This window comes from Telopea speciosissima, chromosome 1, assembly GCF_018873765.1.
Source record: "Telopea speciosissima isolate NSW1024214 ecotype Mountain lineage chromosome 1, Tspe_v1, whole genome shotgun sequence".
NCBI classification, from domain to species: domain Eukaryota; kingdom Viridiplantae; phylum Streptophyta; class Magnoliopsida; order Proteales; family Proteaceae; genus Telopea; species Telopea speciosissima.
Genome location: NC_057916.1, coordinates 64,174,250 through 64,318,428, shown reverse-complemented (window position 1 = coordinate 64,318,428; position 144,179 = coordinate 64,174,250). Strand labels below are relative to the sequence as shown.

General features: G+C 40.5%; 1 protein-coding gene and 1 long non-coding RNA gene across 2 annotated transcripts; both read left to right on the top strand.

Moving 5' to 3' along the window:
- The first annotated feature begins 57,526 nt into the window (after nucleotides 1-57,526).
- LOC122656946 lies at nucleotides 57,527-74,169 on the top strand. Its single transcript, XR_006332193.1, has 3 exons — nucleotides 57,527-57,537; nucleotides 60,501-60,504; nucleotides 73,985-74,169. It is a non-coding gene; the product is annotated as an uncharacterized LOC122656946 (long non-coding RNA).
- Nucleotides 74,170-81,137: 6,968 nt separating this feature from the next.
- Nucleotides 81,138-139,595, top strand: LOC122652862 (uncharacterized protein At3g06530; the record flags this gene model as incomplete). Its single annotated transcript, XM_043846745.1, has 26 exons — nucleotides 81,138-81,290; nucleotides 81,394-81,498; nucleotides 89,014-89,194; nucleotides 89,804-89,904; nucleotides 90,053-90,193; nucleotides 90,347-90,503; nucleotides 90,720-90,880; nucleotides 91,021-91,102; nucleotides 91,206-91,380; nucleotides 92,137-92,212; nucleotides 92,409-92,582; nucleotides 92,693-92,761; nucleotides 92,870-92,974; nucleotides 114,242-114,331; nucleotides 123,477-123,691; nucleotides 123,818-124,028; nucleotides 124,165-124,347; nucleotides 124,547-124,642; nucleotides 124,745-124,812; nucleotides 124,891-125,242; nucleotides 127,118-127,333; nucleotides 127,926-128,609; nucleotides 128,718-129,127; nucleotides 129,773-130,031; nucleotides 131,625-131,795; nucleotides 139,105-139,595. Coding segments are annotated over 26 exons (4,866 nt in total), but the record flags the coding sequence as incomplete, so codon positions are not given.
- Between the last annotated feature and the right edge of the window lie 4,584 nt (nucleotides 139,596-144,179).

The following is a 144,179-nucleotide window of genomic DNA, read 5'->3' as shown; positions in this document are numbered from 1 at the left end:
CTTAACAAAAAAAAATTTTTATAAATAAAAAATAAAAACCTAGCAAGTAACAACTACTAAGCAGTCATCTTTCTTCATTAATGATTTCATTTTTCAAAAGAAAAAAACTAATAACATAGTAAGTAATAACTATTAACTAATAACTAGTATTAATAAATAGAGTAGAATGTGTACAGAACTATTTAATCGAAACTGTTTATCAAACGGTCCAGGTTTTGATTATGAGACCGTTTAGTTAAACGATCTGGTTACGATTTCTACCCTCAAATAGTCAAAACCGAACTACACCAAACCGTTTAACATCCTTTATCTAACTCCCTTCTACGTGCTTAACCTTGCCTATATCTTTATTTAATTTTTCTTTCTTATTTTATCTCCTCCTCTTTTTCTTCCCTCCATCCTAAAATCTCTTCCCCTCTTTAATTCTACTTTCCTTCACCAAATATCCCCCTTCTCTAATCCGTAGATTTTCTCATTCTCTCTCTCTTTTATTTCTTATCTTTGATCCTATTTTTTCTCACCCACCAAATCACCTCACCTTCCATGATTTTTCTACCCTCTCTCTTCTATAACAGGTTCAGCCCCTCCCCTCATTAATATTATTCTTTCATCTCTCTCAAGCCCTCTTTCTGTTTGGAGCGCTTAAAATTTTTTTTTTTTTTTTTTAATCTTCAGCAATTTCTTTTTATTTTGGATTGAGTTGTAATCGACATTCAAGTGTTGGAATCAAGAGGATTGGAAGTATTGTTCAAGGCTGGATTTATTTTTTCTTCAAGCATTCTACTTTTTTTTTTCCATCCTTTTATTTTGTTCTCATCATTGTTAAAGTAGAATTTTATTCTCCCTTCCCCTTAAGATCATATGTGTAATTTTCTTTTTATTTTTGTAATTGGTTCTTCGTTCTTGGATGCGGCAAAGTTCAAGTGAGGATCGACCTTCATTGGAGCTAGGCATTCCAGGTATATACCCTATCTCTTTTCTTTGATTTGCTTAGTTTAATTTTATGTTGTCTTTTCTTCTATCCCTTTTATCTCCTCCTTCTACTCCTTCCATGGCTAACTAAGTCTCTTGACTTAGGGATTGGATGAAGCCATGAGAGGAAGAGAAGTGACGGTTCTCATATGCCTATAGTTTAATTTTCTTTGCAACCATATTATATGTCCAACGGGGACCCATGGATCCTCCAGTAAGGAAGAGTGACCATATTCAGTTTGAAGGAGCTAAAAGAGGTAGGGGCAGATCTAAAATGACTATTGGACAAGTGGTAAAAAAGGATATGAATGTAGTAAGGCTTGACCCTAGTATGACCGCAAATAGAGTTGTTTGGAGGATAAGGACCCATGTAGCCGACCGCTTATAAGGAGATGTTCCTGGGATGCTGCTTTGACTTTTCCTGTAGTAACTTTATTTTATCTTTTTCCTTCTTTTTACTCTTTTTTTATTGTATTTTATTTTATTACTGTCATAGCCTCTTTGGATCGATGTAGCTGACCCCATTTAGTTGGGATCAGATTATGGTTGTTGTTGTTGTTGTAATTCCGTATGCATACTTGTTATAGTTCCAATATAATTTTGCGTGCTATCATCTTTCTATGTCATGATTGGGACTACTCATAGGAGTTGATCGTGTTTCAACCATAGCTTCTACTAACCTAGCCTGTTCATGCGATTAAGGGTGTTTGTGACTGTCGTTCTTTAGATTTTCATGGTGGATTCTTATCCCTAAGTGCTTCTTTAAAATCTGATTTTATTGTTATATTAGCTCGTTTATTAGATTAGATATTGTTTCTTTCATTATTGATAGAATAGTTGGTAGTTGATAAATGACATCCGAAGTGGTGCATTTTGCCTAGGTTAGGGCCGAAATTTGCATAGATCTCACCTCCCTGAGTTCGACATGTAGCTAAACACAACCTGTGCGCTTGCAGTTTATTGTTACTTTGTTCTTTATTTTGACGTTCAATCAGTTATCACCGACTAAACCATGTTGTAATCACTGGAAGACTAATTAGTTGAAGCATAAAAATTTCAAAAAATTGTGGTTACTTGACTTGGAAAAAAAATTCTCCCATAGGCAAGTGCGAATCTTTTGTGGGTAAGACACATTCAAAATGTTTTCTTCTTGTGACAAAAGAAAAGAATATGAGGTGACATTTAGCGAAAATTATAATTAAGATAGATTAGTTTTGACGAAAATGAAGAAACACACAAGAATGATAAACATGTATAATTAAGGGAATTTCAATTTGACAACAACGACAAGATTATGATGGAACCAAATTACTTATTGTTCTTGCTGTCCTCGCCCATCCACATGATACCAAGAATCCATCTGAAATCTATCCCTAACCTGCATAAGGTATCAATCAGTTCGATTTTATGAGTTCGGTACTGAAGACATAAAGTAAATACCAAAACTGTACCATACCAAATACAAACTTCATTTTCGATACCAATATCGTAAGGATTCGATATAGTTTCGGTATGGTATAAAAATGATTTCTTATTTGGTATGAAATCCGGTTTCTAATTCGAACTATCATCAGTTGTGTATGGTCATGAGTCATGATAGTCTTGTGTGAAATACAATATAAACACATATCAATAGTTTCTTATTCGGTATGAAATAAGTTAATTTCACTTTGTCTTTACATAGCCTTGGTTTGGTATAAAAGTAGAATTTGGTACGGTTCGGCACAACAGTTTTGACCTAGAACCGATACCATACCAAACTGAGAAAGATTCTATTTTCCCATACCAAAATCGTACCAAATCTCTTTGGTATGATTCGGTACGATTTTATATTAGAAGTTAATCATTTAAAACACACATAATATCATATGTAAAGAGGGGATAAATTACTTTTTCTTAATTGAAGACAAACCAAAGTTTATGGCAATCTCAAGCACCATATTAAGCTTCATGAATCTGAAAAGTCATGAAGAAACTTAAGGAATTGATGGGGCTGAGTCGCGATAAAAGTCACTTTCCTTAAGACTATAGACGCCTCCTATGATGCAAACCAAGTGCTTGCGAATCAGCGTCCAAGATAAAATAGCACCCTAAACATGAAGCTCGCGAATAGTAATGCATGCCACTTACTAGGCTAGAAAGGCCACAGAAAATTGCACTCAATTGGATATAAACAAAGAAAACTGAAAGCCAAAACAAAAAATGAGATTGTCTCAAATTATTAAAGAAATGGGCAAGACCACTTCTCTTTATATAATAGAAGAAGAGGCATGGAAAATTATACTCTCAGATTTCTCTGCCCAGTACAGTTCCCTAGAGCCTCTAATAAGAGGGGGTGGACCCCACCCGGGCAGTATGTTCGGGCAGGGGGTAAGGTGGTCATTTTTACCCTTTCCTACAAGACTTGTTTGCTGACCATTCAAACAAGTCTTCCAATAGGCACACTCATTGGCCATTTAGGTGTCTATTAGAAATGACAAAACCCTCTAATATTTGCAATCATATATTTTAACTCATATAAAATTCCAACATTTTATATTGAGGGTTTTGGGTTTTTGTATTTGTTGGTACCGTGGTTTGCATACAGGTTTCCCGGAGGTCTCTTTGGGGATGGGAGTTGTCGTGATGGTCTTCGGCTAGGATTCTTCATTGAGATGGGGGCTTGGGATCGTACCACATACATATTGAAATAAAAGGAGTCTCCACCTAGTAACAGGGTCATATCACGTGACCCTGTGTCTAAGTGCAGGGGCCAAGTAGCATTATTTCTTCATAAATAAATAAAGGGAAAAAGAATGTTGCCAAGTCACATAACCTCTATGCCCAGACATAGGGGCATGCAAAATTACCACCCTATCCCTGTGAAATCAAAATTCACAACCATTTGTGTTGATGCCCCTATGTATTGTTTCATTAGCCCCTGTGCCGGTGCAGGGACCACGTGTTCAAGTAGCGATCTCTTGGCCATAAATATATAAAGGGAAATTTACGAAACACCCCCTGAAAATGGATCGAAACTCAGATCACCCCCTGAAATAGAGCCCAATACTCAGATTCCACCCTATCGTTAGTGGTCCACCGTTAAACGATGAAGTCAGCCACTTAAATAATTTTTAAAATCCTAAACTACCCTTGTGCAACATAAAGTTACAATATTACCCTTACAGAGAAAAACCCCCCAAATTCTTTCTTCACTCTCTTCCTAAATGACCTGTAACTCCAAAACTGAAGTCCGCCAGCACCACCATCATCGCCACCACTGCAGCCGTCGATCCTCTTCCACCGCCATGGCTGCCACCAATCAAACCCTCTTCGTAGCAGCAACATAAGAGCTTTTTTTTATCTGCCATCCAACCCCTCACCCCAGCTACTGTACATCACCACAGTCCCGCCATCATCCACCTCAATCACCCACCGCCAAACAACTCACCTCTGTACACCACCGCAACAAGCCCAGCTCTATCCCATCCCTGTGCATCCCATGTGCATTGTAAATCTGTGGCGAAGCAGAAACGAAATCCCTCAAACCCATCTGAAACTGAGACCTAATTACCACTAGTTTCTCTGATAAATGTAAAAATAGCCCACAAAACCATTTTCAAAATTGGTGGAAACCATAACGATGAGATGCATACAGAGTTTGCAATAGGAACAAGAGCCATGAATTTAATCGCTAGTCAAAGAATCCAAAAGTGAAAAAACAATCAAACCAACAAAACCCATTCCAGATTACTCATAATATGGAATCTTGAAGAACAAAAACGAAAGTAGAAAAATCAGGCTTTATTGTTCATCTTTCCAAGCACAAGTGCATGTTGGTATTTGATTTGTTCAATAAAAAAGAACGAAGAAATGAACTCCAAAATCAAACAGGTTCTGCCAAAATTCCAGGGACGACGCAGGTTGAAGGGCTTGGTGATTGTGACAATGCAGCGAAGGAGGCCACTGTGCTTGCACTTGCAGACCAACGTTAGGGCTCGGCCCAAGTTCTTAGTGACATCGAAGAAGATGCAGTGGACAGGGCGCTAGTACAAGGAAGAGGTGGGTCAGTGGGTGAGTGCTTATTTGTCTCTCTCCCTCCTCTGCTCTCTCTGTCACCCAAATTCCTGAAAAAATCTAACCAAGCGACTTGGGGTGGAGATGAACAGTGACTCTCCTACCCTTTACCTTTCCTGTCTTTTAGCCCTAGAAGAAGAAGAAACGCAGAGAGGAAGAAGAGGAGATCTGTGTTGAAAGAAAAAAAAATTAGAACACCAGAAGAAGAAAAAGTATGAGGTTAGCCAATTAAAGGTTTCTTTTCAGCTTCCCGAGTTATTGAAACCCTAAGTAAAGAGAAGCAGCGGCGGCGGCGGCTGCGGTGGTGGTGGCGGCAGTGCTGCCAGCGGCCTTTCGGTTGATCTCATTTCCAGACATCCCATTAAGTTAAGATTATTCCCCAATCTTACCATCTCCCACACAGTGTTAGGTTCTTCTCTCCCTGGTCGAGATGCCCTTATTGGCTTCGATGTTCTATGCCAGTTACCCCACCTTCGATGGAGTATCCATGGCCTCAGCTATAAGAAGCATTTCTTAGGTTGAAGATGAAGGAAAGGGCAGTATTGTAAATATCATTCTAATGATTTAGTACAAGGGTAAAATAGTCTTTTTACACCAATAACTAACAGCAGACTAACACCGTTAGTATAGAGGGGGTGATCTGAGTATTTTCAAATTTCAGGGGTTGATCTGAGTTTCGACCCATTTTCAGGGGGTGTTTCGTAAATTTCCCATATATAAATAAGCGGGGGGGGTTTTGAAATAAGAGAACATTTTTCGGCGGTGGGTTTTGTTTTCTTGGGCTTGGCTCTCATTGTTTATGAGTATTGGGGCTTTGCTTGGGCTATCATGTTACTACAATCCATACTATTGGGCTTTAAGTATGTCATTTAGCGGCTACACAGTGTTGGGCTTAAGTTTGACCCCATAATTGTTTGATTAATTGTGTCTATAACTTCACCAATTTTGGACTTGTTATATTTATTGTTAAGACTATGACTGTTGAATGGGCTTATTGAACTTTGTTTAAAATGATGATATTTGGTATGGGCTTAGGTTTTATTTTCTTCTGTTGTGGACCTAGTGGGTATTTCTATTATGAATGAGAAATGTTAGGTCTACTATGTATGTTGAGCTTAAGCTTGGTTTTTGTTTTTTTTTTTTTTGGATGAAATTGGATTTGTTTTTTTATTTAAATAGAATCTGTTTTAAACATTGCAGCCTTTTTTTTTTTTTTGTTTGCCTATTTCCTTTATATGTTTTAAGGCCTAACTTTTGTCACATTGTTAAGCCTAATCTAATTATGTTTTGGCTCATTATGTTCATGCTCATATATTAATGACCCATAGAAATTGTGTATTTGCCCATGCTATGATATAAAGAGCTTAAATTTACAAATATGCCATTGAAATTGTACGTATGTAGGATTAAGAGTTAACTTCCACATGAAGCAAGTTTTACATTAATGCACAATAATCATGTTTTGCATGGTAATGGTTGTGGAGGATAGAATAAATTAACTTGTATGAGATGCATATGTTATGTATTAAGTATGGGCTTAAATGTCTAATTTTTTGCCTTTAGGGTATTTACATCTCTTTTATTATATATTAAGGGCAAAAGAACGCTAACTGATAGTGTAGCCCCTGCACTAGCACAGTAACCAATGAAAGTGAGCACATAGGCATTGGTTTGGATGCAATTTTTTATTTCACTTGGGTTGAACAGTCTTTTCGTGCACAAGGGGATTGATTTGTGTCTAGGTGCAAGAAACACACTAACCGCATGACCGGTTAGCGTTTTTTTCCATATATTTAAGTTTATCGATATATTTAAGTTTATAGGGCCTAAAGGCCAAATTTTATGTTTAATGCATTTATGTTAAGATTGCATGATCATACTTGATTACTATCATGTATGTTGGGCAGAGTTTCCCTTTGCGTGGTCCAACCTATGTTGTGGTCTGACAATATCGGCGCCACCTACCTCTTCGCTAATCCAGTGTTCCACACTCGTACAAACATGTGAAAGTTGATTTTCATTTTGTTCGTGATCATATGGCAAAACATCAGCTTAATGTCCAACTCATCTCCACCCAAGATCAGTTAGCTAATATCTTCACCAAGCCATTGGCAACTTCTCATTTTCAATTTTTACATGATAAGATGAAAATTGGTGGTCACGACTCTCTATCTTGGAGGTGTGTATTACCCGATGCAAAATCTATACACAATTGGACTCTTGGATCAGTTCTCTTAGTTCATAGTCTTATCCTCTTTGAGTTGGACTAGGATTCCATATCACATGTGATATCACTCCATTCACAGTGTTTTGTATAGTTTGTTCAGGATTATGAGTTCCACAACTTGTATTATATATAATCTCCCATTGGAGATCAAAATACGCAGTAGAGAACATTGAGAGTCTTATGAATAACAAAAATGTCTGTCTTGTGAGCCATATGGTTAAGATGGATCATCCAAACTCCACATCATGGCCAACCCAAGAAGGTTATTAGTTAAGCAGTTTGATCCGATGGGCCATGTGGACCTACATGTTTCAAAGATAGTATGTAACCTAATCTTGTAGAACACTAGACTCTAAATCATTCCATATTAATGGGAAGTGAAATTTTAAAACCTAACCAAAAAAAAAATTGTAATTATTAACCCACGTACCCAATTATATTAAAATTTCCAAAATCATTCTATATTTGATTATAAAATTCACTTTACTTGAATTTGCATGGAAAAGTTTCTACCAATATTATTAGTTTAGTTTAATCCCTAGGAAGTGAAAAAACATCACAGGCTTCAGTCATCCATACATATATAGGATGGTTTATACAAAGTGGTTTAGATTTGTAAGTAGTTTTAAGAATTGCCGCTTACCCTTGATAATCAAAACATTACCAACCTTATGGTTGGCTTAAAGTTGAAATAAGCCAACAAGCTAGGCTGTGATAAAAAACTGAATTCTTCAAGAATTCAGAATCTAAAGGGCTAACGCAAGGTAAAGACAGAGAGAATTAAGAAAGAAGGGATTCTCCTGTTTCAAGCACAAGAGCAAGCTCCAGAATTGGGAAAAGAAGGAAGGAATTAAGAAGTATTGTATTTCATATCCATCTACACGTGTTGGGTCTTTATATATACCCTTACAACCAATTTCTGTTACAACAACAACTGTCCTAATCTGAGCTGAAAGAATCCTTCTAAATGAACCCTTCTAACCACTTGGGTTTACACAAGCCTTCTCTGGACCTGAGCTGTATGGTATCACCTTGGATTCCCTCCTCATGTTGACTAGACCCATGATCTGTGGTCTGGATTGTATCATTTCCACCCCCACGGGCAAACATCTTGTCCTCAAGGTGAAAGGTAGGATAAGTCTCTCTTAAAATAGAGACATCCTCCCACGTCGACTCTTCCAAGGGAACTCCTTGCCATTGGATAAGAAGTTGAGGTATCCATCGATGTTGTTGTAAAATTTTGCGGGAATCAAGAACCACCGCCGGCTGCAAAGGTGGAGTAGTACACTAAATGTCCTCAGGCCAGTCAGGTTGAATAAGTTGTTGACCTTTAAAAGGTTTGAGTTGAGAGACATGAAACACAGGGTGGATCTTGAAACCTGAGGGAAGTTCTAATTTGTATGCGACTGCTCCAATCTTATCCAGAATTTTGAAAGGACCATAGTACCGTTTAGCTAACTTTTGAGAAGGCCGCCGTACCACTGAAGTCTGTCTGTACAGCTGTAGCTTCAAAAGAACTAACTCATCAACCTAGAATTGTAATTCAGTTCTGTGTTTATCAGCATTAAACTTCATTCTTTGTTGGGCAGCAAGCAAGTGTTGACGAAGTAGGCCCTTGATTTCTTCCCTAGACATCAGATCCCTGTCCAGGGCCTCCAATGAAGAAGTCCCCCGGCAATAAGTTGGAATACATGGTGGAGGTCTCCCATAGAGGGCTTCAAACGGGGTCGTTCCAATAGAGGAGTTAAATGCCATATTGTGGTGATACTCTGCCAAAGGCAGAAACTGAAACCAAAGGTATGGTTTAGCAGCAACAAAACATCGCAGATATTGTTCAGGACATCTATTAACGACCTCTGTCTACCCATCGGTTTGAGGGTGGTAAGCAAATGACAGTTTCAACTGTGTGCCATGCAAAAGAAATAGCTAATGCCAAAATTTACTCAAAAAAATAGTATCTCTGTCACTAACAATGGACTTTGGCATGCCATGTAATTTGCAGACGATATCCAAGAACAGGGCTGCCACCTTAGCAGTAGTGTAATGCAATGGTAAGGCCCCAAAATGGGCAAACTTTGTATATCAATCAACCACGACCAAAATGACTGAGAACCCATGACAGGAGGGAAGATGAGTTATAAAATCCATACTCATATCCTCAAAGGCTTGTTCAGGAATTGGAAGTGGCTGTAACAGGCCATAAGGAGAGTGATTGAGTCCTTTGAACTGCTGGTAGGTGACATAGTGTTGGACAAACCTCTTAACATCCTCCTTGAGTCCTTTCCAGTGGAAATTAGCCGTAATCCTTAGATAAGTCCATAAAATACCAGCATGACCTCCAGCTGGAGAACTGTGAAACTCGGAAAGAAGAGTGTGTCGTAAGGCCGCATCATCCCTACAAATAATTTTCCCTTGAAATATAACATGTCGCTCGATTAGACCAAGGCCAAGCAGTTGCAGCGTCTGAAGTGCATTTTGTGATGAGTTCTTATATCTGGGGATCAACGCGATGATTAACTTTCAGATCATCAAGGAATTTAAAATTCAGTAATGATAGAGCCATGAATGTTACTGGAAGACAATCAGCTGTTTCTCTCCTAGAGAGTGCATCAGCAGCCTTGTTGTTGGGGTGCTGGTTTATAATATATCTCATAAGAATAACCAAGCAATTTACAAAGGTAATGCTGCTGTTCAAGAGATTGGACTGTACTGGACATAAGTCCTCTGAGACTTCGTTGATCAGTCCGTATAATGAACTTAGAACCTAAAAGATAGTCTCCATTTGGGCACCGCACATGTAATCGCATAAAGCTCCCTGATATAAGTAGATTTTGCTTTCATTTGAGGCGACATTTTCTTACTAAAAAAAGCAATAGGATGAGAATTTTGCATTAATACTGCTCCAATAGCCATCCCCGAAGCATCAGTCTCCAAAACGAAAGTAGAAGCAAAATTGGGAAGTTGCAAAACAGGGGTTGAACACAATGCAGCCTTCGGCTGTTGAAAGCTTTGTTCTGCAGTTGGGGTCCATTTATAAGCATCCTTCTTAAGGAGGTCTGTAAGAGGAGAAGCAATTGAAGCATAGCCTTATATAAATTTCCGATAATAGCCCGTAAGACCCAAAAACCCCCGCAGCCTTTTCACTGTAGTTGGGGCACGCCAGTTAGCAATGGCATCAATTTTCTCTGGGTCTGGTTGTAACCCTGTAGAGCTGATTATATGGCCTAAGTAACCAATAGAAGGTTGAGCAAAGCTGCACTTGGAGAGCTTGGCATAAAATTGATTCTGTTGTAGGCATTGCAAGACCAAAGCTAAGTGTTTTGTATGATCTTCCACCGTCTTGCTATTGAACAGTATATCATCAAAAAATATAATCACAAATTTAAGAAAATAAGGCTCAAAAATTCTGTTCATAGTTGCTTGAAAGGTACTTGAGGCATTTATGAGGCCAAATGGCATCACAAGGAACTTATAGTGGCCTTGATGAGTTCAAAAGGCGATTTTAGGAATGTCTGCAGTATGCATTCGTATTTGATGATAACCCGATCTGAGATCTAGCTTAGAAAACCAACTTGCATCATGTAGTTCATCAATTAGCTCATCGACAGTAGGGATAGGAAATTTATCTTTGATTGTTACATTGTTCAGAGCTCTGTAATCAACACAGAATCTCCAACTGCCATCCTTGTTTTTTACTAACAGCACAGGGCTACTGTAGGGACTGACACTCAGTTGGATGATCCCATCTACAAGCATATCAGCCACCATTTTCTCCATTTCAGTTTTCTGATAGTGAGGGTATCTATAAGGTCTAATGGATACAGCCTTTGAGTGGGACTCAAGTGAGATTTGGTGATCATTTAGTCTCCGAGGAGGTAATATGGTTGGAGTATCGAATACAGACTGGTGAGTGTCAAGAACAGTTTGGATCAGTAAAGGAATATGGGTTGTAGTGGCCGAGGCGGTGGCATCAAGTGCGTAATAACCCCAAAGCAGAAAACACGATGCAGCAGTATGAGCAGTAGAAAGTTTCATGAGTTGACTACAGGTCAAAGGTGAAATTGTATGGCATTGATCTGCTGTAATCACCACCAATTTTCCCTACCACATAAACTTCATAGTAAGGTCCTTATAATTAGTTGCAATGGTGCCCAAAGTCTCCAGCCATTGAACCCCGAGAATAAGGTTTGCACCATGGAGAGATAGCACCAAGAAGTCTGTGGTGAAGCAATGTTCATTCAAATTAAATGAAACATTCCTACAGATACCAACACAAGTCAAATGCTCCCCATTGCCTACTTGAACTTGGAAGGTACTTGATGGCGTGACTACCAAACCCAAGAATTTAGCAGTGTGTTCTTGAATAAAATTATGCGTGTTGCCCCCATCTATTAGCACCTCAACACTGGAGTTGTTGATCCGACCTTTAAGTCGCAAGGATTTAGGGGACCTATGGCCCATTAAAGCATGTAGAGTGATTGCTGGATCAAAATTCAGTTCTTGTGATTCCTCAATTTCATTGGGTAGCACCTCATCCATAAACTCATCACCCTCTAACAGCAAGAGAGTGGACCGACCTTTACACCTGTAACCCACATGGAACTTTTCATCACAATTAAAGCAAAGCCCCTTTTGACTCCTTTGCTGCTGCTTAGCCTCTGATAACCTCCTTATTGGTTGTTTGAGAGTCTGATTAGAAATTTGGGTTGTAGGACTAGGGCCCAAGATTGAAGGTAATGGATTGGTAGATACTGGTTTCTGTTGCCAGGGTTTAGCATAAGTTTTGAAATCAAGGAATTTGTCCTGCAATCTAGCAAGATCCAGAGCCTGTTGCAGAGAATCAGGTTGTAATGCTAGGACCTCTCTTCTGAGCATTGGTTTGAGGCTAGAAATGAAACAAGTCTTTAACATAGCATCACTGAGGCCATAGATATGACTAGAAAGAGACTCAAACTTAACTTGAAGGTCCGAAACGGATTTGAATACCATTCACAAACTCAATCCAGGTACTACACTGATTATTATGAAATTTCCATTGGAACTAACTACAAGCAAGACCCTCCAAATGAATACATGCAGGTTTAACTCTCTGACTCTCAGGTATATCATGATAATCAAAATATTAATGGACTTTAAACAACCAGTCGACAGGATCACCATCAAGAAATCAAGGAAAATCAACTTTAATACCTCTGTTGGCACGCTGAAACTGTTGAAGACGAGGACGATGATCATCTGGAGTGAAAGTACCCGTAGGATTGTCAAGCTTAGAAGCTATCATCTCCATCAATTGTTGTTGAAAGGACGTATTAATGGCTTCCATATCCTGACGAATCCAAGAACGGATCTTCTCTTCATCATCTTTCTTTGATTCAAGAATGAGCTCTGAGCATTTAGTCACGATCACATCCATTGAAAGATTTGCAGACCTCTCCTTTGATCAAAGACCTTCGGCCATGGTTAACGGGAAAGTTGCAGCTCGATGAAAGCACCAATGATACTGAATTCTTCAAGAATTCAAAATCTAAAGAGCTAACGCAGTGTAAAGACAGAGAGAATTAAGAAAGAAGGGGTTCTCCTGTTTCGAGCACAACAGCAAGCTCCAGAATTGGGAAAAGAAGGAAGGAATTAAGAAGTATTGTATTTCATATCCATCTACACGTGTTGGGTCTTTATATATACCCTTACAACCAATTTCTATTACAACAACAACTGTCCTAATCTGAGCTGAAAGAATCCTTCTAAATGAACCCTTCTAACCTCTTGGGTTTACGCAAGCCTTCTCTGGACTTGAGCTGTATGGTATCACCTTGGACTCCCTCCTCGTGTTGTATCAGGCTGTCATTGCAAGAAGCTATAATTAGACAAATCCTATAACAAAACATATCCAAGAAAATAGCTAACATTACTAGAACACAAGCACTAAAATAGCCCAATATAATGGTTCGGTCATGGTTTCAAAATTGAGGCCGTTTAATTAAACGGTTGGAACCAAACCAAACCATTTAACACTCTCAATGGTACATAATGTACCAAAAGCAAACAAGAACCATTTACCAAATCGAACCAAACCACATCGAACAAAATCATTTAAGAGTGAAACCGTTTAATAGACGGTACGATTGTGATTTCAAAATTGAGACCGTTTAATTAAACAATTTGAACTGAACCGAACCAAAACGTTTAATCGAAAACACCCTTACCTTAAGTTAATAAGCTTAAAAATGGATGTGTCTCCTATTGTCAAGTGATGTGCAACAATGAAGTCTTTCCAACCATGTCCCTCATAAACCCGACCACTTCTACTATGGTTCAACTGACCATGATGACCTTCCATTTCTATATTTCAAAATCATTTCAAAGATTTTTCCTTTAAGACCATACGATCTCACGAAGGCACAGGGAAGTTTCGGAACAAAATATTTACAACACTTCTGATACTTGCAAGATAATCTGAAGATAAAATAAAATAAAAGAGAAATAATAGGAGAGAGAGAGAGAGATAAATTTGGGGCTTTACAAACGAAGCCACTAAACATCCTGACACAATTAGGAGGCTGCCAATCCTCTTCTCAAGATAACTAGAGAGAGAGAGAGAGAGATAAATTTGGGGCTTTATAGACGAAGCCCCTAAACGTCCTGGCACAATTAGGAGGCTGCCAATCCTCTTCTCAAGATAACTCTTAAGGGGTAATTTAGGGGATAATAATCTACTAGCCTCTTCATTCATAATCACTATTAAATAGGGTTGAATAGCCGTTACATAACTTACAACTCATGACACCTCCTACATCTGAATAACTAACCCACTAACACTGATAGTTATCCTAACTAACTCACACTCAATATTAACTCACGCACAACACAAATATAATAATTAATAAATATAAAATAATAGTTGATATATATAAATAACCATATAATTAGGAACTTAACAACTCCTTTCCCCTGGAAATTGTCCTTGTCCTCAAGGAAGATAAGGAAAAAATAAAACTAAAATAATCCATCCGGATCCCAAATCTTGGTAGAGCAATTTCCGAAGCCGACCCAACACAACTTGTGGTTTTGGATGGAGAGCCTCTTCTTCATTTTGCACAGTTGGAAGGTCACCTTGTTGTTGCCGTAGAACATAGGAGGATATTCCCGTATAGATCCGGGATGGTCGATTTCCTCCACCGAGCCTGGCTCTAAGGCCATTTGATACGTGCAAGATAATCTGAAGATAAAATAAAATAAAAGAGAAATAATAGGAGAGAAAGACAGAGATAAATTTGGGGCTTTACAGACAAAGCCACTAAACGTTCTGGCACAATTAGGAGGCTGTCAATCCTCTTCTCAAGATAACTCTGAAGAGGTAATTTAGGGGATAATAATCTACTAGCCTTTTCATTCATAATCACTATTAAATAGGGCTGAATAGCCATTACATAACTTACAACTCATGACTCCTCCCACATCTGAATAACTAACCCACTAACACTGATAGTTATCCTAACTAACTCACACTCAATATTAACTCACGCACAACACAAATATAATAATTAATAAATATAAAATAATAGTTGATATATATAAATAACAATATAATTAGGTACGTAACACATACACCATTTTACCACCACCTTTACTTCTGAAATTATCAATTACGCAAATATTAATTTTTCCTGTATTTTGATGAAATGGAATCAACCCATGTAGGACAGAATCTTATGATGAATTTCGTTGTAAATTATAACTTGAAGTAATTAAGGGATTGAAAGTTAATTAACTGTGAAATTCTACTGAAGGAGGGCCATGAAACTAAAATCTTACTCTTTTTGCCCTGAGATTTCTTTGTAAAATGTAAAAGTGAGCACTCTTTCTCAAGGAAGCTTCTATCGAAGAAGATGATGAAATCAATGACCATGGAACCTTCATACCCAAAGACTAAGAAATCCCCAAGTCGAAGATCATCTCGAACAAAATTTGTCTAGCCCTCTTGAAAATAGAATCCTTTAAGCTTCACAGGCCATTGTGCGGCCCACAAATAGGCAAGGGCAAAATGACCGCCCTACCCACTGCCCAAGCACCCTGCCGGGGTGGGACCCACACCTTGCCTGTGTTAGGCCACACAATGACCGCTACCCCCACCACAACCCCCCCTCCCCCTTCGTATAATTGATGGTAAGAAAAATCAAATGGCATGTCATTAGAACGCCAACCCTTTTCACTCGTTCACCTTAGACTAACAAACAATAATTGGGTAGCCTTTTAGGTTTACCCTTTAGGATTTAGCCTTACCCATATCCTATGGAATGTCATTACGATAAGATAAATAATTACATATAGGCCAAAGATTTCATACACAGCCGTGCGTGCATGCACGGTCATGTCCCCTCTTATATGAAATAGAAAAAGACATAAACCCCTTCCTCTATTTAAACCTCGATGCCCCCACCCTCTCACATGCACGGTTTGCACAGCCGTATATGAAAACTGTCCCCGCAAGCATGTGTAGTGAAATATAACAAACGACTAACATTTTCCACCGATCGGATGCATTGGGCATGTAATGGACCAAGCACTCAATTTCATGAAATCAGTGGAAAGTATACACACTTGAGGTGGGACGAAATTTTGCTGCTACACTTGTACCAGGAATGTTCCTGCTACCCTGTTGGCAGCCAAGGAAATAGAATGATTCACTTCCCCTTTGGGTTCATAAATACCCTCCTAAGTTCTCATTTCCTTGGCTGCCAACGAGATAGCAGGATTGCGCGAACATTCCAGCTACAAGTGTAGCAACAAATTTTTTTTCCAGGGGTGATATTTTACATCTTAAGTTTTTTACTTTTTATGTGAAAAGAAAGTAAGGACAAATGTTAAAAAATTTTAAATTTTTTATGGGTAGAGAACAAAAGTTTTGTTTTTTTTGGTAGAAAGGGTAGAGGACAAAAGTTAATAGTCTATATGATATCAAATGTCTTACCAAAAAAAAAAAAAAAAAATTTGATATCAAATAAGTGAATAATATGCATTACCATATGCTGTAGTAAAGAAGTTTAAGGAAGCTAGGTTTCTTAAATGGTGAAGATTTTATGGTCTCTATCTATATATCAAACAATTTTACCTAGCTTGTTAACCTAGTTGATGTGGCAATTATAACTATTTGAGATATAAAGAGAACAGTTTGATTTGCTTCATAGGAATTTCATAACCCCAATTCAACCATATGTCTCTCATGAATGTCCATGCACTCTTTTGGTAGTATGTGCACCTTCTTCATAGTCTAGATTTTTTTCTTCAATTTTTTAACACTTTATTTTGCCATTTGTTAAATTCCAATTGTATTGAAACTTGACATGTGATAGGGGACCATCGAATGTACTTGTCGAACCTTCCCCACGATAATAGTAAAGAGTCATCTAGTTTACACAAAGGAGCAAACCCTTTAATAAAAAATGAGAAAAGAAATTTGTATACTTATGAAGATGAGAAAAAAGTTTGGAAAAAAAAAATGTTAACTGGTTGCATGTTTTTATAGGCCCAGTCACAAGAGCGCGCGAAAAGACTCATCAACCCCTAGTTAAATTGAAAATCTCATCCAAACCAATGCCTTTGTGCATACACTCATTGGCCCCTACACCTGAAAAACATCTAATACGAAATACACCTCATGAGGCTGAAATTCTGTGAACAGATGACCCCAAAGTCCCCTAATCACATTGTTAAATTATTACCCAAATAGACTTCTTTAAGTCAAAGAACAAGGCATTGAAAAACCCAAGACTACAAACATGGAGCGTGGACAACTAAAGGTTACAAAGATATAGGCTCCGTTTGGTTGCAAGGGGAATTAAAGAGAAGGGAAGGAAAAATTTTCAAACCTAAAAGATAAACTTTTGTAATCATTACCCCATGTGATTGTATAAACTAGTTAAATTTCTTACCATATTAAGTAATGATACATTTTACATGTAATATTTATTTTACATTTTAAAACAAAGGGAATTGGATACAAAGTAAAGTGGAATTTAATGACTAAATATGGAATGATTTGGAGTTAGTGATATTGTCAAATGGGGTAATGATTACAAGAAATTCTTAAGTATGAAAATTTCACTTCCCCTCCTTTTAATTCCCCTTGCAACCAAACGGAGCCATAGGGGCTAAATGATTGACTTTAGGTTTTACTTTTGATATCATGATCAATCCAGATCGGCCCCCAATTATTTGACCATAAGAATTGTGATATACGACTACACTTGCTTAGGAAGATTCACTCTTGGTACTGCTGACCTCTGTTAGAAACTGGTGTTTCCTCGCCCAGCTTGATCTTCTCCTGCAGTCTGCTAACCTACGGCTAAGGCTGAATTAGCTCCTGGGACAGTCGGATTGACGGTCTGCGCTGTTGAAGCAACACCTAAAGTCTGAGGGGTCATGCCCCTAGTAGATCAATTCGTATACACTGGCTGGCCAGACGAGCCAACATGCCCAACCTGGCTAGATGTGCTAATAAATCTGATCTGGCTCGAAGACAAACCATTTCCTGCTCCTGTAGTGCCAACTGTCTGAGCAATAAGGGCTTGACTGATACGAAGTTGAATAACTCGTAACGGATGTTGTTGAGTTAACATCAAAGAAACAAGTTGCTCAAAACGAGCTTGTTGTCCATTATATGATTGGACATTGCGGCAATCTGCCGCATCTCGTCCGTCACTAATCGTACTAACCCTTGCGTGTCCGCAGCAAAATGTGCATACCCATACAAAACGGCAACTAACTGGGGAGTAATGTTATTCTCTTGTTGCTCCTCTCTAGACGAAGTCCCTACTAGCTGCCCATCATTTCCAGCGTCTGATTCTTCAACTCCATCTTCATTGTTGAGCAAACTTGATTTTGTGACCATCATCATGTGCGGAGCATCTCACCGGGTGTGCCAAAAAATGTTTTCCCTAATTTTCTTTAGGCCAAGAGTCGTAGTCACTTCAGGGGATTTCTTTCTGTTTTGTATTCAGCGGTGGTAAGTTCTTCTCCTGCCTCGGTAATTCAAGGACTTTCACTCAAAACAAACGAAAGTGGAAATAAACTGGAAATGATGTATTGAAACTTCACTCTGAATCACTCGGCGTGAGCAATCCACAGTACAGAACAAGGGGGCCAAAGGCAAAAACCCTAGAAACTACACCATTGTAAAAATGAAACTAAAGAAAAAGATAACAGTGCAAATTTGAGTATTTGATCAAAAGTCCTGTTTTCTACCCCTATTCTTCTATTTATACTACTAGTAAAAACCCATTGGTCAGTTATAACGTCCTAATCGATAGTGGCCACTTCCCAATAATGTCAGGATTAGTTTTAACTTACTAACAGATCATTACTGTCAATAAATTGTTTGACCGAACATTATGGTTGCACGTCTTGTGACCGATTTCTATTACGACCGAACATACTTAGCCGCTTCACGTTGGTTCAGCCAGAATTATCCTTGGTCCAACCTCTTTTAACTTCGAAAATCAGACGAGCGAAAATAGGGTGTAAACAACTTGTTTCAGATTTGAGAGAAAAAAAAAAGGGAAAATAACACTGCCACCCCCTAAGGTTTGTATTAAATATAGAGCGACCCCTGTGTTTCTAAATTATACAACGACATCCCCTGAGTGGATGGTGTTAAATAATACATTTTCCAACTTTGCCCTATTCTAAAATTATAAACCAAAACCTATTGCAAGACAAAACCTTTTTACCGTTGTCTTCTTCCCCAAATTTGAAGTTGCTTCCATTGCTAACCTACAACTCCACCGCATATGTCATCTCTCCCTCATATCTTCTCCCCTCTATTCTCTCTTGGATTTTTTTCCCCGCTCTCATTCATTCGCTATTAGCCCTAAAAAATCTACAAACCCAATCTGCTATTCCCTCTGCTTTCACCCTTCTAGATGCCCTGGTCTTTAGGTCAAACTACGACCGTGAAATTCAATTACCTGAACCTAATTGAAATCCCAGCCAAATTCTTCCTATCTCACTGCTCCATCCACCCTCTGAAACTTAATCGGTCATTCACCATCTCCATTTCATAACTGAAATCATTCGATCCCATTCTCTTTCACAATCCAAACTGAAACCTCTTATTTTCCTTTTGCCTCTGGACCGACCCACTTCATCTCTTTCCTTCCACTAATTGAACCCTTTAATCCATCCCCTTCTTATATTCTTCTCTTTCCTTCCACTAACAAGAACCTCACTCACCGTCTCTCTGATTTTGCTTTCCCACTTTAACTCCCAACAATCATCACCACCGAACCCTCTCCTTCTCTTTTTCTATTTCTTCCATTTTCCTTCCACTATATGACAAGACCCCCACCAGACCTCACCTCTTCCCTTCTACTAACCAAAACCTTAATCCGAGAAACTCGTCTTATCATGATTCATGGGGTAAATTTTTTGACGACAGGCAGTGATACGCAGATCACAGGGAACTCTACAACAGCTAACGTGGCAATGGGACCCACGAACACATCACCATTGGCCATGCCTACACGTCGCTCCAACAGAAGAACTCAATGTTCTTCAGCATTGCTTGATTTCGTGAACTGAGTGGAAGTGAGTGTAACACAGTCAGTTAGTTGGATGTAAGGTGGAGGGGACCACAGGCTGTTAGAGATGTTAGTGTTGGAGTACGTAGTCGATGTATAAATGTAATGATGGCATGAGATTAGTTATCAGAGAATTGACTTCCTCTTTCTTCATGTCATTCTTCTTGTCTCCTATCTTCTCTTCTTTTCTCCTTTCTTCTTTCTTCTTCTGCTCCATCCCCTTCTCTACGTAATTAGCCCCCTAACATTGGTCCGACCTGCCGGATACACCATTTCTCCTTAATGTCTGTTTACTTGCAACAAAGTTCATTACATTGGTGCTTTCACTGAGAATCAAAACTGTAGTATCGATTGCTACAAATTACCAGAAGAGATTTAGTTCTTGTCCAACTCCATGACGCTTTTAACTTTTGAAGCATTTGATGAGTAAAAAATCGCTGTTGAGATTTCCCATCTGAAAACCCCGAAGACTTTGCCCAAGGATATCAGTCATTTAAAGGGTAAGGTTTTTGGTCAGATTCATCAAAGAGGAGAATGAATTTGAATAAAAAAATTGCAATGGACACTATGCTTTTCTCCTAAGTCTCAACACCAGACACTATGCTTCTATAGCACAGGGTGTGACCGAGAGAAAGAAACAGGGAATGGGCGAGAAACTGATGGAGGTGGAGAATCAAAACTGTAGAATGTGAGCGACGGAGATGGAGTAATGAGAGGATGGGAAGGGGAGAGAAGTGGTGAGGGACTCCTCTGTTCTGCAAGGGGTTGCACATCAGCGATGGAGTCACAGGTATTCATTTATACATCTCTGTTCTAGAGAATGTTGAATAAAAAAATTGCAAGAGAGACTATACTTCAATAGCAAAGGGTGTGAACGAGAGAAAGAAAGAGAGAATGGGTGAGAAACTGATGGACATCGAGAATCTAAACAACAGAATGTGAGTGACGGAGATGGAGTAATGAGGATAGGAATGGGTGGTAAGCTCACACCCCTAATAGGGGTTTATTAGTCATTTTATGTCATGAATTATCAACACCTTACCACTTAACGGGAATGATATAATAGAGTGGGGCTGACTGTAACAACTAATCAAAACTCAAGGAGTGTGGCTGTATAATTTAGAAACACAGAGGGTCATTCTGTATTTAATACAAACCTCAGGGGGTGGCAGTATTATTTTCCCAAAAAAAATCAGATCGTGATTTGGTTTCTTGGTTAATTTGGCTTTCGGGGATGAATTCGTTGGCGCTTTGGTTGTAGAGGTGGGTGCTTGTTAAATTATAATAAATTTGTTTCAAATTTTTTAAACACATCATGATATGCTGGGTTGATTTCAAATATGTTTCAGACAATCACATTCTATCGTTAATAAGATAATCAAATTCTATGCAGGGTTGATTTCAAATATGTTTCAGACAATGACATTCTATCTTTAATAAGATAATCAAATTCTATGCATCCGGAACAAAAAAAGATAATCAAATTCCATCAAATTTGTTTAAGCACTTTTGTGAACCCTTTTCTAGATTCAGTGAGATTGGATAGTCTTTTCATGACCGGATTCAAAGCAAGGAGAACTCCGTGATCTTCTGCTTTCCTTTGCGAGTGAGCTCAAAAGTGCAGGTATCACCTTCCTTCTATTAATCAAAAAGCAATCCATGGGATCATCTCCGGTCATGTAGATCATGGCTAAAACTTATGGTTGAATTTATCTGGGTCAGCCCATGGTCTCCCATCGACCCTGGGGCAACCAATTATAAAACTATTAGGGTTTTACACCTCCAGGGTTAACCCATGGTTACCCATGGGTGTCCTATTTAATTTTAGGATTACCCATGGTCGCCCAGGGGAATCCTGATGTAACCCAATTAGGGTATGGTGTAATAAACCATTACCCAATTCTTCTCTTTCTTGTCCCATAAAATTATGGGATCCCTAAGAGAGAAAATTCATCTCTTGTCCATCCCATAGAAAGAGGGATTCATCCCATACCCGAATGTGCAGCGGAAAGAGATCAATTCGGGTTTCTTCCCCATCCCATGAATAATCATATAATTAAAACAAGAGGAATTAATAGAAACATGCTAACCTGATGAGCCTCAAGTATTGCTCTTCCAATAGACAGTGGTTCTTCCTCCAACGAGCACACTAGGTAAACAGATCTGAACCTCCAATGGTGCAGCCAAGGTTTTCCAAGTCAAAACTAGATATTCTTCTTCAAACTTTTAGAGCAATCCTAGGTTTCCAAAAACCAAACTCTCAAAAGCTAGAGAGCAAGAAGAATGAGAGAGAGAAGAGAGAGAGAGAGAGAGAGCCAAAATCATGGAAGAGGGGAGGAGCACCCAAAATCGCCCAAGGCTGAAAACGTTGTGCCCCAACCCCTCCACGTTTTTTTTAATATTTAAATAGGCAGGGCTTCTAAAGCCCTATTTGGAGAAAAAAAAATCCCAGTGAGAGCCTGTTTCTCCTGTTTCTCTCTCTCCTTTTTGACTTGAACGTGTTTAAACCTGATGGGCTTCTAATTGGTGAAGAAGCAGAATCTACTAGGGAATAGTAAAATAATTCTTTATTTTATATTTAATAGATAAATAATAAATTGCATCATATCTAATAAATTAATTAATTACCAAATTCCTTTTATACCCTCATAAATAATCAATGATTATGTACCAACCCACCGCTAATCAACATCATCATTATGGAATCTAGGGCATATACACATGTACTGTCATATAATCTATCATTTTATGTGAAAATAGGTTTTGCAAAAACCATTTCTAAATCGACATTGGATCTAAATTTTGATTTGACCATGCATAAGCAATCTCTATCTTGATGTTCCCTAATCGGGTAGTGATGATCATGTTAAGTAATTCTCTCATTCAAGAAATGTTCACGCATTCCCAAAACACCAACTTTGACTCTCTTGAATCTTACTCTTTTTTTATTTTTATTTTTATTGGAAAAGAGCAATTTTATTGAAAATATAAAAGGGGGCCAAACAAGCCTATGACAGCAAACTGGCAAAGAAAGCTAAAACTTAAACAGAGGGAGCTAACCCAAGATAAAAATTAAAGCAAGCCTATGGAGGCTCTGCGAGGCGTACCGAGGGGGTCCTTGTCCTATTTGATCTTCGGAGGATCCCAGTATATACACCAGGCCCATCAAAAGCCACACGAGCCAAAAGAGCCTCCTCCTCTGGTGAAAAGGGAGATGAAATCTCCTTTTCAACCAAAGGTTGTTCTACTGCCGTGTCCACTGCTTTAACACCAGGCTTTGCCTTCTTTTGACGACGAGCTCTACCAATAACTAGAGTTGCCATACAGCTACTCATTCGACCACCTCGAGGGGCATTCCTACGGCCATTGTGCCTTGTTCGACCCAACACCTGAGTCCACCCACCTTGCATCTCATGATCAAATTGATCATACTCCGACCCACCCACATCTGCCCCAGATACACAAGCAGAACCCATACCCATATTTAGGCCCGAGTCCACGCCATCTCACCTTGAATCTTGCTCATTGATAATCCAAAGAATGTGGTTACATTTCGCAATGACAAGGTCCTCTCAGGTACAAGGTCTCGATGACACATGTCTATCTCATCCTACATCTGACAGTAATACATGAAGGAATCGACAAAGTAGATTCTTCATCAATGCACATCATAATGTGTACACTCGCATTCGTATCCGACATCAACATGTCTAGGCATACCCAATGCAACGACCATATGATAAGAGTGTCCAGCCCAAACCCTAGTCGTGACTACCATTTAAGTAAAACTTATGGACACATAATGCTCAAAAATTTTATATCGCATGTGATGATATTAAACCAAAATGTATAGAATACAAAGTAAACCGGATCCAACCGGGTTTGATGGACACATAAATCCAACATCTTCAAGCCATTTGAAGCACAGATCTGAGTCCAATCACTTAAAATGTAGAAATGGCCATCGGTCTTCTTATGGTTCAGTTCCACTTTCCATGACCTAACTTCCCTTTCCATCTGTGAGAGTTGTCTTGCATTTTTTTTCCCCATATGACCATTCAATCTTGAAATATTCATTGGGACATACTGTAAAAGTGAAACAAACATAGTAAATTCGAGGATGATAAAAGTGTTACTCAAATAATCTTTGAAGAATATAGCATCATAGTGATAGGATTGAAGCACTCACCAAATTAACAATGGTTCTAAAGTTGAATAGAGTGAGAGTCTTCTCAAATGATGGATCATCCAGTGAGCCCAATCTGGTCATCCTTTTTCACAAGAGACACTCTATTCTTGGTACTTAAAACAGTAAAATCAAGCACAAGTACCCCTCTATTACTTCTGCAAACCATCGAAACAGAATGTCAGTCTGCAATGAAATTTATCTAGTTTAATTATGGGTTTACAAAGGGTATCTAGTTGGGAAACTATGTAAATATCTTTAAATATTCTGTCTTCTAATCTCAAACAGCAATGACAATAACAACAAATTTAGTCTTATCCCAACTTAATGGGTCATCTACATGGATCCGAGCAAAAACAAAATAAGGAAAAAAGGGAAATCAAATGGTAATAGAGTGTAAGAAAGTAAAAAAAAAGAAAGAAGCTTAGTAGCATTGGTGTGGAGTTTTATTTTAACCTTGTAATTCAACAAATAAAATGAGGAGAATGTGGTATAAGGTCATGAGAGGAAGAGAATAAAGAGGCAAAGAAGAGAGTTGGGCCATAGAAACGATCACCCTATTCCTCCCATGTTGGACAAGTAGGGATGTAAATGGATATTCGTAAATTTGTATTCGATCCGCGTTCGTATCCGTTTAGGAGAATCCGAATCCGTCCGAAACTAATCGGATACGAATATGGTAATCCCCCTATCCGACCGATTATTATCCGATTCGTTTAGCAGTCCGACGGTAATAAAATATCTGAAATATAACTCTGTGTTTGTCTATCCTTTTAAGTTACCTTATTGGATTTTGTTATCCCATTTTTATAAATTTATAAGTTAAGGTAATTTGATTCTTTTTCTAGATTTGCTATTGGTTTATATATATATATATATATATATATATATATATATATATATATATATATATATATATATATTGTTTTATGCAATGTGATACATGGAATTACATATCTATTAAAAAATCAAAAGTAAAAAACGTAAGAGAATAAAAGACTAAGAAGAGTAGAAGAAAGGGTTGTTACTGAACTCTCAAGTCTCAACCCTAACCCTCATCATAAAAACGGTAAATATGTCAACGGATAGTCGAAAAATCGTATTCAATCCGTATTCATATCCATTTAGGAGAACCTGTATTCAAAAAATCACTATCCGGAAATTATCCGAATCCATACGAAAACCGATAGGATATTATCCGAATCCGTCCGAATATAATCGGATACAAATATGATAATGCCACTATCCGACCGAATTCGATCCGTTTACATCCCTATGGACAAGTGTGTGTCCATCAAACCCCGTTTGGTCCGGTTCACCTTTGTATTGAACATTTATAAATTTTAGTTAGATATTGTCACATGCGATATAAACTTTTTGAGCATTCTGTGTCCCTATGTTTTACTTAAAATGGTAGGCATAACTAGGGCTTGGGCTGGGCACCCTTATCATATGGTCGCCGCATTGGGTATGCCTAGACATGTGATGTCAGGGTACGAATGCGAGTGCTCACATGTTTGATGTGTGCATTGGCGAAGAATCTACTTTGTCGATTCCCTCATGTATTACTACCAGATGTAGGAAGGGATAGACATGTGTCACCGACACCCTATACCTGAGGGAACCCTGTCACTGCAAAGTGTGATCGCATTCTTTGGTTCACCAATGATTGAGACTCAAGCGAGTCAAAGCCGATGTTCTGAGAATGCGTGAACACTTTGTGAGTGAAGGAGTTATCCAACATAGTCACCACTGGCCGATTGGCGAACACCAAGATAGAGTCTGTTTATGCATGGTCAGATCAGAATCTGGATCCAGTACCGTTTTGGAAATGGTTTTGCAAAAATCTATTTTACATAAAATGATAGATTATTTATGATTATTTTGAACAAAGTGTTTTGTCGAGTTTTGCGGGACCCGATCAGATGCACAGACGCTCTTATATGGACCTGTACTATGGATTGGGGTTTGGCAGTGCATTTGTACATGCCCTAGATTCCATAATGATGGTTTTGATTAGTGGGGGGTTGTATATGATAATTGTTATCATATAGGGAGTTATTTGAAATTTGCTAATTTAATTGGCTCTTTATTTAATTAATAGATTTAATGCTAATTGTAATTATCCATTAATAATTAAATAAAGTAGCTAATTAATACTTTCCCTATTAGATCTGCTTCTTCACCTTTGAAGCACTTTGAGTTTAAACAGAACTGCCAAACACAGAGAGAGAGAGAGTCAGACTCTCACTGGGGTTTTATTAAATCCTTCTAGGATTTAATTAAATCCACTTATTATATATAAGGGACCAAAACGCAGAGGGGGAACCAGCTCTCCACGTTTTCTGGCTTCCCCCTCTTGCAGTGTTTTGGTCTCTCTCTCTCTCTCTCTCTCTCTCTCTCTCTCTCTCCCTCTTGTGAACTCTCTCCTTCTTCTTCTAGTTTCTCTTATCTGTGTTTGAGAGTTAGGGTTTCAGAAACCAGATCTGTGCTGAAGAATTTGAGAGCATCTGGGATTGGCTTGAAGAACCTTGGTAGCACCATTGGAGGTTCAGATCTGTTTACTTGGAGCACTCACTGGAGAAAGAACCATTGTCTATTGGAGGAGCAACACTTGAGGCTCAGCAGGTTAGCAATTCTTGTTTAATTCCTTCAGTTATTAATTATTAATATTTATGGGATGCGAAAGAAACTCAAATCGATTTATTTCTGTTGCACATTCGAGTATGGGATGGATCCCTCTTGCCATGTGATGACTAGAGATGTATTTTCTCTGTCCCTAATGTGTTCTATAATTGCGTGAGACACATGAGGGAAGGAGAAACCCTATTAGGGATGCACCAGGGTTCCCATGGGCGACCATGGGAAACCCTAAATTTAAGATGGGGCACCCATGGGACACCATGGGAACACCCAGGGCGTGCAATACCCTAATTGGTTTATAATTGGTTTCCCTAGGGAACCATGGCTTGATCCCTGGACCGTAGTTTTGCCTACATCCCATCCCACTCCTCCCATTGGGCAAGGGGAGGGGGCGGCGTACCCAACCCTCTCCCTTATAACATTTAGAATGGCTGGTGAATATTGTGTATTCACCATTTGACATGTAATAGGTAACATAGACATGGGTGGGTGAGTGGGTCTATATTATAGATGATTTCACACACAATTCATAGAACAAATATGTAGTAGAAATAAAGCATGGTTCTAAGTTAGGCATTTTTTCACAAGGAAGAGTTTTTCTGTCCAACAGCATGACCCTACGCAAGCACAAGGGCCAATGAGAACGCGGCCAAAAGCATCAACAATGGTGGAATTTTTGCCTTTCATAAGGGGTGGGTCGATCATTTTACCTCATCTTGTGTCTGGTACAGGAGCTGCACTACCAACAGTCTTTCCTTTTTCGTAACATTGGTATGTACACCCAATTAGCCATGGGAAAGTAGTTAGAAATCTTCCCTACTCCCCCCTTTTTTAAAGCTTTCAACAATAAAATCCTAGAACTGTAATAAAAGAAGCCAGGGGATAAGGAAACAAGATGAAAAGGATTTCATTATTGACATCTTTACCGAGTTACTTTGTGTTGGTGGAAAAAGCTCAACACACACACACACAATGGCACACGCTCGAGGTGAAGATAGCACGGGCATGCAGAGCCTTTGTACAGGCTCAAACAAGGCTGTGACAGCCTATTCTAACTTCCAATCAAGAGAACGGTCTCCCTCTTACCTAAGTAACTCTAAGAACTTTTGGGTTTTAAATCAAGATCGTAGGTCAAAACTTAAGAACATTGGGATGAAATGGATCCAAAGAATGAGAAATAACAAAGACAAAAATAAAGTACATATAATAAAAGAAAGATAAGTTGTATCAGATCATACCAAATGGGGGTGTGGACCCCATACGGAGCTCTGTACTACCCCAAACTAGACGATACGACTATTCATGCTTGAATAAAAGAACTAAAAAGGTACAAGAGAATAAAAAGTGATTTGCCAATTTTTGTCTGTTGATATGTGTCCTTTCTCTGGCTAGACTCTTGTCTTTTATAGAAGACTCCTACCCAATAACTTCTGCAAACCCAAACTCCCATGATCTTCCTAGTACCCTAGTCATGTCTCCTCAAAATGCTAACTTCCTGACCACGTGTCCCTATACGCCTCGCCACTTCCCTACTTTCTGTAGGTATGGTGGGTCCCACCTTTCATGGCCACAGCCTCTATGCATTTTGATTCGTTTTGCACTAACCGTTCCAATTTAGTTTCCAGGTCGGTCACGGCCCTAGTTTTATGGCTTCATTTTCCAGCCCGGTCTATCCTAGACCATGGATTTTAAGGACCAAACAATGCCCCTCACAACCCCTCTGAATGGTGCAACATGGCTTAAGTTCACTATTGGTTGACATGTCCAACGGTCACCTTTAATCTGACTGTTCTCGGCCGCTACGTCATCCATGCTTGTTAATTGCCAAGCCACCAAACCCTCTATTGCATGTGCTTTAGTGGCTCTTCATATTTTCTTCCTTTCTCTTTGAATTTAAAATTCAAAAAGTTGTCCCCTTTTTTTCTAATTTGATAGCCATCATTAATGTTTAGGTTTCAAACTTCCAATTCCTATTAAGTCTTAAAACCCTCACAACTTATTTTTCACTGTTCATCTTCTTCCTCCTCCTTCTCTGCTTTGAAAACTTCTGCTACCACCATGGCTGGCCCTCTCAAGGATTTCGAAGTTGAACATGAACTAAGGTTGGTTTTGGAAGAAAAACAAGACATCCTTCATCCTTTGGCTCAACTCGAGGTACAGATCCTTTTTCCTGAACCTCCCTTTTTTAAGCTTGGTCCCGCCTTTCCTAGCCTTTCGCCCTATGTCTCCAACTTCCCAAAGCACAAGGCGGAGAAGATACTATTCCGCTTGAGCAAGCCTCTTATACTCAATGAGACAGACTTTGGCTGCCTCTGGCCCTCTTTCCTTCCCTATTGGAAGGTATAGGTTGAGCATATGGTGGAACACAAAGCCCCTTTCCTGTCCAATCTTTAGGGTTCTACATGCCATGGAGCTTTCTAGTGTCTCCATCCCCTTAGACCATCCTCTTCTTCAAGCAGCTCTTTGCTTCTAGTCCCGGTCCACCAATTCATTCCACTTTAGTTGTGGCATGATGTCCCCCACCCTTTTGGATGTAAGAGCCTTGATCGGTCTCAAGGCCGAGGGGGAGGAATTTAATGGTGCTTCCCTCGGCCTCACCCATAGGGATGGTACTGAAGTGGACCATGGCCTCGACTTTTCCAAAAAATCCAACTTCAACCTTTACCTATGTCAGTATAGGAAAAAGTTGGGTACGATCTCTGATATTGAGCTCACGGCATTCTTCCTTACCTGGATTTTTCGATACCTAGCCTGTATCCGATCCAACAAGATATCTATGGCCTACCTTCGTCTGGCCAACGCCTTGATGAAAGGCCGTCTCATCGACTTGGCCTCTTTTGCTCTCACCACCGTTTATCGGACTGTAATGAGATTGTCTGATCTGATTTCCTTTATGGGGGTGGCCCCTTTTGGCTTCTTTAGTTATGGCTTAGGTTTTATTTTCCAGCCTTGTACTCATCCCCAACCCCTTTGCAAAACCATATGGTGGCCAGTTTTCTTTTTGCCTCCCCTCCTCATCATGATCTGAAATCCATAGATCAGTACCATGACCTCTTCCTGTCTATCGACTCTGATAAACCCAGTGAGTCTTTCATGCCCTTCCATTAGATAGAAGATATCCCCACTGGCTTTCCTTAGCCATTGAGCACCCCATGTTTGCCTCTACCTTGTGGGGCCGCTACTTGGTTTGTCGGAACCTCCACTTTGGCGTCATTCTCAAACCATCAGGCAACAATATGTGCGGAATTTAAATGTATAATCCTTACTATTGCGGTTGCCAATTCGGCTGATGCCAGTTCATTCCCTGTCCAATCTATTACTCTATAGGTGATTGTGAGCTCAATCGATTTGTCTTTAAGGAGATGGAGAGGATTCAGCATGCCACTCTTATGAATACACTTGTCCTATCCTGGTTCCGTTACCAATATTTTAGACCAAACCCCGCGGTCTCGGAAGTGTTCTCAAAATGGTGGGCGAACTATTTCTTCTCTTCCATCATTGATCCAGGTCATGACTGAGCTTCATCCACATCTTCGCCTAGAAAAGAGCCTGTTTCTGTTGCATCCCAACAAACCAAGCTCGTAAAAAATAAAGGAAAGAAGACTTCCAAGAGGCACACCATAAAGTCCCTTTATGGTGGTATTTAATATGAAATGTTTTGTAGGAACAGGCCGTTTAGGCCTTCACCCTTGCGAGACATGGCATGGCTTCTCTCTTTCCATATTATGCTTCTGACTTTCCTGTTTCTGCCTTTCAGTTGCCCTTCATGCCCGACCTTCTAAACTTTCAAAGTCTGTCCAAGAAGAGTCTGGGTCATCCTGTAACACCGAGGGGGATAAGTTGCCTCTTCCAAGGTCAAGCAAGAAACGCAAGGAGGTCCCTTCTTTATCAGGCAAGTCAGCCTAATTTGCCAAGGGAGCAACAAAGAGGTACAAAAAAGGCAAGGACATGGAAGCTGACATCAAGTCTTCGATCTCCCCGCCCTTAGGCAAGCAAAAACAAAGGGAGACCATTCCCTCGATGGTCTCCCATTCTCTATTTATGAAAGATCAAACTCAGTCTAGAGTTTGTGTGAAAATGAGAACTAATAAAGGCTCGACGAGAGTCGTACTTACCAGCTCCAGCCAATCTAAAGATTCCCCCTTTGAGGCTTTAAGAGATGAGGCCCCATCTGCATACCACCCCTCTTCCCTTGCAGTGAAGGGTCCTAATGAAGCTGAAGGTTCCTCCCTTTATGCTTCTTCCCAATAGGATGCTTCCCTGGGAAAGACTTCGGTATACATCTCTCTGTCCCCTGCTCCTTTTCCACCTTGATCAGCTTGTACTGATTGCTTACCCTAGCAGGTCGTTGATATGGAAACTTTTTTTCCGGTTTTAAATCTTTCGATGAAGATAAGGTTCCTATCGGCCTTTTGACCGTGGAGGCTACCCTTGACCCTACTCTGATTGTGGACGCTAAGGCTCCCCTCCTTTCCTTAAAGCAACTTTCGTTCGCCGATGCAGTGAATGTTGAAAATACTAACCGCCATTGTGAGTGCCTTGTAAGTGTTATCGTCCTCCCCTAGCCTCTAAGCTACTATCAAGGAATGGTTAGACCAGACTATCACCCTCATGTTAAACTTGGTGGTTATAGCCCTTTCCATTTTAAAGGATATTAGGACCCCCAAAGGCTGTCCTCGGCAAAGGGGACGCCTTAGACGAAAAAGTAAAAAACTTCCAGACCAAGCTCAACGCCCTTTTAACCGAAGTGAAGACTGGAGAAAACAAGCTCGATCATCTTGATGCTGAAATCTAGCTTGGAGACCGACCTTGCCAGTTGTCGTGCTAATAGGGCTGCTCAAGCTTCATTAGTGGAAGAGAAGCTCCACAGTTTTTAGTCCTTGGCAGGTGAGGGCCAGCTTCGACAAATCAGAGACGAAGAAATTCAAACCCCTGAGGGCGGGACGAGCGATATCGCTGGCCTCTGTGGAAGGAAAGTTAGCAAAAATGGAGAAACAGTGGGAAGATGCCCTGAACTCCTTTTCTGAAGACAATTTTAAGTAGGTCTACGTACCTATTGTGAAATTTGAGGTGTTTGTCCTTCAGTATGAATGATACAACAATCTTTTATTTTGGCAGTGGCGGCCGTGTGTTTTTTTTTTTTTTTTTTTTTATTCCGGCCTTATTGGCCGTACTTCTGGAGTTTTGGTGGTCGTTTGATCAGCCAAGATCCCATATCGTGGGATAAAACATTTTCAGGAACTTCCCGTTTATTGGTCTAACGTGAATTTCTCCTTCCATGCTTTTCAATCTATATGTCCCAGCCTTAAGCACTTGAAAACTAGAAATGGTCCTTCCCATGTAGGGGACCATTTGACAAACCTTGGATCCTTTAGGCCAATAGGTAGCACAGCCTTTAACACAATATCCCCTTCCTAGAAATGTTTAGGGTTAACCTTCTTGTTATAGGTTGATGCGACTCTCTTCTTTTGTTCTTGGATTCAATCAAAAGCCGTAGGGGTGTCAACCGGTCGGGCTTGGTCGGGTTCGGTCGGGCCTAGCCGGGCCTCACGGTGCTAAAAGCCTGCAACGTGACCGTCCGTTTAAGTTTTTGGGTCGGGCTCGGTCAGGCTAGGTCGGGCTTCGGGCTAGAAACGGGCAGCTATAATCGGTTCATAACCGGGCTGTGGATTTGTTTAAAGGGCTAAAGAAAAAATCCAAAAATGAGAAACACCATTCAAGCTATCTATTTCGACCCATTTCATCTTGATCAATTCAATTTTGAATATAATGGGCTTATTGAAATAAGATACAATGTGTGGATTATGGAGTAGAAAACAACATATAACAAGATCATTTGCAATTTTCATTTGTGGACTATGGGCTTATTACTCAAGCAATTTTCATGTGCAGACTATGGGCTTATTACTCAAGCAATTTTCATTTTGATAGGATATGATGAGAAGAAAACAACATATAACAGGATCAGACACAAGTCACACAACCACACAGGGGAGCCTAGAAGAGGGAAGGGGAGGGAAATTTTAAAGTTAAAGGGTCGGGCTAGGTCGGGCTGTAATCGGGCAGGCTAGGTCGGGCTTGGAATCGGTCTGTCCGGTCGGGTGCCCTACGGGCTAAAACCCCACACCGGGACCGCCCACTTACTAAACATGTCGGGCTTAAGCCGGACACATTTAGTAAATGGGCCAGGCTGAGCCGGGCTTTAGTAGGGCGGGCTCGGTCGGTTTTGTCAGGCCAGGCCTGGAATTGACACCCATAAGAAGCCGTGAGGCGCTCTTCGTCTAAGTCTTCCAATTCAGCCAACATTGCCTCACTATAGGCCGCAGGCGTAAGCCCCTATAAAAATGCTACTCTGGCCGACCTTACACTTATCTCCATGGAAAGTACCGCGTCATGCCCATATGTTAGGGTGAATGGTGTGGTGGCTATACTTGACCTTTGCGAAGTTCGAAAAGCCCACAAGATTTCTGACAGCATTTTTGCCCACATCCTTGGATTGTCATCCACCACCTTGGCCAAGCAATTCTTTAATATTTTGTTGCTGGCCTCAGCTTGACCATAGTACGGGGTGGAATGGGTGAGAGTACCTCGTGTTCTTTGGCTAATGCCACAACCTGGTCACCAGTGAATACTGTCCCATTATCACAACTAATGGTTTCTGGGAGTCCAAACCTATGAATGATGTGATTCTTCAAACACCGAATGATGTCCAACTGGGTGACTACCTTTATCGGCACAGCCTGCACCCATTTTGTGAAGTAATCAGTCGTGATGATGACAAAACAATTAGGCAGAAGGGATAACCTTACCAATCAAATCCATGGCCCATCCCCTGAATGGCCATGGCTTTACTACGAGGTTAAATTCAATAGTCGGTACCCATTTTATCAGGTCGTGCATCTGACATGCCTGACATCCTTTGGCATACCTGACAGTCTCCCATTATGGTCGGCTAATGATACCGTGTCGATGAATCAACCACCTCATCTTAAGCCCGGCCTGATGTGTCCCACATATTCCCTCATGGACTTCAGATAGGATTACAGTTGTTTCATTCACACTAACACATTTGAGAACAAGGTCGTCCTTCCCCTTCTTGTATAGGTCCTCGCCTATCAATATGTATCCTAGAGCCCTATATTTGGTTTTTCTATCGAACCCCAAGCTGGGGTTTCGAAGGTACTGTATAATAGGTGTTCGCCAATCATATTGGGTGTCTTCTATCTGGTTCACCTCTACCTGACAGTGACTAAGGACCAATGACAATGCTCTTCATTGGATGACTATAGTTCTTTCCAAACATCCTTCGGGTAGGCCGATAACGGAAGCGGCTTGTGCTAGGCCTTTGGCTGCCTGATATTTTAATCATGATACATACTAGACTGAAACATCATGAAACTGGTTGGTCAATCTTGTAGCCATTTCATAATATTTGACCAAGTGCTCACTTTTGCACCGATATTCCCCAGCCAGTTGTTTGATTACTAACTGAGAATCCTCGGTGATCTCAACCGTGGTTGCCCCCATATCCAACAATAAGCCGACCCCTATGATCAAAACTTCATACTCGAGTTGGAACATGAGAAACAAAGGTGAAATGCCATCTAGGTTTCCACCCCCTCTGGTGACCATAACACGATCCCTGGTCCAACAGCTTGATCGATTATGGATGCATCAAAGAACATGCGCTATGGTGACACGCCAAGGTAGGATACACTCGCTCTTAGTGCCTCCCCCCTCCAGTGCTATTGGCAGGTGATCGGTGAGGAAGTTTGCAAGGGCCTGCCCCTTGACCGCTTTCTGAGGAATGTGTTGAAGGGCAAACTAAATTAGCTCAAAGTCCACTTTCCTACCCGTCCCTTGGTAATAGGCCGCGTGAGCATGTGCTTGATAAAGCAGTTTGGCAGACTATGTTCACCGTGGTCGGTAACAAGTAGTAGTGTGGCTTGGAGCATGAGAAGAATAGGGCCAGACACAAATTTTCGACGGCTGTGTATCTATGTTCTACTTCAGTCAATGTTTGACTGAGGTAGAAAATGGCCTGCTCATCTCCGGCCTCATTGTCTTGGGCTAAGAGACTCCCAATAGAGCATTCAACCACGGCTATATATAGCTTCAGTAGTATTCCAATCCTTAGTGGCATTAACATCAGGGGTTTAGTGAGATACTCCTTTATACCATCAAAGGCTTGTCAATGACTATCGTCCCAATGGAACTCTTCGTTGGACTTTTAACTTTAACAAAGGAGAGAAGACCTTAGTCCGGCCAGTAGAGTTTGAGATAAATCTCCTCAAAAAGTTGACCTAGTCGAGAAACCATTGTAGTTCCTTCTTGGTTGTAGGAGGCCTCGCCTCTTTGATCACTTTGGCTTTATTTTGTCCACCTCAATCCCTTTTTGGTGAACTAGAAAGCTAAGGAAATTACTGGCGGCTACCCCAAAGGCACATTTAAGTGGGTTCATTTTGAGTCTGTGGGCTCTCATCCTTTCAAATACCTTCCTGAGGTGGTCGAGGTGCGCCTCCTCTATTCTGGACTTGATTACTACATCATTGATGTAAACCTCCACGAAGTTGCCAATTATATCATGAAAGATGATATTCATACCCCTTTGATAAGTCTCTCCAGCATTCTTGAGGGCAAATGGCATGACGACCCACTCATAGGTCCCGAGTGCCCCTGGGCAGGGAAAAACCATCTTTGAAATGTCCTCTTCTGCTATAAATATTTGGTTGTATCTTGAATGACTGTCCATGAAGGACATTATTTGGTTCTTAGATGCTAAGTCGACCAACATGTCGGCGACTGGCATAAGATACTTGTCCCTAGGAGTGGCTTTGTTAAGGTCTCTAAAATCAATGTAGACCCTTAACTTCTTGTTCTTTTTTATGACAGGTACTATGTTGGACAACCATTCCACATATCTAGTAGTCCTTATAAAACTGGCCTTAAGTAACTACTCTATTTCATCCTTGATTTTCTGGACAACCTCCGGTGCCATGCGCCTGGGTAATTGCTTTATGGGTCTAAAGTTGTCTTTAATATGTAACCGATGGTCAACCAGCTTTCGGTCTAACCCTAGCATCTCAGAGTAGTCCCTAGCAAAGCAATCTTTATATTTTCTTAAAAGATTTATAATTTTGTTTCAAAAAATAGGTGCAAGTAAACTACTGATAAAAATGGGCTGCTTGTCTTCTTCTGTCCCCTAGTTTATTTCAACCAATAAGTCTTGGACTTCAGCTTATGTCTCCTCCATTTTGGGTGGCGCAATTTTCCATCTTGACTTCTGGCCTGAGCATCATATCTTCTTTGGTTGTAGCCTCAACCACTAAATTTGTCTCCTGCAACATCCTTTGCTCTAGTCTGGACAAGGCTAGCCTTTGTAGGATTTTTACAACGGCCTCGTGGTCTGTCTTTATGGTTGTCCTTGGTTGGTTAGAACTCGCCCGTCCTTGGCGGATGGCGGTGCTATCTCCCTTCCTGATGCCCTTAACTAGAAGGTTTCTTCCATCACCATGGTTGTGGTGACTAGAGAAGTTGGTTTTCTGTGCTCATCCGTGCCAGTGAACTGAATGGGGTCAATCTGTCTTTCATAGAGTATGGCTTCTACATGGCTTGAATCAACCATGAATGGCTGGTTGTCAGCCATCACTAGCTCTATCTTTCTTCTTTCATACCACAAGACCAGGAATTGGTGGAGCGATGAAGGTACGCACGAATTTGCATGAATCCAGTCACGTCCTAGCAAGGCATTGTAGTTGGCCATTGTGTCCATGACCAAGAATGCTGTCATCGACGTCTAATTTCTTACCCTTAAATCGATAGAAAGAACCCACCTAGGTTTTGTTGACCCTCTGAGCAAATTTGTAACCGATACATCTGTCGGCAGGAAGTTGGTCTCGTCTTTCTCCAGACGCCTAAGCATTCTAGATGGTAGGATGTTGACTGTAGCTCCATTATCCACCAACACCCTGTTTACCGGCTTGCCACCCATGTGGGATCTAATGTAGAGTGGCTTAAGGTGTTGAGTCATCTCCTTAGTGGGTTTCTCAAACACATGGCCAGTTTTTCCTTGGGGGACTAGTATCAAATGTGTACTACGTTTCACGAGTGATGACCGTTTTGACGTTGTCATTCGGCCTTTGATCGTCTGGCTCTCTTTCGGCCTTTTCTTCTAACGAGATAACCTCTAGTTCCATGATACTTGATGATGCCATGAGCTAATATCCTGACACTATCCTAGCGGTGACTATTGTATTCGATATCACTCCTAGCATTGGCAATAATTTGTTGTAATTGGTTAGAATACTCCTAATTTTACCAGTTGGCACACACACAGTCGTGTGACACCTTGCATTTCAATCACAGACAAACATACAATTCTACGACAAGGTCTTCCTGATGTACACCCATCTTACAGCAGAGTACTTCAATATCCAATATAACAATCATCCACAACATTATAAGATATTAGTGCTTTGGCAAGCAACCTACGTACACAGAGTAATGGTCACACTAACTTTAGTAGTTACTCCACACTCGGATTCTGACTGTAGCAACAATCTAGGTGCTACAACATCTGCTTTTACTTTTGATGATCATGAAGGCAAGGACTACAAACCTAATGGTGTTATCATCAATGCAATGACGTAGGACACCTTGTTGGCTTCAACTCCTGTTATGTTCAAATGCAATTGGACATCTCAATAAACCAATTTTGGCTTATAAAATGCCCTATAATTTTTCCTTTCTAATTTAGGTATTCAACAGACTTAACTTAAAACTAGCATATAAATATGAATACACCAAAATACAAATGATGAAGCCAAGATGAGATGCTTACAACCCTGCTTGTCTTGTTCATTATATCTAAAGAAGATCTGAATAGGCAATGGAGCTTCACAAGAGATGCTTTGGCAGATAGAATCTCTTCTACTTCTTCCCTCTTCTTGTGGAGGTTACAAAGTCTTCAACAATGGCATAGTCACACTTTTTTCTGTTTTATTTCTTTCTTCCTTATCTTTCTTGCAAACAACCTTCAATAGTTGTTCAATGATAGCTCACCTACCTTCCAATGTCTTCAATGGAGCTTTGAGGCAACAAGAATGGTGGTTGAAAGTGATTCTATGCACTTCCATTCACTCCTCTCTTCTCTCCCTCTTCTTCTTTTCTCCATATAAGGTTTCTTCTTCTTTTATCTTGAGGATTGCTTAGAGGTTATGAAATAAGCCCTAAAAGCCACTTAAAACCCCCAATTCCAAGCTGACTTAACATCATCCGATCGACTGCTTGTGGAGTCTGTATAGGACTTGGTCATCTAGATGCATACTGGTCGACCACTTTGTCTGGATGGATCTGGTTGACCATTTGGGCATCCGGCTGATGCCAATTGCTCTCGAGAAGTTGGCTCTGCATATACCAGTCGATTGCTTGGCCTCTGAAACCTAAGACCTATGTCCACTCAAACTTCCATAACTCCCTCCCCCGAACTCCATTTGATCTGATTCGAGTTGCATTAGAAATATGACTTGATGCTCTAAATTTCTCCAGTTTTTGCCTCCTTTCAAATAGAACATTTTTAATTTCAAAAATGCCCTCAAACAAGCTGCCCATGCTTGAACTTATGTTTCCACAACTGAAACTAACCGAAGCCTTCACCTGCTACTTCCACCTCATGCCAAACACTAGATAACCTAGTGATGAGTGAGGTGTCCCAACTTGTCACACAAGCTCGAACACTCCTGTATCACACTATCACTACCAGCTTACCAGCTTACCACATCATTTCTAAACCACTATTTGGCCAATTTGTCTCTTCAACATGTTGTGTGATCATACCAGTCACTATCTTACACATAGAGACTTTGCAACATAACTCCCTGATACATTTTACATTGCTATGCCGCTCAACACACTGTGCCACCTCACCAGTACACTCCTAGTATTGTCACATCACTCGTGAACATTGTGCTATATATAAACATGTCGAATTGTGACCCTAGTACTGTGTGACCACATCCATCATGCTAGATTGCCAAGGATGTTTCCATATGTACTGTTAATCATCATGTGCCTGCTAGATCATGTTGTACCCTAATTAGCCATTTATCATACCTTTGTCATGCTTACACTATTACTGTCAGTTGTGCTCGAACATTGTTATCATGTCACATCATTATAGGTGTCTTGCTACACCAGTACATTATTGTACATGTCTGTACTCGTAACTTCCATTTCTATTGCTGCTTTGTTGATTGTGTTGACCTAAGATGCACTATGTTGACAACAACCAACACACATGCACTATATTGACAACAATGATAACCAACACATAGACACTGCATCTACAGTATGTATTAAACAGAATTGATGTGTGTTCTTAAACATGGGGTCAAAGATCAAAGCTCTACTTTTTTTTATACATAAAAGATATCAAAGCTCCATGGATAGCCACAGATAAACAAAAAGCTTCTGTGACGATTTGCCTCCATCTAATTAGAGTACAAACGATGATTCTAATCCCAAAAGGAAAGGATCAAAGATGAATAATCATGACCGAGGTTTAAAGTATCGGTATCAAGTATTGTATCAGATGGGTAATTTTAATAGATGTATCATATATTAGAGATTCAGGTTACGCTAGATATGTATGGAAATGATGAAGAAACATATAGAAATGCTTAGGATATGTATAATACAGTTTTGAATTATAAAACTCTATAAATATGTAGGAAAAAGAATATTGCCAAACTACATAGTGTACACTAGTGGCTCTTGTATCTATCTCTCTCCTCCCTCCTATGGAATGACATATCTACCCCTATTGTGGGAGGAAGAAGATAGAACAGGGAGGCCCTAGCATAGGCTACACAACTAGACAAGGAACTCAATAAATGATATGTAAAATGTATCATGTATAAAAAAGAGAATAAGTATGACGAGAGACAAGTGCATTCAATTGATTATATATAGGATGAAGTTTCTTAATTATATTTATTGTTACCAATTTTATATAAGTATCGTATCGATTCCTTAAAAATATGAAGTTAATGTTAGCATATAAACGCGTTCAAAACCCTATTTTCTTTTTTTGGCGTTTTAAACATGTATTGTTGTATGTCTGTCAAACAAATGGGAAAAGATGCATACTTTGCCTTTTGTGTTTTAAACACGTATTAAACACATTCACATTTATTTTAAACTAAAAATAAACCCCCACCACGTGCATCCTACGTAAGGGCTCAACAAAAATTCCTTCATTAAGAAGTTAGGTTCCGAATTCAAAATGAATTCCACGTCAACGCCAGTTCTTCAGAATCCTAAGTGAGGTTCCTAATTCAAAATGGACTACAACTGTAATTGCATTATCGTAATAGTCTTTTCATTTAAGATAATAAGAAGAAGAAAAAAAATTCCTAAAGCAATTCATTTGTATAGATTATATATCGATAAAGAAGCATAAGACTCCTATTTTCTTCTGGCACGTATCCTAATTAAAATATAATCATATTGAATCAATTCCTTATGCTGAAACAGTTTCCTATACAAAAGCTACATCCGTTTTCATTTCATGCTTATCCCTTATTATTATTATTATTATTATTATTTTTAAACTTATAATGGGCGGTAGAATATATATAAGTATAGTGCTGGTTTTTTTTGTCCTTCGATTAAACCTATACTGTCTATTTTAATTTTATATTGTTCTCAAGTTTTTCTTTTATTACCATACTGTTTGAAGTTTTGCGCCATCTAAAATCCATATTTTCCGTTTCCCTATTTTTGTCATTTCCTTTTTTGCTAACTATGCTCATGACTAATCTCGTCTAGTAAAGGTTACGTTAAAATAATCATGGCACCCCAATTTACCTATTCACCATAACTTCAGTTGACCGTTGGCAGCGTCACAACATATACCAATGAAAGTCCAACTTGGTCCGAAGAATTAAGATGTATTTTGGGAGCGGATTTAACAATTGAGTTGGTCGATACTTAAAAAAATTGCTTGGATTGTTTATCGTGCTGGCTTCACAATTGGCAGAAAAACCTTCTGCAATACAGTTCTGAGGCTTATTTGGTCCATTGTTTTGAGGTTTGAAAGTTGTATGGAGAAGCTTAGCGTGAGGCATTTTATGTATGGAATAGGGGATAGGTTTAAGTATGGAATAGGGGATACGTTGAAGAATGGTATTTATTCTGTGGAATATGCGTCTAATTAGTGAAAGGAAAGGGGCTTTGATACAGCATAAAATCACCTCACCAATGATACAGCATAAAATCACCTCACCAGTCAGAAGCTGCCACGTGGCCGAGCCGAGGTCATCCCAAGAACCGAACCGAGCTGAATCAGAAATCGGGCCAACCCGATCTCAGTCAGGTCGCATGGCTGGGCCGAGCACTCGGCCGAGCCCACGACAGATCACCCAAGTCAGCCTTAAAACTCTGACCGAGCATACACAGGGCGGCCTAGGCCAAGGTGACTGTCGTGGTCGACTTCCCATGCCGACCTCACTGGCTAACCTCCGAGGCCGAGCCCTCCACCAAGGTCCTCATAACGGCCCGCCGAGAATCACGGAGCCATGTCAGCACGTCCCGAGAATCACGGGATAAGGATCGACCCACAATCCCAACGCGATACGGAATCACACCAAGTTTGGACTCTTACCTTAACAAGAGTCCGACCCCGAAAATGTCTCTCCACTTCGCTCTACATGGAAGAGCCTTCCAAGAGAAGAACTCCTACCATACTAGGACTCTCCCAACTGCCTCATCTTCCTCTATAAATACTCAGGTATGGAGCTCCAACGCTCATCTCACTTTTTACAAAGCTGTTACACTGTTGCACTGGAGACCTGACATGAGCGTCGGAGATTCCTAGGCCAGAGCCACACCGGCTCTCTTGCGCTCACTCAATTTTTTGCTGGCTCATCCGTGGGAGAACCGGGTACCGGAGGTTTCCACATGCAACAGATTTGGCGCCGTCTGTGGGAATGACATCAGCAAGCCATCGTCGTTTCTACCAACTTCAAGAGCAGGAACAATGGTGCAAACAAGATCAGGACAGCACGGCTCCACCTCCCGCGGGGTTGAGCCGCCACCTGATAGGCAAGCGAGACATTCGCCGCCCCCTGAGGCATCACTGTAAGGCGCAACCGGAAGACCCCCTCGGGCAGGGGGTGTGTAGTCCAGTACGGGCTCCGTGACCAGTCCAACTTCCCCACCGGAGGGTGGGAATGGTGGAAGTGTGCTGGACACAGCAGCGGCTGACCGGACACAGGTCGAGCCAAACTTGAACGGGCTGAGCCTACCACTACCGCCACCCTTACCGGAGAATTTGGATCCCGAAGCCCCGACAAATAACCGACAAGTTATGGATTTACAATTGCAGATGCTCCACACCAACGAGATGCTGCATACTTTCATGACCCAGAATGGTAGCCGACATGGGTGAGCAGGAGCATCGTCAGAGCCTGAAGATCGGACAAGAGATCGAACCAGCGGCATCGGTAGTGAGGAGATCAGTATTTTCAGGCCGACTCGGAGAGGACAGGCAGCAGAGGGCACACCAAAAATAGCAGGAGCTAGTCCCCCGGCGCCGAAGCCCATCGCCTCTCCTAGAAGAACAGCCGAGAAGCCCCTATGGGGCCAATTTTCAGATGGAAAGAAGAATAAGGAGGGGTGATGCTGACCAAGCCGACCAGAATGGTCGACCTCAATTAGACAACCAAGTGAACCGATCCCGAGCTGAAGGATAAAATGGCCGACCTCGGCCAAATGAACGAGACAATTTACATAAGGTGGACGAGCCGAACGGCTGAGCACCTGAAACTGAGCTGGAAAAGCGGTTACGAGACTTGGCCGAGCAGGTGGAGAGATTAAAGAAACAGGCGACCCCGGACGCCTATTCCCTGGTCGGACAACACCCCTATCCTCCCGAGATCATAACCGTGCCACTATCGGCAGAGTTTAAGCTTCCTCCTTTCGATCAGTATGATGGGACGACCGACCCGACGGATCATATCAACTAATTCAATGCGATGATGACCATGTATGGGGGAACCAAGATTGTCTCTTGTCGGGCTTTCCCCGCGTCTCTCAAATGCAAGGCGACCTCATGGTTCTCCTGGTTGCCACCGAACTCCATAACAGACTTTGCCCAGCTCTGCCAAGCCTTCGTCACGCTCTTCCAGAGTAGCATGAAACACAAGAAGACGACGGTCAACCACCTCAGCGTGAAGCAACGGTCTGATGAGTTGATCCGAGCATTCGTCTCACCTTTCAACAAAGAATCCTTAGACATCAAGGATTTGGATGAGGCCACGGCCCATACTGCGATGAGCAACGGGCTCGCCGACATGGACCTCATCAAGTACTTGGCTCGAAAGCCGACCAAAAACCTAGTCGAGCTCTTGGAGAGGTGCAATGAGTTTGCAAATATGGCGAAGGTGCTCCAAGCCCGGAAGGGGAATGAAGGTCGAGCAGAGAAGAAAAGGTCGACGATCGATGACCGCAAGGATGAAAAGTGGCCCAGGACTGATCGCCGAGCCGAGAGATCAGACCAAGCTTGGAGCCCCGATTACACCCCACTAAATACCTCGCGAAAGGTGATTTTGATGCAAATACAGGACGACGGGTACATCCGCCGACCCCGACCAATGCAAGCCGGGTCATCTCGGAACCAGGGGTGTCAACCGATCGGTATCGGTCGATTTCGGTCAGGCTTAATCGGGCACCCCTTATTTTAAGTCTCACACCGTTCCCGATTGATTATACATATGGGCCTTCCCAAGTCAGGCACGGACACGGTAGCATTCAGTCGGTCAGTTACCGGGCCACAAACGGGCTAGCCTTTATACATGTTTGTCAATCTTCGGCAGCAATGGTGGGTCATAAATCATCACCATCTTCAAGCGAGTTACAATAGCAGTAATTGATTAAAACCACAACCCAATCACAAACTCAAACGAAAGTAAAACAGAAATCAATTCTTTCATAGAGTAGATAGAAATAGAAGAACTTTAACTCAATCAAAACACATTAATGATGAAACAAAAAACCCATTCAGAGAGGGGAATATCATATAACAAAAACACTATGTCGAGTGAACAACAAATAAGGGACAATCCGTTCTCACTCCCCCGATGACTTGCCAATCCTTTCTCATATTAAGATCAAACAGAGAGAGAGAGAGGTCTCAGATGCCATGGACTCTGGCATTCTATTTCTCTTGGTCCATCACTAGCCTAGAATAACATTCCTAGCGATGTGATTCAGTCGTCCTCCTGGCTGTACAGTGTAAACCGAGACACTATTGGAGATTCTGGTGTCTTGCTATGGCGATGCCATTGCTGCTGCTGCAAGTTATTTCCGTCTTGAGGGTTTCAGATTGCGCTTTGTGAAGTTTGAAAGGGCAAAGAGAGAATAAAGAGGGAGAGAGGAAAGTAGATCGATGTAGTGGTTGTGGGTAAAATTTTTATTTTGCTATTAAAAAGTAAGGAGTGACGTGATGGGGGTTGGAATCTTGTCTACTAAATAATATGATATAGAATATATTAATGTATATATTACATAGTCACGAGGAGGAGATTTAGACTTTTTGCCAACTATTGTCCACTTTTTATCAATAGAAATACATTTCGGTCGGTGCAGTCGGTCGCATACCAAGGACTGGGAACGATCGGATAATATTTGGTCCGGTCCAAGGCCCGACATGTTTATTATTCGGTCGTATCGGTATCAGGTTTTGATCGGTCGGTACAGATCGGTCCTAACGGTGCGGGTTTGCAATTGACACCCCTACTCGGAACCCCAACAAGTATTGTCAATTCCACAAGGATACCGATCACGACACCGAGGATTGTTATCAGCTGAAAAGAGAAATTGAAGAGCTGATAAAGGCGAGGCACCTGCAGCGATATGTCAAAGGAGGCCGAGAAGAACGTGGGGGTCAGCGACCTGAAGATCGCGATCAAAGAAGGGCGGAGCCAAGGCCCAAAAATAGGCGGGTAGAGCATGACGAAGATAAAGCCCGAGCTGAGAAGAAAGATGACGGGTCCAGGCCGAGCAGTGACAAAGAAGCTCCCATATACACCATCCTTGGAGGGCCCGGACAAGAATCTACAGGAAAGGCCAAGGCGAGTGCTCAGTTCGTAGGGGTCGCAGAAGCGCCGAGAAAAAAACCAAAGTCCAAGGCAACAATTTCCTTCACCGAAGCCAACCTCGAAGGTATAAGTTTTCCTCACGATGATGCTTTGGTGGTATAGGTAGAAATCGCAAAGAGACCCGTCCATCGAGTATTGGTCGACACCGGCGCATTCATGGACCTTATGTCGCTAGACGCGTACCGATAATTTGACTTTGGCGATGAAGCACTCAAGCCGGAGGGCACCTCACTTCACGGGTTCTCAGGAGCTGCTGCCACCATCAAAGGCTCGATCGACCTACTGGTCACAATCAGACAAGTTCCATGTCAAGCGACGATCCAAGTCAAATTCATGGTAGTACGGCCGGTGGTGGCTTTCAACGCCATACTCGGCCGCCCATCATTGACCGCTCTCTAAGCCATCATCTCCCCGACGCACTTGAAGATGAAGTTCCCTACCGAGAACAGTATCGACGAAGTCCGAGGTGACCAGAAGAAAGCACGGGAGTGCTATGCTACTTTTATCAAGCAAAACAAAGGCAACGTCCAAGGAATGGCAATGTGCATCGAGCACCTCCCTGAGGATCAGCGGGATGAGCTCACCTAAAGGAGAGGGCGACCTGTGGAAGACCTGACCCCATTCTCCCTCAGCGAGGAAGACCCAACAAAGGTGGTCCAGCTCGGATCATTGCTGAGCAAGGATCAAAGGAATCAGCTCAGAATCTTCTTAGAGGCGAATGCCGATGTCTTCGCCTGGTCAGCCACCGACATTCCAGGTATATCGAGACACATAGCCGAGTACCGACTCCACGTGGACCCGAGTCGAAAGCCAATCCAGCAGAAGAGAATGAACTATGCCCTTGATCGACAAGCCACGATCAAAGAGGAGGTAGAGAAGCTCCACCGATCAGGATTCATCAGAGAAGAAAAATTCCCGACCTAGTTGGCTAACGTCGTCATGGTCCCTAAGCCGAACGGGAAGTGGAGAATGTGTGTCGACTACACTGACCTCAACAAGGCTTGTCCGAAAGACTAGCACCCGCTACCTCGGATAGATCTCTTGATCGACGCCACGGTAGGGTACAAAATGCTGAGCTTCATGGACACATACTCCGGCTACAACCAAATCATGATGCATGAGGAGGATGAGTCATACACGGCATTCCGAACTGACCAAGAAAATTTTTGCTACAAGGTCATGCCATTCGGATTGAAGAACGCCGGAGCGACATACCAGTGGCTCGTGAAGTATATATTTCGCGAGCAGATCGGAAGAAACATGAAAGTCTACATGGACGACATGTTAGTAAAGAGCTTGAAGGCCGAGCACCACTTGGCCGACCTGGAAGAGGCCTTTAGCGTATTGAGGAAGAACCAAATGAAACTGAACCCCACCAAGTGTGCATTCGTGGTGACCTCGGGAAAGTTCCTCGGCTTCATGGTCTCCGTCAGAGGCATCGAAGCCAATTCGGCAAAAATCAAGGCCATCCAAGAGATGAGCCCTCCAAGGACGATCCGAGAAATACAAAGGCTAAACGGGCGAGTGGCGGCGTTGGCACGATTCATATCAAGGTCGGGCGACAAGTGCCTACCGTTCTTCAAGGCCCTCAAGAACATCCGAAACCAGAAGGACTTCGTCTGGTCGGACGAGTGCCAACAAGCTTTTGAGGAGCTGAAGAAATACTTGGAGAACCCGCCTCTACTCAGCCGACCAGAGGCAAAAGAAGAGCTTCAAGTTTACTTAGCTGCTACCCCAGTGGCAGTCATCGCGGTGTTGGTTAGGGAAGAAGGCTGAGCTCAGAAGCCTATATACTACATCAACCATGTTCTTGTCGACGCCGAGATGAGATACTCTAGGTTCGAGAAGGTAGCATTCGCTCTTGTCACGGCTGCAAGAACACTAAGGCCATACTTTCAAGCTCATCCGATCGTGGTGCTGACCAACCAGCCTCTCAAGAAGATATTGCACAAGCCCGACGTATCAGGTCGACTGATCACCTGGGTGGTCGAGCTGAGTGAGTATGATATAAGCTATCGCCCGAGGACCGCGATAAAAGGACAAGCCCTTACCGACTTCATCGCAGAGTGCATAATGCCCGACCTCGAGGTCGAGGAAGAGAAGACAGCAGAAGAAGCCAATGCAGAAGCTAAGGCCGACCCGACCTGGACCATGAACGTTGATGGCTTAAGCAACCCCAGAGGAAGCGGAGCTGGGCTGATCCTGGTGAGCCCCAAAGGTTTTTGCGTCCAAAATGCCCTAAGGTTCAAGTTCCCAGCCTCAAACAATGAGGCCGAGTATGAGGCCCTCCTATCGGACTCCGAGTCAGCAAAGCCATAGACGTCAAGCAATTGAGGGTTCGAGGAGATTCGCAACTTGTGGTTAACCAGGTTAATGGAGACTATGAGGAGAAAGACGAAAGAATGATAGCCTACTTGAGCCAAGCACGGGAGTTGATTTCCGAACTCGAGCACTTTGAAATGACCCGAGTACCAAGGGAAGAGAACGTCGTGGCCGACACCCTGTCTAGGTTGGCCGAGGCCGACCTCCCAAATCTGAGCCGATCAGTGTACATCGACATTCTGGAGAAGCCATCCTTACAAGAGGAAAGCGTCGAACACATTGACGAGGACGGGCCGACCTGGATGGATCCCATTGTAAACTATTTGGAGAATGACCAGCTCCCAGAGAATCGGGAAGAAGCGAGGAAAGTCAAAATCCGAGCTGCCAAGTACACCATAATCGACAGGGTGCTCTATAAGAAAGCCATCTCAGCGCCCCTTCTCCAATGCCTCGGGCCGAAGGGCGCTGAGTATACCCTGGCCGAGGTGCACGAAGGAATATACGGGATCTACTTGGGCGGCCAAGCCCTAGCATACAAGATATTACGACAAGCTTTCTACTGGCCGAGAATGTAAGAAGAGGCCATGAAGTATGTGAAGACGTGCAAGAAGTGTCAGCTCTTCGCACCAATGCCGAGCCGACCTGCAACCAAGCTAACCTCTATGCTGAGTCCAATTCCTTCCGCCATGTGGGGGATGGATATACTTGGAGACTTCACCCCGGCTTCCGAAAATCAAAAATACGTGGTCGTCGCCATCAACTACTTCACTAAGTGGGTTGAGGCCGAGCCCTTGGCCACCATCACCGAGAAGAGCATGGAGAAATTCTTTCGAGAAAAGGTCATCTACCGGTTCGGACTACCAAAAGTGCTCATCACAGATAATGACACACAATTCAACAACCCGGCCTTTTGAGAGTTCTGCAAGCACTTCTATATTGACTTCTGACCAATCTTAGTAGCTCATCCACAAACAAATGGACAAGTAGAAGTGTCCAACTGAACACTACTCGTCGGCATCAAGAGAAGGTTGGAGGAGGCCAAAGGAACATGGGTGGAAGAGCTCCCAAGTGTCCTATAGGCATATAGGACGACTGTAAGAACACCAACCGGGGAGAGCTCTTTTCGGCTAGCATACTGGACCGAGGCCCTCACCCCGGTCGAGGTCATGGCATCGTCATACCGAGTGCTCAATTTCGATGAGAAGACCTATGAAGATGGGCTGAGAGCCAACCTTGACTTCCTCGACGAAGTTCGAGAAAATGCCCTACTCCAGAACACAACATACCAACAGAGGACGACAAAGTACTACGACTCAAGGGTGAAGGAGCGACACTTCCGCCAAGGGGACCTCGTCCTCAAAAAGCTCAGTGCGTCCTAGCCAAGGCAGCAAGGAAAGTTAGCACCAAATTGGGAAGGCCCGTACATAGTCTCCAAGCAGATTCGCCCAGGGACGTATCGCTTGCAGACTCCGGGGGGCAAGAAGGTACCGAGACCTTGGAACTCAAAAAATTTAAAGAAATTTTTTTAGTAATTTCCTTGAGTATTCTGCTCGACACGGTTTATGACTAGCATATTTGTATTTGGCTTCAGCCCCGACGTTTGATTCAAGAAAATAAAGTCTTTCTCCACCACTTAGCTTATTTTTAAGCTCCAAAATCAAGTCGTAAGACCGGTCCTCATAGACCTGGCCGACCTCGAAGACTGACCCTCATAGCTCGACAATCAGGTCGTAAGACCGGTCCTCATAGACCTGGCTGACCTCAAGACTGACCCTCATAGCTTGGCAACCAGGTCGTAAGACCGGTCCTCATAGACCTGACCGACCTCGAAGACCGACCCTCATAGCTTGACAATCAGGTCGTAAGACCGGTCCTCATAGACCTGGCTGACCTCGAAGATCGACCCTTATAGCTCGACAACCAAGTCGTAAGACCGGTCCTCATAGACTTGGTCGACCTCGAAGACCGACCCTCATAGGCCGACAACAAAATCATAAGACCAGTCCACATAGGCTTGGCCGAGCTGAACGTTTTCAAGGCATTGGGCTCGGCCATAGCGTTGGCTCGGCAGCGTAGCCAATCAAAGGGTATCCGATCCCAGCTGCCATGTTGCGTCCAAGCAATCAGGCCGACCTAGCCGACCCAACGTCGCGTAGCCAACAAGCGGTCAAGTCCTTGAGCTCGGCTACAAGGTCGGGTCGGCTGTTCAATCTCAACATTCAAAACAAATTCACAAAGAAAGGAAAGCAAACAATTGCCGAGCTCAAACACTTAGACAAATTTGGGGAAAAAACATTCTATTCATTGAAGGCCGACACCTCGGCAAAGTTACAAAAGGTGGGCAGCTCGGCCCAGTACATACAAAAAAGAAAAAGAGAAAAATTTGTTCAAAACCCCGCACAGGGGGATGTATACATCAAACTAGAAGAAGGGGGGCCTAGAGCTCGATGGTGTTGAGGGGATCCTCGACGGCAACCTCCTTGTCAGCGACATCCTTGGTTGAAGGGGCGACCGGAGAGCGGCCTCGGTCAGGCCTGCCTGGTCAACCTCCACCCTAGCCTCGTCTCCCAACTCCTCAACCACGGTAGTCGCGTCATCATCAAATCGAGAAAGGTTGAGGGTGGGGTAGGCGGCCTTTATCTCCTTCAGGAGGTCGGCTCGGCCTGCGTCATAGCCCTCTCCGTACGACAGCTTTCTTATCTTATGACACACCTCGGCGTATTCTGCTGACATGAGGTAGTCGCTAATGGCTTTTGCTCCAGCCCGGGCCAGGTCGTCCTTGGCCTTATTCTTGGCTTGGTCGAGCTGAGCCCTCAAGGTCTCGACCTCCTCCTTCTGTTTCGCCGCCGTCTCCTCCAGGCCCTTGAATTTCTCCTCCGCCTCGACAAGCTTCGCGACAGTCTAGCAATGCGCCATGACGGCCTCGCGAGCCTCTTTATTGGCTTGCTCGACCTGGACCTCGAGAGAATCATTCGCGGTCAGAAGCCGCTCAAAACAGAGCATGGTCTCCACCGCCTTGGCGAAGCCCTGCCAGAAAACATCTGAGCAAATGTCAGATCGGACTCCACAGGTCGGATCCATTCACAAGAACCGAGCAGAAAGCTTACCATGTTGAAGTCCTGGAACAGGGAGGAGAGGAGCTCAGGATCGGACAACTTCTCGAGCATTTCCTTGTCCTTAGGGAGCCGACTTGTGTCAAGCCACTCCTTAGCATGAGCAGCCGACGTCAGGGCCGAGTCCCCTGGGAAGAGCCGCTAGCTTGGCCGAACTGAAATATTACTGGCCGAGGCCCTCCTCAAGACGTACCGGGAGATGTCGATCGGTGAGGCCACAGGCGGAGGACCACCACCCGTCAGGTTGACCGAGAGCTTCTGGCGTTTGATGTCCCTCGGCGGGCTCAGCTCACCCTTTCAACCCTTCCCTCTTCGGGAGGGGCTCAGTGGGGCTCTATCCTTCTCGGCCTCGAGGCCGACCACCGTGTCAACTGGGCTCGGCAGCGTCGCCTTGCCCTTCTGCACCTCGGAAGATTCGCCCCAAGATCTCTTCTCAATGTTCTTCCTCCTTCTGTCCGTAATGGTCTCGGCCGTGAGCCGAGCTAAATCCATTGGGGGAATGTGGCCGACCACTGCAAGAAAGACAGAATGTTAGAAGCATACCAAAAAGAAAAAAGACCAAGTAAATGGGTCAGCTCAGGCGACAAAAATTGGCTCAGCTCGGATACCCTACCCGGAGTCACGTTCCACCTTTGGAGAAACCCTTCTTCCTAAAGCTGGAGGACATCGAAAGGCGGGTGCTGACGAATCAGATCGAGCGATGTCAGCTCATTCTCATTCAGAGGCAGAGTCCTATTGACGTAGTTCAGGTGGAATGTACTTCCACTCGGTTTGAAAAGGGCAGTTTGGGATGGAAGCGAAGAAAAACCAAGGCTTCCAGTGTTTATTAAAGCTTGGTGTCCCGACCAGAAACTTGTGGCCGCTCAGGGCCGTACTCTTCCCAGTTCGGCAGGTAAAATAGTACCACCCCTTCTCCGACGACCTCTTCAGAAAGTAGAGCCGAGAGAAGAGGGCCACGCTCACAGCTCGGCCCATCTCGCAGAAGAGGACGTGGAAGCCGTACAAGGCCAGCCATGAGTTCGGCACCAACTAACCTGGGGAGAGGTGGAAGTGGTCCAAGATTTGATCCACTAGGCCGAGCACGGGAAGCCTAAAAGCATATTTGAATGGGATCTCGTACATGGCCACCTCGCCGGGCCGGATGAAGCATGCCATCTCCCTAGGATAAGGAGCTCGGAGTTTGATGTCCTCGGAGATGGCATATGTCACCCTGAGGCGGTGGAGGTCGGCGTCAGTGATTGTACTCTAGACGGTGCCAACACTCCCCTCTTCAGGCTTAAGGGTGTCAGCAGACGAGCTGACTGAATCGACTCCACCTAGGGAAGAACCTCCCTCGTCTGACTCCTTGTCATCCATTGAAGACAATCCCGAGCCCTTAACTCAGTCTTCAGGAATCGGCTGGGCCTCAAGGCCAGACTCCATGGGCAGGGGAACCTCGACGACGTCGGCTTAACGCGGCTTCGCTACGACGGGCTCGTCCGAGGTCGAGCCCAACAGGTCTATTATGGGAGAACGAGCTGGGAGCTCTCGGCTTGGACTCGCGCCCTCTGCCGCCCCGACGAACACCTCCCCCACATGACTACTACCAACTGACATACTAGGCGGAGAGGACTTACTGGTTGAAGAAGAGCTGAACACGAACAAAGAAAAAGACGAGCTGAGCACGAACTAGAAAGCGTCGAGCACTGGAGAGCTGAGAAATTCGAGCTTACCGAGCAGTCAACAACTTGAAGCAGTGAAGAATGAACAGGGAGGAGTCACCTATTTATAACTCTTGGGTTGAACTGATCCAACGGCCAAGGAGAGTTCAGCACGATTCAAAGATCCAGATCAAAAGACGATTCGAATTCCAGAGCTCATTTATGGCGAGGGATGATGTGGCTCTGACACCTCAACTGTCAGACCGTACAATGTCAAATCGTCGACAAAATGAGATCGGCTCAGCCACGGGGAGATACAACCGAGTAGGCGAAATGACACTCATCTGTGCCGAGCCGACCACTGATGAGTGGGGGGCCTGTGATACAGCATAAAATCACCTCACCAGTCAGAAGCTGCCACGTGGCCTAGCTGAGGTCACCCCAAGAACCGAACCGAGTTGAATCAAAAATCGGGCAGACCCGATCTCAGTCAGGTCGCATGGCTGGGTTGAGCACTCGGCCGAGCCCGCTACACATCACCCAAGTCAGCCTTAAAACTCTGACCGAGCATACACAAGGCGACCTAGGCCGAGGTGATTGTCGAGGTCGACCTCCCATGCCGACCTCACTGGCCGACCTCCGAGGCCGAGCCCTCCACCAAGGTCCTCATAACGGCCCGTCGAGAATCGCAGAGCCATGTCAGCACGTCCCGAGAATCACGGGATAAGGTTCGAGCCACAATCCCAATGCGATACAGAATCACGCCAAGTATGGACTCTTACCTTAACAAGAGTCCGACCCCGAAAATGTCTCTCCGCTCTGCTCTACATGGAAGAGCCTTCCAAGAGAAAAACTCCTACCATACTAAGACTCTCCCAACCACCTCATCTCCCTCTATAAATACTCAGGTATGGAGCTCAAACGCTTATCTCACTTTTTACAAAGCTGTTACGCTGTTGCACTGACGACCTGACTTGAGCGTCGGAGATTCCTAGGCCGGAGCCACACCGGCTCTCTTGCGCTCACTCGATTTTTTACGGGCTCATCTGTGGGCGAACCGGGTACCGGAGGTTTCCACACACAATAGGCTTGATGACGTTTTTTATGAAGGAGAACTCTAACTCTCAACTAGATTTGCTAGTTGTTGAGTGCTTGTGACAATTGTGAGGTATGTTTTAAGGAGTATAATCTCTAGCAACAATTTCCCTTTTACGATTCTTCAGAATTTCAATACAACCATATTGTTTAAGTACAATTTATATTTGTATTTAAGAGAATGAAATTCATACTTGGGCTATATTGTGGACATAGAAGAAGGTTAAAGAAAACAAATTGGATTTGTATTAGTCTTGTATGTATATTTACAAGGGGAAAAGAACACTAACTGGTCGCGTGGTTCCTGAGCCTAGACACAAACCATTGCCTTTGTGTGCACTTTAATTGGCTGCTGCAATAGTGTAGGGGCTATATGACCGATTAGCATTCTCTTACCTGTTTGCAAGAGAGTGGCTTTGGGAACAGTTTTGTATAGTAGTGGGTCACATGGCCAGAGATGAGAGAGAGGGCGTGAGTAGAGATTTAGTTTAAGGGTATCGGGATTGATATCAGTCACTGTTGATACTAATAAAGATCGACTGTTTAAGATTTGATTGGACGAGTTTGCCCCTCAAGATTCAAATATGATATTTTTTTTAACTATTTTACCCTCCTTGTTTTTTGTATCATCAATCCAATATCGGGCGGTATCGGTATTGATCGGTTGATACCATCGACCATAATATCTTTTGCATCCTACAATATTGATGGGGGGATTTTTGTTTCCAACTGTTTAATATCTTGCCTACCATATGTCAATTTTGGATCTTGGAAGGATGAAATTCCATCGTCCTTGAGGTCATGCTAGAACAACTCATTGGCAGTATTAGGCCAAGATTAAGGCTGCAATAGGGTTGGGTTAGGCTGGGCTTTTGAGTCCCCTTAGTTGGGCCCAGTTTTGGCCCAACCTTGACTCAGGGCCTGAAAAATCCAACCATGACCCACCCTCAAGGTCGAGGGCAAGCTGACCTTGACCATGGGGAGGGGGAAGGAGATGAAGAGGCTGAACCAGATCGAGAAGAAGAAGAAGAAGACAGGGTCGGGTTGGGCTTAGCCTAAGGTCTCAACCCTCGCCTAGGCCAATCCTGACTCAAGGCCAGAAATTCTTTACCAAGACCTACTCTTAGGGTGAATATATCTCAACCCAAGCCTTGTTCGGGCTAGGGGGCTCGGGTCGACAGGGCCAAACTTGCACCTGTTGCCAAGATTGATTAAAACACAAAAGCAGCAAAATAACAGCTGAGTTTGGCCGACCCGTGGCCGGTTTAAACTCCATCTGGGGTTTCAAAATGTCGTATACATTCTGAAAGCTAGCTCCTTTGAATCACCTAGCGGGCAACATTGGCGCCTTTTAGAATGATTATTTTTCAGCAAATTTTTTCTTTTTTGTAGAATCTTTCAGTAGAAAATGAGTGCAAGAAGGGACGGTCATGTAACAGGTTGCGGGTTGGAGTATGGTAAGAGGTGATAAATCCAAAGAGAAAAGTAGTGAGTGAGAAGAGAATGGAACCTCAAAGCTCTATGCCGTCTCCGTTCCTTGCTTGAGTTCTTGTGATGAAGGTCTTGCTGTTGGCCAAACAACGGTCCAGGGATCAAACCATGGTTCCCTAGGGAGACCAAGATATTTATCTTTAGGGTTTTGCACGTCCTGGGTTAGCCCATGGTGTCCCATGGGTGCCCCATTTTAATTTTAGGGTTTCCCATGGTCGCCCATGGGAACCATGGTGCATCCCTATTAGGGTTTCTCCTTCCCTATTGCATTCCATAAAATTAATTATCACAATAGGGACGGAGAAACTCGTCTCTAGTCCATCACATGGCAAGAGGGATCCATCCCATACTCGAATGCGCAGCGGAAAATAATCGATTCGAGTTTCTTTCGCATCCCATAAATATTAATAATCAATGAACAGAAGGAATTAATAAAGAACTGCTAACCTGGTGAGCCTCAAGTGTTGCTCCTCCAATAGACAGTGGTTCTTCCTCCAATGCACGCTTCAAGCAAACAGATCTGAACCTCCAATGGTGCTACCAAGGTTCTACATGCCAATCCCAGATGCCCTCAAACTCCTCAGCACAGATCTAGGGTGTCACAAACCCTAACTCTCAAACACAGGTGAGAGAAGCAAGAAGAAGAAGAGAGATCATAAGAGGGAGAGAGAGAAACCAAAAGCGTAGGAGAGAGAGTGTCTGCTCCAAAAACGTGGAGAGCTTCTCTTCTGCGTATTTTTGGTCCCCTATTTATAATAATAGGGTTTAATTAAATCCTAGATAGATTTAATAGAGCCCTAGTGAGAGTCTGACTCTCTCTCTCGATCACCAGTTCTGTTTAAACTCAAAGTGCTACACAGGTGAAGAAGCAGAATCTAATAGGGAAAGTATTAATTAGATTCTTTATTTAATTATTAATGGATAATTACAATTAGCACCAAATCCATTAATTAAATAAAGAGCCAATTAAATTAGCAAATTCCAAATAACTCCCTATATGATAACAATTTATCATATACAACCCCCCCCCACTAATCAACACCATCATTATGGAATCTAGGGCATGTACACATGTACTGCCAAACCCCAACCCATAGTACATGTCCATATAAGAGCGTCTGTGCATCCGATCGGGTCCCGAAAACTCGATAAAACACTTTATTTGAAATAACTATAAATAATGTATCATTTTATGTAAAATAAATTTTGCAAAACCATTTCCAAAACGGTACTGGATCCAGATTCTGATCCGACCATGCACAGACAGTCTCTATCTTGGTGTTCTCCAATCGGGCAGTGGTGACCGTGTTGGATAACTCTTTCACTCACAAAGTGTTCACGCATTCCCAGAACACTGGCTTTGACTCGCTTGAGTCTCAGTCATTGATGAACCAAAGAATGCGATCATACTTTGCAAGGATGTGGTTCCCTCAGTATGCAGGTGTCGGTGACACATGTCTATCCCTTCCTACATCCGGCGAGATACATGAGGGAATCGACAAAGTAGATTCTTCGCCAATGCACACATCAAACATGTGAGCACTCGCATTCGTACCCTGACATCACATGTCTAGGCATACCCAATGCGACGACCATATGATAAGGGTGCCAAGCCCAAACCCTAGTCTTGACTGCCATTTTAAGTATAACTTACGGACACATAATGCTCAAAAAGTTTATATCGCATGTGACAATATTAAACTAAAATGTATAAATGTTCAATACAAAGGTGAACCGAGTTGAACCGGATCGAACCGGGTTTGATGGACACACACTTGTCCAACACTTGCAGCCCACAGGGTCCAAGAGATTTTGTACAAAACTGTTTCCAGAAAATGTTGCATCTCTGTTACATTTAGGGCACAAGTGCTAGCTTCGAGGGTAATGACCTCCAGAAGAGAATGAGAGAGAGAATACGATAAGAAAAGGGAATTTCATTCTGTCTTCTTCCTTAGCTCTATTACATACTTATAGGCTGTAAATAATTATTATTGGAAAAAAAGGCTATAAATAACGGTAATGATTCTTTGAAAAACTCAATGATTCTCACCCTATCACTCCCTAACAGTTGTCCTGACCTCTAACAGATTTGCCCGTTATAACTTATGAACCTTACAAATAATTATCTAAAAATGCGAGCCTTCTACTCTTGGTTATACGTCATGGGACCTCCTCCTCATCCTCAACAATCCCTGCCACGCCACCAGCTGATGTCTCTGTGGGTCCTTCATCATTTGAAACCGTAACAATCTCTCAAGGGCAACACAGAGAGCGCGTTTTGTAACACTTCTGTTTCATGTTTTTGGTGTTTTTCTGTGCTACTAGCACAGAAAAACAGAATCTACAGTTTGGATTCATCGGTCCATTTTTATGTGCCAGTGAAACAAACCGGCCACTTTTTCGTGTCTGAAACAGATTTTTCTAAACACCATTTACCTTGAGCCCGCTTGACAACCTTCCCATAAACTATTTTTGGTATTTTTTTATTATGAGAAACGAAAAAACACTCTAAAAACCGCTTGATAAACTTATTTCGTTTTTAGTGTTTTGAGAAACATATATTAAAATTTATGAGTCATAGAACAGGTTTGACGGAACATGTCCAACATGTTTTTACGTTTCTCAGAACAAAGTTAAGACACCATTTGATAACGTTACACATGTTTCTGTTTGGTTTCTCATCAAAAACGTATTTTGATGTTTTTGTTTGCAGAATAATGTTTTTGGGTTGCAAAATGGTATTTGATAAACCTGTTCCAATAACGTATTTAGAACACCTTTAGTACTGGAAAGGTGCTTGATAAAAACTGTTTTTGCAACAATTTGGAATGATTACTATAAATTATAGAAATGTCATTAATATTATAATCCATATAAAACCAATGATGTTAGGATATTAAAAATTATTAAAAATCCATATAACGTGTATATTAAAAAGAAACAGACAGGGACGCACTAATAGGTAACTATAAATTACAGAAATGTCATTATTACTATAAACTACAAAAGTTTATGGACTGATTAGACATACAAAAGTCTTAAGAATACAAATAGGAAATGTCTCATTCATTTTTGCATTTTCAAAACCAGAGTACATGCCATCACTGGATGTGGTGTCATACCATTTTGTAACGTTTATATGTCCAATAAACCCAATTTAATTTGATTAAATTAGTTTTATTTAATTATGTTCTTGTCATAATTGTATATTGCGTCAGCCCAATTCAAACCGTTTTATTCACAACTATAGATAGATTTGAGCAATCTGTTCTATGGTTGCTATATTTTACATTCATACAATAGTGAATGGACCAAAATGTAAATACAGGCATATTTTGTGTTGAACATGATCCACGAGGATTCCCGAATTATTCATCGTCAAGTTGTAGTTGCAACAGGAATCTCCGATAGTTATTTTCTTTGTACTTGAGGGACACTTGCCATTTTATTTATGTTCTATACATTTGTGTTGTGTCAATGGTTGATGTTTACCGAAAGGACTGACTATATCGACCGCTCGATGTGCACAATGTAAATAGTTATAGATGTGATGCTCAATAAAATTTTCACTGCCTGTAAACGGAGAACACCAAAAGGAGAGTGACGAATTTGATTGTGTCAAATCCAAGGCCTTGGTATTTTGTAAAGTATTTGCAAAAAATATTTTATTTTATTAATATTAAATTAAATGTATTTTGAAAAAAAATTTTATGACCAATTAAAGTCCTCCACACTCTCATGATAAATTATAATGGACCGAAATTGTGACGATGACATGTATTCCATGGTTGCAATGGCCCATTATAGGTGTTAGTAGTGTGAAAAAAATATATAATAAAATTACCTACCGCAAGGGATTTTTCATGTTACGTCCTGGTAGGATTGTCCTTTATTATGATTTTGGATAAGTTTTATCCTTATGTGCAATTTAAGATAATCTTATTGGCTATCCTTTAGGATCACACCACTTGGTTAGATCTGGATCGTAAATTTGCAACCTCATCAATTAGGTCTATATATATAAAGAGACCTAAGGTCAAGCATGATTGATGATGATAGAGAAAAATCATTAGAACAATTTGTACAAAATTGTGAGAGAGCTTAGAGAGAGAAAATAAGAGTCTTCTTCTTCCTCAAGCACTATTGACCATTGGAGGTGAAACAAGCTTGGGAGATCTTCTTCAAGTGTTGCATTCCTTTGCAGGAACACACCATTTGAGTGTTCTAGGTGACCTTACTCTCCCCTTGAGGTTAGTACATTAATGTATTTATTGAAGTCCTTGCATTCTCATAAAATTTTTGTGATTACATGAGAATTCCATCGCTTCCACCACCACTAACACATCCGAGCTTCATTAAACTTGTTGTTTTCATCTACTGAAGCTCCCCTTGAAGCCCCCAATTGCTGTTATCCTAGGTTATCAAGGTTTGGGTTATAATATCAAAATCTGCTCAGGCTGATAGTCTTGCTTGAATTGTGAAGGCATCCTACCTTAGGTGAGGTCTATCACTTTCTTAAAGTTAATTTGGAAGTGTCAAAAATTCCTGACCCTGAGTCAAGGTCGGGTCGGGTCAGGGTTGAGTCCTAGGGTCGGCCCGACCCTGATTTTGACCTTGAATTTTTGCCCTGATTATGGCCCTGATTTTGACCCTGGTCCTGGTCTTGGCCTTTTTGTCCTGTTTCCTAAACTCTTCTCCTTACCATTAATCTGAACCCAAATACTTCCCTGGCTTATTCATACCCCAAGGTAAAAGGCCTACAATTTTCACCCCTCCAAAACACCCTAACTAGAAAACTCTCAATCTTAATGAAGAAATCCCATATGTCCCAACAGCATCCCTTGTTTGTCATTCTTTTTCATCCTTTCAACTTTCAATGAATATAAATCTGAAAACCCTCCACCTAGCATCTCCAGTCTCCAGTTTCTCTAATAAGACATGTCTCAAAATCTTTCAACTTTCCAGTTGAATATAAATCTGAAAACCCTCCACCTAGCATCTCCAGTCTCCAGTTTCTCTAATAACACATGTCTCAAAGTCTTTCAACTTTCAAGTTGAATACAAATCTGAAAACCCTCCACCTAGCATCTCCAAATTCAAAATAAAAATCAAGACAGATTTTCATGGAAAAGATTAGAATAACCGATTTACTATGAAGAGCAGAGGAAGAGGGGAACATCCACTGTTACAAGAACCCATGGTTATTGCTATGTAGTTGTTGCTGCTGCTTTCTCTCTCAAACTTCTGAAAGGTTGGTGAAGAAATGAGATCAATCAACTAAAGGCAAAGAAAAGATAGAGAAATGAAAAGGACAGAACGTTTAATTTAAAGGTAAGAGGATTCTCAGAACTGCAGAAAGATTTTCATACTTGCACCTAAATTAAAAAGATCCTGCAAAAGAACCCATGAGGGGAAAATCCAGTGAGATCTTCTGGAAGTGCTTTCACCTTTCAGAAATTGCCATCCCTCTTTAAAGCTCAGACCTGTTTATGGGAGAGAGACAGAGAGAGTCCCTTCTTCTCCCCCCTTGATCTGAATTCTGGAAGTAAAGGTAGGAGTGTGAGGAAGTGAATAAGAAACCCAAAATACATTCCTGTGAAACTGAAGATATAGAGAAGAAGAATGAAAGTGAAAATTAGCATAACTCACGGTTATCACTGTACCATGATCCAGCATGAGACGCTCTTCGGATTTTCTCCATTTTAACTACTAGAAACCAGGTTATGAAGATCAGAAAAGTGAGATTGATGAGGGACGCTTTTGAAGGGATGAATAGACAGGACCTTGATGGTAGAAATATTAATGTCAAGGCGTCAATCAGGTGTAGAGCAGGGGTGGTGGAGGTGGTTATCGCAGCGGTGGCGGCGGAGGCTATGGAGGTGGAGGCGGCAGTGGTTATGGATGTCGTGAGGGCAGCGGTGGTGGTGGGAGTGGTGGTGGATACAGCCGTGGTGGTGAGCGTGGCTATGGAAGTGGTGGTGGCGGTGAGCGTTACTCAAGCTGGAGAAACTACAGTTTCTAGAGATGTTTTTAGGGTTTTGAACTTTTGATGTGGTTAGGGGGAGAAAGAGATTCAGCCGTTCAGTGCTCAGTGCTCCATTAAGCCAACAATAAAAATAAAAAATAGTGGTGAGGAGGGTATTTTTGGAATATTACAAACATAAGGGACTTGTCATTGGGGGCATAATCAAGGGGAGGGGGGAGTAATTTATCCAAAACAAATACTGGATATTTTAAAATGGGTAAATTACAGTTCACCCCTTGGTTTTTAATCGAAACTCAGATCACCCCCTGGTTTTTGAAAAAACTCAAATCTGAGTTTCGATTGAAAACTAGGGGGTGATCTGAGTTTCGATTAAACATAGTTGGAAAATCGGGCTTTGACTAGACGAGTCGCCAAGAATCGAGTTAAAATTTTTGGAAAACCTGGTCAAGGCTCAAGAGTCGTATAAAGTCTATACTCTGTAGACTCTGGACTCTTAACTCTGTAGACTAGGTCAAGGTAAAAAAAATGACAAGAATGGGTCATAACTCGTAACTCGTAACTCATAACTCATAAATTGTCTGAGTCAATCAGAGCTTGTATTTAGTTAAATCAAACCATGACAATTGATTGAAAACCCTAAATATCGACTAAAATTGAAATGAAATTAGCGTAATTACGACTACCGTCGCTTTAGAACCTCCTGATCGGAAGCAAAACCCTAGGACGGTAAATCGATGAAACTAAACTACAATACGGAGAGAACTAACGAGAGATTGATTGATTACAAAAGCAAATACAACCACTCTCTCTCGGTGGTCGAGTTGATCGTAGACCATTGGAGATTGGACAGAAAGAGACTGAGCGGACCTATTCACCGATCTGGAAGCAGACCTATTCGCAGGTAAGCCAAAGATCGATCCACTCAAAAGTGTAATGAGTAATCCAACTCTAGCGTCATGAATGACTGATCGAAGTGGTCACAACCTCATGGGTTCAAGGCGCGAGGCTTGGTACAAAGGTAAGGTTGCTCCATTTGTGACCAAGTGGTCACGGTCTCACGGGTAAGGCTGTGTACATTATGGCCCTCTTCATACCCTGCAATAACGGGAGCCTTATGCACTAGGTACACTATTTTTAATACTCTAACTTCTGAACTATACCTAAGCGAACAACAAAAAACATGAATGGCTTTTGCACACACACACACACACACACAGACTCTCTCTCTCTTTTTTTGTGAGTCCTTTAGTGTTGAGTGTGTTATTGTGTTGCTCGATGTATGTGAAATTGTGAATTATTTAATCGGATGTCTTCAAAGATACTTAGGCCTGATTTGGTATGATTTCTATTTCAATTTCAAGGGTTGATTTCCATCTTGGAAATTGTTTGGTTTGATTATTACACCTATTTGCAATGAAATACAATTTCAATTTCTTGACCAAAAATCTATTTGTTGACTATTTCATGAAATCAATCTAAAATTGAAATAAAAATAATACCAAATATGGCCTAAGCGATGATTTGGTATGATTTCTATCTCAATTTTATAGGGTGATTTATATTTATGAATTGGGATGTTGTTTGGTTTGATTTCTCTTTCGATTTTTTCATAATGAACGTATAATACGCTTCCTACCAGGAAAAAGAACATATAATACACTCGCTTTTAAGTTTTTAATATTATTTAAAGAAAAAAAAAACGAAATAAAACTCACAACTCACAAAGACACAAACCCTCGCCCTACCCGATTCCCACTTTCCCAAACTCCCAGTCAAGTGTTTCTTATCTCCTCTTTTGAACAAAACCCAAATGCTTGGAACCCTAGTTGCTGCCTCCTTCTGCTCTGTTGCCGTTCTCGTTTCAGGTTGACGGCAGTCGGCGAGTCATCTTCAAAACCTCAATATCCTACTCCCTTCCTCTTCTCCAGTCTCCGATTAGTTACAGCGGTTGAAATATAGTATTGATTTCCAAGGTGACTGCAGCGGTGGAGTGTCGACACACTTTGTTCCTCTTCTTCTTCTCTGTCTTCGTTTAGCTAGCAATTTCAGTGGCGAATCTCTCATTTCTTCCTCTCTGTCTATAAAATTTTTTCTCAGAGAATGCCAAGCCCCTACCCCTGTGCTTGTAACTTAAAGCAGACAAATTCGTCTCTCTCATGGAGTGATTCTCTTCATCACCTCTCTCTCTAACTCGCTGGAGAAACAAAGGTTCTCACTTGCTGAACGATCGAAGGTTCTGTTTCTAAAACAAGGTAAAGAGTCGTTTAAAATTCTCTTTTATTTGGTTGTGGTGGTGGTGATGATGAAGAAAGAGATGGAATCTAACCCTTATAAGATCTATGCATTTCTCACTCCCTTTATGTCTCTATATGTATGTGGGTCTATTGCTCATTGCGCATTGTTCATTGCTATTTAGTGGCAGAATATATATGGTCAAGATTCCATCTTATTAGTATGTCATTGGGCTATGTATTTCAACAATCTTGCATTGCTGCGATCTGTTATGCCTTGTATATTATTTTTAGGTTCAAGATTCCATCTGATTAGTATTTCATAGGGCTAAATATTTCTTCCAGATTTCCTTTCCTTCACTCTTTCACCTTACCACCATCATGGTAAGAGGAAGAGTGTCCCATCTCTACTGTTAAACACCACAACTCATATTTATCTACAAATTGGTGCCTTTCCAATGTTGGTTTAGAGTATTTAGCACTCATGTCCTTGGCTTTTTGATATTCTGTAGGAAACCCGTCTGTTAGCTTCAGCAAGCGAAGATGGAACGGTGAAGATATGGGAATTTGCCTCTGTACCTTTCCAAAGAATGATTTTGACTCAGAGTTTGCTTTGTTGATTAAAGTAGGATGATTTTAAAGCCGTTTTATGATTCAATAAGGTTATGTTATAGGCTTGTACTGCTTGTAATTTCTGTAATTTTGTAAGCGCTCTTCTTTCTCCCTTCCCTCCGAATTGAATTCCCCTTAAAATGATCACTATGCTCTGTTTTTCTTTTTTATTTAGTAAAGTGATTTTATTAGAAGGAAAGATGAGGTCAGGGTCAGGGTCAGGGCCAGGGCCAGCCCACCCGGCCCAGCCCCGGCCCAATCAGGGTCAATCAGGGCGGGCTTGGGTTGAGCTTGGCCCGTCAGGGTCAGGGTTAGGGTCAAGGTTTTTAGGCCCTGAGTCAGAGTCAAGGCGGGTCTTGGCCTAGCTAAGGAGATTTAGGGTTGGGCTAGGATGCCTTCACAATTCAAGCCAGACTATCAGCCTAGGTAGATTTTGATATTATAACTTAGACCTCGATAACCCAGGATAACAACAACTATAACAGCAGCAACTGGGGCCTTCAAGGGGAGCTTCAGTAGATGAAAACAACAAGTTTAATGAAGCTCGGATGATCTCAGATGTGCCTAGAAAATAAAAATCAGAAAGGGGAGTAATCACAAAAGAAAAGAGACTGATTTTCAGAATAGTTTAATGGCTGTAGAGTCAACTTCCCTTGAATAATCGGTCTCTCTCTTCTTTTGTGATTACTCCCCTTTCTGATTTTTATTTTTTGGGCACATCTGAGATCATCCGAGCTTCATTAAGCTTGTTGTTTTCATCTACTGAAGCTCCCCTTGAAGGCCCCATTCTTCTTTGTATAGTTCGTTATCCTGGTTTATCGAGGTCTAAGTTATAATATCAAAATCTGCCTAGGCGATAGTCTGGCTTGAATTGTGAAGGCATCCTGCCTTAGGTGAGGTCTATCACTTTCTTAAAGTTAAGTGGGAAGTTGCCAAATTTTCTGGGTTGTGTTGTTGCAAGTGGTGTTTGAGCATTGATATTTGAGGGCTGTGTGCTCCACATTGGAGGTTGTAGCAGTGTCGTGCTCTTAAAGAGGAATTGTCTTTCCTCAAATTGCACTGTAGGTAGAGGTTCCATATTGGAGGTTGTAGCAGTATCTTTCTTTAAGAATATATATACCCTTCCCAACAATTTTCATTTACAAATTCTATATTCAGACTTTACTAGATTTTATCAAACACCATTACTGTTCCAATTGTATTCTGGAAACATTTTCAGAACAGATTTACCAAACGCTACAAAAGCTGTTTCTTAGCATCGAAAGAGAAAAAACTGTTTCTGCTGTTTCTCAGCACAGAAACAGCAGAAAGGTTATCAAGAGGGCCCTTTGTTTTGCAAACCACCAAAACGTTTTTTTTTGGGAAAAATTGGGCTCTAGTTAAAACACATGTTCCCGCTAAAAATCTCTCAAGGCAAAGAATGAAGAAGAGAAGCAAGGCTCCACTCTCAATCGTCCTCTACCGTTAGAAGCTCTACCGCCTGCTACCTTTGTTAGAACGAACGGAAAAACGATCTGCATCTCCATCGTCTTCCAAGCCTAATGTTACCATCTGCATCTCCTTCAACTCATCTTCTACAATTTAGAGGTCTGCATCTCCTTCATCTCCTTCTTATTATTCTGAAATAATGCATTCATACAGCCTTAGTGACCTAGGGTTTAAAATCACCCTCTCTGATTCCCGCTTCTCTATATCCATTTCTGATTTAGATTTCGAGCATCTTGATTTCAAAGGCGTAATCTCCTTAAACTCATTTTCTACATTTTAGAGGTCTGCATCTCCTTCAACTCAGGTAATGTTTGTTCTCTTCTTCTTCTTCTTATTATTATTTTTTTGAACTAATGCATTCATACGTTTAGTGATCTAGGGTTTAAAACCCCCTCTCTAATTCCCGCTTCTCTGTATCCCTTTATGACTTAGATTTCGAGCATTTTGGTTCCAAATGCGTATTATCTTTGCTGGGTCATTTTGGAGATCCTTGGGACGTTTCTTGTTATTAAATATGTCTATGAAATTTTTGTAAATGGCTAAGCTTTGTTTGAGAAGATGTACTATTGCTTAAAGATTCTGCTTTGTAGTCGGTAGATTCTGTACCTGAGCTCGCTTTTTTTCCCCCTTCCCCTGCAGACTGCCATAGAGTTCCTGAAAGAACCGAAGGTGAGGACCTCTCTCTCTCTCTCTCAACTCCTTGATAAAGAACTTGTTTGTGAATTGAGTTAGTAGACTCCTTTCCAAAGTAGATTAGTCATTCTGTTCAAATTGAATTGCATCCCTTGGGGTAGATTCACCTGTCATGCTTCTTGGATTTGCCTGTGGGAACCTACTGTAATAAGAGTACAAAACTCAAAATTTCCTTGATTGCTTATAACCAGGATGAATATTATCCCTGAAACTTAGTAGGGCCATAAACCGATAACATCATCCTTTTCATGGATTTGTAAACTTGTATATGACACTTGGTAGCATCTTCAGTAATCTGACTTTCCAATTCCTTGTGCAGCTTCCAAGCAAGGAAATTGAAAACTTTTGAAGTTGTTAAAGCTCTGTAATTGAAAGAGGAGGTCAAGGTCAATAAACGTGTGATTGGCTCAGAGGTGTACGTTCACCTGCACATACATGCAGATGATCCATTCTCCAATCTCTCAAGGGCAACACTCAGTTTTTTTTGGCTGCAATAAAAGACGGTCTCAGCCTTCGTCCATTTTCTCTTTTCTACCACGTCACTAGCTCTGCTCTTACCTCTTCCATGGATCCCACTACGGAATCCTCTCTCCTTGCAAAGCTTGAAAACTCGGAATACAAAGGTCTCTACAGACACTACTCAGATATTCTCAAACCTTTTGCAGATGTAGTCCCAATCGACGATGAGATCGATTCAAAGAAGCCAAAGAAGAACCAGAAGAGTAAGAAGGAGAACGAGGCTGAGTTGATTGTAATTCGTTCTCTTGCGAAGAAGTTCCTCCCATTTCTCAATAGATCTGTGTCTTTACTGCCAAAGCGGCTACTTGAATCACCAAAACCAGGCGGAGAAGAGGAAGATAGGGTCATTGAGTTGTTCGATACTTACAAGCTTTGTTTGGATTGTTTATTGTGTATGGTTTCACAATTGGCGGGGAAACCATATGCGATAGAGTTGCAGAGGCTTAATTTGGTCCATTGTTTTGAGGCTTGGAAGCTGTATGGGGAAGCTGAGCGTGAGGCGTTTTTGGTTCTGGATAGGTTGCAGGGTATTTATTCTCTGGCACATGCATCTAAATCAGTAAAAGGAAAGAAAGTTGAGGAGCGGATGTTGCCACTTTTGATGAAGGATAACTCAGACCCTCAATTAGCTATGTTGGTTGTTGAGTTGGTTGTGACTATTGTGAGGTGTGTTTTAGGGAGTAAGACTAAGGATGGTGATGCATATCGAAGGGTACTCAAATTGGTGGATCAAGTCGGACCATGGTTAAGGTATGAGCTGAGCCTACAGTTGTATCTACCAATTTCTGCATTTTTTGTTATTTATTTATTCAGGTTATACTTAGCTGATATGATTCTAAATAGTTCCTTCAATTGTTAGAATTCTGTCTAACATTCTGTTTGTTGTATTCTAAGATTGAAACCTTTGCTCATTCACCGATAATATTGTTTTCACCCTAAGAAAATGAGAATTATTAATGAATTTCCATGTTCAATGGGTATTTTAGGGTACTAAATGGCAAGGAATTTGAGAAGTTGCAAGGCCTGCTTGTGGCCAACCTGAACAGATGTGCATTGTTCATGGTTGGGGAGTATACATGTTTTGTTGGAGATCTAGTATATGTTTTCTGCATGGCAGTATTTACTGAGTGTTTAAAGTCACCGGCAAAGGATCAATTTCCTAAGGTGCAATGCCGCTAACCCTTGCCTACATACTGAGGGCCTACTTTTTTTTCTTAATTAGCTAATGATCTTATGGAGTTAGAATTTATGTAATGCAGATTGCACGCAGGATATTTTCTTCCCTCTTCTTGCAAGGAGATGATGGATACTCACTCATTGTTGACATATTAAGATGTGCACTAAGCTCTATTGCCTGTGAGTGCAAGGTAACATCGCTTCCACTCTAAACTGATGATGTCTTGTATGATATGAAAACATTTATAAAAAAGGGGGAACAATTAAAAACTCAATCCAATTGTTGTTATAAATTATAGGGAAAAAGGACTTTGTCCGGAGTGTGGCTCTTGCGCCCAGACACAACATGGGGCGAAATGACCACCCCATGCCCCACGCCCCATGAAAGGCAAAAATCCTGCCCTGGCGTTGGGGGCACCCTCCCGGACAGAGAATGTGTCCCCTAAATTATATGGCACATCTAACATATATCATGGAAGAAGAACTCGGTTTCGTAGCCTACCAAGGCGAGATGTGGGTTGACTTTAAATTCGACCTGGTTTTGACAGGTTTCAACCTTGTTTCAACCATGTTTCGGTAATTTCGCAAGTTTCGACCTGAACACCTATATGAATTCACTCACCCCCAATCGAAACTTTAGGAAACTTGGCTCGAAACCATGACAAACATTTATTTGTGCCAAATATAACATTTACTTAAGATATTATTCGTAAATAAGCATATACCCCCTATTTGAATCCAATAAAAATAGTTAAAAAATAAAATTCCAAAAGGATAAAAAGTCAACCCCCAATTCAACAAAAAAAACTGGATTTTCAGCAGTAGGTGCAATTTTCAATTTTCAAATGCTGGTATTTTTCTCAAATCTAAAAATTCCATAAACCAGAATATGATAAAACATTGCTAAAAACCAAAAGAGTGGTAAAATATTCATTTGTTTTGATGTCAAAATTTATTTCCATTCAGGGCAACATTCACGCATGCCAAATTAGGTTTGTCCGGAACATAACTCCTTTGATATAAAGCAGATTTAAACAATCTTGTAAAGCTTTCAAACAAATCCAAGATTGGTTAAATCTAATTTATATTGAAGGAGTTATGTTCCGGTCAAACCTTATTCGATATCATGTCCAAAACAATATACACTATCAAACTTGGGTCAAAACCACAAGTATTATGTGAAACTAATGCATGGATTGGGTTCAAAATGTCAAAAATAGGACAGCAAAACAAGAATCAGGGAAAAAAACAACTTTTGGGCGTCGAAACCATGGTTTCGAGTTGGCTTGGAGAAAGTAGCAGATTTTGACCGAGATATGGTCGAAACCTGGGAAATCTCGGTTTCTGGCCTGTCGAAACCAGTGTCAGCACTGAGTTCTTGATCCTTGACATATATTTAGTGACTTATGCTTATGATTTTGATATCTTTCAAACTTTCTGTTTGACAATCACCTGACCTTTTTTTTTTAATTAAAGCTGGAGGAAGCCAGATGTGTTTGATCCTTCTATAATGTAATTCATCATCATTTGATACTTTGCTCTTTTAACTTAACTCCATCAAGGTTAATCCATACCTATCATTTTCAGTTTTAAAATTCTATTTCATCATTCTACTCTATATTAAGACATACTTTTTGTTAAGTTGTTTATCTCAGATAACTTATTTAGTGAACGTGTTCTTTCTTGATTGCCTAGCACTTTGTTCCATGAATCATGAATGGTATGGTAGCTCTTTTATAAATTCCCTCTTTCAATTTTTTGGATGGTATCAGAACGCTCCTAGCCTCCTGTAGCACCTTCTCACTTACGCCTTGGTCTAATTCTCTTGTGAAATCTCCTCCTGTATGGATGATTGAACGAAGAAGTCTAAGATAACATATGTTGTTCCTTGAAGGTATTTCTTGGCTATCAATTTAACTATTCCATGTTCATACTCAAGAATTGGGCTTTTGCTAAATTAGCACTCTATATATTTTCTGTGACTTGGTAAAGAACTAAGAATCATCTGACCAAAGGAAGAAGAAGAGAAGCACAAAGAGAGGATAGAGAAGAGATGATGGAGAGAGAAGAATCTGAACCAGCGATAGATTCAGAGTGTATATTCGATCGCTGGTCAGGGACCTTTATTTATATTATGTAGTACAATGTTGTTTTTTTTAACCCGAATATTACCTGGGACCCGGGCCAGCCCCTGAGCTTTTATTAATAATAAAAAAATGAATAAATAATACAAGGGGGGGACGTACCACCTTACCCCGACCCAACAGAGCAAACCTGTCAATTCAAAACTGGACCCAACCCCAAACACTCATGTAGGAAAAATCCTATACACTACTTTCTTAAGATTGGCAAGCCAACTCTGTCTTCCCAAAGAATACGCTGCAGCTCCCCTAGTGGCTGGCTTCCAAACTGGTACACGATGGAAGAACCTGAGTCACATGCTAGATTTGCCATCCAGTCAGCCGTCCTGTTACTTTCCCTATAAGCAAATGAAATCAGAGGCCGAGTAGAACCAATTAGGGCCATGATTTCCTGGAACCAGTACCAACCTCTCCAAAGGTTACACTTTTTTAGATTAACCATTCTAACCGTGGAAGCTGAATCCGAATTAACCACAAACTCCTAAGCCTAATTCTTGGCACATTTTCAAACCATCTCTCAGAGCACTTAGCTCAGCAATCGAATTTGTGCAAACACCAAAGAATTTCGAGAAGGCAGCTACGACAATATCCTCCTTATCCCTGATTACCCCTCTACCCCTGCCAACTCTAGGATTACCTCTATAAGCTCCATCCACATTAAGCTTTACTGAGGCGAAAGACGGACACCAATAAATCGGGAGAGGACCATTCCGCCTGAGAGGAGCCGATAAACCAAAACATTGCAATTCAAACCATCTCTGGTGGAAGTCGAGCACTTAATCTTAGGCGGGTACGGAAGGCCATTCACCCAGATTTTAATGAATTCAATAATAGAACCAGCAGAGCGCCTTCGCTCCCCATGCCTCTTGTTATTCCTTTCCTTCCAAAGCTTCCAAAAAATCAGGGAAGGTAAAAGCCCTGCAGCATAGGCACTGAGGCTGCTACAACTAGCCGATTCATGCCAAAGAAGGATACGACTTCTGACATCCTAAGAAGGCAGCACCTCAACATCAAAGACACGAGAAAAAAACCCCCAAATCTTTGCCGCAGTGCCTCCTGAAACCAGGCAATGATTTGTGGTCTCCCTCCTTGGACTCCCACAACAATTGCATCTAGAAGCCAGGGGAATACCTACAGACATTAAAGACTCATCTGTAAGAATTTTCCCATTAAGGAGCTGCCAAGTAAAAAAGGCTACCTTCGTGGGCAGTGTATGGTTCCAAATCCATCTAGCATATTTACCTTAGTTGACCTGCATCGCACCTCATTCCAGGCCGATTTGGCTGTGAAACGGCCGTTGCTGGAGATCGACCATAACAAAACATCTTCCTTATCAAAAGTAGCAACATTATCGTTTAAAATGCTTGCCTTACCCCTGCAGAGTCATTCTGGTTCAACAAGTCCCGCTTCCACACCCCCTCCTCATCTACCGCATCCTTAACAAATAAGCCTGTATCAACAAGAAGAGCATTATCCACATAATTAATCAAAGGGCCGTCCCCCACCTAGTTATCTAACTAGAAAAAAATATCGCCTGAGCCAACTAACCATCTTGACTTCTCCAACAAGAATTCCTTATGCACCAGAGTATTTCTCCAAGACTTCGAACCTAAACCACACAACCCTGCCAATGCAACATGATTATTTTAAAAAAACTTAGCTCTGAAGAACGCACTCCACAGAGATTGGTTAGATATGTTGTTGGTCCTAGGCTGAACCCATTGTTCAGTCCCTTTTTAGTTCTATTGTGGGCATTATCTTCAGTGGTAAAAATAGCATCCCAGTGCACGAGGCTCCTGCTACTGCGGGGTCTGGGAGGGAAAATCTGAGCAGCCTTACCCCCGCTTCGCAGAGAGGCTGTTTCCAAGTTTTGAACCTGCAACCTGTTGGTTGCAATAGTGCAACTTAACTGTTGCGCCAAGGCTCGCCCACTGGCTTTATTTTTTGTTGTATTTCTATTTATTTTATGGGAAAAGGACACTGTCCGGGGGAATGGCTCCTGCGTCCAGACACAGCATGGGGCGAAATGACTGTGGAAATTCTGCCCCTGTTGATGCTTACCTGCTCACTCTCATTGGTCCTCACGGTGGCGTATGGGCCATGCTCCCAGGCAGAGGACAGATCCCCTTATTGTATTGTTCCTAGCAAGGATTAAAGTATCACATTGTATTGCTGTGTATCTGCCAATTCATATTGGTATCGTTAGGCACTGATATGATACATGCTGGATACAATACTTTAAAAAAAAAAAATTGTATATGCTATTGTGTTGTATCAACTGATACGGGTTAATACCCCTTGATGGGCGATCGCTGCAACATGGCGAAATTCACGGATGGTAAGATGGAGCAAAGCGGCGCGGAATGTAGCATTCATAGCGCCAAGACCGACCAGGCCGGTGCGGTGCCAAGGGAGGGTAGGCAGCAATGACGATGACGTTGATGATGATGACGGCGGTGGCTGGCGGTGCTCGTAGAAGCTCATCAGCCTTGCTGCTCAAGAGCAAGGAACTAAAACTCGGAACCCGACCAGGTTTCGAATCTGGGAAAAACTGAGTTGACTCGAGATATATCGAGATCTCGGTCAAGTTGGTGCATTTGTTTATTTTTCAACTCAAAATCTGGTTTCGGTGGGTTTTAGACCTAGTTGGGTCTGAAACTAAGTACTCAGCCTATTTTAGGCCATTTAAACACAATGGCACTATCAGATTTTGCAAAAACAAATTCCAAATAGGAGTTTCACTTAGTGGGAAACCAGGACAGACACAGGACAAACACTTATTTATGCATAATATCATTTAAGTAAATCATTTACTTAAGATATTATTCATAAATAAGCAAATACCACCTATTTGAATCCAATAAAAATAGTTAAAAAATCAAATTCCAAAAGGAAAAAAGTCAACCCCCCAGTTCAAGAACAAAAACTAGATTTTCGGCAGTAGATGCAATTTTCAAATTTCTAATGCTGTGTTTTTTCTCAAATCTAAAAATTCCATAAATCTTAGTATGGTAAAACATTGCTAAAAACTAAAAGTTCGGTAAAATATTCATTTGTTTTGATGTCCAAAAAATTATTTTCATTAAGAGCGATTTTGACAGCATTCGTGCACACCAAATTAAGTTTGACCAGTACATCACTCCTTCATTATAAATTAGATTTCAGCAATCTTGGACTTGTTGGTACGATTTAATTCAACATTTTGTTCGTTCGGGTTTGATTGTGTCGTAGCTCTATAATTCGGATTAGGTTTATCGTTGGATGAACTGCATTGCGGATATTGACCCCAAAAAAGAAACAGTAGGTACAGCCAGTCCAAGAACAGCCAACCATGTTATTGTATGCTTTCAAAACCATAGTTGTCACGGCGTCACGGCGATCCAAGTCGGTGGAAGGGTGTCACGTCGATATATCGACATGTCGCCCGCCATGGCGTTGCCATGGCGAAACGCCATGGCGAGCATGTCGACCATGTTTAATTTTTTATTTTCTCTATTTTTAATGTCATTGAGTATGCCATAATATATGTCCTATAACATCAAAAATCAACATGAAAGTGTACTACACTACTACTAATATACTATGCCACTATGGTTTAATTCATGAAAGTGTAACTAATATCCATTAGTGTATATGAAAGTATGAAAAATTGAAAATATAGATAACCTATCAAATAATTGAAAGCAATAGTAAAAATTAAATGATAGGCTAACTGTTTCTTCAAGCTTGATAGCAATAGTCTTTCTTCATTGTGTGATTTGGAGCAAAGCAACCTGAACAAAGTAATAGGTATATATTAATATATATGAATTTGATGAAAGAGGAGAGGAAATTATGTATTTAAAAGCCAAAAAATAATTTAAGATAGATAACTGAATATAGTAATCAAAGATCAAATTATTAAAGTCAAGTAATCAACCAAATATAGATAACTTTAAGTCCTTAACTAATCTTCAAAGATCAAAGTTTAAAGTTCAAACCTTCAAAGTTTAAATAATCCATAATCATAATATCCAAAAGGACCAAAACTAATTAATTATCATATTCATCTAAAAGATCTGCATTTGGCAGATTTTCTTGTCGTGGCTCTTCGACACCAACATAGTCATCTACGACATTCTCGTCGTCATTCACATCATCTTCCTCTTCTTCCTCATCTTCATCTAGCTCAGAGTCATCCTGAACATCAGCCATCCTTGAGCTACCTCTCCCTCTAGCATGTCCACGGCGTGAATATGTCACATCGGCTCTAGAGGTTGATGCTTGAGTTCTCCTTGGTCGGATGGGGGCTTCAATCGATGCCCCCATTGCTCTACCAACATCATCCCACGTGAGATCATCATTGGGATGGACTAAATCTTCCTCTGACTGGGTAACCATCCACTCACTAGACCAATCCAGCTCATCAAGAATTAGTGGATCATATGTTTTGTTTTTGCCTTCCACTCACGTCTCGTTGAAACCTTTCATGGAGGCGGCTATTGATTGAACATAGACTAGATCATTCAAACGAGAATGTTCCAGTCTATTCCTCTTTTGGTATGAATCTGAATTCATAAACAAGAGAGAACAAAAAAGTCATTTTTCAATAAAAAGACATAACAAAAGTGGAAAAAAAAGAGTCTAAAAAATAAATTAAAAGTAAATGTAATCATGTAAGTTAATACTTAATACTTACAAACTCAAATGTGCTCCAGTTGCGCTCGCAACTAGAAGAAGAGCAACAAAGGCCTAGTATGCGTCGTGCAAGCTTTGAAAGCTCAAAAGCACGACCTCCATTTGTACTCCACCAAGTAACTATAAAAATATAATAAAAAAACTGAATTAATAGTAATACATCATAGACATAGTAGCATACAACGTGAGGTACAAACTAAAAATACTAAGTTACTTACTAGGATTTATGGTTGTCCGTTGTCTAATCGCCATATCCCTCCCGAAACAACCCTTTGAATATCTATAATCATCAATTTGCAAAGTTATCTTGTCTTGTATAGCAGGGTCAACTACCAATCTGGTCATGACATCAACCAATGAGATGTGTAGATTGGCAATCGGTTCGCCATTTTCATTTTCCTTGAACATGAAAAATTTTCCGGGATTAAGAAATAGTGCGGCTCCATACAATGGACGCTCCATCCGACACTCCCAACGCTCGTCAATGATACTTATAATTTTCTTCCACACCGTTCTTTATGTGCTAAATGTTCACGTATTTTCTTTTTGCCTCTTCCATAGCAACATAAACTTGGCATTGCAGGCCTCTCATCACCATCAACAATCCTCAAAACAACAATAAGTGGCTTCGATGCTCTAATAAAATCCTCCACAGTGTTCCAAAATGGTACAAGCAAACACCGTTTCTTCCACTTTCTTTCCAGCCTCTGTCTTTGACAAATTAGAACCCTTCCACTCATCGAAATAAACAAATGCTTCAATGCATCCTTATGCCTAACTAAGCTCGACATGTCAAACAAGCGATTGCAAATCTAGTAGTCTGCAGCTCTCACAAGATCTTTTTGTCCAGTTCTTTTCCTCATTGCATCAAGAAGACGTGTGTGCTGTAGATGAAGGTGGTTATTTTTTTTGCCTTACCTATCACATTCTTAAAGTCTTTCAGACCACCTATATCCTCCAACATCAGGTCTAAACAATGGGCTGCACAAGGAGTCCAGATAGCTTTCTTCTCTTTTCCATAAGCATTTTACCAGCCAACTTATAGTTTGAAGCATTGTCGATCACAACTTGAATGACATAATCCTCACCAATCTCATCAATTTTGCTATCAAGCAATTCAAATAGCATTTGTGCACTTTGAACCATACCAGGCACATCAACAGATCCCATGAAATAAGTCCCTCCGGACGATTAACGAGAAAATTAATTAAGTGCCTTCCCCGTTTATCCGTCCATCCATCGGACATAAGAGTGCACCCATATGCTTCCAATACTCTTCATATTTTTCTTCATCTCTGCAGCTTTCATTCACGAGCATTTCTTAACAATGGCACTCTCACTTGATGATATGAAGGTGGAATATATCCAGAACCATATTGTGCAATAGACTCGCACATCACCTCAAAGGTCCTTGCCTTAATAGCATTGAATGGGATACCTTGCTGATACAACCACTTAGCAATGTGATAATCAACTCTAGCTTTTTGTTCTGGTGTCCTAAAACGGTTCTCTATAGTAGTCTGAGTAGAACTACTATTATGCCTCTCATTGACTACTTGCTCAGAGTCCGTCTAACATGAGCATCCATGGGACCCCTTACTTGAGGCTGAGTAACCTTTCTTTTCTTAGCAATTGTCCCAGCTAGGAGCCACCCTAGCATGTAGGAGTCGGATTGTCCTTCTAGTGTATCTTCGATTGTATTTGCCCTCCAACTTCTACAGCATTATCATCACCATCATCATCATCCAATACTTCTGTAATTTGTTTCTTCTTTTTTTTATTTAGAGCTGCCCTCATCACTTGAGAAATAGAATCATTCGTCTTGGTACACTTAATAACGTCTCCATATCCACCCACCAAATGTTGCTTCAATCTTTTAATTCCACAACTCATTTCTTTGCCACAAAGGGTGCATTTAACAACATTCTTGTTTGTTAGATCTGGCCAATACCCATACTTCCACCCAGGGTCATTTGATTTGGCCTTTCTTGTTGGGTCTTTGCTTGGATCATATCCTGGAGTAGCTCCAGTACTTACAATATTTTCACCCCCACTACTAATTGGTGTAGAACCATCCATTAGTTGAGTGAAAGACACTAGTAGACTACAAAGGTAACAAAACAAAAAAAAAAACAATTAAACTGATTTTTAGCATATTAACATTAAGCTGAACTAGGATGGAATACAGTCAAAACACAAAATCCAAGTAGTTTTTAGCAGATTAACATTAATGGATGGAGGGGGAAAAAAACTGAAATTATGGACTTGAATATGTGCTTGCTGCTGTTGTGTGTGTGACACTTGTGAGTCTCGTGATCGAGATCGTGAGTGAAATCGTGAATAGGGATGGACTACTCGGCTGTAATAACTATTAAATCCCTCCCCCATTGTCTCTCGAGTCTCGACTCTCTCCCTCTCTCGTGTGTGTAAGTGTAACGTATGTGTGGGCCTGTGGCTTGTGCAAGGTAAGAAGAAGAAAAAATAAAAAACAAACACCTTCTATGTGATCAACCGCAAATGCAAGGCAAGAAAAAGGAAAAAAACAAAAAACAGAGATAGTTCGCTGTAATAAATCCCTCCCCTTCTCGTCTCTCAACTCTCTCCCTGTCTCTGTGTGTGACCTTTGTGTGTATGTGTGCACTTGTGCAGGGAAGAAGAAGAAAAAAATGCAAGGCAAGAAGTCCCAAGTCTGCGATCGTAAGCAAGCTAGTTGCAAGGCAAGAAGAAGAAAAAAGGAAAGAAAAAAAAACCGAGAGGACTATGGTTACAACACTTTGGAATAAATCCCTCCCCCTCTCTCTCGGCTATGTCCTGTCTCTGTGAATCTCTGTGATCGTACAAGCAAAGAAGAAAAAAAAAAAAGAAAAAACCGAGAAGGCTATGGTTACAGACTGACGGAATGAATCCCTCCCCCTCGTCTCTCGACTATGTCCCTGTCTCTCCGTGATTGTACAAGCAAAGAAGAAAAAGAAAAAGAAAATAAAAACCGAGAGGAGTCGAGAGTGAGGACTACTAACTGAAATAAATCCCCCTCGTCTCTCGACTCTCTCCCTCACATCTTGTGTGTGTAAATGTGGCTGTGCAAGGCAAGAGAAAAAATAAAAATAAAAACGATACTACTTTGTAGTAGTGATCGGAGGTGGGAGGAGAAGAATCAAGAAGAAGAAGTTAAGAAGAAGAAGAAGAGGTCTCGCTGGGAGGAGGAAGCAAGGCAAGAGAAAAATTACAAAAAAAACGATACTATCTGGTGAATCACTACTCTGAGGCTGGGAGGAGAAGATCAAGAAGAAGAAGTTAAGAAGAAGAAGACAGGTGCTGCGCGTCACTGGGAGGAGGAAGAAGATCCAAATTAAAAAAATTACAAATTTACTTACTTGGAGAGTTGGAGTCCTGGAGATTGCCGGAGAACCGGAGAAGTTCAAGTTCGAACTTGTTCGAAGGCTGCCGAGACTCGAGAGTTGCAGGAACTAGGAAGCGAGGAAGTTACCGTTGCCGCTTGCCGGAGTCACGATCCCTCTCCTCTCGATTTTCCTTTTGCGATTTCTAATTTTCTATTTCCCCCATTAGGGTATAACCGTATAAGACTATAAGAGTATAAGTTATTATGTTTATTTAAGTTTTATGATAATGTGTATTGTAGGTGTAACTTGAAAAAGTTACACCTCCAATACACATTAACGAAAAAGCATCTAAGTTATTAAATCGCTTTTAAAAAAATATATATATATAAACCTGACTTTTATACATTAAATGTTCAAATATCGGTCGACATACCCATATATCGTGGTATGGCGTCCATGGCGACGCCATGGCGACGCCATGGAAGCCATATCGCTCGATATTTATACATATACCATGGCGGATCTCGATATGCCCTTTCCCCCAGCGCCAGGACGCCATGGCGGCGCCATGGCGACGCCATGACAACTATGTTCAAAACAAAGCTTTCCAACAAGTCCAAGATTGCTTAAATCTGATTTATATTGAAGGAGTTGTGTACCGGTCAAACTTAATTTAGTGTGTGTGAATTTTGTCAAAATCGCTCTGAATGAAAATATTTTTTTGGACATCAAAACAAATGAATATTTTACCGCACTTTTGGTTTTTAGCAATGTTTTACCATATTAAGATTTATGGAATTTTTAGATTTGAGAAAAACCTTAGCATTAGAAAGTTGAAAATTGCACCTACTGCCGAAAATCCAGTTTTATTCTTGAGCTGGGGGGTTGACTTTTTTTCCTTTTGGTATTTGATTTTTTAACTATTTTTATTGGATTCAAATAGGGGGTATTTGCTTATTGATGAATACTATCTTAAGTAAATGAAATACAAATTCATTTACTTAATTGATATTAGGCATAAATAAGTGTGTCCTGGTTTCTGGCATAGATAGGTGTCATATACATAGATTACCCACCGAGATCTCGAGATCTGGCACTCATATAAAGGAGTTTGGATCGAGATTCTCGAGATCTCGCGCGAGTTGTTGCACTTTTTTGTTTTGTATGCCATCTCGTCTCGACTCTGAGAAAAAACGAGATCTCGCGAGTTTTAGTTCTATGCTCAAGAGCCGACTTACCTTTTATATCCATGCATGGTATATGATCCCATGCATAGTTGTCACAACCTCTAGTCAACCTTAGGCGTTGGAGGAGGGAAAAACCAAGGTGACACCAACAAGGTGCTCTTCCAGCAAAGGTTGCCTGGACGTCTAAACGACACCTTGACAACTATGATCCCATGTATGACACTATATATAAATAACTTTCACCACCCAATTAAAATGTCAGAAAAGTTATTAATTTTACATAATTAAAAAGAAATTGCACACTAGGCATATTACTTAATTTCTATCAGACGTCCTATGGAAGTGTATTGGGCGTCCTATGACTGGACCCAATTACTACGTATTTATGATTTATTATGCTTCAAAAATGTATTTTGTATCTATTGTATCTTAAGAATTTATCTTTAGCATATCTTGCGTCTTGCCGATACTATACGATACATCTCTTAAAATCACCCTCCCGATATGATACCTAATATTGATACTTTAACCCTTGGTTTCTTGAAGGCTGGATAGGTTTTCATTAATTCCAGTCCCTTTTATTTGTATTTATTTATTTATTTATAATTTTTCTTGTAGTTTCTATTTGTTAAGATTTTAGAGAGTTTCTAATGGGAGAAACTTAGGTTGTAAGGAATTCTCTAGCCCACGCATGGGAGATTTCCTACCTTTATCTTACTTTTCTTAAAGTAATAAATAAAGGAGCAAGGGCCAAGACCCCCGCCCCCACGATTTTGACAAAAATCCTTAGTATAATGCTTGTTTTCTTCTGCGAGAAACAGAGAGTTTCTATGAGATGCAGCAGCAGCCTTGGTGGGTTGCCAAGATAAACTGGTGAGATGCTGGTCAATTTCTAGGTGAGAGGCCTAGTTCATATCCCTTTTCCCTATTCTTCTTCCACTTTTCAAGGTCAGTCTCTGATATCTCCATCCTTACGCATACAAGTTCCAGTTTTCTGTTGTTCTCAAGTTACTATTCTGCTCACCAACATTTGATAACCTCCTTCTTCTCAAGCGTCAATCAGATGTTTAGCTCCAACATATCAGCAACTCAAGCCCATCAAAATCAAGCTCTGTTGGCAGTTTTCTGCTATATTGGAGTTCTGTTACAGCAGCACCTGTCTTTGTTACTATTCTCTATTAGTTACTAGTTTTTGGATGCACTTCCTATTTCTGTTCACCTGAATTTCCTAATCTGATTCCTTGTTTCTATTTTGGAACTTGACTTGCTAATTTTGTGTCTAGCTTCTGTTCTTAGTAGTTACTAAATCTGGACTTTCTATTTTAGCAACGTCTATTTTTAAAACTTCATCATTGCTTGAGATCTAACCCTTGGATTTGAACCAGAATTGACTGAGTTGAATTACCTTTACTAGGTAATTTGGTCTAGGTTTGGATTAGATCTGATCACTTGTGGCTTGGCTATCGATTTCTCCAGTTTGGACTATTCCTCTTTGGCTGCGGTTCTAGATTCTCTCTTATTTTCTGATCCCTAACCCCATGTGATTGGAAAACCATTATTTATATTCAAAACTCCATATGTTTTGAGTTTTTAAATTATGATGCTAAATATCAATGAGTTCAATTATCAGATTAATTGACTTGGTATGAGGTTACTTGCATTCTTAAAGATGCTTCTGCTTTGCCCTGCCTCTTTTAAGTCTTGTTCTTTTGGGATTATGGTCAACTGACTGAAATTGCTCACCAGTGGTTGAATTCGACTCCTCTACTTCCGCCTGCCCGGTACTGCTGTGCGCCCAACAGACACAGCAGGGTGGTGAAAAGACCGCCTTGCTGTGTGTAAGGTGCACGGCAGTACCGGGCAGGCGGAAGTAGAGGAGTCGGATCCCCAGTGGTTGGGTTAAGATGGTGGGTCAGTCTGAGTTTTTCTATCATTCCATGTTTAGTTTCATTTGCATGTTGGTTGACAATTACTCTCCGTACCTCCCCTTTCCTCTGAATTGGTATCGTACTATTGACTGGAAAATGTAGTCTCTGCCAGTCCCCCCCCCCCCCCCAAAAAAAAAAAAAAAAAAAAAAAAAGTGAAAAATCTCATTCAATCAAGTGATCTGTTTTGCTGTGGTTACATTAATCCACCATTTAATATTATTGTTAAACATGATGATGTTAGTCGTCAGATGTGTAATCAGCTGTGATGTATGATTAGAGGTCTTCTACTTTGTGTATTGTTTATTATTCGAAAGATGGAGGCTGTCTTGTTTGTGCTTTCCATGTCTTGACCCTTGGGATGTTGGCTTGGGGAAAGTGAACATGTTGGCCATGTTTACTTTCTTTATGCAACCTTGATGCTTCCTGGAGGTTATTTGTTTGCATCTGGAAAATCCAGTAAAGACCATGTTAGGCACAAGAAAGGGTGAGAGACTGGTGAGGCTTTGTGTGTAACTTCCATATTCTAATAGCTTACGAGTCTGGGAAAACTGCTTTTGATATTATGTAACTATAAAAGTGATTTTGATGAATGATTAGGGTTTATGGTCTTTAGTTCCAACACCCTAAAAAATAGTTTTATATTTCATATATTTCTCTGTTGCTCATTTTTCATTCGTGATTTCCTGTTGCAGGCAAGTCACTTGCCACATCTCGAGAATGTGATGTCGCTCTCTCATGCATTGAATCTGCAACTATCATCTTAAATGATCAGCCTGACTGTTTGAAGTGTGTTGCTACCCTGATCTTTCCCTTACTTTTGATTCTACCAAAGGTGCTTGTAGATTCCTTGAATAAAGTATTTGTTGCTTTTGGAGTTAACACCAGTGTAAATTCACTTAGGTGTTCCCTTGATAATCTTTTTTCTTCATGCACAGACATCGAGATTAAATGTCAAAGCCTTGAATTTAGCCAGTGGAATAGGCTGGCCATTTTATCAGAAACTTTCTGGGACCTACGATGGGATCTTTAGAGAAGAGAAGGTAAATATATATTGATTCTGTCAAGAGGTAAACTGTAAACATATATTATAGTGATAACATGACATTATTGTGGAGTAGGGAAGGCATGAATCTATATGAAACTATAGCGAGAGGAAATTTATGAAAATGAAATATTGGAAAAAATTTCAAGAAAATTGAATATCTATGAAACTATAAACCTAGAGAGGTTGAAGCAAAAATTTATTTGGAAGTTTTTATTGAGGATGCCAATGGATCAAATTCCGTTTGATCTAGCATTGGCGGCTTCCTTATTTGATGGCTGATATGAGAAATGAGCTATGATAGCAAATAGATACAGCTTTCCAGGTGGATGGCATGGTCTGATCTGAGATAATTGATTGTTTTGTGTTCATTGATTTATTAGGCTGCATTTGGTAGTGTTCTTCGCCAAGAACGGGTGTTTTTTCCCAGAAACTTTTTTTGCTGTTTTTGGTCTGGAACAGTGTTCTTTGTCTGTAATTGAGAACAGTTCTGGAACAACTATGGCGTTTGGTAAAACCTGTTCTTACAAATTTGCCAGTAATTACAGTAATGCCATTTCCTTCACTACTATAGCAAATAACACTTGTAATAGTCATTACTCCCTTAACCAACCATAACAGAAAATTAAAATAATGTCATTAACATTCCAATGCCCAAAATAATATATATATATATCACATAAAACCATCTTACCAAGTACTTATAATTAATCAAATTACAGAAGACAGTCAAGTAACAAGGGATTAACAGGGCTCCCGTTCGCCATAACTAAAAAGCTCTTTCTCATCTACATAAAGCACTGTATGTAGATGAGAAAGAGCTTTTTCTCCCCATCCCCATCCCTCTTCTCCTGAAGCCTACCATGTCCGACCTTCCTGGGTGGCGCCGTCGCCACCCGAGGACCCTCCCCCTCTTTCTCTCCCATCTTCTCCTATCTCCCGCCATCCCTCTGCTGGTCCCCTTACCCCTGGCCTGTCTTGGTCCTCCCTTTTCGCCAACTCCCAAGTCTCCTTCTGGAGATGGCCATCAATTACATTTTGTTCCCCCCACCTTTATCGGTTCTACCAAGATTGTTCAGTACGATTCTCTCCTCCTGGACAATGAAGCCCGCAAATGGGAAACATGCCTTGTTGGGCATTTTATTGGCAACCGTCCTCCCTTCCCCATAGTCAGAACCTCCCTCTCCAAGCAATGGAAACTTATGGGTTCAGTCGAGACGTACTTGCTCGATAACGACTTCTTTATCTTCAAATTTTCTTAGAAGCTCGACAAATCTCGTGTTATTGAAGGTGGCCCTTGGAATGTTGGCAGGAAACTTATCTTCCTCAGGAAATGGGATCGATACCTGCAACTCAACAAACTCGACCTCAGCTCTATCCCTCTCTAGGTTTCTCTACCAGGGCTTCCGCTTCACTTCTAGTGTGAGGATGGTCTCAATGTGATGGGCTCTGTACTTGGGAAGCCTCTCTTCTCAGATGGAAGAACAAAGAAACAAGATAGGCTCGCTTTCGCCAGAAACTGCGTCGAAGTTGCCGCCGATGTCCCTTTACCGTCCTTTATCACTGTCACTGATAGTAAAGGATTTTCCTTCTAATAAATTGTGATCTTCGATTGGGCTCCTCCCCATTGTGCTACATGCAAAGTCTTTGGTCACTTGCTTGGAAAATGTCAGTCCCTGACTTCTCCTCCTTCCCTTTCCCTAACTTCTGAAATCACCCCCTAACCCTCTCTCAAACACCGCGACCCCATCGCTCCTCCAAATCCTCTTACCCCTGCCATCGACCCTTCCGCCTCCCCTGGTATCCCTAGCTTGGCCTCTCATAAGGCCCTTCCATCCCTATACCCCCTCCCATCGTTTCTTCCCCTGGTGGGGACAGTGCCCCCTTTTCTTCTCCCTCTCGAGGTCATCGCCGGCGACGGACTTGAAACCCTGCTTGCCGCCATGGCTCAGCTTCCTTGTCTCCGCCTCCTCGTCCCCCTTCATCTCCCTCCTATCCGTTGGTATCTGATGGCCTAAGGACCGCTGGTCACAACCGTTTCCTTCCTTTGGTCTCTTCGCTTGATCCCTCTGTTGCTTCTGCCATCTCTGCTCTCCCTTCTGAGATGCTGGCACTGGCCCCTTCCGTCACCATCATGTCCCCTCCCAGTCCAGCCCGTTTGAACCTGGGGATCTCAAATCTCCTCAAAGGTCTTAAGAAGCCCTTTCTGACCCCTCGTACCTCTTTCCCTTCTTCCCCTTACGTTTCCCCCTTAGTGGACCCCCCTGTGACCCCTACTCCTCTTCCCTTACCCTCTTTGCCCAAGCCCATCTCCGCTTTGGCTATTCCCGCTGGGCTTAATGGGCCTGTAATTTCTCCCCTTGAGGCCCACCCTAGTTTGGACCTTACCTCTAACGCTGCTTCGCTCCCCTTTGTGCCCTAGCCTATCCCCCCCCTCCATCTCGAGTCTTTCGCCATCGCAACCTAAGCTCCCCTCTTTTCAACCTAAGCTTCGCCCCTACATTGCCTACTCCCTTCCCTACTCGGAGAAGGTTTTGCCTCTAAGCTTGGACATCAGAGATCATGCTCTTTGCCGTGAGTCTTTGGACCTGGGTTAGTGAGAGTTTGTCGAGGCTGGTTTGGGTGCCTTTTGCAGTCCAGAGTTTGCCCTTCCTTTAGCATGTTGCTTTTTGTTTGGTTTTTTGCCCTCTTTTTTGGTAGAGCTCGTGCTTGTTTGTATTCCCCCCCCCTTCTTTCTTTTGGTAATGAATTTTTTATTCACCCGAAAAAAAAAAAAAAAAAAAACGAGAGATTAACATCATACATAAGCTTAATCAAGTACTTTTAAATTCATAAAACATAATCAACCAAAAATAGACTTCTACACTAAAAAAAGGAAAGGCCTTATATAAAAGACTCAAAAATAGACTTCTACACTAAAAAGGAAAGGCCTAACTCAATCCTTAACCTATTAGGTAACCTAAAATGACTAAGAAAGTGAAATAGCAAAGGAAATAGACTCAAAACATGGCTGGACTTATAGAGTCCTAATCCAGCCCAACTTAAATAGTCACATGATCACTTAAGTTGTCGCATGACCACTTAACCAAGTCACTTGATCACTTAACTGATTACATGACCACTAATTACATAAAAATAATACTAAGTAAGGAATCCCGTATGCAACCTAATTACTCATATTTTAGGCCCATAAAACTGGCCTATTAAATAGAAAACCCATGGGATCAAAGGTCCAACATGTATATAACCTAACCCTAGAATTATCCAAGGTACTAAAACTCGGAACTCGGTGGGATCTTGGTCCTTGGAAGAATCGAGTCGAGTCGAGATCTGAGTGAGATCTCGCCGAGTTTGTGCATTTTTTTTTCCGACTCGAAGGCTCAACTCGGTGGGTTTTAGACCTAGTTTGGGTCTGAAACTTGGTATTCAGCCTATTTTAGGCCATTTAAACACATAGGCACTATCAGATTTCCCAAAAGGCCAAAAGCAATGCCCAAATATGAGTTTCACTTAGTGGAAAAGCAGGACAAACAGTTATTTATGCTAGAAACCAAGGCTAGAAACCAGGACAGACATAGGACAAACACACTTATTTATGCCTAATATCATTTAAGTAAATGGTTTGTATTTGAATCCAATAAAAATAGTTAAAAAATCAACTTCCAAAAGGAAAAAAGTCAACCCCCTAGTTCAAGAACAAAAACTGGATTTTCGGCGGTAGGTGCAATTTTCAACTTTCTAATGTTGGGTTTTTTCTCAAATCTAAAAATTCCATAAATCTTAATATGGTAAAACATTGTTAAAAACCAAAAGTATGGTAAAATATTCATTTGTTTTGATGTCCAAAAAAATATTTTCATTCAGAGCGATTTTGACAGCATTCACGCACAACGAATTAAGTTTGACCGGTACATAACTCCTTCAATATAAATCAGATTTAAGCAATCTTGGATTTGTTGGAAAGCTTTGTTTTGAAATACAAATACAAAAACATTTACTTAAATGATATTAGGCATAAATAAGTGTCTGTCTTATTTGTCTTGGTTCCTGGCATAGATAGGTGTCTGTATACCAAGATATCTGACACTCATATAAAGGACTTTGGATCGAGATCGATCGAGTTGTTGTACTTTTACAAGTCGTATTCCATCTCGTCTCGGGTTTTTCAAAAAGCCGAGAAACTCGGCAAGATCTCGCGAGTTCTCGAGCTATGGACTTATCCCCATCAAAATAAGCCTCTTTTTGTGATGTATCTGCATTACTTGGTGATTGAGTTCCATCCAAACCCAGTAGTTTCAAGCAATTGCTTGAAGTTACTATAGTTTAATGTCATCTTGTTGAGCTTGTTCCTTATTTGTTCCCTATGAAACTTCCTACCAAGCGAGGCTTCTAACTGGGTTTTATTGTCATCCCACCTAGTTTTGTTGAAAGTTGAGCCGATCTTGTTGCCAGACCTCACATTATCCAAAAATAATCTTACTAACACATTAACCTCATTGGAGTTCCAATTGCAGACAACTGATTTTGATTTGAAAAACTGGTCATAATATCTGACAATACATAATTGAGCATAAAGGGAGATATTGGTAAATGGGAGGGACTACCAAACACAAAGAAGAGTGGGTTTTCATAAGTGAAAAGCCAGCAACGATTCCTGTAATGTAAATAAGGAGGCATACATGCATTTCACAATGACAATCATGAAAAAAATAATGAGGAAAGTAGGTTCATTATTGGACCTATATCACACCTGTTGTAACAAGCTGAGCATGGGAGACCTATATGCTCCAGCTTGAGGGGGAGTGTTAAGAATTAGGGATAGTTTTGTCTTATTATTTTTGGTTTTTGGGTTTCTTCATTATTTTCCTGCTTTTCTGTCTTTAGTTGATAAGTTGTAATAGGTGAGGGCTTAGGGGTAATTTCATTATAAACCCCTAATCCCACACCTAATCCTGTCGTGACTTTTTTATGAGTATATTTCTGGTCCTGCGAGAGGAAATTAATTCCAATCGCAGGCTGCCTTCTTTTCTCTCTCGGCAGTGTCTTCTTCTCCACTTTTCTCCCCTTATTCTTCTCTTCTTCTTCTTCCTTCTACTGATTAGTTAAGGTTCTGATTTGTAACACAGATTAGCAAGCAACTTGGAGACGAAGAATTGATTCCGTTGAGCTTTAAGCTTCTCAATATCTGTAGTAAAGGGCTGAAATATATTCAGCTCTTCAACCATACCCTTGAAAGTACTATGGTATTCCTATAGAGACTTGTCCGATTGCAGAAATTGAAATTACTTTTCATACAGGTCATAGATACAAATCATATTCTTCTACTGAGAATTTGTTTCTTTCAAATCCTCCCACAAGTCCACAACCCCTTTGTATTATTATGGAGCATCATATTGGCAGCAATGTCTGGTTCCATACTGTTCCACAACCAAATCAGAATAATAGTGTTGTCCTTGACCCACTCATTATAGTTTTTAGAATCTGATGCAGGAAGATCAGCGGTAATCAACCGGAGCTTATCCTTAGCCATAATATAAACCTTAACAGCCTGAGACCATAGCAAGTAATTTGAGCTCCCTTTGAGCTTAATGGATGTGATTTGGACATTGACTGAGTCTGTAGTAGTCTTGCTGTCAGCCATGACACAAAAAATAGAAGGCCAAAAAAAATCGATAACAATCAGGGTTCTAGAAAACCAAGAAATTGATTGAGCAGGTGGAGCGACCACGTATGGCTGGAAAACGCAATCAACAGTATAAAAGAACAAGGCAAGATCACCAAATAGGGCTGGAATGCACACCTAGCAGTAGGAAGGGCTTCACCAATAATAAAAAAAATGACAAAGAACCAACCAGTAAGAGAACGAGTTGTCAGAACTTGGTGAAGCAGCCAAATCGATGTAGGTGTAATGTAGAGACATCAAAGACTGAAGCAGAATTAATAACCAGCAGCAACCACGAGCCAAAAATACATAATCTTCAGATAGAAATCATCCGAGTATGCAGACCATGAAAATAGACTCTATCAGCCCATCCTTGTAAAATCGATACATCAGAATTATGCTTGAAATCGATGGAGTCTTTAGAGCAGCAGCATTAGATATGTAAGGAATCAGGTGCAGGACACTCCATTGATGAGAAAAGGAGTGTTTACTTCATTATAGATGCAGCAGTAGGTGGCTGCACACCACAAGGTGAGAACCAAAGGGAAAAACCAGAGAAGAAGAATAAAAAAAATCTCAGACCTGATTACAGGAGCTCTGATACCATATTTCAATATGAGGATCCTGTAATCAGGTTAGAGAGAAAGAAGAGAGAAAGAGGGAGAGAAGAGGTGAAGAAAGCTATCCAAGGAGGGGGGACAGCCTGCGGCAAGAGAGTTCAATATCTCTCCCGCAGTCTCTCCCCTATATTAATAATAACCCTTCACTACAAAATAAAGAGGATACAAAGATACGACGTCTACTAAAACAAGAAAAAACAGAACCGGGAATAGCCTTAGAGGCTGAAACTGACTAAAATACCCCAACTACTTAACAATATCCTTTTTTGGTCATTGCCTATCAAAAACCAAAACAAACGGATGAGATTTGATTTTTTGTTGGTCAATTAAGGTAATACAGGATGCGAAAGGTACGAAAACTGTTTATGATTTGAGTTTACAATGCCAACCTAACCTGGGGAATAGGGATATAGTCAGGTTGGTCTGGCAGGTTTCCTGGTCAATGCCTGGTTGGGCCTGGTTGACCACCAATGGCAAGATTAAGCACTCAACACACACATGATCTATTTATGGTTGTACCATGCATTGAGCTGGTCCAGCCCAAGACTGTCTATGCCCATTCCGAATTTTGGCTGTGGTTTTGAGGCCTAAAGTGAAGCTTAGGCTTGGCTGGGCTAGTGGGCTGACCTTGGTCCGTTCAGAGCCTGAAATTACACTATTGTCAAAATCTAATGTTACATAGTTGTAATTAAAACATTTATTTGAATTAAGACTTTATTATATTATATTTATTGTAGCCATAATAATTACTGCCCCTCCCAGACCCTACAGTAGCGGGAGCCTCATGCACTAGGACACGCTTTTTTATTTATTGTAACCACAGTAATTACAATGATATTGTGTTTTTCACGTGTTATTAGTACATATAATCTTCCACACTATAATATGAAAAAAATCTCACATTAGTTGAGCCTGTGAAGTTTGGGCTGGCTGGAGCATAGCACAGGTGTGGTATGATGCATTACATACTTGGGTTTGAATAATCTATGGTTGGCCCAGTGTTGCAGATGTGCAGCCCTTGGTTTTTTTTTGTTTTTTTTTTTTTGGGGGGGGGGGGGGGAAGGGTTGCTTGAGCTACAGGGTTAGTTTTGGGGATCTTATCAGGAATTGCAACTGCTTAATGTGATTCTGTTGTGGTAGTTAAGTATTAATGTATTATATTGTGCGTTGTGTATTTCTTGGTTTCGTATTGAATACAGGACTAAAATATTTAATATCTGAAATACTGCAGAAGTCGAACTCTAGCTGCATAACCTCAGCTAATATGGTGACAGTTGAAGCTTTGGCTGAAACATTCGCAGCACACCCTGAAGATCATTTGCCTTGGCTGGTCGAATGTTGTAATAATTTTGAGCTGTCAAAGACATTGTTCTTGTTTGTTTTAGTGCAATCTTTTATGATCCAAAAGGAAGGTACAATACAATTTTCTGTTATGTTTCTAATATCTGATTAACATTTGTCATTCTATTGCCTCCTTCCCCTTAGCAAATCTTAGTTTTGTTTTTTCTATTTCGGTTATTTCCTTTTGCAACTATGACAGCTTTATTTGGAACTGGTATGCATTACTTTAAAATCTATTTATAAATATATTTTCTTTAGAGTAAAATTTGTTGGAAAATCAAATAAAAGTAGAATATCTTTAGACTTGAGAGAATTTACTATAAAAATAGAATTAGAATATTCATTTCTTATTTATATTTATTAAATTAATAGAAAATAAATATAAATAAGTAACAAAATAAGCAATTTTAGTAGTTCTATTCTCATATTGTTTAAATAATGGTAAAGTCATACATTACACCATTTTGTTGTTTCAATTACTGTCTCATGGTGATGCCGTTAATGTTGTATACTTGTATAGCCAGCTATTATTGAAAACCTGCCGTTGTTACAATGATTTATAGTGATTTTAGGTCATTTGTTCTTTTGATTATGCATGGATTTGAAAATATAACAACACAAAGGTGTGCATGTACACAAGCTTTTGTCAACAGCTGATTATGTTATCTTCTTCTTGCTAGATATTCATGGTTCTTTGGTGCTATTTCGAGCTTGCTTTCCAGTTATCAAGCATGAGTGGGATGAAATTGAGTCTAGGGGTGATGTCATATTTGCAGAGGAGGTACAGAAACAGAATTCTGCAGTACTTAGGCTTCTATATTATATTATGCTATTATAACACTGATGTTATGCTTTTTCTTCCCACCCCCTTCTTTTCTCTTCTTTCTTTAATCTCTGTGTCTCTTTCTTTTGCACCATCTGTCGTGTAGTTCAATGTTGAAAAATTGGAGAAGGGTTGCAGCGGATTATTGGATCAGTTGTTTGTTTCCAAATTTAAAGAATTAAATGCAAACCTTTTGATTTGCTTATTCTGGATGATGCTGAGTTCTACTGGTGCAAGAGATGCCTTGGTCAGTAGACAGTAATTCATATATATTTTTTCTGTCTCAGTTGATGGGGGCAATTTCTATCATGTATAATAACAGCATGGCCTCTTAATAGTTGGTTTTAATGGCATTCAGATAGTGATCCCTGCTGATTATGAACACCTCTTTCACTTTCAGGCTAATGATGGGGAGTGGCTATGTGCACTTCAGGATCTGTTTGTCCTCTTTGCATCGTCTCAATTGAAGCATGTCTTTAAAGAACATCTTCATTTCCTAGTGACAAAATGCAACATCTCTCCTGTTTGTTTTCTATCCAAATTTTTTACTGGAGAAGGTAGTGTATCTTCACTTCCTCTGACTGTATTCTTCATTGTCATCTCTGTTGCATGGTACTGTGAAAACTTTTTTTTGGCATCCTTTTATTTGCAAGGTCATCACTTAATATCAGGTTTAACTCTTAAATTATACTGAGGTGGCGACTATAATGAGTCTGGTTCGGGGAATGTTTAGTATTTGCATTTTCTCATTTTTATGATTTCTCTACTCTTAGGTGTTTGTGTTGCACTCCAACTTGAGAGCCTTCATTGGTTTGCGACAATGTGCTCTCATTTTTCTTCCTTGGGAAAGAGTATAAGAAGTAGTTGTTTGCAGCTGGAGGAAATTCTACTAGGAGTTCCTTCTGTTTTTGTTCCACTGTCCAGTGACAACCAGGTTTCGTATGATTGCGTTGCCTACTGAATATATTTGTATTTGCTTTTGTCTATTTCTCCATGCATGTATGTTGCTGTTATATTATTACACTAGGAAGTTGCACATGTTGGTTCTTAAGGATCTATTGTCTTCCTGTTCAGGATTTGCGTGTTGCAGCTATGAATTGTGTCGAGGGGCTTTACACAGTGTGGTGCCATTTGGATGTTTCTAGTGGGAAAAACGGTGTTTCTTCTGTGAAATGATTAATTTGATAACTTACTGTCTTTGGATTTCTTTTTATTCTTTCTCCTGGTTATCGTTCTTCTCTGAAGTAGTAAAATGACAGGGAATGGCACAATGTTAACTCATAGCAAGTTGACACCTCTCAGGGAGCTGTTAGGGTTAATGGTTCAGCAAAAACGGCTGATTTCATCAGACAGGGACTTCCTTCCATCATTTTTGACGTCTTTGCTTAGCTCCTGCTGCCACACCCTTTTGGTACCACAGGATACGGACAGAAGGTCTTTGCATAATGTTACAATTATACATATTTTTGTATTTGTTTAATCCATTTAGAAGCATTATCATATCTAGTTAGTTCAGTTATCTACAGGATATATGTTGGTTCTTTCCCTCTGTCCTATGGTTTTATAGTTTTTCTTCTTTCTTGCATGTTAAATTGAACAACTTATCTATCGTATTAAAGGAGGGAAAGAGCAAAGAATGAACATGAGTGGAAGGAAGAATTGGGAGATAACCCTGTCTTTAGATTGAAGGATGACGAAAGTGCTTTGCCCCATAGTTATCAAGGTGTCGAGGCTCCTTGGGCGCCTAGGCGGGTGCCTTGCCACCTTGTTGGTGTCGCCTTGATTTTGGACCCTCTCCAATGCCTTGGTCGCCTTGCCGCCTTGATAACTATGCTTTGCCCATTGAATATGGCTGTCATATGCTTTGATTTTTTCTACCCCCCAAAAAAAGAATTTGCTTTGATTTTCTATAGACAGTTTGTATTTGTACTTAGTAGAACATGCAGTGTGGATAACCCCCGTATTCTCCCATGTTCTATTTGCAGAATCTATTAGGCACTATCAGTAGACCCTGTCCTAGTTTCTTATTTTTTTTCTTCCTGTTTTCACAGATCATATGCATTTTAGCGATATTACCTGGTGCATTTACTGATGTCAAATTGCTCATCATATTTTGGTTGGGTTATATAGCTTTGGATTTCCTACTTTTATCAAAAGCATGTTCTTCATAAATTAACATCCTCTTTTCAGGTTTGATCAATATACAAAAGAAACGATCTTACATTTTATCTTGGGCTCGGCACTAAAACTCCCTGCATTTGGAAAGGTCTCCTCTGGACCTCTCAATTGTCATTCTATTCTGCTTTAGTTATAATTATATTTGATGTGCAGATATTGTTTATCATCATTTGTTGTTATACTGAAAGCTTTTTGGATCATTGTATTTTTGTGACAAAGCCTCATACTTGTAGTTTTGAAATACCTACATGTTGAATACAGATGAAATGAATATTATTTTGCAGCTTATGGTTCTATCATTGTTCAAAGGAATGGGCACTGCAATCATGAATATAGAAGCTATCAATTTATTGCTGGCCGAACTTTTGAAAAGGCGAACTCAACATCATTTGGGGATTGATAAGTCCAGTAAAAAATTGTCAAAGATTGAAGTTGAGACTGTATGCCTCCTGCTGGAGGTATATGTACTGATTTTTTTTTTTTTTGAGTTATTTTGTTCTGAATTTGCAACATGCCTCATTGTTCCATTATGTGCTTTTCTTTGAATTTCCGTATTTAATGATTTTAGGTGTGTGCTACTCTAAATACTTCACTTGGTGAAGATATCCCTGTAGAGCATCTATTTAAGGCCTTGCAAGTAAGTAGCCAGTAGCTATTTGTGTGCTATATTTTGAATTTGCCGGTCTAACAGGCTGTTATCTGGATCATGTATGTATTCTTTGTCGTGTGTTGTTTGTTTTCCCAGGTGGATGGTGTGTTCTCAGAAGACCCTGCTATCATACAGCCTTGTGTCACTGTCTTGCAAAAGCTGACTCACTCTTTGTACAGTATCTTGAAGGCTGAGCAACAGGTTATTTTTTTACCCTCTCTAGTTTGAACTGGTGATTGGTTAAAGAATGTCTTCATTGAGGTTAGATGAGCCAAGATGTCAAGATAGAGTTCAGAAACAATATGATATATATGGGGGTGTATGGCAATGTTTCTGTTTAAAGTTAGTATTTCTGAGGCTGAAATGCTTTTTCCTGTTTCTGTTATTTTGGAATGCTTCTGAGCCCATAATTGTTGTATGGTAAACGCCGAAAAAAAAAAAACTTTTACGACCCAAAAAAAAAAAAAATGTATGTGATGCACTTTAACATAAGTTTGTTCTGTTAAGGACAAATTACAAAAAGGCCATTCTACATACATTTCTATTATAAATATTAATTGGAACATGATTTTAGCCACTTAGACATAATTTAATATATATAATAATAAAAAAAGAGGAAAAATTTATTACAACTTCAAACATTATAATTATAATTAAAAGCAATCCAAATATCCATCAAATTCATCAACTACTACCTAAATACTGTTTAAAAACACACCACTGAAAATATTGTTTCAAGTTTCAACACAAGCAAGCTAAAATTGTATCATAACAACAACATCCAAAACATTTAAAGCATATTTAAAAGTAGGTTGCATTTGTGTGGGGGACTAGAGATGAATGCCTCTCTCCAATTCTGGTCATCCATAATCTTTTTTTTTGGGTGAATAAAAGAAAACAAGAGGCCCCCAAGGGGGGGGGGGCAATTACAAAAGCCAACGGCTAACCAAAGCTTCAGCTAGAGGGAACTGGAGCAGCAAAAGAAATATTAGGGAGACCCCAAGATACATCAATAAGTTTGTTCCTTGGGGTGTCAGAACAAAAAGAGGGAGGGGCTGACAATAATTTGGAGGAGATTTCAAAAGAAATGGAATCCCAAATCTGTTGATAGGAACGAGAATTGGAGGTCCATTTCCTGATATTACGCTCCATCCAAATATGGTTGAGGGCAGCACAAAAAGCCATCTTCCCAACGGTGTCGCAAATAGAGGATCCACAGAAGGTCATATCAACCCAAACCCATTCTCTTGAGAAAGGGAGAATTCCTCTTTGGGCAGGCCAACATTTGGACTAAATACCTTTCCAGATGGCCTTAGATGTAGGGCAGTCGAAGAACAGGTGAGCCAAGTCTTCAACATTGTTCCAACAAAGGCAGTAGGCATTGGAGACCTGGATCTGACGTCTGCGGAGAAAAGCCTGTGTAGGAAGACAGTTGGTGAAGACTCTCCCGGTAGTGAAGCAATGGCGAGGAATGTGATGCTTGAACTAGAGGAGATTACTCCAAACAGCCGTCGAGCCTTTGAACCGGAGAAGATTCCAAGCTGCCTTGGAAGAGAATTTCCGCAAGCTGTTTGCTATCCAAGAGACACAATCACCCCCTAGAAAGCAATCTTCTAGGGATGGATTGAAGATCATTCCAAATAAGAGAAAGAGGCAGGGAAGAGGTAGGGGGGGGGTGCCCAATCATCATGATGAAGAATGTCCACAACAAGAGCCAGCCTATGAAAACCTAAAGCATAGATCGTCCTTGGGGTGACAAGATGTAATAAAATTCCCTTAGGGTGCCAGTGATCCAACCAAAGGGAAGTGGAGAGACCATCACCAATCTGGGAGTGGATAGAATGAAGAACAAGGTGGCGGGACTCAAGGATCTTACGCCAAACCCAAGAGGCATCAGAAGAGGCAGAAGCAGTCCAAATTGAGTCTTGACGGAGGAGACCCGAATAAACCCAATCAACCCAAATGCTCTTCTTTTTTTGAGGCTATCTTCCAAATCAGCTTGATAATACCGGCCGTGTCATCCATAATCTTGAATACTGCCTTGGTGAATGTTTCATCTGTCACATCATTGACACTCTGAAGATGTTCCATAGCCTTGCAAATATCGAATTTGTCCTTAGTTGTAGATGTGGCAGAAGCACTGCCTTGCTTCTCTATCCTTGATCTCCCAATGTCTTGAATAGCCCTACTAGGTTGTAAACTCAAAACTTCTGCTCCTCCTCTTTGTATTAGGAGTTCTACCATGTTTGTGTGATTTTGTTTGCCTGCCAGTTACCACTGCTGTCTGGGTTGCAGATGGTGTGTTCCCCTCCAGTGGATCACCATCTCTCTATCACCATCCCCTTCACCGTCAAAGTCAGTGTTGTCATTGTCATACAAATTGTTATTTGGCTCCTCTTCTGAAGATTCAACTCTTGAATTGACATTTTTGTCTCCCATTCCTCTGTCCCCTGTTGCATATGCATCCCCAAATATCATTGCCAACTCTGGCCACTGTGGAAGACCAGACTTCCTGAATGTAATCCAATATGGATTTGCCTGACATAAATAAAGACTAACCATTAATACATTCATTTCATAATTTGCAAACTAACGAGAGGTGTTCAATAAATATGTATGATTAAGGAAAAATATTAATACCTTGCAGTGCCTATCCCATAAAGAGTCATCATCAACAATACATGTGCGTGTCAGACTATTCCACCCAAAACCAGTCGTCTCCAACAACTTCTTAAAATGACTGTTGTCTTGCTTCAGTTTGTTTATCTTATTCCTCAACTGCACTGATGTGTATGTGTGACCAGTCGTCATCTTATTTTCATCATGGTACTAAATCTCGTTTCGTTTCGGTGTTTAAGTCTGACCGAAATTTCCGAGATACCGAAATTTCATCGAAATATGGTATTTTTCTATGGGTGTAAAATGCCAAAATGACCGAGATTTCTGAAATTTTTGAAACGAGATTTCCGAAATTTCCTAAACGAGATGACCGAAATATTCGAAATATTGCACGTGACTTTTTCAATATCTCGCGATATATCGTGAGTCCACGATATTTCGTCGATATCTCACGAGATATCGTCGAAATATGGTATTTTTCCATTTCGGATTGGTATCGTATCTCGGACAGCTCGAGATATACGAAATTTGGCGAAATATCGCCGAAATTTCGCGAGATTTTGAACTATGATTTTCATTCATAATGTTCTCCTCCCCCTCTTTATTAAATGTGGTTGTTGTTCTATTCCCTTTCCTAACCTCATTTAGCATCAATTGGACAAAAAGATCAACATTGGCAGAGGTCTATTTTGCACTCTCACTATCACCTTGGGAAGTAGCCATTTCTATCATTAGATAATGATAAATAATGAGTGAGCATATATGGAAGTAGAGCATTTAAGGAATTTCCCCAACTCCAGTCAGCTGAACATACTCAAACTGAAGCACCAAGTTTCAAGCCAACTTAAACAGAGAGATGTATAATGCAAGACCTTTTCAAAACCAAAGATGTTGCAATCCAAGGTTCCAATACCATGTAATGTGGCAAATGGAAGACCTTTTCAACCTGAATTCCGATTCAGAGAGGACATCACCTTTCAGTCCTTGAGCTCCTTAATAGTGTACAGAGAGCAAGAGGGACGATAGCATAGGGTACAGAACAAAGAATTTCAGTAATTTTACCAACAGTGTACAGAGCATAGAACATTAAAAAGATCCAAATCAAAATCAGAGCATATATTATTCTAGTAGAGACAGAGATCAAGAGGGAATAGAGCATAGGGTTTTCAAGTAGAGACAGAGATCAATAGGGAATAGAGCATAGGGTTTTCAATCCCATTCATGCCCTAGTCAAAATCAAAATTGCTAACAATATTTAGGGATAAAAACTTTTCATTTGTGTGTAATTGTTCTCCAAATCAAAATCCCCAATAATATTTTGGCAAAATCAAACCCAAGTTGGGTTTTAGGTTAGAGATGTAAGTAAGAGAAGGAGGAGAGAGATATTTCGGTTGTGAATGTCTTGTGTGTGAAAGAGATGATGAAGAAGAGAATGAAGAGTGATATTTCGGTTGTGGATGTCTTGTGTGTGAGAGGCTTTTCCACACTACTATATTACTTCAATGATAAGAAAAGAATATTACATCTACCTCCCTAGGGAGGTAAAAGGTAAAAAAGGATAAAGAAGGAAAAATTCATAATAAGGCAACTAGTCTAAAGATTAGTTCCTAAACTACCCTTAATACATAACTTCTAATAACTCTTAACACTCCCCCTCAAGTTGGAGGATAAATGTCATGCATTCCCAACTTGCATAGGAGAGTATCAAACTGGATAGAGTTAAGAGCCTTGGTGAAGATATCTGCCAGTTTGATCACCAGTCTTCACAAAAGGAGTACAAATGCAGCTAGAGTCTATCTTTTCCTTGATAAAGTGTCGATCCACTTCAATGTGCTTGGTCGTGTCATGTTGCATTGGATTATGGGAATACTGATGACAGCTTTGTTATCACAGTAGAGTCTCATAGGGCCTTCAGTGTCAAATCCTAGTTCTTGAACAAGTCTTTTCAACCGTATGAGTTCACACTCCATGAGCCATAGCTCTAAATTCTGCCTTTGCACTAGATCTGGCTACAACATGCTGTTTTTTGCTTCTCCATGTAACCAAATTACCTCCCACAAAGGTACAATAGCCTGAGGTAGATCTCCTGTCTGTAATGGATCCAGCCCAATCGGCATAAGTGAAACCTTCCACTCTCAAGTAGTTATGCCTTGCATACAACAATCCTTTCCTTGGAGAAGACTTCAAATATCTGATAATGCGATATACAACATCCAAGTGGCCACTCTTAGGGGCATGCATGAATTGGCTCACCACTCCCACTGCATAAGAGATATCTGGGCATGTCATAGAAAGATAGATAAGTTTCTCCACTAGCCTTTGGTATTTTCCCGCATCAACAAGAGAAAGACCACAATCTTCTCCTAGTTTGTGATTCTGCTCAATAGGAGAATTTGCTGGTTTGCAACCTAACATACCTGTCTCTGTCAACAAATCAAGAACAAACTTCCGTTGGCATATGTTGATTCCTTTCTTGGTCCTTGATACCTCAATTCCTAAGAAGTATTGTAAGGAATCCAGATCTTTGATTTCAAACTGTTGAGCCAAGTAGTTTTTCAGTTTAGCTATCTCAGTTGTATCATCTCCAGTGACCACAATATCATCAACATAGACAATGAGGGCTGTGATGGTACCATTGCCTCGCTTGATAAAGAGAGTGTGGTCAGCTTGGCTCTGGGAATATCCATTCTTTAGAATAGCCTGTTGGAAGCGCTCAAACCATGCCTTTGGTGACTGTTTGAGGTTATATAGTGCCTTCTTGAGGAGGCACACTTTCCCTTCAGCTGAAGGCATTTTGAAACCTAGTGGAGTTTGCATGTGCACTTCCTCTTCCAAGTCTCCATGAAGAAAGGCATTCTTCACATCCAACTGATATAATTGCCAATCTTTATTGGCAGCCAATGATAAAAGAACTCTTATAGAGTTGTGCTTAGCCACAGGAGCAAATGTCTCCTGATAGTCAATTCCATAAACTTGACTGTGTCCCTTGGCCACCAACCTTGCTTTGTATCTCTCAACAGTACCATCAGATTTATACTTGATTGTGTAGATCCATCTGCTTCCAACTGGCACACGTCCCCTGGGAAGATCCACCAATTGCCAAGTACCATTCTTCTCAAGTGCCATCATCTCCTCAGACATAGCTTGTCTCCACTTGGGGTCAGACATAGCATCAGTAACATTCTTGGGAATAGGAGCAGTAGAGAGAGCAGCAATAAAGGCAAGACCTGTAGGAGAAAGAGCATCATAGGAAACAAACTGGGTTATAGGATTAGTACAAGCTCTTTTCCCTTTTCGAACAGCAATAGGAAGATCTAAATCAAATGGAGGAGATGGGATGTCACCCGATTGAGGAGAATGAGTCTTAGGATGTGGATCTGGATCCAAAGAGGACTCTTGGTTGGTCTTCTTTCCTGTATTATGCAAGCCTTCACCTCTTTTGTATGTAATGTGGTAATCCTTCTCCTTACTAGAACCAGTGTCAACAACCAATTCTGTATTCACATCCACATCCATAGTCCTGTGCTTTCCAATGTCAAACATAAAGGGAGAGACAGGAAGAGGAAATGAAGGAAATCGGCAGCCTGTTCAGTTCCACAATTCTCCCCCTGAAGAGGATGCTGGGAAGGTGCAAAGGGACAGACTCAAGGAAGGTGACATCTTTGGAGACTAGGCACTTGCGATAAGAGGGTGATGGCACTTGTAACCTTTGGTAGTAGAAGAGTACCCAAGAAAGATACATTTGAGAGCTTTGGGATCAAGTTTAGTGCGATGGGATTTTTTAACATTCACATAACAAGTACAGCCAAAGACTTTAGGAGGGAGAGAGAGAGCAGAAACCTGTGGAGATGAAGATTTCTAAGGGAGATTTGAAATCAAGCAGGTTGGTAGGCATGCGATTAATTAGAAAAGAAGCAGTGAGAAGAGCTGCAAACTAGAAGGTCTTGGGAACATGCATGCCAAACAAGAGACTACGAATGACCTCCAACAAATGGCGATTTTTCCTCTCAGCAACCCCATGTTATTAGGGTGTGTCAACACACGTGAACTGATGGATAATGCCATTATTAGTAAAAAAAGCTTGGAGGCCACTAAACATGTATTCTCCTCCTTTATTAGACCGAAAAATTTTGATACGAGTATCAAACTGAGTAAGAATCATCTGATAAAAATTCTAAAATGCATCACAAACATCACTTTTATGTTTCATAAGAACAGTCCAATTAGCACGAGAAAAATCATCAACAAATGACACAAAGTAATGATAGCCAAATAAAGAGGTAGTAGGGGAAGGTCCCCAAACATCAGTATGCACAATATGGAAAGGAGCAGCAATTCTATTACACCATGATATGGATAAGAAGAACGACAATGTTTGACAAACATAAATGGTTCACTTTAAAAAACATTAGAAGGAGCAATAGAAGAAAATAAGTGAGGTAATTGTTTCCTCCCCAAACATCAGTATGCACAATATGGAAAGGAGCAGCAGTTTTATTACCATGATATGGATAAGAAGAACGACAATGTTTGGCAAACATATATGGTTCACTTTGAAAAACATGAGAAGGAGCAATAGTAGAAAATAAGTGAGGTAATTGTTTCCTCATTATAACAAAAGATGGATGGCCAAGACGGCGATGCCATAACATAATAGAGTCCACAGAACTACTACTAGTACGTCCACACACATAGGACTGAGCTGTGGGCAAAAAAGGGTAAAAAAGATAAAAGCCTTGCTCCTCACGTCCACTAACCATAATCCTCTTCGTCATCAAATCCTGAAAAAGACAATAGGAAGGAAAAAAAATGACACAACAGTTCAAAGATTTAGTCAAATGACTAACAGATAGAAGATTAAGAGTAAGGTTAGGGACATGAAGAACAGAAGCAAGAGAAATAGATGATGAAACAGGGATACTGCCCTTACCAGATATGGAGGAAAGGGAGCCATCAGCTACCCTAACCTTATCCTTACCAGAACAAATGGTATAGGAATCATAACAATGGGACGTACCAGTCATGTGGTCAGTGGCACCCGAATCAATGACCCAAGACTGGGCTGCAGTAGAAGCTGAGGTGGAGACCTGCAAAGCTGAGGAGGAAGAGGAACTGGCCACTATAGGTGTAGGAGATGTGGTCAGCTATGACATGACCCGGCGAAACACTGCATCCGCCAAAGTGGAGTCATCATTTGTGCTAGGTGGGTACCCCCCAACATCAGCCTCAGTCATCACAGAGTGCTCGAGCTCCCATTCTATGGCCACCATGAGTACCACTAGCCCCACCTCGTGAACCAGGAGGAGGGTCATGAAGAGTCCAACACGTATCCGTAGTATGTCCAGATCTCCCACAATGATTAAACCTATCTCTACCACCTCCACTAGTGCTACTAGTCTCAGCTACTCTGTCTTCCCCACAGTTAGGCCCTTTGCCTCTACCACCTCCACGGGTTTCTCTGAAAGAACTAGAGTTAAGAGCAGATTTCTCAAGGGATGGTGCTGGTGCTGGTTCCATAGCAATACGCCGAGTCTCCTCACTCTGTAAATAGCTGCAGACCTTATCAAGAGATGGAAGGGGGGACCGGCCTAATATCTGGAGCCTGATGGGTTCATAATCAAGGTTCAGGCCACCAAGTAAAGTGAAGACATGCTCCTTTTCAAGAGCACGATACACCTTTTGATGCAAATTCGTCACCGAAATGGGTTTATTTCTTTAGAAATAAGTCTAGGGTTGGGTTATATGTATGTTGGGCCTTTGATCCCATGGGTTTTCTATGTAATAGGCCACTTTTATGGGCCTAAAAGAGGGGTACATAGGTTGCATACGGGATTAGCCCAATATTTAGTCTATTTTTATGTTTTTAATTGAACCAGTTTAAATTGGTTGTATCCAATTGGTTCAATTGGTCTAATTTAAGTGAAGTGATCCTATTGGCTAAGAGGTTCTTATATCCTATTGGCTAGTAGGGAATCTTCTTTATTTTAAGTAGTTTAAGTTGTTTTTAAGTCATTAGGACTCTATTTTGAGTCTATTTTAGTTTCCTAGTCAGTTTAAGTTACCTAATAGGTTAGGAATTGGGTTAGGGCTTTCCTTTTTAGAGTAAAAGTCTATTTTTGAGTCTTTTATATAAGGTTGTAAGGGGGCAAAGCCTTGAACACGAATTTGATTAATGAAAAGCTTTTGTTTGCTGCCATAGCTGCTGCCTTGCTCTTTTGAGTGTTGCTCTGTTGAGTGTGCATCCTTGTGGTTCTATCAAGGTGGAAAGGGATTGGCGGAATCCGGTTGACTCCTTACGCCGTGACGGCTGGGAGGATCTTCTTCAATTCGAAGGTGGTTCTATCCTTCACATCTGTTCAAGCTGCTGCCAGTGGAATCTCCAGTAAGTTTGACACCCAATTTCTTCTTCTAACCCTCTAATCCTTTCCCCCAATTGATCCCCTTTATTTTTTGTTTGAATCCCATAAACCCTAACTCCATTAAACCCTAGATCTTGCTGTCCAGTTTTACAGAATTTTCAAAACACTTAAAACTCTATGATACCTACATTATTAGAGTCCTATAAACCTGCCTAGCCATACCCCCTAAGCCCCGTTTCCATTATCCTAACCTAAGCCCTAGATTTGACCTAAAGCTGCAATTCTGTCCTACTAAAACTGCAGAACCAGCAGCCCCTTTGTTTCTTGTTATTGGTCCTGGTTTAATTGGCTTCTGGTAGGGCTTTACCCTATCTAGAACTACATTATTTTGGTATCAGAGCTATGGCGGAGGGAAGCTCCAACCAAGCCTCGAAAGACCCACCTCCCTTCGTTTTCAAGACCCTAGTTCGTCTACCCAATGGGAGCACAGCCATATTAGTTGTTGATGAGAGGCGACGTAACAACATTATTTCACAATCTGTGGTGGATATGTTGTCCCAGTCAGGAGAGATTTACATCATGCCTACAAGTCAAGTCTTTGTTGAATTTGAGTGTTCCTCATACTCTGACGGTGCTTGGTATAGGCTGGTACCATCTCCAAGGAGCGTTATTGCTGTAGGTTGTAATTGGTTGGACGAGTGACAAGGTTGGATTGAACCTGAAAACAACTCGTGTGTCCTACCTGATCGACACCGTCTATACCGTTTGTTTATTCTAAAAGGGTTACAACCAAAGGTGACCACATCGACTGTACAGCCACAGGGACTGCCGAACATGTCAACTCAAATGCAAGTGGCATTGACTGTGTTTGAAGTTTCACCAATGGCTGATGCGCTAACAGAAGATTCTAGTAAAGCAGTCAATGTTGAAGAAAATAAAGTAGACAAAGCTGAAACAGCAGAAGATGAAGAGGTGGTTGACAGCACTCCACGGGAAATCGTTGGCATTCAAGATGTTGTTCTTGAAGAGGTACAGCTTGTGCCTCAAGTTTTACATGAGAAGGTTATCAACGTTGAAGACTCTATAAACCCGACATACATAGTTGATATTGATTCAAAGGTCGAACACATAGAGTTTGTTATGCTACCATGGGTCTTTGAAGAGAAAGCTCCACGCTTTGAAGACTTCATCCCTAATGTTCCTGCATCACCAGAATTTTGTTTGGGAATGGTTGAAGCTACTACGCATATGTTGTTTCCCCCTCATCACTGTAAAATTCGAGGATGAATTTTTTCAAGTTGGGGAGAGTTGATGCAAATTCGTCACCGAAATAGGCTTATTTCTTTATAAATAAGTCTAGGGTTGGGTTATATGTATGTTGAGCCTTTGATCCCATGGGTTTTCTATGTAATAGGCCACTTTTATGGGCCTAAAAGAGGGGTACATAGGTTGCATACGGGATTAGCCCAATATTTAGTCTATTTTTATGTTTTTGATTGAACCAGTTTAAATTGGTTGCATCCAATTGGTTCAATTGGTTTAATTTAAGTGAAGTGATCCTATTGGCTAAGAGGTTCTTATATCCTATTGGCTAGTAGGGAATCTTCTTTATTTTAAGTAGTTTAGGTTGTTTTTAAGTCATTAGGACTCTATTTTGAGTCTATTTTAGTTTCCTAGTCAGTTTAAGTTACCTAATAGGTTAGGAATTGGGTTAGGGCTTTCCTTTTTAGAGTAAAAGTCTATTTTTGAGTCTTTTATATAAGGTTGTAAGGGGGCAAAGCCTTGAACACGAATTTGATTAATGAAAAGCTTTTTGTTTGCTGCCATAGCTGCTGCCCTGCTCTTTTGAGTGTTGCTCTGTTGAGTGTGCATCCTTGTGGTTCTATCAAGGTGGAAAGGGATTGGCGGAATCCGGTTGACTCCTTACGCCGTGACGGCTGGGAGGATCTTCTTCAATTCGAAGGTGGTTCTATCCTTCACATCTGTTCAAGTTGCTGCCAGTGGAATCTCCAAGTAAGTTTGACACCCAATTTCTTCTTCTAACCCTCTAATCCTTTCCCCCAATTGATCCCCTTTATTTTTTGTTTGAATCCCATAAACCCTAACTCCATTAAACCCTAGATCTTGCTGTCCAGTTTTACAGAATTTTCAAAACACTTAAAACTCTATGATACCTACATTATTAGAGTCCTATAAACTTGCCTAGCCATACCCCCTAAGCCCCCTTTCCATTATCCTAACCTAAGCCCTAGATTTGACCTAAAACTGCAATTCTGTGCTACTGAAACTGCAGAACCAGCAGCCCCTTTGTTTCTTGTTATTGGTCTTGGTTTAATTGGCTTCTAGTAGGGCTTTACCCTATCTAGAACTACATTACCTTTGCTTCATCCGCTGGGTTGGTCAATTGGAGATCCCTGTAGTGATCATATTTCTCCAAAAGACTATTATAGGCATTGTAATACTCAGAAATAGTCCTGTCACCCTGCTTCATTGCATTAATTTTTTGGTGGAGCTGATAATCCTTGGCGGAGTCACCCACTCTGTCAAATGTCTAGGAGACACTGTCCCAAATTGCCTTGGCAGTTTCTTTTCTCATAAATCTTCTCCCAATCTCGGGCTTCATGGAGAATATGAGCCATGTCATGACTGTGGAATTTTCGGTCTCCCACTTCTCATAGGTAGGGGAACCAGGAGCTGGAGTAGTAATGGTACCTGTAATATACCCAAGTTTCCCTTTGCTACTAAGGGAAAGCTTCACTGAGTGGGACCAATCCAAATAATTGGTGTTATCTAATTTCACAATGGAGATCTGTGGGTCTGAGTGCTCAAAGATAAACTGAGAGGCTGCCGGAGTAGGTTGTGATTCAGCCGAGCCAAGCCTAGAGACATCAGATTCAGACATATTGTGGGGATAAAAAGACACTTAACTATACACAAGGATCTCCAACCAAAGTGGGGAGTACACACACAACCCAAATAAGAATTTCAAACACAAGAAATAAATTCCAGCAGAAAAACACAGGTGAAATCTGGACAAAATTTCACCCAACATCGTCCAAGAAGCAACACCCACTCAAACCATCTCTAAGACCTCAAACAAAGGTATCCATAATCACTTCTCAACCAAGGAAGAAGTCCATGGCACTCCAAATGCAAGAAAAAAGAGGTAGCAGCAGTCACGGTTTTACCTGGGCAGAAAAGCCCTTCATCAAAGAGGCACACATGGGGCATAAAAGGTACCCTTGTACGATCCTAATGAGCTGTTCTAAGCTCCAAACCCATGCCAAGAAGAGAAGAGACAAGGGCTGCAACTTTGAGCTGGCGGAAACCCTATGTGTAGCTTGGTTGGCTTCAAAAACTTCAATGGGGCTTCAATACAGCTCAAGGATCATCTTCAAACACTTAAATAGGTTGCATTGAACCTATTTCATCTCTCTACAGCAAGTTGTTTACATAGAGGCCTCTTCCTTGAAATCCCTTGTGGCTTAGGATTCCAAAGAGAGAGAAAGAATAGAGAAAGAGGGTTGATACGACTCTCAAACCTAAAGCTCTGATACCAAGTTGGGTTTTAGGTTAGAGATATAAGTAAGAGGAGGAGGAGGAGAAGTTGAAGGAGAAAGAGATGAGGAAGAAGAGAATGAAGAGAGGGATATTTCGGGTGTGAATGTCTTGTGTGTGAGAGACTTCTCCACACTACTATATTACTTCAATGATAAGAAAAGAATATTACATCTACCTCCCTAGGGAGGTAACAGGTAAAAAAGGATAAAGAAGAAAAAATACATAGTAAGGCAACTAGTCTAAAGACTAGTTCCTAAACTACCCTTAATGCATAACTTCTAACAACTCTAACAACCCATTCATGCCCTAATAGAGTCCGGCGAGAGCAGCTACTAGAGGCTTTACCTGTGTTTTGCAAACTAGAGACAAGAGCAGAGGTGAAGGTTCAGTGGAGTCCGGCGAGAGCAGAGACGAAGGTCCAATGGAGTCCGGCAAGAGCAGAGCCGAAGATCCAATGGAGTCCGGCAAGAGCAGAGGCGAAGGTCCAGTGGAGTCCGGCAAGAGCAGAGGTGAAGGTCCAATGGAGTCCGGCGAGAGCAGCGGCGATGGTAGGTGGCCCAAGCAGCGTCTAGAGGCGAGATTGGAGCTTCCAGTGGTTGTCAATGGCAACCCTAGAGGCGACAGTGAGAGCTTCTCTGTAGAGTCTTGAGGTTATGAGATAAGGCTTCAAGCCCTTTTCACGAATTTTTTATCGGGCCAGATTTTACTTAAAAATTGTTTCTGTGTTTTTAGGTCATCAAAAACTTGCTTCTCACAAAGTCCTTAAAACTGTTTTTTTTTGGCCGGTTCATTCCAAAAAAGCAAAAAACAAACCGGTGATTACATACATATTATGAACAGTTTCTATTCCAAAAAAATAAAAAAACACGAAAAACACTTTTTTATAATGTTACCATACATGCCCTATCTGACTGGGTTTCCAATACGATGGGTAAATTATTGTCTGCACATGCACAAGACTTGTGATCTTAATTACTTTGGTTTGGCTACACTTATCATTGATCTTGGATATGGATTTATGGACATACATACTGCAATATGTTAGTAATGGTTTGACAATGATTCATGGGATGATATTTTATCGTAGGGAATTATTTTTCTTCCTTTTCCCCATCTATTAGGTTTAGGTTATGTAGAGGTTTCTCCTGCTCATTGGATTGCTTGTTTTGTCTTCGATGTGAGGGATTTCTTGGTTTGAGATTTTCTATCCTTAGCTGATTTTAATGTTGTGCTGCTGGTGTTTTAATGAATCTCCCTGCTCAGAAAGAAAATTATGATTCACGAAGGTTAATGAGGAAAGGTTTGAACTGAATTAGTTGAGGGACAAATGAAATTATTTCCCTGATTTTGGATGAAGCATGTTGAAATCATGCAAAGATCACTAAAACCACTGAAATCTTAGGGAAATATTTGAATTATGCTATGAAACCTCTGTGTATGTTAACTCTATTTACACATTAAACATCTTGGAATAATTGTGTAACAACAAACCCATAAAAAGGTCATACTGTGTAATCAAATTTTCATGTGCTGTCACACGGGTTACTGAAGGTTTTTGACGCATGATAGTAGTTATATAGTTCTTTATGCAAAGATGTAAACCAATAGGAGCATGGGGATGGTGTTTTCTTGTTCTTTTTTCTTATTTCTTTTCCTGTTTTGTTGGCCTTCTAGGTGGGGAGTCGCTGACCCCTTAATATGTTCTGCCAATCACTTCTTGCATGGATCCTATTTTATGAGTATTTTACTATTTTAATACCATGTCCTATTGACCTTTAGCTTGGAGTCCCCTGTAAACGATGCGCCGATATGTATAATGGTATGGTGACTGGTGACTAGTGTAATAGCTGTGGGGAGACAAGATAATGAGTCCCAATTACACTTGGGTTACATCAAGGATCAGCTTTAAGCCTTTATTTGTTTGTGCTTATCATAGATGAAAAAGCCATACATTCAAGATCAGGTCCATTGGTGTATGTTTTTTGCTGATTGTTTTGGTGGATGAGACAATGACAAAAGCCGAGACTAAAGCCAAGTCAGAATTATGGAAATCAACCTTGGAATCAAAAGGTTTTAAGATGGGTAGATTGAAAACGGAGTATATGGTTTGTAACTTTAGTTACTGTAGAAAACCTAGGACCTGTAACTAGTAACTTTAGAGAGGGGAAAAGAGAGAAGAGAAGATGGAAGTTGTAATGCTTGAATGCTTGAGTGTCATAATCGATCACCCAGCCCCTTTATTTATAGTAAACAGAATTACACCTTATTCCTAGTCTAAATAGGAATGAAACTTACTCCTAATCAAAATAGGACTAACCCCCTTACCTATTCCTATTAGGAATTCCCATTATAACTAGGAATACCAAAGTAATATAAGAAGAATAAAATTACCCCAAAAAGACCAGAATACCCCCACGGTATTCCGGAGTACATATTCCAACATTCCCCCTCAAGCGGGATTATACAAATAAGTAAAGAAAGAAGATCCAACTTGAACTAAAGAAAAAAGAACTCCAAATAATGCTAACACTCCCCCTCAAGTTGGCGCATACAAGGTACCAATGCCCAACTTGAACAAAATGGAAAAAAAACTAAGGTGCAGCAGAATCCAGCTTGACATATGAATGTAGCTCCTAAATAAACCTTCAAGAACTTGAAAAAATAGATCTTCAAAACTTGGACAGATATGATCAGCAAACCGAGACTGGAATGTCTTCCAAAAAAGGCAGCTTTCAACAATCTTCAATAGCTATCCAATGATGAATCTCAGATTGTCATAGTGACTTAGAATCTTGAAGTGAAATAACTAGAGCAGCAAGCAGCGAAAACAAACTGAATCAGGCAGCGGAAAAAATACTGTATCAACCCAACTGAAAGTCCTCAAATAGGCCACAACCAAATATCTTCAATACTCTTCAATACTTCAATCTCCCGCTTACAGCAAACTCAATCCAATAACGAAAGATACCCAATGGCAATGGTGGAGAAAACTGATCTTCTATGTTTTGCACCAATGTTCCTGCAAGTTCTGCGTTCTTCAATGTTTGCAGGTGTATTGTACATAATCCCCCCCCCCTCACGTGTAGTACACGTGGATATAATAGAGATGATGTAAGAGATAGGGCAAAAACATAATATTCCAGAATGTTCCAAAGGTGCTATGGGTAAGTAAAAAGGAAGGAATGGCAAAATTATAATTTACCAGAAGTTTCCAAAGGTGTTATGGGTAAATACCAAAGGTATGGGATATGAAGGGAATTAGAATTATTGAAAGAGAAAGGTGTTGGAAAAAAAATGGCATGGCTGTAATTTGGTGGAAATCCACTTTTAAATACAATCCAAGCCAAAGGGCAAACTGGTAATAAACCAGAATTTTAAGGGTCAATTGGGTAGTCAAATAGGGGAATGTATGAAAAAATAATGGCAGTTCCGTAAATAATCAGAATTTTGCAAGGACTTTTTGGTAAACAAAAAGCAATGGGATGCAATGAGTAAAATAGATGGGCCAGAATCCAAATAAACACCCAACCAATATAAAAGCCCAACAAGAGCTTGAGTAAAGAGGATGAGCCCGGACAGATTTTAGAGAAAGAGATGCCCAAAATGGGCTGGTTTGAAATACAGGCCCCACCAAAAACAAGAAAAGACCCATTTGAAAAAGCCAATAAGAGGGTGGCCCGGCCCATTTTAAAAAGGAACTTAGAGGGTGTAATTTAGATGAAATCCAAGTAAAGCAAATGCAAGGCCAAGAGTAAACTTGTAATTAAATTGGGAAGATTGGGTAATAGTAAACTGTAGGGGCAAACCTGGGAAGTAGGATTTAAAAAAGGATAAAATTCTGTCACGCAACATTGGAATTCATGAGGATATTGATTGAATTAGACATAAAGGCAGGGGCATATATGGAAACCAGGAAATAAAATAAAGCATAAAATCGTGGAAATACCATCATCTTCAAGACTTCAACCACGATCCATGATTCTCAGCAGTAAGGAGTTGAGAGTGGACGAGGGTAACAAGATGATTCCATCAGCTCCTTCCTTGAGACGCAACCAAAGGTGCAAACAGTGGCAGTTGAGAAAGGAATTGTTGAGGCAGAAACCAGAGAAAAGGCAGCGGCAAAGTGGAAGGACGAAGCGGAGAATACAGCATTCGACACCATGAACCATGAAATTCCAGGGAAAAGCCATGAAGCGGTAACTAAAATAGCAGCCAAGACGGTTCCATGTACGAAAACAGCAATAAAATCATCAATATGGTGGAACTGCATATCTTCGTCTTCGATCAAATAGTTGCAGCAAAGATAAAATAAAATCAGCAGAGGAGTGAATCCCAGAAATCAAATAGTTGCAGCAGGGGTGTCTCAGCAGTAGAATAAGTCCAGAAATCGATCAGTAGTAGCAGGTATGATATTCATACACAATCGTCATCGAAACAATACAAAACCCTAGTTCTTCTTCTATGAACTAGGGTTTCTTCTTCAACTCAGAAATAAAAAACGACTCTCAAAACAGCAATTACAGAGAGAATCCGGTACTTAGTTACTACTCTGATACCATGTAGAAAACCTAGGACCTGTAACCAGTAACTTTAGAGAGGAGAAAAGAGAGAAGAGAAGATGGAAGTTGTAATGCTTGAATGCTTGAGTGTCATAATCGATCACCCAGCCCCTTTATTTATAGTAAACAGAATTACACCTTATTCCTAGTCTAATTAGGAATGAAATGAAACTTACTCCTAATCAAAATAGGACTAACCCCCTTACCTATTCCTATTAGGAATTCCCATTATAACTAGGAATACCAAAGTAATATAAGAAGAATAAAATTACCCCAAAAAGACCAGAATACCCCCACGGTATTCCGGAGTACATATTCCAACACTCCCCCTCAAGCGGGATTATACAAATAAGTAAAGAAAGAAGATCCAATTTGAACTAAAGAAAAAAGAACTCCAAATAATGCTAACAGTTACAATAGGACGGATAATGAGGTGGTGAAAATTGATGAGAGGGAGATTCCGCAAAGTGATCATTTTAGGCATCTAGGCTCAATCATAAACAAAGAAGCAGAAATGGAGGATGGTGTTACACAAAGAATAAAATAGGGTGGATGAAGTGGAGATGTGTGTTCGGATTGTTGTGTGATCGACGTGTTCCCTTAAACCTTAAAAGAAAATTTATAGGACAATCATACGACCAGCTATGATGTATGGTGCGGAATGTTGGGAAGTAAAGAAACATCATATAGGTAAACTCAATGTAGCTGAGATGAAGATGTTGAGATGGATATGTGATAAACTGGAAGGATAAAATAAGGAATGAACAATTGAGAGCTGATTTGGGCATAGCTCCAATACATGATAAGCTGCGAGAAAGTCGTTTGAGGTGGCACAGCCATGTACACTTGAGGCCTTTAGGTGCTCCAGTACGGAGGAGTGATTTGATTCAGATTGAAGGAGCTAAAAGAGCTAGGGGTAGGCCTAAAATGATTCTGGGAGAGGTGGTGAGGAAAGACATGCATTACCTAGGCCTTGTAACAATTATGGCTTTGAATAGAGCTGATTGGAGGGTAAGGATCCATGTAGCTGACCCCATTTAGTTGGGATAAGGCTGAGTTGAGTTGAGTTGAGTTGAGTTGTATAGTTGAGATAAGCCACCAAATTGACATATGACCTGACGGGATTCGCCTCTATTCAAGTGTACGAATTGCCAAAAGAGCAGTTTAGTGGCTAAAATGTGTGTGCCGGAAAGTCTTCCAGCTTCATACCTTGTATCCATGTCCTTCAATACATGTTTCCGTACATTCGTTGCATGAAATAGTATATAACATCATTAATTATCTGTCATTTAGATATCATTTTATATGATGTGCTATTCTTACTATTGCCCATGCATCTCCAGTTGTAAGGGTATTATGTAGAAATGGTTCTGATGCAAATCATAGGAAGGAGGTTTGGAGGATGTTCTAAAAGATCTAGAGGAAATTTGAGTGGGGAATATTCTGTTGAAGTTATTCCAGCTACTATGGGGATTGTGGGTTTCACATTGTGGCTTCTTACTTTCTATTTTGTTATTGTAGGGTTGGATAGTTATGTTACAATCCAGCCGTAGTTTCTATTTTGAAGGAAGAGTTGGTTGGAAGGGATCCTCCTACGATGCTAGAGGTTTCCTACTTTGTTGGTTTCTATGAAGTTGTAAATAAAAAAGGGGCTTATACCCTCGAATGATTGAAAAAATGTGAGTTTTGGCTTTAGCCTTGTTAGTGCAGTGGTTCTTTTGTCCTTTAGGATTGTGGGCGATGCAGTTCCAGCCTTTTTTGTATTGATTCCTAGAGCCTGATTGGATTGGTGGTGAATCCATTCATACCCTACTATGGTAATTCAGTTGGTTTGGTATGGTGGTGATTCTATTCCCGTAGGCCAAGTGGTGAAGATTTGGTCACATCCCTTTTATTCTCCTTTAATATGCAAAACAAAAAATACAGAAAAAGAGTGTTAGAGATTTATGTTCTTAATGAAACAAAGAGGAAAAAAAAAAAAAAAACAAAAGAGCATAAAATGGTGCAGTCAAAGATGCCTGCTGCCAAGATTGATTGTGGTTCAGTGGAAGGTATAGAAAGGGGCCACGGTTGGAGGGTTTTATGGAGAGAAAAGGTTGCCAATGAAAGGAGGATGAGGTGAAGGATTGTGAAATAGGATGACAATTGTTGGCTGACTTACTTGGTGATTTCGGCTGGTGTAGATGATGATGAACTGAACTTGATAAGTAGAGAAAATAAAAGATAATTGTAGACAGCTAGAGTCCCACTAGTGTCTCACCTTAGGAGTCCCACCCAAGCATGCTTGATAAACCCACAAGCACTCTCAAAGGAGAAGAAGACTTAGTCTTCTTTTTTTTTCTTTCAAAATCTGGAATGGCTATAGCAGCCTCCCCGAATTTCATTTATAGGGGAGGAAGAGCAAAAGTTGTCTCTTGGATGCATGCATTACAATAAGTGGACTGTTGGTCTTCCCAAGCTAAGTGGAGTTTCTACACTTAGAAACAATCCCCCAATAAGTGGACTGTTGGTCTTCCCAAGCCAAGTGGGGTTCCTACACCTAGAAACAATCCCCCATACACAAAAACTATCCCCAATAAACTTAGAAACTCATTTCAATACCTAGGAACAACAAACAAGAAACTTAGACACTTGTTCCAAGACCTAGGAACGACAAACAAGAAAAATATTAAATCTACCTAGGAATATGAAAAGGCACTTAACTAGAAACTAGGAAAACTAAAAGACACTTAACTACCTAGATATATGAAAAGACAAAAAAATAAGAGACTAAATAAAAACTGGGCCACACATTGGCCATTACAAAAGCTGCATGCAGGCTAGGCTAGGTCTGGCCGGACCACGCAAGGTCTGGGCTAGGTCTGGTTCTCCTGAGCTGCAGGCTCAATCACTGGGCCTGGGCCTAAGCTGGTACCGCGTGGGGTACTTGACTGGGCCTGGAGGCCCTGGACTGGGCTTGGCAGGGGCTGCTGATGGCCCTGCATAAAAAATATTAGAATTTTGTTCTTAATACTGATTTGTCCCTGTATGTGATCCTGTTGTGATTGATCTCTTGCTGCCTTCACTGATTCGTATCAGAGCCATGGAAGGACAGCAGGCAAAGTCGATGGTTGCTGAGTTCTACTTCCTACTGAAGGTTGATCCTGCAGATCTTATTCCTTGATTTTTCAAAACTTGAGGATGAGTTTTTCAAGGTCGGAAGAACTGATGCAAATCATAGGGAGGAGATTTGGAAAATATTCTAGAAGATCTAGAAGAAATTTGGAGGATATTCTAGAAGATCTTGAACAGATTTGAGTGGGAATATTCTGTTGAAGATATTCCAACTATTATGGGGATTGTGGGTTTCACTTTGTGGCTTCTTACTTTCTATTTTGTAGTGTTGGATAAATATGATACAATCTAGCTATAATTTCTATTTTGTTATGTTCTAGATAGTTTCTATTTTCAAGGAAGACAGTTGTAAGGGATCCTCCTACCATATTAGAGGTTTTTCCTATTTTGTTGGTTTCTATGAAGATATAAATAAATGAGAAGGGGCTTAGTCCCTCAAACGTTTGGAAAAAAAGTGAGTTTTGGCTTTAGCCAGTGGTGATGTTGTCGTTTAGTACTGTGGTGGACGATGCAGTTCCAGCCTTCTTGGTAGTGATTCCAAGAGCCTGATTGGTGGTGATTCCAACCAAACCCTACAGTGGTGATTCAGATTGTTCAGGTTCTTAATTTTGTTTATTATCACAAAATAATGCTTTAAGATGTGGTTTCCTCACTCTTATTTCTTATAATGTCTTTATGCACAGCGCTAACCAATTTCACAACCTCATCGTTAGCTTGGATATATTGTTGTTGTAGCACTAACATCCCAATGGTTGAACTTGGATCTATGATTCTAATTTTTACTTTGTTAGCTTCCAGTCTGTGTTGTGATTTTTTCCTTTTGTTTTGTAATGTTTGGATTGATGCTGTTTTCGGGTTTTTCATTAATATTTTCCTGTAAATATTTAATGTTGCATATCCGTTTTTTATTATAATTGGCTTCTCCTAAGAACCTAATGTGATGGACCATGCATGTGTTTCTCCCCTCTCCCTCCCCCGCCCCAAAATAAAAAAAATGCCTGTGTTCTGTCATTGGTCAAAATGTTGCCAGTTTATGGCCTCCCTACCCTGAAGACATTCATTTTGTGGGTGCAAAAGTTTCTGTGTGTTGTAGGTTTTATCTATTGGGACACACAATACTATTTGTTGAAGTCTCAATTTGTCCAGTAACAGTTCAATGAACTGATATTCTTCTTATTGTCAGTTGAATGCCTGGTTCTTTGTTGTGCACTGCTTTATGACTGGAGTTTTAACCATTTCTCTTGTTTTTTGGGCAGGATCATCTTCTTCAAGTTCTTGTTTTTCTGTTTCGGAATGACAATGGAGATATACAGAATGCAGCTAGAGAGGCTCTTCTGCGTGTAAATGTCTGTTGATTCTACTTTCTCAAACTCATTTCTCCCCAATTTAGTTTGACAGTTTATTTAGATGCCATAGAGTATGTATTGCTGTTATTCATAGTTTTCTGGTGGTTTATTTTAGCCAGTGTTATCTTGTGGATGATTGTAAATGTCAGTATTAATATGCTCTATCTTTTGATTTTAATCTTTGTCTTTCCTCTTTCTTGTTTGCCCTTTTCCACATTAGGGTATCAGTGCAAAAGATTAGTTAGCAATATGTGACCTGTGGTGTCTCCTTCCTCTAATAAATTTCTTGTTTTCCAAAAAAAAAAAGTGACCTGCGGTGAAAAAGTTTGAAAAGTAGGAACAAGATTAACTTATTAGAGAAAAAATAAAGAAAAAGAAATGGAAGACAAAGATACAGGGGCTGTGGTGCAGGTGCGCTACCTTGGACTGACCCAAACCGTTTGGGAATTCAGACCAAGAACCGGGTCCAAATATGGGTTTTAGTCTAGTAGATATTTAGGATTTTATTATTTAGTTTATTGGGATAATTATGTATGGAGATCTTTAATTTGGGTAGGATACGTAGGAATAGTTTTAGCAAGTTTTAAATTGTTAGGAGTCCAGTATACTTGTTTGCTTATTGAAAAGTCTATTTCTTTTATTATTTATATGCTTGTAACCAACGTATTGAGTAGATTAAATAGTCTGAATAGCTGAATTGTGGTTTGAGTAGCCTGTGTGGTTGTGCGTGTGCACTCTTCTCCCCCTCCGTCTTCCTCTTATGTGATTCCCCCTCTCCCCCTGCAACTCTGATCCTTCCAGATTTGCCCTTTTCTCCTGACCGGCCCTCCACCAGGCTGGAAAGGAACCAGGCAAGAGCCCACTTGAATGAACAGCCCTAAAACACACATCCATTATCCAGACTTTTGGAGACAAAGTCCATTACAACATATAGAAAGTGCTTCTGTAAGCCGAATTCAGTATCTACCTCCATGGCTAGTTGGCTACCCTATTTGCCTGGAATACCCCATCTACAAAAAAGAACTAACTAGTCTGACATTGAGTCTTCACCTTGGCCAGTTGATTGACTACAAGACACTCTTAACACTTAGTCTGAGCTCTAGACCAATGTGGGAAGTCAGTGAAACTGTTGAAACTTATCTGTCCTTATTACAGCCCTTTGAGAGAAGGGGCCTTATGGAAAGATTATGTTTAATCTCTAACATGACTCAAGAGAGCACCACATCTTCAATTTGACAATTGATATACTCTGTTAATTACTATTTAGAGAAAAGCAAACTACTCCTAGGCTCCTAGCTCCTTTTTCTGTGGCTTTAACCTAGACCAGACACAAGTGATAACCAGTCTACAATCGCAAACTTCAGGACCAGCTACAGTAAATATTTCGATCGGTTCTCAGATTTGCAAGAAATTTCAGAACAATAAAAGAAAAAACAAGAAGGAAGAAGAAGGAAGAAGAAGATAGGGTAGTCTCTCATAAACTCGGGTCTCTCACCATACTCTCTCACAGAGCAAAGCACAAAGCTATGTGTTCTTTTTCCCTCAATCTCATCAATTCAAATTCGTGTACAAGACTGTAGCCCCTGGCAAATTTATACTGAAGACTCAAAAACAGATTCAAACACTAATAAAGATAGACCTAACCCAATCCTTAACTAATAAGGTAACATAAACCGACTAGGAAACTAAGATAATGAAAGAAACTGACTCAAAACGTGACTCTAACTAAACTAGTGAAGTAAATCCCATTTTCCTACTTTCTACCCATATTTTAGGCCCATTAAAGTGGCCCATTACAAAGAAAACCCATGGGATCAAAGGCCCAACACCTACTTAACACAACCCAGGGCTTATTTCCAATAAAATAAGCCCTTTAGGAGGTGACTTATCTGCATAAGCCTCCCTAGGGGATAATGGGATATAACTTTAGAAGGATATGAGTTTTTTAGTCTGTGTCCCCTCTCCCCTGATTTAAGGGGCCTCAATTGGAATGTGTTGAGTTGATCTTCGTTGATTTAATGGAGCCTATCTTCATTGTAAGTGGGTGGAGGAGATTCTTTTGGTGTGTACCTGGAGTCTGGATTCTTAAGTTATCGTTGAGTGGGGGCTCCTTATATGTGGAATCCTAAAGTTGTGATCTGCTGTTCTGAAGAATATTGAGCTTAGGTGTTTTTTTTTGTAGCGGGTGGGGGATATGATTTCTGTCATGGCAGTGACGGGATTAAAGATTCTGGTTGTAATTTGTAATCATTGTATGGGTTTCTTATTGCTCCTTAAAATCATTTAAGAAGTAATGTAACAATTCTTGTGACACTTTATTGGTACTCATGCTACGTTCATATGAACAACTCATGTTAGGCTTTAAGCTAGTACTTATGTCACATTTTCCTTTCATGAAACCTAGTAACCAACACTGTTCCCTAAATTATGTTCTTCTACAAATCTTATGGCCAAAGTCACTCCCAACATATCAAGTCCCTATGTCAAATTCCGAAGTATTTTTTTTCTTTAATATTATGACTTATAAGGCCATAAAATATAATTTATTTTACCCCCCCCCAGTTCCTTACATGCTCTATTGTTCATTTTCCTCATTCCATTTGTGCATGCTACTCCTAGGGTAGGGTTGTTCCTCCTACATCACTAAGTAAGAAACTGCAGTAAGCCTGACATTACTTTGGATGGTTTGTTTTGATCTGATCATTTATTACTTGTGGCCTTGATGAAGAATATGAGAATTGTGATGTAAAGGAAGGGAAGTCCTAATTTACGGAGGTTGTGTGTGTTGAACTGTTGATGCAGTTATGGGAGAGGGTTATTGAAACTCACTTGAGAAAGGAGACTACTGTTTCGGAAAACCAATTCGGATTTATGCCAGGAAGATCATCAATGGAGCCAAATTCTTATTAAGGAGACTTATGGAAAGATATGAAGAAGGCAAGAAAGATCTTCATATGGTCTTTATAGATCTAGAAATGCTTACGACAGAGTTCCTAGAGAACTAATCTGGAATATTTTAGAGAAAAGAAGGGTGTCTTGTAAATACATAGACTTAATTAAAGATATGTATGCTGATGTGGTGACTAGTGTCAGAACTCAGAACAGCGGGGGGCCAAGGTAGTGAATTCCTAATCTCAATTGGTCACATCAAGGATCAGCCTAAGCCCTTATTTGTTTGCGCTCATCATGGGGGCCAAGGTAGTGAATTCCTAATCTCAATTGGGTCACATCAAGGATCAGCCTTAAGCCCTTATTTGTTTGCGCTTATCATGGGCGGCTTAACTAGAGGCATTCAAGGTGAGGTTCCATGGTGTATGATCTTTACGGATGATATTGTTTTGGTAGATGAGACAAAAGCAAGGATTAACACCAAACTGGAACTATGAAGAACAACCTTGGAATCAAAAGGTCTGAAGATTAGTAAAACTAAGACCAAATACATGGTGTGTAACTTTAGCAGCTTTGCGACGAATAATGAACTGGTGAATATTGATGAGAGGTAGATCCCGCAAAGCGACCAGTTTAGATATTTGGGATCAATCATAAACAAAGAGGGCGACATAGATGACGATGTTGTTAGAGTCATTAGAATATTTTGTATAAGGGTAGTTCTATCGTTGTCTTATTATAAGACATGACTAAGTTGTACTTTGTCCTTTCTTTCATTATTTCTATTTACCTCCCTAGGGAGGTCTGTGTAATTCTTAGAAGTGAATTGATGAAGTGAATATGTGTGTTGAGAATCACTCAACACACATAATCGATTCTCCCTAAACTCTCTCGTTCTTTCTCTCTTGTCTTCTACTTGTTGTAAATCTTGTTCTATTCCTTGCGTCCAAAAGTCTTTGGTTGTGTTTGTTATGTTCATGTCAACAAATCAACCTGCACCAAGCTTGACCCCAATGCCCTCAAGTGCATCTTCTTGGGCTACTTTGATTCAAACAAAGAGTAACACTTCTCCTCCTGAATTAGATCTTCCCATTTCTATAAGAAAGGGGAAGAGAGTTTGTACTAATCCCATAGCCCAGTTTGTCTCCTATGATTCTATATCTCCTACAGGTATTGCCTTTTCCACTGCTCTTGAGTCTTCCTTTCCCAAAAATGTCACTGAGGCCTTAGCTGATCCAAAATGGATGCAAGCAATATCTGAGGAAATGATGGCTCTAGAGAAGAATGATACTTGGACATTAGTTGATCTTCCAAGGGGTAGAACTCCAATTGGGTGCAGATGGGTTTATACCATAAAATATAGATCAGATGGTACAGTGGAAGGATATAAAGCTCGACTGGTTGCAAAAGGGTATAGTCAAGTGTATAGCATTGACTACCAAGAGACTTTTGCCCCTGTAGCCAAACATAACTCAATCAGGGTGCTCCTTTCAGTAGCAGCCAATAAAGATTGGCCAATGTACCAATTAGATGTGAAGAATGCATTTCTTCATGGAGACTTAGTAGAAGAAGTGTACATGCAGCCCCCACCTGGTTTTAAGTGTCCTTCAGCTGAAGGGAAAGTGTGCCTCTTGAAGAAAGCTCTCCATGGCCTCAAACAGTCTCTTACGGCCTGGTTTGAGAGATTTAGACAAGCCATCTTGAAGAATGAGTATTCCTAGAGTCAAGCTAACCACACTTTACTTATTAGGAGAGGAGATGGCACAGTCACAGCTCTCATTGTCTATGTTGATGACATTGTAGTTACTGGGAACAATATTGCTAAGATAAACAGATTGAAGTCTTATCTGGCTAAACAGTTTGAGATCAAAGACTTGAAGTCTTATTTGGCTAAACAGTTTGAGATCAAAGACCTTGGACTCTTGAAATACTTCTTGGGTATTGAAGTATCTAGATCAAGGAAAGGAATCAATATCTGCTAGAGGAAATTTGTCTTGGACCTTCTGAAAGAGACGGGAATGTTGAGGTGTAAACCAGTAACCTCTTGAATTGATCCAAATCATAAGCTTGGTGATGAATGTGGTTCTCCTCTCATAGATGCAGGCAAGTATCAAAGATTAGTTGGGAAACTAATTTATATCTCCTTGACTCGATCAGACATCTCTTATGCAGTTGAAGTGATGAGTTAGTTCATGCATGCTTCCAGGAGTGGACATCTGGATGCGGTGTATCGCATCATTAGATACTTGAAATCCTGCCCAAGAAAAGGTCTTCTATTTGCCAGGCATGACCATTTGGAAATCGAAGGCTACACAAATGCTGATTGGGCTGGTTCAATCTCTGACAGTATATCTACTTCTGTTTACTAGTACTTTTGTGGGTGGTATTCTAGTTAACTGGAGGAGCAAGAAACAACCAGTTGTAGCTAGATCCAGTGCAGAGGCAGAGTTTAGAACTATGGCTCATGGAGTGTGTGAACTTATATGGCTAAAGAGACTACTTCAAGACTTGAGTTTTGACACTGAAGGGCCGATGAGACTTTATTGTGACAACAAAACTGCTATAAGCATTGCCCATAATTCGGTTCAGCATGATCGAACCAAACATATTGAGGTTGATCGATACTTCATCAAAGAGAAGCTGGATTCTGGTTGCATTCCTGGTCTATTTAGTACCTTATTGTGCAAGTTGGGAATGTATGACATTTATTCTCCAGCTTGAGGGGGGGAGTGTTAGAGTTATTAAAATATTTTGTATAAGGGTAGTTCTGTTATTGTCTTATTATAAGACATGACTAAGTTGTACTTTTTCCTTTCTTTCTTTATTTCTATTTACCTCCCTAAGGAAGCCTGTGTAATTCTTAGAAGTGAATTAATGAAGTGAATATGTGTGTTGAGAATCACTCAACACACATAATCAATTCTCTCTAGACTCTCTCCGGCTTCCTCTCTTCTCTTCTCTTTTCTTCTTCCTCTTGTCCTTGCTATGAATATTTACATTCATAAAAACTCACTGATGTTACCCTAAGGATTAAAATAGGGAGGATGAAGTGGAGAGACACAACTGGAATACTATGTTATCGGCGTATCCCTTTAAAGCTTAAAGGAAAATTTTATAAGATTGTCATTAGACCAGCTATGATGTATGGGTGGAATGCTCGGCTGTGAAGAAGTGGCATTTAGATAAACTTATTGTTGCAGAGATGAGGATGTTGAGATGGATATGTGAGAAAACTAGGAAGGATAAAGTAAGGAATGATCATATTAGAGTTGGGTGAGGAGTAGCTCCGATTCATTATAAACTTAGAGAGAGTCGTTTAAGGTGGTATGTCCATGTTCAACAAATTAGGCCTTCAGGGGCCCCAGTCCGGAGGAGTGACCTGATCCTGATTAAGGGAACCAAAAGAACCAGGGGCAGGCCTAAGATAACCTTAGGAGAAGTACTGAAGAAAAACATGCTTAGCTTAGGCCTTGTTCCTAGTATGACCTCAAATAAAGCTGATTGGAGATCAAAGATCCATGCAGTCGACCCCATTTAGTTGGAATTTGATAATGTGATGCTGTTTTTTTTTGTATTACACTCCACTTCAAGACCTAATGTTGGGCAGTTTAGAAGCAGTACGTAGCTAAGAAGGTCGATGCCCTAGAGCATAATTGTCATGGCGTCGCCATGGCGTCCTGGCGCTGGAGGTCTGTGCATATCGACGTACCCCAAGGCGTCCTGTCTCTCTTTCCCTCTTCGATTTCTTCTTCTTAAATTTTTTGTTTCTTCCCCAACCTTAGACCCACTCCTTGCTTCCCTAAATCTCCTATTTTAGCCTTGGTTTAGTAACCTACAACTAAGACATCCGCCAGATCTGATTTCAGATCTCACCATTCGGTTGCCAGTAGAATTTTGGGGCTATTTTGGGATCGGTAGACCTTGGTGCTACGATTTTGTTCCAGAAATTGCAGGGAGAATTGTCTTCATAAGGAGTTTCCTTTGCTGGAACTACTCCAGTTCACCGCCTCTCTGCCTCTCTTTCTATCGTGTTATTGCAAGGTTGAAGAAGACATCAAGCCTTTAAAATTGCAAGGACAACTTATATTATTTATATAAAACCCCTTATAGTCTCTATTGTTATTCTGTTTAACCCATTCAGTTTTCTCTTTAACTCCATTAAATTATAGTTATGCCACTCCTTTACAACTTCAGATTAATTACAATTCTGCCATTGCTCTTATAAATCTTGATTTATCTACTAGTTTGCCAGTCAACTTTGCCATTGAACTTTGGATTTGATTACAATTCTACCATGATCGACATGATTGCCATGGCAATGCCATGGCGGGCGACGTGTCGATATATCGATTAGATACCCCTCCACCGACTTGGATCGCCATGACGTCGTGACAACTATGCCAGTATGCCCTACAGTTTGTGTCGATGTTTTATGCCCCCTCCCCTTATGCTTTTCTATTTTTATTCTATCGGTACCCATTTAGTTTGCGTCGATGTTGCTTGCATTGTCCTAAAACTCGCCGAGATCTCAGAAAACTCGAGAATCTCGACTTGGTTGAGACGAGTTCTCTTATGAGACCCAAATATGCATTGTTTTGGTAAACTCAACCGAAATTTCGGTGAAATCTCAAAAATCTCAAATATGTCGACCTACTTAGACTTGAAGTAAAAACTACAAAGTACATTGATGAGTGAACAATGCATATTAAATAGACACTCAAGTACAGTGAACAACACATATGTCATAGACACCACAGTCTTCCATGTCCCAACAATACAATATAGTGACTTGTGAGTCTGTGACTGTCTATTGATATGAACTATGACATACTGAATCAAGTCCACTCATGGTCTGATGGAACCGACGTGCACTGTCTTCCGTCTCGATGACATATGAATGCTACATCATAGTGTTTAAGAAGAAACAAGAGTAGTTTCTTAAATAATTATTCAATATTATGTGCCTTCATCCATTATTGCATAATTTACTTGTTTTATTTGCCCATTATGTCTCATAGCACTCAAACAATGTGTATAGGCAAATATTACATATGGATTCGACGCTTACTGCCAACCAAGGGCGCAAATCAAAAGCACAAAATTGGGTTTTTTTTTATTACAATTTGAAGATTTAAATATGTTTATTAAGCCTAAAACAAGCTTTTCATAAAGTTTCACAGCCAACTATGGCCATTTTCCCACCGAAACATCAAATCGAAACCCAAAAAAAAAAAGCACCGTCTCGCTGACGCCAAGATCTCGAGAATCTCGACCTGGTTGAGACACCTCCTCGAGACGAGTTTTTGAACCTTGGTTGTTTGCCCCCTGTACTTCTTTATTATGATTCTACTGTCTCTTCTAGGATCCATGTAGCCGACCCCATTAAGTTGGGATAAGGCTATGATGTTGTTGTTGTTGCTGTGTGTGTTGATGCAGTTGAAGTAGTGTACCTCAATTCAATGTAATGGGACAGCCTCATCTAGAAGAGCATCATTACATTATATCTATATGCATTAGGAGGATATCAGTTTCAGAGGATGCGGATTCCTCATGTAATGTGGTCTGCATGCTGATGAGGTCAGGGAGTGTGAACTCTAGTTTCGATATAAGTGGAGCGGGTTCTTTTAGAAGAGCATCATTACATCTCTATAAATCTTTTAGAAAATGTCAGTACACACACAACACTGTTAAGAAAAATGGTTACAGAAGTAATAAATAATATCGCTGTCCGGTCATGTAGCGCCTGCACCAGCGCAGGGGCCAATAAGAGCACGTGCAGGAGCATTTTACTGAATGAATTTTTTAGTTCACTGGGGGCTGAGAGGTAATTTTGTGCGGTACTGTGTCTGAGCGCTGGAACGGTGGAACCACACGACCGGTTAGCATTCTTTTTCCCTAAAAGTTTATTGATGCTCTGGAGAGATAAGCTCAGAAGTATTCCATGTCTTTGCTTGAGTAGACTTGTAGTGGTTTATACTTTATAGATTATTATGATTTTCTTTTATGAGATAGTGTTTCCTGTTGTGTGCAAGTGTTGGTGCTAAACGGGTGAATGCTTTCCTCTAGGAGATGATGCTTCTTGTGTGCATATTTGTGCCAACTGTCTGTCTCTCTTTCTTTCTCGCTGAGATAATTCTACAGTTCATTTAAGTCAGTGATGAATGATGGAGTTGACATTTTAATTTGTTTCTCTCTATGTTAAGCAATTAGTCATCCCTTTTCTTGTGTCTAACAGCTGTGCCTTCAAATTTTCCAGATAACTTTCTCTACCATTAGGAAGCTGCTTGATTCTATTCTTTCAGAAGAAGGCCGATTCGTTGCTTCATCAGATGGCAAGAAGAAGAAAAAGAAGCTAGTAAGACCCCAGATTTATGATTTAAATCATGACCCTTTCTTTAAAGGAAAAGACATGGTTTCTTTCCTTAGCTCCCTTCTTGATGTTCTGTTGCTGAAGAAAGATATAGTCAGCAGGTATGCTTCAGTTAGCACTCCCGTTCTTTATTATATTATAGCTTTTATAAGTCATTTCTCCAATGCATATGGATCCTGTCACTTGATGCTATTTCATACTAACTGGATGCAATTCTGAATTCATAGGGTTTCTCTTGTTGGGCCTTTATTTAAGCTTCTCAGCAAAATCTTTACTGATGGCTGGCTACTTGGGCTTGTTGACCAAGATGAAAAACCCCTTGACCCTTTGAATGGGGATTCTCAAACTATAACCAGCACAATATGTTACATTCAACATAGAGTATTAATAATCCTTGAAGATATTAGTACTTCTCTAGCATCTGATAATTCCCTCAAGGTATGTCTTACCTTTTCAAGAACTTAAAAAATATCCTTTGCCAATTGGAGTCCAATAATAGTTTCTTTTTATCATCTGCTTTTCTTTAATAGTTTTATGCTTATTGAAATGCGAGAAGCACATGTTCTGCATGCAGGCTGGCGTAGTTGATAACTTTGACATAAAACTGTTGGTTGAATGTGCACGTGCCGCAAAGGATGCAGTGACTCGCAATCATGTATTTTCCTTTTTATGTTCTATTGCAAAGTTCATTCCAGACAAAATTTTAGATCATATTCTTGATATCCTTACTGTCATCGGGGAGGCCGCTATTACACAGGTTGGTCGTTTTCTGTTGAATTTATGTTCTTCGTTATGTGTAGTCGTGTAGAGTTTCTTCCTCAACGTGCAGATATTGGTTGAGCTTCAATGACACACCGTTTTTTCCCTTATCGCTGTTATGTTAGTGCTTCAGATTAAATTTCATGCCTTCTCATTGCAACTTACTGTGTGAATTTGCCTTTCATCTGTTTCTCTAGAGTGACAGTCACTCACAACATGTGTTTGAGAATCTGATTTCCACTGTGGTTCCATGCTGGCTATCTAAAACAGACAATGTAGAGGAACTGCTTCAGGTATATAAACAATTACTGAGTAATATCCTTTGGTGTCAAGGATTTTGATAAAGTAGTTAATCTTTTGTTAGAATGTGCTGATTTCTTGAATGTATTTTTCAGGTTTTTACAAATGTGTTGCCTGCGGTTGCTGCACATCGAAGGCTGACAATCATAGTTTACCTTTTAAGGTATAACTTTGACATAAATATTGTTTACAGTTTTGTTCTCATTTACCTTCTGCTTGGGTTGATATCCTTAACTTGCAGGATTCTGGGAGGGAAGAGTTGCTTGGCTTCATTGCTTGTACTTCTTTTTCGATCTTTGGTTTCGAGGACAATCAAATCATTCTCCAACGAGAGTACATATACCGCAGGAGATTTTATTTCTGTAACCCAGAAGGAATGGGAGTACATATTTGCGTTACAAGTATGCGAACAGTATTCATGCATGATATGGCTTCCCTCTCTGGTTATGCTTCTTCAACAAATAGGAACGGTTGATCAGTCTCAAGTGCAATTCATGGAGTTGCTATGCGCAATGCAATTTATTCTTTACAAATTGCAGGACACAGAATTGGTTTTTAAGCTTGAATCTGGGGAGGAATCTGATGACATTCAGGTACCTTGCCTTAGTTCAATCCTGAATATTTTTCTTTCCTAATTATGGTAACATATGAGGTGCATTTATTTTTTGTGCTTGAATCAATCTTCAAACATAATGCATTGAGAATTTGGTATTTGATTTGTACAATTTGTTCCATTTAATCTAATGTACCTGTTTTAACTTTGTTTACATCTGTAATTGCATTTTGTGCACATAATATACAGGAATTCTTGCCAAACAGTCAAAATTATTCACATATTAATCATAGTTGTCATGTCGTCACGGCGATCCAAGTCGGTGGAGGGGTGTCATGTCAATATATTGACATGTCGCCCGCCATGGCATGGCCATGGCTATCATATCGACCATGTTTTATTTTTTATTTTCTCTATTTTTAATGTCATTTAGTATGTTATAATATATGCCCTATAACATCAAAAATTAACCTGAAAGTGTACTACTAATCTACTATGGCTTAATTCATGAAAGTGTAATATCCATTAGTGTATATGAAATCATGGATTATCAAATAATTGATAGCAATAGTCTTGCTGATAATAAAGTTGAAAAATCATGAGAATTGAGATATGATTCATATGAAAGTTACTACAAAAGTAACAAAACAAAAAAACAATTACAAGAACGTAATTTATATTGAGTGAATAAAGCTAATAAACAACCAATCTAAATAAAAAAAAAAATTTGCTGATGTGAATGTGATTGTGTATTAGTCAATAGTGTATTAGTGCTTTCTATTTGATGTTTTTTTAATTTTTTTTTATGTTAAGGAAAAAGCATTAAAATAAAAAATGGTTAAAAAAAATTATTGTTAAAAAATTAAGTTTTATAATTTGAAACAACCATGTCCCCCGATATGGCCATATGTCGTGGTATGGCATCCATGGCGGCGCCATAGCAACGACATGGAGGCCATATCGGTCGATATTCTTACATCATCCATATCGGTGGTCGATATGCCCACTTCTCCAGCGATATGACGCCATGGCGACGTCATGACAACTATGATATTAATGAACATAAAGCTTGGTATTCCTGCAGGTCTCACAATTAAAATAGAAGCTCCTGTGGCTCCCGACTAGCAACATTACAAATGGGGGAGCCTGAAATCCTCTTTGCTTTCCTTATCCTTCTGGTATCTTGGTACCTTAACTAGATCAAATCAATTGTTTGGACTGATGCAGTCATTGGCCTTAATTGTGACTGGATCTTCTCAGCTGACTCCCTTAATCCTGTCACCACCGCTCACCGTAGATGTTACCAGCTAGTTCCCACAAACAAATTTTCTTATTTTTTCTTTTCTAATCTTGCCACTCATCCATCTCAACGTCCTTTTTTCAGTATGCTGAGAACTATAATCACTTGCACGGGTTCAGACACTTCTGAAACTATTTGGACCTGCAGTTGTACTGGTGATCCTGGTGCATCACTCTTTTCAAAATCAATTTTCTGTGTGTGTGCTATCAAGCAAGTTGCATTTGCTTTATGCTGCTGAATTTCCTTTCCATCATTCTTTTCAAAATCAATTTTTGTGCTAGTGCTATCAAGCAAGTAGTTTGGCATTTGCTTTATGCCGTTGGTATTTCCTTTCCTAGACAGAAATGAAGATCTTTTTCAGCAGTGTTGTATACTATATGTTTGAATAACTATGGAGAGGCTACAGCTAATGAACTGTGTTATGTAGTTTGTTCCATTGTGATTTTCTCATTTTAGTCTGAAGTTATTTTGTGAAAATGAACTCTTTTGCTGAATATGTTTGTTATTATTTTATTAATTTTTTTGGTGATAGGTGCTGATATTGTATTATTTACATCTCCTTGTTTGAATATTATTTGTTAATGTCTTGCATGATGAGTTTCATAAATTTCACAGAAAATACTTGGGGCACTAGTGGAGCAGGTTGTTTTGCACTTGCAACTTATCAACACCAGAAGCAAGCAACTGAAAGTTCCTATTAGCATCAGGAAAGAAATGAAGGAGTGTATGCAGACTTCCTTGAAGATTATAACAAAGGGCATGATCCCCTCGGCATACTTTAAATGCATTACTCTGTTACTGGGCCATGTAGATAGAAATGTGAAAAAGAAGGTATGATGGTATTCTTGTGGATTTGACTTTCATATGTTTGAGACAGAAAACTTAGTTCACACTTAACACTATAATTGGGGTGGTGTTTCAGGAACCAGAGTCCAATCCTTAAAAGAGAAAATAAGTCATAAACTGATCTGACCTGACCCAATTTTCAATCCATAGTCTGATTATATATATACCATGGTTAGAGAGGTCTCTGCACCTGTCATTTTTGTTAATACATTTAACTTTCTTTTACCATGTATCAACCATTTGGATGACCTCACTGTCCTGTCATGCTGTTGGATTCCTTCTTTGGGGAGTACTAAAGATATTCCTTAAAAGAATTGGTGGATATGATGGTAAATATCATCCAACGGAGTTGAGTATTGGCAAGCGCTTTTTCTAGAGGAACGCTTAAAATGGTGGATTGCCATTTTGTGGGATATGCACATGCTATTACATTGGTTGACCAATGGGTTTGTGGATTTCCTGCCACGTGTTGATCTGATTGACTGAATTATGTTGATCTGATGGGCTGGGAATCATCTCATATCTATATCTGTATATAACTTAGGAGCAAATTTTATTGTGTTTTCCTTGTAAGCAGGCTCTTGGGCTTCTGTGTGAAACCGTTAAATACCGTGTCATGAAGACAAAGAGTAAAGAGAGAAGTAATTTACATCAGAATTCAAGTTATTCTTGGCTTCAGTTGGATAGAAATGCATGGGAGGCCTTTGACAAGCTGTGTGCAGAAATTGTTCAGTTAATTGATGATTCTACGGATGATTCTGATACTTCCTTCAAGTTGGCAGCGGTTTCTGCCCTGGATGTTTTGGCAAACCAGTTCCCTTCAAATAAATCTGTCTTCAGCACATGCCTTGCTTCTGTTTCAAAGCACATTGGTTCATCTAACTTTGCTTTCTCTGCCAGCTGCCTTCGTAGCACTGCTTCTCTGATTAATGTGCTTGGTCCAAAGGCACTAGCTGAGCTTCCTCACATTATGGGACACTTGTTAAATAGAGTTCATGAAGTCTCCCCATGCGTGGCTACAAAATCCAAGGATAACCTGGATAGAACTGTTATTGGATTCTCTAGTGTTAAGGAATCTCTTCTGATGTCTATTCTTGTGACCTTGGAAGCAGTAATAGACAAGCTTGGTGGATTTTTGAACCCATATCTTGGAGATATTATAGACATTATGGTGCTGCATCCAGAATATGCATCTGGATCAGATCTAAAGATGAAACTGAAAGCTGATGGAGTGCGAAAGCTGGTTACTGAGAAAATTCCTGTAGGTTATCTTCTATTACTGCCATGATTGAGTGTTGATTTTTTTCACCAAAATATTTTTGGGAGGTCTGTGCCAAAACTTATCTTCAATCTTGATTTGTTTGTCCAGGTTCGCCTTACCCTTCCTCCTTTGCTTAAGATATATCCTGGAGCTGTCGAATCTGGGGAGTCAAGCTTGTCAACTTCTTTTGAAATGCTTGCAAATTTAGTTGGTGTAATGGATCGATCATCAGTTGGATCTAATCATGCAAAGATATTTGAACAGTGCTTATTAGCACTTGATCTTCGTCGTCAGCATCCTGTGTCAGTTAAAAATGTTGATGCTGTAGAGCTGAGTGTTATCAATGCAACGGTTTTCTTGACAATGAAACTCACTGAGACCATGTTCAAGCCTCTTTTCATTCGGAGTCTTGAATGGGCAGAATCTGAAGTGGTAGGAAATGGGGGTATGGAAGGAAGGAATTTGGATAGAGCTATTTCTTTTTACAGATTGATCAATAAACTTTCTGAGCAGCACCGGTTAGTCATTGAATCTCTAATCATCTCTAATTTTTTTGGGTTTGAATGCACCACTGTGCACAACTTTTCCCTGGTCAAATGTGAATTTTTTTGCTGGGGTGGGGGTTATTGATACAAAGGATTTTTATATGGCTAGTCCTTGTCAAGAAAAATTTGAACATCCTAACCTTTGTTTTGTTGTATTTGTTTATTTGACCTAAGAGTCTCTGCTCTATTCTACTCAGCAGTTTACCTGGTTTGCAAAGCATCCCTCCCTCACCCTCACTTTTCTTTCTTTAACAATTGCTTCTTTTCCCCTGCTTTTCCCTGTTTGAGAGCCCCTATTTGCAGAATTTTGAGGCCTATTTAATTTGTTGTGGAAGTTTCAAGTATATGACATTTCAATTTCTTGTTTATTGTCATTCACCATTTCATGTATGTGGGTTATTCAAGCATGGTTTGATTTGGTTTTTACATTCAAGTCAAGTGACCATTTTCTATGAATTCCCAATGAGATCTGTTTTCTGTCAATTTTCTTTATTTTACCTTTTTAACTTGAGAGATATTATCATATGCTGTTCATTTACTGTAAAAGAAATAATTGATTTGATATCAGTTCTTGTTCTGAGCTGATATATTAAAAGAATGTTCTTGTCTTTATCACAGATCCTTATTCATTCCCTACTTCAAGTACTTGCTTGAGAGTTGTACCCGCTATCTCACTGATGGTGGTGATGCCCAGATTAGTTTGAGCCAGAAGAGAAAGAAGGCCAAGGTTCAGGATGCAAAGAGTGATAAAAAAGTAGGAAAAAGAGTATTATCTCTGGAACAATGGCATCTCAAGACACTAATCTTATCATCCCTCCATAAATGCTTTGTTTATGACACTGGGAGTCAGAAGTTCCTCGATTCTTCAAATTTTCAGGTTATTATATTGTCCTTTACTTTCCAAATCCTGATGGTACTTAAAAGGAACAGCTGTTTGGTAATTTCTTTGGAATTATTTGCGAGTAACTTCTAAACTAGATGATTGCTGCAATCCATCACTTCTTATTCTTTCATTGATCCTTTGCCATAACTTTTTTCTTATAAAAGGAAAATTGTCCATGGGAATGTTTTGGTTTGGATAGCTGTTGCCCTTCATTTTCTTGAGCCTTTATTGCTAGTGAATAAAAAACTTTATTTACTTATTTTTTTGATTGACGGGCAATATATATATATACATATATATATATATATATATATGGTACATCTGTTTGTGACCAAGAAGGTTACAAACAGAATTTGTAACCGTACATTTTTGCCCCCTATAAGTTGACTTGCCAGTTACTTAAAAGGGGTTAAAGATGTAAATTTAACATCTTCATTAATCATTATCCCTCCTCAAATGCCATTTTTCCTCCCAACTCCAGTTCCGATGCTTTAGATTCACACTGCCAGAAATCCGGCTACATCCGGGCTGCATCTTAACACCAGTGACAGCGCCATACAGAACAGTGGCGGCATCACCACCGGTAAGATTGCGTAATATTCAAAACTGAAAAGTAATTAAAAATGAGAACCGACGATACGAGATATGGATGAAATGGACGAGGTTAGGAAATTGAACACTATTGGCCTTTGTTTGTAGTCTCGGTTACAAAAAGTTAACCTGGAGTTATGGATAAGATGAACAAAGTTTGGAAATTGCGAACTCCGTGACCTTCCCTTCATATAACGTTTCCAAGTCAACCTCCTCTTTTTATAATTTTCCATGACTCCACTGATTTGGCCCTTGCAGATTAATCCCTCTTTTCAGGGTCTTTTATTTCTAGAAGGAAAAATTCCAACTTTTTCATAATTTTTCGCCGATTTAGCCCCTGCAGATTAAACCCCCTTTTTTAGGTCTTCTCTTTTTAGTAGGCAAAAGTTTCATAGCAATGAAGGGGGAAATTTTATTGATAGAGAAAGTCGAATTAATCCAGGGCAGTGATGAAGTCGTTACACAGGAGCAAACCAGCCTTTAAGGAAATATATTATTGGTAGTGAAAGTCAAAGTCATCGAGGCAGAAATGAATTCCTTACACAGGAGGAAACCAACCTCTACTGTGAAATATATTACGCATGCCAAGTAGGAGTCCTTTGGGTTTTGCGGTGGTGGGCGCGAAGAGCAGGGGAGCTATCGTGGGGTTGGGCAGAGGTCGTAGGTGAGAGGAGAAATGAGGGGGGAGGTAGAGCCGAGCCAGAGCAGGTTGTGGCTATGATTTTGATATTTGTAGGTTGTGGTAGTGGTTACTGTGAGATGGTGTATTATCTCTATCAAATTGTCGAGTACTTTTGCATGATGAGAAACTTTTTGAGTTCTATATACATGTGTCAATGAAGCCACAATGTGAAAAAGGGAGCATATATTGGTTATCTCTTCTGAGAGCTAAATTGTTCCTTACAGAATACACTGCTGTTATGCATGTCTTCTGTTCCTTCCATTTTTTTTTTCTTGATAGGTGTTCTATTGATTCATGCTTACATCTCTTGGCAGGTCCTGTTGAAACCCATCATTTCACAACTTGTAGAAGAACCACCAGCTTCTCTCGAAGGATTTCCACATTTACCATCCATTCAAGAAGTTGATGATATTTTGGTTGTTTGTGTGGGTCAGATGGCTGTTACAGCTGGTTCCGACCTTTTATGGAAGCCCCTGAACCATGAGGTGAGTAAAAAACTCGCAATGCCCCATCTATATGTTGTTTCTACCATGCAACTATCTATTTCATACAGCATTTCTGGGTTCTTGTGTCATATATTTACAATGTAGTTTTAATGTTATTTATTGATCACACGGTACTCTGCTTCTCTGTACTGAATACACCATGCGCTAATTCTATGAAAATACAGAGTGGTTTATTGTACTCTAGGGATTCAAGTGGATTTAATTCGAAGTAGGTTTACCATATTCAAATTTAAATCCAATATGACAGCTGACTGAATCTCAATAAAGCATCCGGATTTAATCTGTCAAGTGTTTGGGTACCCAAATTTGAATATGTTAATATCCTATTAATATTTGCAAATCATGAAAACATAATAAAATTATTATTTTTGGGTTATTGAAAGAATAAATAGAATTCAAAGTATATATGAAATGTGATTATTATATGTGGTCATTTGAATAAACGTCCAAATAGTTGAATACGAATTTAGATCGCTGAACCTGGCTGTCCATTCATTTCCTTATTCCTGCTTATGGGGGGCTTATATTTTAGTTTTTGTTTTTTTGAGGATTTTTTTAAGTTTTTGTTTTTTTACTATTTCTTATTACAAATTTTCCTATTTTTTTAGTCAATCTCAACTTTACTATTTACGGAAAGTTCAAAATTTGTTGCTCATATGATTCTACTATATATTTAAAGATTTTCTGATTTCTAGTTCTATATTTGTTCACATGACGTTGTTGCTTAGTATAGGAACATTGGGCATCACAACTTGTGCTACATGGAGGACTATCTTGCTAAATCGATTGTTGAATAGATAGGATAGCCCATTGATTGAACCACCTGACAAATTTGGTGTGCCATCTCTATCGCATGGCCTCCCATGTTCTCCCATGTATGGGCTGAAACTTGACATCAAAATAAGGGGCAACAGGATGTGACCACAGGTTCAATAGACCTGATTATGGGTCGCTAAAGGCCCACAAAACTAATAGAAAGCCCAAAGATTATATGAGCAATGCTGAAATTCAGAAGCGATCAAGTGAATAGTAATGGAATTAAAAATATAACTGGAAACAATTATTTAAAAGAAGGGGCATTTCTGGAACCAATAAAAGGGAGTGGAGTAATGGAATAAATGGATTGGAGGGGTATTAATGTCAATTGGAAATAATGGGGTTTAATATATGTCGAAGAGGTTGTCTTCAACCGCTCGACCCCAATAACCAGCGGAAGAGTCTCTTGCAGGTGGGAGAACACCCTCAGCAATTGACCATTTGATCCGGGGTTTTAGGCCAAACTTTCCAACCTTTTAACACTATGGAATCCTCCCCAGCATGGGCTAAATGGACAACAAGCAAGCTGGAGAAAATTTCTGAAACAAGAACCTGACGGTAGAAGGTGAAGTGGGGTACCACATCTGGGTTCTGGTTATATCTCACAACAGGGGATTTGGTTTGGGGCAGGGATCTAAGGCTTTAATCGCCTGGGAAAATAGATCTGAGCTATAGAATTGTAGTTCCAGTGAACTCTTCTCAGATCAGCAGTTTCGCTAACAGGAAGAGAAACAGTAACAAGGAGGTAGAAGAAAAGATGGGTTTTGCTTACCCTCGTCGTGTAATTATGCTCCCTCTCTTTTCCTCTTTCTCTTCCCATATCAGGTATGCCCTCCTTAGTCTCCCCCACCCCAGTGCCTTTGCTCTTCTCTTCTTTCTTTCCCTGCTTTCAAGAAGTGAATGAGTTTAAGGATGATTCCTCCACTGAGTTAGTGAGGCAACTACAGTACTTAAGACCCTAATACACGTATACCAACTGAACAAAGGGTTCATGAAGTATCTCCCCACTTACTTTATAGGGCTGATGGCACTCAACTAAGGACCTTCAGGCCAGAAGAAAAAGAAAGAACTGCCCAAGTGATGACTCTCCACCAACCTTATCGAAATGAATTCCATGGCTGCCAGGGGCAGTGGGAGATTGAGATTGAGCCGGGCCAACAACCAACATCAGCTTCTAGGGATAGTAGGAGCTCCAGTTGCTCCAACCATTCTAGTGGACTGGTCGGGGCCAGCAGTATCGACAGAGCCAGTGCAGGTTGGGCGAAGGCAGTAGATCTGGATCGAAGAGCAAGCTCCTTGAGTAGATTGCCTATACACGTGTTCGAGCCATCAACATCAAGGGTGGCCGTAGAACAAGCAATAGATTATGCACTGATCATAGTTCTGTGATCTACAATCAGAAGAGTACAACTACAAGAAGTCCCGAACACGTTCAAGTCTTATTTTCATCCATGGTTGCATGCAAATATATATATATATATATATATATATATATATATATATAGACGGAGATAAAAGGAAACAAAGACTCCTATTCTAATACTAAAGCTAAAATTGAGTTGAATTTTACCTCGTACGTAATCTACTCAAGCAAAACACTATAGAAAAAATAAAGATTACAAGATAACTCTAAATAAATAAATAAACACTACCAACCCGTGTTCGTCCAAAAACCTTGGTTGGCCGGTTCCATTTGGGTTTGGGTTTCCAAAGTGGGTCGTGTTGGTCCAACCATGATAGCATAATTACATCAACTCTCCTCCTCTGTAAAAGAACTCGACTCCATCAAGTTTGGATAAGGACCAAGGATGTCATATGAGTCAACTCGCTGGAGGAGGAACGATCCCACTACCTTCTTGAGCTTAATTTCGAGGAGCTCCTTCGTGAGAAAACAGCTTCATTTCTTTGCCACCCTACTTGAAAAAGTAGGTATTCACATACCCACAATGTTACTCCTTTTTTTTCAAACAACCATGGCCGTTCAAGAAGAATATGACACACCTTCAGAGGGAGGACGTCACATTGCACTGTCCACGAACCCACCAATCTTAAGATTATTAACAGGTCTTTGCTCACCTATCCAACCTTGTAGGGATTTGGATGTGGCTACTCGACAAACCAAGCTTACAACCAACCGTCTTCATAGGCGACATTAGTGCAACTGCCTCCATCAATCACCAAGCTACACAATTAGTTGTTGCACTTCACTCAGGTCTGGAAGATATTGCTACGGCACCAATCTTCCTCATCGGAAGCCTTGTGAGTGGTCTAAACAGGATGAAGAACATAGCAAGGTTGTTGCTTCCCATCACTATCATTGTCGTTGTCTTCACCAGGTTCTGACTCTACCTCCAAACAAATTGTATCGAGATTCTATTACTCTTCCGGAGCAAGAAGTATGAAAAAATCTTTATCAATATATGCTACAAAACGGTTGGGACACTTAGCAGAAACATGCCCATACCCCTTGCATGTGAAGTATTGAATGGCAGCCTTTGGTGTCACTGGAGTTCTGTTAGAACCACGACCTTGAGGTGGAGCAAGGGCGGTTTGGCCTTTGACGCCATAGATGAACTACTGACCTGTGGTTGCTTGTTGTCCATTGCAAAAATAGTCACCCAAAATGGTGTTTTGGATGTGCACCATTGATTGGCAACGTACGGTCGAACCCTAATGTATAACTTAGCTAATTACACATTTACACATACACATTGTACATTAAACAAGTAAATTGACTTGGAACTAAGTTGGAAACATAATGACTCATAAATTAAGTCATAAATCATAATATTAAGTACATAAGACATAAAGTCAATAACAAGTTAACAAATAACAACTTAAGAGTTAAGATTTAAGAAGATGATATCAAACATTCCAAATCACAATATCCCCAATTGTCCCCTACAAGGCTACAAGTCAAGTAGTCAACTAGTCATCATTCATCTCAAATGTTTACAAATTTGCTAATAATAACTACTCTGCCGTCCAGGATCAACCCCACTCATGGTCCGCTAGAGCCGTTGTGTATTGCTCTCTGACTGTAGGACAAATGCATGCCACATCATAGTCTGGGAAAAGAAGCGAGTGTAGTCATCCACAATGGCCGTGTAAACTGCATCATCAACATGCTGAAGGTAACCTATCCTAGGATATAGATCACTAAACTGTGAAGAAGTACTACCAACTGATCCACTATGATATGATTCATATGACGGCTCTGGGAGCATGTACGGGTTGTACGGCTGCGGCTGGTGGGTTGGGTAGCCAGGGTAGGAAAAGAAGTCATCCACAAAAGACGATCCACTATATCCCTGTGAGTGGGAGTCATACTCAAAACTGGGAATGGATAGAGAAGATATAGGCTGTTGCCCCCAAGGGTACTGCCCAGAATGCCCTTCCCCATATGGATGCGAATGAGATGAACCATGCTCTGATTGTGCTGGAGATGGACTGCTGTCTACATGAAAAGATGGGGCACGGAAACATGTTGATCATGCATTTCCCTAAAAAAATCAATTTTGAGAATATGGTTTTACCTGGAATAGTGAAAAGGCTTCACAGATGTGCTAAGAAGTTTGCTCTCTAAGTGATTCCGGCGTAGATGCGGCAAGGATTCAAGTGGGAAGTGAAAGAATGGAGAAGAAATGAGCAAAAACCTTCAAAAACCAAGCAAAAGTGCAAAACCAGAGCTGTTTCTCAGTCTCGGTCGAAATTTCGACCGAGACTGACAAAACATGTTCATTTATATAAAGCAATTTCTCGAGAAATTTGAAATCTCGCGATATGTTGAAAAAATCTCGAGATATCTCGAAATTTCGAGAAGTTGGATCGAATTTTTGTAATTTTTTTATTCGAGGAGGAGGAGGTCGAAATTTCCGAAATCTTGATCGAGATTTCGCGAAATTTTGAACTATGCTTGTGAGTAATATCAAGGTGAAGGGATTGGTGGATCTTCAATCGACTCCTTGCATCGTGAAGATCGGGAGGGCTGCTACTTATCTCCTTGCATCTTGTAGATCGGGAAACCCCATTGTTCATCTTCAAAGCTGCTGCCATTCAAGATCAGTGTTCAAGTAAGTACTGTACAGTTTCAACAATCACCCTTCTTCTCCTAATCCTCTACACCCAGCCCCACCAATCCCCATTGCCAATACTCAATCATTACTACTTTCCTCATCCACCATTAATACCATAGATCCATTAGAACCCTAAAACCTGCAGCTATTCTTCTTCCCTTCTAGGTCACATGCAAGGTGATTTTCGTGAGAATTCTGCCCAGCCAAATCTAACCCTGTTAAAAATTTGATCGAATCTTCCTCAAACCCTAAGAGAGACTCGATTCAAGTTTCAGCACCATCCACCCAGCCGATTGTCTGCAATTACAGTTTTACCCCTCTCTCCTACACTAATTAGGATTCCTCCATAACTTCAAATCTATCCATCAGTTTCAAACCAAACTTTCAGCATACATCCCTTGCATCATTATTGACACTCGATCCAAGTTTCATCAGACCCTCACCACCCTCTACCCTAGAATCCCCTTCTCCTATCTCCATTAGGAATTGTCTCAAATAACCTTATCTTGCTGCCCAACTCACCTAACCTACTTCCATTCACTCAAACATCATAAAACCTATACCATTAGACTTCCCTACACCTGCCTATCGTTACCATATAAGACAACCCTAACCTAAACCTAACTTTAACCCTAATTTTGACCCATTCGGATGACCTGTTCAGATCAGATCTTGGTTGAACTGGCTCCTAGTAGGTCTCCTACCTATCTAGGACTACATTAGTTGGTTTCCTCAATATATTTCTATCCTTTGTTATTCTTTCCCTATTGTTATTATTTCCTGTTTTACTGTTAAATATATTTTTAGTTTTTATTTTTCAAATATTGAAGCCTAACTTGATACTAAATTCCCAATCCTAGTATAAACCTAGATTTCTTCCTTTCTCTTAATTGATTTTTTTTACTGGCCTTACCTTTGACCTATTTTTCTCTTTTGGCCCTGCATCCTACATTAATAATTCCCTATTTCTTCCGTGTCTATTATAAGAGAATTTACGAAGTGATCACCCTGAGAAAAGAATTTCAAAAGGTCTATGTGTGCTGTGCAAGGCCTCCAGGAAAGAGTACACCAGCTAAACAGAAAAATAGAATTCCTGTTAATAGGTATATCAGCACCTGTAAGACTACTTACTCTTTAAATATAGATGGCCCAAAAATTGAGGAGTCCTTAGCTTTATGTGCTCTCTCGTATGCTAGTTACAGAAGTTGCCCTCAGATGCTCTCGATGACATCACCATGAGAACAAGAGAAAAAATCTTCTGGGTCTAGTATTAGGACCCGTGATGGCCCAAGATTCCTTTAGTTCACTCCACATAGCAATTGACAGACCAAAGGATCTTAGTACCTCCTTCCATACCTTTAAAACAAAGAGGCAAAATGTAGGAGGAGATGAACAGTTCCTACATCTCCATGCCAATGAAACAAGCATCTTTCTCATTGGCTCGACTTGGCATTTACCGTTTTTCTGATTTTATGAATGAAATAATAATATGAGCGAACAACAAACAGCATTGGACTTTTTTCTGTATGTGGATATTTTGCTCTTCCATGAATGGTGCAAATAAGTCAAGTAATAGATTCTACACAGCATGGGTTTTCATTGTTTAGGTGGCTATTCAGTGTCTATAACTGGTTCAAAGCTTAAGGGCTCAGGTATTGGATCTTGATACCTTTCAAATTTGTGTAGCTGGGGATTGCACAGAGACTTGGGCAGAGTACTGTTTTTGGGGTTTGTCATTCAATTATTGAGCACGAACAGGCAGTTCAGAGCTTAGTTTTATTCTCTATCATTTTAGTGTAGTCGAGCATATACAGCATTGATCCCTGTTGAAGCCAACTTGACTGCATGGGTTCAGGCCTTCAGGGTATTGTCTTGCTTTTCTAACACTTGCATTTTGGGTAAATTTAGATGATGATTAATCTCTCACAAAAATATTTTCACGGCACAGGTTGCCTTGTTGTATTCCTACGTTCTGTATTCATTACTAATCTTACCCTGTTAAATGTCTTGGACAATGTTAATTTCTATTTTTGATTAAAAAAAAAAAACCTCTTTTTTTGTCAAAGCAATATAATATTGTTATGTAGCAAAGAAATAGTAGTTGTTGTTTGATGGCTGTCAAAAGGAGGCAGGTTTATATTGTTTTGTATTGGTTAATATTGTACTGCCAATAGATTCAGAAGAGTAAACCTGCCATCATTCTGGCATCCTCTCACATTTCTAATCGGGACGTGTACCTCTTCTGTGAACTTGATTATAAGCTGTTCATCTAACGTGCATTAGCTATTCCTTTTAAAGTGCTTGTGCCAACCGTGGTTTATTCATCAGGGAGAATGGTCAGTCGTCGTTATAAACAGTTGGTAACTATCATCTATTACTTTTGAATTGTATTGCAGGTGCTGATGCAAACTAGGAGTGATAAAATCCGCTCACGTATTTTGGGGTTGAGAATTGTGAAGTACCTCTTGGACCACCTGAAAGAGGAATATCTAGTCCTTCTCCCTGAAACCATCCCATTCCTTGGAGAGCTACTTGAGGATGTGGAATCGTCTGTGAAATCTTTGGCCCAAGAGATTCTCAAGGACATGGAGACTCTGAGTGGCGAAAGCCTGCGACAATACCTTTGATATTGAATATCAACAACAAAAAATCCCAGTTTTTTCCCCATTACGACTTCCCCATGGTAGATTGTGGAATGTTGGTGAATACCGAGAGTGAAGAGGGTGGGTTGGCACAGTTTTATGAGGGAATTGTTGATTGGAGCTGCTTTGTGAGGGAATTGTATTATATGAAGAGTTGAAGAGGTATTGCCTAGACCATTGTGTAGTTAAACCAAATGTTGAGAGATTTGGATAAAATTTTGGAATCAGAATCGGTATAAATCAAACTCATTCTATAAACATATTTATTTGCCGCAAATTTGTGCATCTAAATTTTCACAGTTGGGGAGTTTGTTCTCAAAGTTGTGCCCCAATCCAATACATGTTGGTATGTCTACGATGTCAAAGAAAGGGAACATTGAGAAGTTTAATTACTAAATATGGTAACAATTTTAAGTTGATTACACAATGATGTCATGTAATTATTTCAAAATTTAATTTAATTTTTATATAAATATCTCTTTCCTTCCCTTCCCTTCCCTTCCCTTCCCTTCCCTTGCAACCAAACGAAGCCCATGTTTTCTTAGTTTGCCATTTTTTTTTGTGGGGGGGGTAGAGGTTTGATTGGATTCAAAATATGAAAACATGTAATGAGTAGGTTTGATCATTGATTAGTATTCATGACGTCCATGTGTGAGTGGGTGTTTTAAGACCAGGACCATCATAAAAGAATCTAAATCCAAAATGTCAAGAGTTCCACCCAAGCTGATGCTGCAAATGTCTTGGCTAATAACAACCTTCATTGCCTAATTGTCCTTGCCAAACAAAAAATAGGAAGGGGTGGAAGAGATGAGAAACTACTTTTCCTATAACTTGATGCAAATTTTGTGAATAAAGGCTCCAATGTTTTGACATGAGCATAGAGCAATATGCAACAAAGCTACAGTTGCATACATCAGAATAAAGAGAGGAAAAAGAATGTTACTAGGTTGTGTGGTTCCTGCACTTGGACACAAAAGCATGCAAATGTACTGCCCACCTCCCATGAAATAAAAAATCCCATAGATCCACTAGAGGATGTTAATACCGCTGGTTGGAATGGAATTACAAGAGGAAGAGAGGTGCAAATGGAAATGTAGAATGTTTCAAGGCAAGATTGATTGCAAAGGGTTACATCCAATGTGAGGATTTTGATAATGATGAGACCTTTTCACCAGTAGAGATGTTGATATCCATTCGGATTTACTATCCATAGCAGTACACTATGATTATGAAATCTAGCAGATGAATGTTCAAATAGTTTTTTTGAACGGATATCTGGAAGAGGACATCTACATGTCCTAGACAGAGGGGTTCACTTCTCCGAAAGAAGAGAAGAAAGCGTGCAAATTGTTGAAAGTTGTTGAAGTCTACCTAGTTAGAAGATGACCAAAAACGGGATGTGAAGGTTTCCCTTTGTGACTCAAAAGATTTGTATGTGGAGCAAGTTTCGTCGCTTATGATGGTTTCTCTTGTCTCTTTGCAAGCGATACTTCATTGTAAAGCACCGAGATCACCGAATTGATGACTCTAAACTTTGATCTTGAAGTCTCAAGTGGATAGTAGCACTCAAAGGGCAGGGGAGACAGTAGGCTAAGGCCAAATAGTGGGCCAAAGACTAAGGATTCAAAGCGCTTGAGTAGGGGAGCTGAACTTAGAGCAAGTAAGCACTAAACCATCAGGAATAATATCCAAAGACCCTCCTCAACGTGAGAGGGGTTGTATTTATAGATGTAGAGGGGGGGGTGTACTCTCAAATTCGTGTAAGGATGTTGTGTTTAATCCAGATCGTCGAAAGGGGTTGTCTTTGCATCAACGGTGGGTGTTTGATCAACGTGATGGCCAATAGGGTGGCGGCATGTGTTTAGTTGCCTTAGGAAGTGTTTCTTGGGGCCTAAGGAAGTCAAAATATGCATCCAATATGCCAAAAATAAGTTTGGTCGTGAATAGATACAAGATCGGAGCTAAACATGGCGAGTTTGGGTTTCTTGGATTTGCACAGGTTTGACATTGAACTGGGTTCGAGTCGACATCGAGAAGGGGTGAGATCGACATCGAGTGGTTATCGATGAATAACAATAACACTCAACATCGAGGGAAATGGCTCGGTTGTCAGTGTTTAAACTCGGAATGTCGAGGTAAGTTAGATAGTAGGAATGCTCTGCTCGACAGCGAGAGGAAATTGCTCGATGTTGATGGGGTCGATGTCGACTCGAGGTCTCTGAGTGTCGACTTGGACTTCGATGTCGATAGGGAAGGATTGGGTTGTTTGGGCCAGGTTCTATGCAGGGTCAGGCTTGTTCCAAGGGGTCTGGGTCTGGGTCAGGGCTAGCCTTTCCAGGGGATCTTGGAGGGCTTGGAGGGTCTGATTGTGGCCTCCAATAAGGGGAATCGACGATCGATAAACGGATTTGGGCAGTGCACACTGACACTACATTCATAAATATAATGGTCCTACGCTTTGGAAGGTGCTCATCATCATCACGGGAAACCTCTCGAGGAAAAGACAAAATGAGGTATCTACAGTTGCCTCATCTTAGCCATATCCGTTTGCAGCCTTTCCATTTTTTCCAATTGAGCCTCAGAAAGATGACTATCGATAGGATCCATACTGTTTACTTCAAATGATATTTCATTTGAAAAATTGGTCGAGGAAGAGGGGGATCTAATATATGGAGAGGATGGCAAACAAACTGGACTAAATCGAGCCAGTCTATTGCCTTGACGGGTCACACATGTAATAGAAGGTTTCTTTGGTTAAGAATTGTTCCTCTAAAGAAGATCTACTCAAGACAGGGAGAGAAAGATCTATTCATACACATTCAATAATATTCACATCACACGGTTAGTTTATGTGATAATCTATCCTTGACTTTTCGAATCCCTCTTTGATGTAGAGGGAATATTAGAAGAGTATTTAAGCCGGTTGGAGCAGCAAAAGTCCACCCGGAGTGGTCAGAGGTACTAAACAAGATGGTTCAAATCATATATCAAATCAAAGATCTCGAGGAGCTCTTCAGGAGTCAGCGCCGATGGCGTTGATATATGCATTTTTTTTCCATTCGGTCACGTTTCGAAGATAAAAAGGCCCACCGAAGTTTTGAAATTTGAATTTTGGCATAATTTTTAAATTTTGAATTATTGGCACACTTTTTGAATTTTGAATTGTATTCACCTATATAAAAAGTTGTGTTAGGGTTTGTACGGATGATTTTGAAATCTATTGAAAAATTGACATTTTCATCCTTTTCTCCTACCTTGTGGATTCGAGGTCGTCTGTGCTAGAACAATATCTAGCCCACCCTTCTTCTATTACGTCAGCCTAATACCTTCCATGGACCGTAACTTGACCCGTACCCAGACCAACAAACCACTAGTCCCCAAAGAGTGTTGCATGAGAGTAATTACATTACATTTTGGGTCCTAGACTCCAACATACAGTTCACCTCTCTTCTCTTCTTCTCTCCTAAAGAGGGATGAGGTGGCGGACATGTGACGATCCCCCTGCAATGTTATTGTCCTCACATGAGCTCCTTGCCACAATATTCACACTTCACAGGAGGCTTCTCAGAAGAGGTACCACTAGGCCGAGAGACCTCACCATGGGGTTGGTTACTAAAAAAAGGGCTGGTCTCTCTAGGATTGTTGATATAGGCTATGGAAGCATAATGGAATGATGTTTGTCTTCAACTAGATCATAGAATAGGCATGCTCAAAGGTAGGGAAAGGATCACGGCTCAACACCTGTGCACAGAGCTGATCATACTCAATATTAAGGCCTACCAAGAAATCAAAAACACCCAACTTGTCCTCACGTTCCTTAAAATTGGTAGGATCAACTGTAGTAGTAGCCTGAAACTCTTCATAAAAATCCAATTCCTGCCAGAGACTACGTAATTCAGCATAATATTGGGACAGAGTCGGTTCTTTTTGTTTCATAGACCTAGGCATCATTCCCAATTTGGGAGTATGTGTCCTGGGAAGCTTTCCAAATCTTGGCAGCCGAATCAAGAAGAAGATATTCACGGGCAATTTGAGATTGCATAGAATTGATAAGAAAATCCAAAATAGAGGAAATCTCACATTCGTATTTATCAAGAGGCGCCTCGTCTGATGTATGCTTCATTGCATCTCCGATAATCTACCCATAAAAATCACGAGTGAATAGAGATACAACACGAGCGTGACCACATCAAATAATTTGTCCCATCAAATTTGACAAAACATGCTGAGAAGGAAAATAATTACCCAAATAAGGATTTTCCATCCCAGTGGATGCAAAAAAGATCCAGAATACCCCGCCATAAAAGAGTGTATGGCATTTACCAAAAAAAAAAAAGAGTTTATGGTTGTTAATCACAAGGGAGACAAAAAAGGATGTAGAGGTCTCCAAAAAATTGAACAAGTAGCGATTGGCCCTGAGAAAAATCCCAACACACGAGATAGTGCCAAAGGGGATGATAATCACCAAAAAAAATTAAAGAACCAATCCCATAGAAAAAATCGAATAGCTCCGAGTTTTTTTGTTTTATTTTTGTTTACTTGATCGCAGAGATGGTCGAAAAAATCAGGGGAAGAAAAAAGCCCTTGGTGGCCTAAAAAGAGCCACCGAGAGTGGTGGAGAGGGCAGTGCTACCTCTCACCTGCTCCTTCAGATGCTAGAAAGAGAGAGGGAGTCTGAGAAAAGTTGAGAGGAGAGGGAGGCGAGGTGTTGCAGGTGGCGGTGGTTCTAAGTGGAGACGATGGAGGCGATAATGGTGAGGGATGGAAAAAACAAAAAAAAAAAAGGGAGAGAGAGAGAGAGAAGGATGTTGATTATGGTTGGGGATCCC